This window comes from Malaclemys terrapin, chromosome 1 (genome assembly GCF_027887155.1).
Source record: "Malaclemys terrapin pileata isolate rMalTer1 chromosome 1, rMalTer1.hap1, whole genome shotgun sequence".
Classification (NCBI taxonomy): domain Eukaryota; kingdom Metazoa; phylum Chordata; order Testudines; family Emydidae; genus Malaclemys; species Malaclemys terrapin.
In genome coordinates, this window is record NC_071505.1 from 142,077,621 (window position 1) to 142,199,516 (window position 121,896).

Genomic DNA, 121,896 nt, shown 5'->3' on the forward strand with positions numbered 1-121,896 from the left:
ACTCATGCTACACTCTCAGTAAGTCGACCATAGGTCTGTGCTGTTCAGGGAGTTAGTTTTAGTGCATCACTGTAGCAGGGACACTTACATCAGATAGTGACAAATGTGAGTAGGGACACATGCAATAGGTTGATGCAAGTCAACTTACATTGACCTCGTTTTGTAGAATAGCCAACGCAAATTTAACAGAGGCCCCAAGCTTTGATCTAATGTAACTATATTTAGGGGCATAACTTTAAATATGAAGTTATCCATTTATTTTGAAACTACACTGCAGAGCATTGGCCTGGAAGTTACCAGAGAAGCTGAGCTGCTAGCTGTGCTTCCAAAACAGTTCAGTTCTAGTTATCCCATTGCCCTGCCTCCTGTCAGGTTGGGGCGGGTGGGGGAGAGAGCTCATAGCTGAAGCTCTGTCAGGAGCACAGCTCCCAGATCAGTCCAGCTCATCTGCTCTAGCTGGTGAACTGTCAGCGTGCCCAGGGCTGGTTTGTTGGACCAGGAGTGGAGCTGGGTTCAAGTCTAAAGAAGGTGAAAGAGGCAGGAATTTCTTTTACTCTCTCTCCTGTTCTGTCACGTTGTTGAAAGGAAGCTCAGAGCAGCGCCTAAGGACTGATATAAACTGAGTTTGAATCAAATGCAGCATTTTCAAATCTCTTAATATGGCTGCAGAAGTAACACAGTTAACTGTTTACCAACACATTCAAATGCTGTTAAAACGAGGGGAAGTGGCTGTACATGGAAATCTGAACACTTGACTGGTTTGATAGCAACTGTGTCCAACCCTTTTCAATACTACTTAATGGAGAACATTTGACAAACTCTGGGATGTGAGATTTAAGATATTTGCCAGCTCCACAACCTGTGTCCCAGTTCATCCCATTCTACTCACGCCCCTCTGTCCTTTTTGGCTTCTTCTTGATTCCAGGCTGAACCAGCATTGAAATTAACTATCATCACACATCTCACAGTCTGTATTTTCCTTAAGTCCTTTGCTCCTGGAGCCACCTGACTGTGGGAGAATCTCAGCTTTCATTAAAAAAAAAGTCACTAGTCCTCCTAGTGGCAGGGAAAAGCCTGAAATGGGAACAGAATGTCCACCAAAGGCTCAGAGACCAGCAGGCAAAGTAAAAGAACTTATGGTGCATTTTTTTTAATCTCATGATTTTGGGGGCCTGGTTTTTGAAGGCTAGGCGTTGACAATACTGTACCATCACCATACCGTCACCATAACTAGTCTGACAGGCTAAGACTGCATAAGTAGCTTTGCCCCAGCATGACATAAGACAGATAGTGGGAGGATGCTAGGGCATGACAAATAGGTATCATGCAAGACAAGGGAATTCCATGACTGTATCCTCACACTGAACAAAAGCAGGATGTCAGCCCGGATTTCAGAAAACTTTTGCTCATGTCAGAAAGGTCTAGCAGGTGGTGGAGGCATCTCTCACTGGAAGCCCCATCCCTTGGGCCATTTTAAAGAAGGCTGTATGGAACCACAGGATAGGGTTAGGAGTCTCAGGTCTAATCACTTGAGTGTAATAAACAGCTGGAAAACTCATTCCCAGCCACTTTTCTTTCCTAGTAATTGGGCCTGAGCCCTAGCACCAATAGTACAAACAGGTCTCCAACCTCAGCTTGCAGTGAGGGAAAGGGAAGGTGGCAAGTCCCAGGGCTACTTCAAGTGCACAGCAGGTGGTTGTGGAAGCTTCTGCTTCACAGCTCGTAGAATTGCAGTCAGAAAATATACCCAGTGCTTCGTAATGCTTACACAGTACTGTTATGCCACTATGCTGACCTGAAAGTATCAGCAGAGCTGTGTGGGGAGCCCAGGACTGGAATAACAGGGGGCTGCAGGGCAGGACTGAGGGGCATTGGCAGAGCTGTGTGGGGAGCACAAGACTGGAATAGCAGGGAGACACTTGCAAATTCAAACTTGGACACTAAAGAATCTAGCCCCATTTGGCCTCAGCTACAAGTGCCAATAAAAATTCATCTTTAGAAATTTGGCTCAATGACAGCTTTGCTGCATTAGAGACAGAATGAAATCCCTCTGGCTGGAGCTAGGGCCCTGAGTGTCACACGCATCTATGACTCAAAGACAAGCAGGCCACGGCTCCTGGGCTCTTTTCATATGCTGTGAACTTTGAGAAAGCAAGAAAACAGAGTCAAAGGGTACACAGCTCTGGATTCAGCACTAGGTGTCACTGCAGCTGAAGAAATGTAGCACTGAGGCTGGAAAGCTCCAACGACAGGCAGGAAGTTTACAGCTGCCTAGCCCTCCTTCTGAAGGCCAGGAAAGATGTGGGTGTTCAACCCGCAAGTGTTTCACACTGGTGTAGGGTGACCAGATGTCCCGATTTTATAGGAACAGCCCCTATATTTGGAGCTTTTTCTTCTAGCTCAGTGGTTTGAGCATTGGCCTGCTAAACACAGGGTTGTGAGTTCAATCCTTGAGGGGGCCACTTAGGGATTCTGGGGCAAAATCAGTACTTGGTCCTGCTAGTGAAGGCAGGGGGCTGGACTCGATGCCCTTTCAGGGTCCCTTCCAGTTCTATGAGATAGGTATATTACCCCCCAGCCCGATCCCGATTTTTCACACTTGCTATCTGGTCACCCTACACTGGTAGGCACCCAAAAGCAGTGGACGCTTCTGAATATTTAGGCCTTAGAGCTGAGCCGGGGTCTTTCCACAGGGAGAAGTTACATAGGTAGTCCTTTAGTGCAGCAGGGTAAGGAGGTTCGAGCCTGGTGCTGAAAGGGCTTGGGAAGCCCATGGGTCAGTGCTGCTCCCAGCACAGAGAGCCAATTGCTACATTTCCCATTGAGAGGGGCCACATATGAGAGTGGTGAGAGGCTATGCTGTGCTGTATGAATATTGCTGCCCCTAGACCCATATGCTACTTGGCGAGCCCAGAAGAGATGCAGTTCAGTGCACCTGGCATTTTAAAGAGATTAACCCCTTCCTTCGGATGAGCTGATCTGGGATTAGGGGGAGACCCTTGCCGCAGAAGCAGCTGTCAGACTTCTTAGAAAATGAAGTGTGCCCCCCCCCCCCCAGCTCCTGCTCCGAGGAATATCAGAGCAAAGCCCCCTTGTAGGGGCAAAGCTATGAGGGCTGAGGGCTATGTGCTGTGCAGGGATGGAAGTTGGTAGCATATTTAAGATTTTCCTCATCACACCCCTCCCTTCCTCCCACAACAGCAAGAGCATTGATGACATGGCACCAAGATGCAGGGGGAGGGAAAAGACCTATGTGAGACAGGTCTGTGCATATGGCTGCTCTCCTGGTCAAGCTCTGAGAAAGCTTCCCAGTCCAATTCTCCCCCACTCCACCCCCCACCAAAATGGGGAAGGGGCCCAGGACAGCAAGAGTATATTTGGGTCCCAGACAGGGACAGATTAGGTCATAGGCATAGGTCTGTGATGCCCAGGGTCCCAACTTCCAGAGCTCAGCTTTCACCATTAAAAAAATTTCTAGCCTTCATGGTTAGCAAGAAAAGTTGGAAAAAACAGCCTGAGGATAACTGATGCAGGGACATCTGTAGAGCACCTGAATCACCAGCTCTGAGAGGTAGAAACTGCCCCATTCAGTTGAACATGGTGTTAATACCAAGTCCACTCTGATGAGCTCCACCAACCCCACCCCAACAGGGTCTCTGCATATAGCAGAAGAGTGCAGCAGACCCAGCCAAAGAACCCACCCATCCACTCACCTGCCCCAAGATAAAGTACTCAAGGGGGGGTGTTGGGCTACCTCCCCTGACTCTCTGGGGGAGCCCAGCTAAGGCCACCTTTGCCACTGACTATTGTGCAGATTGGGGCCTTATGTCTGCCACCAGAACTCCAAGTGGTGGGGGCCTAGACTGCCTTAATGTCCACGAAGGTGCAGGGTAGGGGGAGACACACAGACAGCAGCAGCAACCCTCTACAGTTATGCCCTACCCCAACATCCTTTCCTGTGGGCCTCGAAGCATCCTCTCAAATTCCACAGGAGCTTCCCCATACGAAGGCTCGTACACCTCTCCAATACATACACACAGCCAGACACTACAATATTGACAAGTTTAATTTTTTCCCTTCTATTATACAAAATATTTTACAATTAAAAAAAAACAAAAAAAAAACACCTTTCCCTCCAAAATCATATACAGATATTTATAATTCACAAGATTCAATTACAGGCTGGGGGGGAGAGGGGGGAGGAGACCATCTACACAAAGAAAATAATTCCCAATTTATTTTACAATGATGGACAATCATGTGAAAATTAAGACCTTACCCCCACCTCTGCTTTTGGCCAAGGTGCTTTTATAGTTAGCCAGCTTCCCCCAAGTTCCTGGGTGACCCCCCAAACTCAGCCCCAGGGACTCTTCTCACTGCAGTCTCAGAGCCTCCTCACAAATCCCAAGTGAGAGTGAGCCCAGTGAGACACACTCAGAACCAGGACACTGTTACTAGCACATGGAAGGGGGGGGGGGGGGGAACAAAACAAAACTACAAGCCTCACAAAGTGACCCACCCTCTGCACACACGTGGTGGGGGTGGGTCTGCATGCTCAGCTGGGAAAGTCCCAGGGTTAGTAGCCCCAGCACACTCAGACCCCACAGCAAACCAGGATGGGCAGCCCCAGCACTAGAAAGCAATCCTACACCTAACCAGCATGCTCAGAGCCAGTTGTTTGAGCGGGCAGTCTCAGCTGCACAGCATAGTTATGGCAGGGTCTGACATGAGGGTATCACAAATGCAAACTTGTTATTTTATCTTATAAGAAGTGATCTTGATACGTTCCTATTTCCCCATCCCTTCCACCCCCCACTGATTTGCTTCCCAGTGCCAGCAGCTCTTCCCGTGGAGGGTCAGAATCCCTTGGGGAGTTGGTGCCACATGGGCCGCTCACCGATGTTCAGGCCACAAGACACAGGTGAGAAGTTACCTCTACCATGGGAGGTCCTAGAGAAATGGCAGCCAATGACTTGCCCCCAGCAACTGAAGGGCAGATTTGAAAAGGAGGTGTGTGAACCCCAGTAAAGCTTTCCCTCCGCCCCCCCCAGAAGGGGCTTGTGGGACATAACTACTGGCCTGGGCCCACCCTGCATTCACAGGGGAGCCCATCCTCAAGTCACTGCTGGAGGCCAAAGGCCTGGAGCAGGGTGGGAAGGTCATGGGCATCGGCTGCCCCATACAGATCACTCTGGCCCAGCATGGAGAGGGCCATGCGGAGGGTGCTCCAGATGTTGTCAGACATGGCACCTTGTTGGCCCCGTGGGCCCCGGCTCTTCTGCTGCATGTGCAGGGCCTCCAGGAAGTGCTCCACTGCTTCACTGTCAGCATGACATGGGAGGGAGGGAGACAGAGTTAATTGGGGAGGTTTGCACATCCTATGGGTGAGAAGGACCCACTAGATCCCCTCTTTGGATGGTTCAATAATCACCCTTCCACACTTCCTCCAGCCATTCTTCTTACCCCTGCTCCTCACATACCTCATCATTGGCCTACAGGACCAATGAAGCCAATGTCCAAGCTGTAATGGATGTGGCTTGACAGCCCCACCTCCAGACACAAGCTTGAAGACAATCACTGCGACAGATCCTTTCCATAGTTCTGAGATGCTCCCTCCCTTTGATACTGGGAACCAAGGGAGTGGGGCTGGTACTTTGCTCCTGGGGCAGACAGACATGCTCTGCTCCCTCCTTGCCAGGGTTAAGGAGCGCATCCTATGCCCAGAGGGACCAAGTGGAACATCCTCACCAATACCCCCTCACTTCCCTTCCCTTGAGCCCCCTCCCAACTAACTGATTGGCTCCCACTCGGTCATAGCAGACCTGGCCGGGGCCAGCACCCAACCCCCATCTGGCCCCTTGTTCCCACTCACCGATGGGCCCCCAGGTTGATGCAGCTGATGCCCAGGTTGTAGCGGGAGCGGATGTAGCCTGGTTGCAGCTCCAGTGCCCGACGATAGGCGGCCACAGCCTCCTCACTGCGATTCCCGTTGGCCAGAGTGGCACCCAGCTTGTTCCACAGGAGGTGATCCTGGAAAGGGGGGAGGGGGGGGCGGAAGCAAGTGACGGGGGCATCAGGCATTCCACCCTACATCCTTGTCCTTCACAACCCTCCCCACATCCCCATCTCTTCCCCACTCCATCCAGTATTCAAACCTACCCACCCCCTCAAGTCAGCCTGCTGCTCACCCCATCGGCCTTTCCCCCAAGGCAAAGTCCAGCCCCACCTCCACACATACACACACACAATCCTGAATCAGCCCTGCCCCCCCCCAAACCCCACTCTGCCCCCTTACGTTGGGGCGCACGCTCAATGCGGCACTGAAGCAGTCCACGGCCTTCTTGTACTCGCCGCTCAGGTTGAAGAGGACGCCCAGGCCGCACTGCACATCGGGGTCTACGGCCGAGGGAGCACTGCGCACGGCTGCCAGGAACAGGTCCTTCACCTCCATGAACAGGGAGCTGGGGAGGGAGAGAATGAGGGAACCCACCCATTGATGGGTGCAAGCTCCCTGCAACCCTTCCTGGGGTCACCCCCACCCCAATGGACCCAGCTACAAGACCACAAGCAGGACTGGGATATTCTGCACCTCCCCCAGTTTCCCCATCCTCCAGACTCACTCAGACAGTAGGGAACCCAGGATGCGCTTGGAGGATCCCAAGCTGGATGCCAAGCTGCTTCCTTCCGGGTCCTTCCCCACCAGGTGGGCATAGGCTGGCTTGTGGCGCAGCCAGTCACGCAGGGTTTCGCATGCCTGCTTCTGCAGAGACTCATTGGTGAAGCTGACGGCCAAAGCCATGAGTGCAGTGACGTTCCCTGGCTGCAGCGCCAGGCACCTGCAGGGCAGAGGGGGAGAGAGTGCACAGCATTCACATTTTTGGAGATGTGGATAGGAAACTTCGGTGGCCTTTTAAGAACACTTCTCCAACCATCTTGGTGGGCTATGAACAGGTTGAACAGCAAGCGCCAGTGTCCAGGCAAATTAAGGAGGGATCCATTAGGGGGCAGGAGACCTTGATTGGGTCAGAAACCCGCTCTCTACAGCAGTCCACAGGGAACTTATCCTTCCAAGTTTGCATTTGGTGCAGGGAAAAAAGCACTGGAACTTTGTTTAGCTTTTAAGCAGGGAAACCAAGATAAGGTGGGTGTCATTAGTGGCCAGCAAGCCAGTCCCTCTGGGAGCCACGAGCAGAACCCAGGAGTCCTGCTTTAGATACCCTCTTCACCAGCTACTCACTGCCTGAGAGCACTGATTGCAGACAGCTCTTGTTCATTCTCTGCTTGGGTGGTTCCCAGGTACTGCCAGGCCTGACGCAGAAACAGAGACAAGCTTATTTATACTTCTTCAGATTACAAGTACAATTAAAGGCACCATCTTGTGCCCTGGACACCCTTTTTGGAGATTAAGAATAGATGTACCCAAGTCAGCAGCCTCAGCCCACTCCTGTTAACCAACCCCTCATAAGCACCCTCACCTCTCCCACACTCCCCAGGAAAACAGGTGGGCTCTGCAATGCATCCTGAAAGTCAGCAGGTTTGGGCTATTTGGAAAGGTGGAGGGGGAGTGAGTCCCGCCCCCACACACAACATGCTGCCAGCAGTCCCCCCTCTGCTAAACCCTGGGGCTCCAGCTTTAGCACCTCCACCCATCACAACTGGGACTAGACTGCAGGGTGAGGAAGAAGGAGAGGCAGGTCTCAGGCCACTGAGGGCCTCAGAGAGATAGCACAGCCCAGCAGACAGGATATTGAAGTGGGAATGCTAAGAGACTCAGTCAGGAGCAGCTTGCTGTGGTCCACAGGTGAATCATTATGTCATGATCGACAATACTGAGGCAGCTGAGAGATCTAAATATAGCAGCATTGACACCTGATTTGATCTTCATCCATCACCAGATCATCTAAGCATGTAGACAGCACAGCCTCCTTGCTGCACCCACAGCTCTCCCGATTAGCGGATTTAAACCTCTTTAACGTTAGTCAGATATTATGAGTTGTCCTACCCCCACACCACAAGTATGCTCCATCGTCTCACCCAGAAATGGAAGGTTTGATCCAGGCTGACAGTTGGCTGGACTGACAGCATGAAGTAACAAGCATAAGCCATACAAAAGTTCCCTTAAGCAGGGAAGCCAGTACCCTGCTCTCTAAGAGAAGTGTTACTTGCCACCAGCAATGGACCCAGCCACTTGTCAATGGCCTTCATGAGCCAACACAGGTGATGACTAAGTGCCCCCACCCTTCCAGAGCCTCAGTGTGAAACTACCTGAGACTCAAGCAGAGCTGATTGAACATGCATGCCCTCAGAACACTGCCCTGTCCCCTAGAAAACAGAGTTTAGTCCGAATCTCAATTTCATCCTCACAGCAATGACTCAGACTAGCCTCCTGATCAGGGCTCTGTGAATACTAGGATGAAGGCAAAGCATCCCTTCTTTGTCTCCTGCACAGCCATAGCACACCATGCAGAATGGGCCCCAAGACTTCCATCACAGCCATTCCAGCAATATTCCCTCTCACTCTGTCACTGGCCCTCTAGAGTCTACCATGGTGACTTGTAAGGACAAAGCCAAGGAAGTGGGTACCTAAGAGGCCACATGATCAATGGCAAGGACAAGAGCCCATAGTCCTATCAAACCACTGATGGAGTGGCATGTTCATCTCCCTCAAGTGTTTCAGTCCCATCGCTGACAGCAGATTGTCAGAACTGGCCCTTCACCCAAATGGAGCAGCGTTCCCTGACCTCAGACAACAGGAGATAGTGATCTGACCAGGACATGGGTAAGCTCTCCAGTTGTCCAACATCCAGTCCTAATCAGGACACCAAATCAGAAGTGAGACCAGCTGTCTGAATTGAGCCAGACACCTAGGACTGACCCACCCTAGCTGTCAAGTCCTCAGCTGACTCAAAAGACTCAGCATTTGCATGGCTGTTGAAGACAGTCACCAACCTCATGACTCCAAGGCCACCATGGTAAGGACTTCAGCATCTCATGCAGGGAGTCTAGTGCTTCAGGAAGACAGATACCCTAGATACCAATCCCAAGTTATAGCCCCAAGATTCTAACCAGCTTTAGTCTGGGAGACCTTCTGCACCATAGGTCAGGTGCACACAGCTTGACCATCTTCTCAGTAAGCCCCCTGGGGTTCACATACAAGTACACAGCCAGAGTTACACACCCGAGAACTGGAGTCACCCACACCACCCCCTGCAGCACAGCTCCCCCAGCATGGGAGTGGTGGGCCATATTGCAACCCCAGGCTATATCTCTGGGGAGCCTTGTATTACATTCATGAAAGTTCTCTGTATGATCATGTTCTACTCCATGGGGGCAGGTTACCCCAGCTCCTCCAGGAGCTAAAAACAGTGGGGAGGATTACCCTGGGGATTGTAAACATCCCCAGAGAAGCACCATACCCGAGGGAGGTTTGCATATACTGGTACAAGCTGGGTCTTCCAGAGACCAAGTGACAAAGAAAGGGCTTCTGGTATAAAAGGCTGAGTTTAAAGATAGTCAGGACCTTCATTTTGATTCAGCAAATGGGCAGGACCTTCTGTCCAAGGGGAGGCCCAAGCCTTGTGGAAGGATTGGAAGGGTGATGGCTTACCAGATTCTACATGTGGAAGGTGGGTGATTGCTGGTGTACTTAGCAAGCGGTTAAGAACTTTTATTGTTTTTAACATGGTTTCTCTGTGATGCTTTTGCCCTAGAATAAATGTACTTTTCTTTGGAAGAGCTGTGTGGTGACAGGTAAAACACTGTTGTCTGTGGAGAGAAAGCAACACAGAGGCTCTGGCCATTAGGCAGACTTGCTTGCTGGCAATAGTGTATGGCAGGGAGCTGTGCAGCTGTAAAACTCCCAGCCAGAAAGGAGTGGAACATAGGCCCCCTGCCCAGAGACAGGTAAGGGCTAGAAACCTGAGACAAGGCTGAGCACCCCTGGAGTGGGCCATGAAGGTGAGGATACAAGTGCAGTTGCTTTGAAACTCTGACAAGTGGATCTCCCATCCCTAGACTGACCCAGTCTGACCTTGCTTAGGGAGCTGAGCCAGGCTCCAAATGGCAAGATACCTGGAGCAGACCTGCTCTCCTTGCTCCGCTCACCTCCACGTGGTCAGGTTTCTGCTGCACCGCAGCCTCAAAGAGCAGGACAGCATTGGGGAGGTCACCCTTCTCCAGGCACTTCAGACCCTCATCAAATGCCTGTGGATGATCCCTCATGGGATTGTCTTTCTCAAAGAGATAACCCTACCAGAGACAGCAAGCAAGGGGTTAACACTATGGGCAGGAGACAGGTGGGTCAAGGGCATGACTCAGAAACAGCTGATGTGCGCCCACATGCCATATCAACACTTCTGCAAACCCACCACTATCTTCTCCCACCCCTTTCTGCTCCAATAGCCAGAGACACTGCAATGGGTGATGAACAGTTGGTCCCTGAGCACATGGAGCAGCTGGTATTTCCCTCCTGAGAGGGCTGCAGTGTGCCAGCTCACAGCAGACGTGGGCAAAGCAGCTCCTGCCCCCTCTGCTTCCCACTGAGTCTGGAGTGAAAGATCCCACGCCCCAGCCTGGGGAGAGATGCATCAGTTGTGCAGGGGTGTGTGTTTGTGTGTAAGTTTACCAAATTTAGGGAGTCTCCATCAATACAGGGGACACAGAAAGAAATGGCTTGTGTTGTGGGGAGCACCAGAATTAACTGCTGGTGTGTTACAATTGATTTGCATCTTCAGCAGTGGTCAGGGCTTCGGCAAGAACCACCATGTATTTTTTCCAGTCTGACCCCGGTCAAAGGTATTGACAGAGACTCTGGCAGCAGCAAACTTCCTCACAGCAGTGCCCACCCATGCCCAGACAAGAGACTGGCTGTCAGGAACAGCGCCTGGCCTTTGACACTAAGAGGGGATCCCAGCAGCATGAACTGCCTTGCAGCAGCCCTCTCAGTACCCAGCCTGGGAGAAGGGATTTTGGGAGCTCTCAGAACTGCCCAGCACAGCACCCCGCATTCGCTGCCCCCCATTACCTTGTCATAGGAGGAGGTACGGAGATCCTCATAATCTGAGAGCCAGGGGTGAGCCTCTGCATCTCGCTTGGCCATCTCCTCCCACTCTGCCTGAAGCTTGTCCCAGAAATCCACATCTGACTGAAGAGAGGAGAAGGAAGTTAAAGGATAACACCCTGCTGAGCTCCCCCTACATGTTCCCTGGAGATTCCTCTCTCTAGGGCTCTGAGCCCCCCTCCTCATCTCTCCCCTGACAAGAAAAGGGACTCAGACAGTTCTGGGGCCCTAAGGCACCCTTCATACCCCAACCTCTCTGTGACGTTCTGTACCTCATCGGAAAACCCTACACCCTCCATCTTCATCCTTATAAAATGATTGTGTGGTATCCAATGCAAAGTTTGTCATGTTGGGTGTCTTCAGAAAGCTCATGATGCACTGAGCATTGTTGTTACAGTAATGTTATACGTTATAATTTCATGTATATGGTTATAAGGCTGAAAATGTGTCCTCATGGCTTAAAGCAAGCCCAGGCAAAAACTCCAAGAGCAGAGGGCAGTTCACACCCCCTCAGGGCATGTATGGGACAAACCCAGCCCAGCCTCACAGGAACAAGGGACACTGGCCTAGGCAACAACAAAGGATCTGTTGGACTCTTGAGTGAGTCACCCCTCCCCCCCCTTCCCTTAGTCAGTTTGGGACTACGATGAGGTAATGCTCACCTGACTCTGAAGTTTGTAAGGGTATTGAAAGTGTTAAGATCAGCTTAGAATGCATTTTGCTTTTATTTCATTTGACCAAATCCGACTTGTTATGCTTTGACTTATAATCATTTAAATCTTTGTAGCTAATAAATCTGTTTGTTTATTCTACCTGAAGCAGTGCATTTGGTTTGAAGCGTGTCAGAGACTCCCCTTGGGACAACAAGCCTGGTACATATCAATTTCTTTGTTAAATTGACAAACTCATATACGCTTGCAGCGTCCAGCGGGCATAACTGGACACTGCAAGACGGAGGTTCCTAGGGTTGAGTCTGGGACCAGAGATATTGGCTAGTGTCATTCGGTTGCACAATCCAAGCAGCTCACATGCCAGAGGCTGTGCGTGAACAGCCCGGGAATGGGGGTTCTCACAGCAGGGTAAGGCTGGCTCCCAGAGACAAGGATTGGAGTGACCTAGCACATCACCGGTCCAGATAACTCCAGAGGGGAACGTCACACTCTCCCATCCAGTTTTACCTCCACAGCAGTCTTGGCTTGCTCAAATTCTGTATCCAGAGTGGATGCATTCCCAGTTCGGGTGAACTGATCCACCCAGGCATCTGATACCCCCTAGAGGGAAAGAAATAAGATGGAGCTCCTTGAGATTGCAAGATTAAAAAGCAATGCAATGCATCTCCCCTGCCAGCAGGGGGTGCTGTAAGGAACCCCCCCTACAAGTGAACACTAATTGCCAAGGCATTGCTGTGAAGAAGTTCACACTGCCAGAGACCATCTCTGCTCCTGGCTAGGCACTGCTTTGGAGAAGCTCATGCTCCGGAAGCCCCACGACACCGTTGGCTGAACGTTAATGGGACCCTGCTGAGAGAAAGTTCACCCTGCCATTGTCTCTCCCCTCCCCAAGGCTGGGCAGTGCTGCAAGGAAGTTTGCACACTGTGAGCAGCTGGGGCTGGGATCCTACCTGCTGCTGTATAAACTCAGCTGTCCACTGCTCTGCCTGATCCTGGTCTCTGGGGGTCAGGGTCACCTGATTAGCCTCAATCGACACCCTCCCGTCTCCGATCTGGCGGACAAACTTTAGGAACTGTGACAAAGAAATGAAATGTGGGAAGAAACCTTCACCAACAACCCCCACCAAACTCTCCATATTTGCTAGGCAGATCTGGGCCCCCAGAATCAATAGCACCAGAAGGAAAAGGAGATAAAATATGCCAGTTTCACCAGAGTTGTATGGTGGAAGGCATGATCCTGGGGGTTGTAGGGCTCAACCCCCAGAACTAGAGGGAGAAAGGAGGGGAGACACAGAATGGCAGGAGGTCTCCCACCCCCCTCACACACATACCTTCGTGGGGCTCCATAGCATTTCTCACCTCAGAATTGTTGAGTTTGGGGTCATCCACTTTAGAAAGGAAATCGTTGGCAGTTTTCTTAAGATCATCCTCAGGTTGATATTCCTCATACCTGTAATAATGAGAGAGAGAGAGAGAGTCTGATCTGACACTAAGGGCTTGGCTACTCGTAGAGCGCTTTAAGTTAAACCAGCCTTCAGAGAGCGCACTAGGGAAAACGCTCCAGTCTGTCCATACTGAGAGCTGAAAGCGCACTGGCGTGGCCACATTTTCAGCTGCATTGGGAGTGGTGCATTATGGGCAGCTATCCCAGCGTTCAAGTGGCTGCAACGTGCTTTTCAAATTGGGTGGGGTGGAGTATGACAGGGAGTGTGGGGGGAGAGAAAGTGGGTTTTTGGGTGCTGAGAGTGTGTCAGCACGCTGTCTTGTAAGTTCAGACCCCTCTCCCTCCCCCGCCTCTCTCTCACTCACTCAAAGCAAACATTAGCTGTTTGTTTTTTTTTCCTCAGACCAGATAAGCAGCCGGCACTCCGAAACTGAGCTTTGAAAGGGCACTTCGGTGTCCCAAGTTCACAAAGACAAGAGAGGCCACTTCAGTTAAGGGGATTATCGGATGTTTGTAATGTTACTTCTCGTTTACACTGGCACTGAAGCGTCTCACCCAATACGCAACAGCTGTTAATCCTCTCGGGGAGGTGGAGTACCAGCAGGGCCAGCTCCAGGGTTTTTGCCGTCCCAAGCGGCGGGGGGGAAAAAAAAAAAAAGAAAGCCGTGATGGGCGTCACTTCGGCGGCAGCTCCACCACACCGCTTTCTTCTTCGGCGGCAGGCCCTTCCCTCTGAGAGGGACCTGCCGCCGAAATGCTGCAGAAGAGCTGGACGTGCTGTTCCTTCCCCTTGGCTGCCCCAAGCACCTGCTTATTGCGCTGGTGCCTGGAGCCGGCCCCAAGTACCAGGAGCGCTCGAGCCAGGGAGTCAGAGCACTCTACGTGTCTTGCCAGTGTGGACGGGGAGTAAGGTAGAGCCCTCTGAGAGGCTTTATTGCAGTATAACGTGTCAGTGTAGCCAAGGCCTTAGCAGTAGGGGGCTCCATGTTTATTCACAGTCTACCCCCCTCTCTGCATCATGCCACACAACAGTCCCTGGGGCTGGAGAGCCCACATGATCTGTTCTTCACCCAATACTATTCAGTATCTTTATTAACAATCTGGAAGTCATTGCTGGGATAACTGTGCCAGATGACACACAGATTGGTGGAGTGAAATAAGGATAAATCAATTATAAAGAGCAATCTGGATCGCTTGGTAAGTGTTTTAATACTGCCAAAACCAAGGTCAGATATCTAGGAATAAAGAACACAGATCACACATACAGGATGGGGGCTGTATCCTGGAGAACAGTGACTCTGGAAAGAGTGGATAATCAACTGAACAGGCACTCCTAGTAGGAAGCTTAGCTAAGACGGCAAATGCAATCCTTGGACATATAAACATGGGAATAGCAAACAGGTGTAGGAGGAGTGGCTTTACTTCTGTATACACATTGGTGAAGCCATTCCTGGAAGTGTCTAGTTCTGGTGTGTATATTTGAAAGAGGATATTGAAAATTGGGAAAGGGTTCAGAAAAGAACAACAAGAAAGATTCAAGGTCTGGAAAACCAGCCTTCCAGTGATTTAAGACTATATAGCTTATTAAAGAGAAGGTGAAGTCATGGTCTATAAATAGCTACAAAGGAAGAAGATATCTGATGGGAGAGAGCTCTTTAATCTAGCCAACGAAGACAAACAAAATCCAATGGCTAGAAAATGAAGCTAGATACATTTAGACTGAAGATGAAGTGCAACTTTTTTAAACAGCAAGGATAACTAGCCATTAGAATAACTTCCTAGGAATGCGGTGGATTCTCCATCACTTGAAATCTTTAAAGCAAGGCTCAGTATCTTTCTAATGGATATGCTCTAGCTCAAACAGAAGTTACTGGTCTTTGTGATGACATCCCTGGGCTAGATTCACAAAGGAATTTAGGTGGTGTGATGCAGAGCACTGCAATGCCTAACTTTTGGGCACCCAGAAAAATCACAGGAACAACACTGTGATCCATAAAGCCTGAGTTAGGCGCCCAGGCTCCCTGTACAACGACTGAAGAGAGATGGGCACTGTATAATGTGATTCGCAAAAGCCAGTAGACTAGGTGAGGATCCACCTAAGCAGGGCACAGAGATAGGCACCTGCGTCTGCTAGTGATCCACAGCCAGGAGCCCCTCTCCTGGAGTCAGACTCTTCAACTTAGGCACATAAGGTGTTTCTTGTGAAAACAAGTTAGGCAGGTGTCTAACTCCACATAAAACAGCCAGAGGAGAAGGAGGACGATGTGGTGGTGATACCCAACTTTATATATATAGCCCAATAGTTTGAGCACTCACCTGGGATGTGGAAGACCAGATTCAATTCCCCCTCTCTGCCTGAGTGGGAGAAAGGTGGGAGACCCCTGTTCAAGTCTTCTCAGGGATATTCTGATGTGGGCCTCCAGCAGACTCTCCTGTTGAAGCTGTTCCACTGTGGATAAATACTTAAAGAGTCATTGGCCAGAGGGAGAGAGAACGACTCTGTAGCCTGGTGGTTAGAGCACTCACCTGGGAGGTGGGAGACCCTGAGTCCAGTTCCCTGGCTCCCATGAATTTTTAAAATTATTTATCCACAATAGAACAGCTTCAGCAGGAGAGACTGAGGGAGCCCCACACCAGAATATCCAATAGCCCAGTGGTTAGAGCACGCACCTGAGAGGTAGGAGACCCCTGTGCAAATCTGTTCCCCCCCTATGGCAGAGGAGGGAATTAAACTTGCCTCTCCCACATCCCAGACAAGTGCTCTAACCACTGGGCTAAAAGTTATAAGGTGGCTGCTGCCACCATCACCATCTCCAGATGGATTTTGAATGGGACCTGATGCAGTAGGCAGCCTCTGAGCACATCCACTGGATTGAGCACCCACAGGACTTAGGCAGGTGAACATCTATCTTCCCCGAGTCTGTGAATCGTTCTGGGGCTTAGGTGCCCAGACACCTACTGTGAGGCAACTATGCACATGCCCAGAAACTTAGGAACTGGGGAACTTTTACCCTGCAAGTGTAGACACTGCATAAGTTTAGGCACTACAGAGTTTGGCAGGAGTGTGAGGTGCAACGGAGCCTAAATCTGGAACTTGGGCATCTAAATCTGGGGTTTAGGCACTTAAGTACCTTTGTGAATCTAACCTTCTGTTCTGCAGGAGATCAGACTAAATGATCATAATGTCCCTTCTGGCCTTAAACTCTATGGCCTAGTCTACATTAAAGGGAAAAGTCGATCTAAGGCTAGGTCTATACTACCCGCCTGAATCAGCGGGTAGAAATCGACCTCTCGGGGATCGATTTATCGTGTCCCGTTGGGACGCGACAATCAATCCCCGAATCGGCGCTCTTACTCCACCAGCGGAGGTGGTAGTAAGCGCCGCCGACAGAAAGCCGCAGAAGTTGATTTTGCCGCCGTCCTCACAACGGGGTAAGTCGGCTGCAATACGTCGAATTCAGCTACGCTATTCACGTAGCTGAATTTGCGTATCTTAAATCGACTCCCCCCTGTAGTGTAGATGTACCCTAAGCTACGCAATTTGAATTACTTGAATAGTGTAACTCAAATCAACATAGCTTAGATCTACTTACTGCAGCATCCACACTACACGACGTCGATGGGAGACACTCTCCTGTCGACTCCCCTTACTCTTCTCGATCAGGTGGAGTACAGGAGTCCACGGGAGAGCAATCGGTAGTCAATTTAGCGGGTTTTCACTAGACCCACTAAATCGACCGCCAATGCATCGATTGCTGCAGCGTAGACAAGCCCTATGAAACCAGGGTCCCCGTGTTTAGTTATGTTGTTGTTGAAACTGCCAGTGTTGGGTGGAGGAGGCTCTGCCTCTTCCACTTTCTTGAATCAAGGGTCTGAGAACTTGGTTGAGACCCAAAAGCTCTGAGATCAGAGTGGATTTCTGTCATCTCCCACACCTCACCCACCCTGGACATTAGTGGGTGCAGGAGGGAAGAACAGAGAAACTCACCACTTATCTGCCAGTGACTGGTCTTCTGTTTCCCCCAGCCACAGCTTCTCCTCTGACTGCTCCAGATATTCTTCTGCCCACTTGGCAGGAGATACAGACAGAGGGTCTGTACCGGTGATTGGGTGGTGGGAGAAGAGGGAGGAACAAGAAGATAAAACAGAACACTGCTCAGAGAAACTTCAAATTTAGATCTCTCCAATTTACAGTTAGATTTGTAGTCCAGATTGTTACATTAACAGAGGGTTCTTGCTTTTTTATTAAAAAACAAAAACAACAAAAAAAACTTGGACAGCAGCAAAGTGGGAAATTTCATTCATCAGGAAAATGAATAACACATTGCATATTTCTAGCTTCTTTCATCAGAGCCTCTCAAAGATCATCATAAATGTTAAGTATGACGCCTGTCTCCAACGGGTGTATGAAAGGAATAAATATGGATAGTTTCACTGATCAATGAAAAGAAGCCACCTCTGGGGTGGGGCATAGCAGCTGTTTAACTGCTGCCCAACAGTTCAAGGTAGAGATTCAGTTGGTTAGAGTGGAGGAGACTAGAGTCCATCCCAAATCTTCACATGCTGTGTGACCTTGAGCAAGTCACTTCCCCAGCTAGTGCAACAAGCAGAGTATTCCCCTCCCAGCAGGAAACATTAATTGCATTTGTTTTCAGGCACAGAAAGGACCCCACAACATTTATTTTGAAGCGGGAAACATAGATTCCCCTCCCCCCTCCGATTGCAGAAATTGAACAACAGATTTGGCTGAAACATTCAACAAAATATTCCCCTCTGGGCCAGGACCCAAGTTTCACCCCAAGAGGGAGCATCAGAGAGCTTCATGTAGCCGGGGAGAGACCAGCTTTAGCCTTGTCTATGTGGAAAAGCTGCATTAGTTTAAATTAACGTTTTTTAAACCAAATTAGTTAAACTGATGCAGACCTCGCACTGGACACTTATTTCAGTGTAAGAGCATCTTAGTTTAGCTTAAACCTGTTCCCAAAAGATTTTAGATAAACCAAAATAAGACATTCCTGCACCACAATAGGAAGGCCCACACGGGTTGCTTGCACAGTTTAACTAATACACACAATACTCTAGTCTCCTGGGGGCTACTTTAAACTTTAAACACAACAACTGAAATGAGACCACAGTGCGGGTGCTGGTGGCCTGTGACTCACAGGAGGTCAGACTAGATGATCTGGTGGTCCCTTCTGGCCCTAAACTCTATGATTCTAAATCAGGTTAATTTCACCCCTCATGTTGTACCAGTGTGACATTCCCACGGAGGCAAGCTGCTAGGGCGAACTGCCCTATTCTGAATACTATCTGCTGCGTCTACCAGATGCACTCTAATCTCACGCACGACAACCCCTGCATGGGAGAACAGAGGGGGGCATGCTACCAGGCAACACCCCACCCAAACTTCACAAAGGAAGCCTTCACCTGTCACCTCCGCAATGAACTCCTGCGACCAGTCAGCCTCATTGTAATCTGGGAAGACGTCAGTTGTAGTATCCGCAGCTCCCAGAAATTCCTGGGCCCAGTTCTCAGATAGAGCCAGGGCTGCCACACCTGGAGCTGGGAGAGGGCAAGAGATGGGGATGGTTCAGTGACAAACCCCAAGTGCCCCACCCCCATGAGGATTAGAGAAAGCCTAGCCTCTTAATTTTCAGACACACCCTGCCCTAGCTAAACAGGCCTTCTCTTTCAGTTCCCCTTAACACATACTACTGGGGGGACGGAGGGGTGGCAGAAACCCCAATGCCCCTAGCCCTTTCTCCCCCCCCCCTCACCTCGCTGTGGGGCTTGGCGGAAGCTTGACTGCTCAATCTCCTGCATCTCAGCCAGCAGATCATCCATTTTAAAGGTCTGTGGGGCACGGGAGAGCAGGGGGGCATTCTGCTCTTGTAGGAATTCTGCAGCCAGCTGCCAGGGAGAGAAAGAGAGAGTTTTTGATGAGAAATAGCCAGCAGGAGCTCTGGAACCAAAAACATGAGAGAAAGAAGGGAGGGCAAAAAGAGAATGAGAGACAGGAAGAGTGAAGACGGAGCAGAGAGAATGTGGCAGCAAGAAAGATAAGGAGAGTGATACAATTGTTCTTACCTCATCTTCAGAGGCCACTCCCAAAGGTTTGGACACCTGTGGGAAAAGATGCCAAACAATCACCCCAGTGATGGGACCTGGCCTCCAGCATCACCTCCCCACTACCATGGGACTAACTTGTACCATACCCCCACCCATGACAGACCCACACCACACACACAGCAGGACCAACATCCCACCCAGACAGATCCCCTGCAATGGGTGAGACAACCACATCTCTCCTTTCTGGATATACCCCTGCTGTGACTGGACAGACTCCCCCTCCCCCAATCTAGTGATCCTACAACCAGCCCCTACAATGGGGTAGGCCCCATGATCCCTCACAGCCCTTCTCCCACTAACAAGACGGCCCCCTCACAACCTCCACCTGCCCTGACAGCCTCCCATGTGCTCAGACAGACCCCCCACTCCTGCTCCCCAAAGCCCCAGTGCATCCCTGCCCCTCACTCGCAACAGAGAGACATACCAACACTCCTCACATCAGCAGTCAGATGGACTCCCCAACCCATTCCCCAGTACTCACTGCCTCTGCTCCAAGACCTGCAGGGGGCCAGGCCGAGGGACCTCGGAGCCCCTCCTGCCGCAGGGCCTTGTCCTGGGTAAAGTGGCCAGCCAGCTTCATAAGGGGGTTAGAGCCCCCACACTCAGGCTCCACGAGCTCCCTCATGGCCATGGTGAGGGCAGGGGGCACTGCACCTCACCCTGTCTGAGGGGAAAAAAAACCCAGAAAGCACGAGTGATGGTAGGGCTCTAGGACCCCTGGCAGACAGCGCACCACGGGGGATGCAGAGCCTTGCCCAGCACTCATCTGCTCCATAAACAAGCTGATGGGGTTTCATCTGAGCTTTATGGCGGGCGGGTACACATGTTACAGACTGCCCCCCCCCCCCCCAAGCCGCCTGAGCAAAGACCAAGGACTGAATGACCATAGGGGCCGAACACGCCTTCCCCCCAGGAGAAGGAACCTCACAGGTCGTGGTGTGGCCACCCCTAGAATGGCTTGACGGGGGGTGGCTGGGTGGGATGCAGAAGGAAAGCAATGCGGACGCCATGACAAAGAGGGGGCCTTAAGCCCCCCTTTATCTGCCCTTGGGAGGGATCCCCGCCTCCCCCAGCCCTTCTCCTCCCCCCCGCCTCGCTGTCTCACTCTGTCACTCCACCTCGTCCCCGTCCCTCCCCGTTTCCTACCCCTGACACACACACATTCTGAATACTATATGCTGCCCTTGCTGGGCCTCCATTTCCCCGGGGGCCTCAATCATTGTCCATCCCCTTGCACTTGGGCAGATGCAACCCACTCCCCAGGGCTGCAAGGCCTCAGCAGCCCCCGCCAGCCAGGCACCTCCCTATCTCACCCGGGCCCGGAGCTAAGGTGAGGGCAGGGAGGGGGACTAGGGGCTCCCCTCTTTCCATACGCTACCTTAGCTCTGACTCTGCCGCAGCTTTTGCAACACTCACCAGGCAGAAGGGGGCGGAGCTAGCTCTTAAAGGGACAAGCGCCCTACGAGGGCAGCGGCGGGAAAGGGAAGTGTTGAAGAGCAAGTGGCAGTCACCCTCTGCGAGGTAGCGCTCTCTTACAGCGTCATTCACACAGGGGCCCCGACCGTGTCTAAACTCAGGAGTTGCCCTAAACTGCTCTAAATAAACTGGATTTAATTCAACTAGTGTTTTAACTTGAGTTGATTTAAACCAGTGCAATTTCGGTGTCCCAGGAGAAAAGAGAAGTTTCAAGGACTAGGCACCAAGGAACAGCTGTGGGAGTTCTTAAAGGGCCACACACCCTAAGCGCCCCCACGCCCTCTGCACCCTAACAGAGCAGTACCACCAGAATGCTCTTAAAGGACCAGGCTGCCTAAAAGAGCAGCCCAGTGAGCTCTTAGAAGGCCAGCGACTATGGCAGAGCAGCACAAGAAGCTTTTCACTCTCTTCCTGAGAGAGAAACCCAGGGACTTAGCGGGTCAGGCAATGCAACAGAGCAGTGAAGGAAGCTCTTAAAGGGCTAGGCACCACCACAGGGAACCTAGGAGCTCTTAAGGGGCCAAGCCCACTTAAGCCATGTCTCCACTAGGAAGAAAGGTGCGTTTGAGGCATATGTTAGCCAAATTGTGTCAATGTATGTATGCTGACACCCTAATGTAGCCAAGGCCTTTGTAGTTCTAACACATTAGCTGATCAAGGTAACCGGGATGGAGGAGTCGTTCTTTCCTAGTGAATACAAGGCTTAAAACAGCAGCACCAGAAGGGGGCCAGGGGCCAAATCAGGGCAGCACCAGGAAATTAGTGAAGTGCTAGGTCTAGGTGTCCTGAAAGGCCACACCACAAGTTCTTAAAGGGCCAGCTACCACGTGTAATGATCAGTGTTGACTGCCCCTCCATGAGGAGGTGGTGCTATATCTTTTACCTTACTGCTAAATTCTTGTCTCGTTTTCATATTATGTTATTGTTTCTAATCTGCTCATGGGTTTAGGAGGAAATCAAGTCTATCTTGTGTGTGCTGGAGTTGTTACTTTCAGTGTCCTGATAAATCTTCTGATTTCTATGAGCCCGTATTACACATGCTAAAGTAACACAAGAAGCTTTCCATTGATCAAATGACCAGAGCAGGCAGTACAGGGAGCTCTTAAAGTGACAGGCGATTTGAGAGGGCAAGACCAGAGAACTCTAAAGAGCAAAGAAGGCACCATATGAGAACAGCACCGTGAGAAAGCACTGTGTGATACCCTTAATTCAGTGCACAGAATGCACAGCATGCAAGGAATGAATCAGGGTTGTGCAGTGAATGAGGCTGTTTGTAGGATCCCTGCATCCTTTGTGCAGAAGTTGGAAGGCATGTAAAGATTATGAAGAAGGAAGGGCTGCAAGAAGAGAAAAGGTCTTGTGGCTTAGGCAAGTTAATACTGTAGAAGAGAACTCAGTCCCATGATCCATCCCTGCTTCTGCCACAAGTTTCCAATGTGATGTTGGACAAGTTACTTAAATCAGAATATTAGCAGATGGCCATTAACTGCGTTCCTTATTTTCTGAATGCCCAACTTGAGACAGACCAGCTTGGGACCTGATTCACAGAAGTGCTGAGTGCTCACAACTGCAACAGAGGTCAATGGGAGCTGTGGGTGCTCAGCACCTCTGGCAGTAATACTATGTGGTCTGGAAGCATGTGCACAGACTGGGTAATTAAGACATTTCTGAGTTCTAAGTCTTGTTTTGCGATTGATTCACTGTGTGGCCTCAGGCAAGTCTCAGTTACCCTATCTATAAAATGGGAATAATAGTGGTCTCTTATTTCATAGTAGAGATGTGGAGAGCCTTTTATTAATATTTGGGAGGCTCAGATACTATGCTGATGAGCACCAAAAAAATCCCATGAAGAAATAAATAATAAGAAATAATGCAGGACATGGATGGTAGGTAGTAAATAAGGCAAAGGGCCACACAGTAGAAGATGAGAGGAAAAAATAAATATTGAACAGCTGCCTCATTCCCATTATTGCTAACCCCAAGTGTTAAAAAATAATGAGTCAGGTCCCAAAATCATGACATTCTAAAAATAATAAATGCTGGGTTCTTTTTGTTTGCTGGCTCAAAACCCAGAAAGCAAACAAAAAGGTATTGCTGTCAAGATTGTCTCCACAACCATGAGGGCTAGAAAAAACACCAAATATCATGAAATATCATGAAACTTGTGATATAATCACATTAGTTGGCAACACTTCATTCCTTGAGCACCCTCCATCCTGTCCACTGACATAGCAGTCCTGTTGTAAAAACATGTCTTTAAAGATTGTAACATAAATCATATGCACAAGGGTGCTAGATTAAGGTTGCACAGAGAACCTTAATTCTGGTATTCCTAACTTTTGAATGCTTGGTATTGTGACCTAAATAATGTTCTTTTAGTATAGTTTATTTGCATGTAATCTGTGTAGATGTGTATATGTAGACAGTCAATTTAAACAGTGCCATCGAAGTCTATAGATTCCATAAAGTTCTTGTTATGCACTATAAATGTATTTAATCATGGCAACATGACAGACCAACCCTCAAAAGGGCAGGAACCCAGAGCTCTAATCTGGAGGGTAATCCCAAGAGTTTTTAAAGACACAGGTCTCCTGAGAGGATAGGACTAAAGAGCTCTTAAAGGGCCAGACACCCTGAAAGACCACCAATGGGAGTTCCTAAAGGGATAGGTGTGACAGTTTCCCCCTGGGGTGCCACCTGGAACTGGGGTACCACTGAGCCCTCTGATACACCAGCCTGGGCTCCCTCTCCCACTGTGCTGCTGTAACACACTGCAAAGCCCTCCAAGCTTGCACTTCCACCAGCATTCACACAGGTAGGGATACACCCAGCTGCAGTTACATGCAGGCTCTCTAACCACCAGTCTAGGACCCCAGAGCAGTACCGTCCTGCCCTGATAAAATCTGACCAGTATATGCCCCTCCCTCAATGTGAAGAGGATCATGCACACTTGTGGTAACCAAGCTCAATTGCACACTGGTTTGGATTAAAACATAAAATAAGTTTATTCACTACAAAAATAGATTTTAAGTGATTATAAGTGACAGCAAACAGATCAAAGCAGATTACTTAGTAAATAAACAAAAACACAAACTGGACTTAAAATACTAGATAGGTAGGATATCAATTAGCAAATTCTCATCCTGAGTGATAAACAGACTGTCAGATTCTTGAGGCACAAGCTGCATTTGCTTTGCAGCTTGGGTTTCCCAGGTTTTCATACACAGGCTAGAAATCCCTTTAGCCTGGGCTCATCACTCCTTCAGTTCAGTCTTTGTTCCTCAGGTGTTTCCAGGTGAGTTGTAGGAAGAGTGAGGTACCATCATGATGTAATTTCCCCCTTTTATATCTTCTTCCCACTTGCTGGAAAGCTCTTTTGCTGTGATCTGGGTCAAACAGTTCCCATGGTGTAGTGCTAGCTCTGAGAGATTTCTATTGTGCACAGTTCCTGGGGTAATCCTTTTGCCTGTGTGCATTTCCTCAATAAGACTTTGACATTGTTTGGCCTTTTTATTGTTGTACCTGAAAGGCTGCTTGTGGGTGTTTTCAACCTCATAACATGTTTCAGTAACACATACATAGCCAAACTTCATAACTTCACATACAATGATAGCACATACAATCCAACGAGATATTAATGTGTAGAAGACCAAGAATTTTAGAAAGATACCTCACAAGGCATACTTTGTGCAAAACATATCCTAATTATATGACAGTGGTGAATATTGGGGTGTCACAGTAGGCACCCTGAGAGAGCAACCCAAGAAACTCTTTAGCACCAGCCATCGTGAGAAAGCTGCCCATGGAGTTCTCAGACAGAGCCAGGGCTGCCACACCTGGGATGCAGGAGAGAAAGAGACATGGACTGAGGAAGTTCAGTAACAAGCCCTACTCTCCATGAGGATTAGATAAGCCCTAACCTCCTGATCATCAGACACACCCTTCCCTTCCCTCTTTTGGTGCCCCTCAAGACATACCACCTTGCTGGGAGGGGCTGACAGAAGCCCTAATGCCCTGAGCACAGGACAGCCATTTCTCCCCCCAGGCCTCCTCATCTCACTGTGGAGGCTGACAAAGCTCATCTGTTCAGTCTCCAGCATCTTGGCCAGAAGATCATCCATTTTAAAAGCATGGGGTCAGAACTGACTCAGAATGAAGAGCTCTCCCCAATGTGTGTGTGCTTATAAATGTATGTATGATATAACTGGAATAGGGTTTTGCTACATATTCCATGTAACATAGCTACGTAAAGATTATGATCTACTGGTTATGTTCATCCTAGTTGTATGCAGGCACCATTCGTGTGTTCAAAGTTATGTATACTTGCTTGATTTCTAAGTAAGCTTTGTGAGGCATTTGGTCAGCTTCTTTAGGAAGGAATTTGCAAGGTTAAGTACCCGATTAGGAAGCATTTGGAGAACAATGCATCTTGGAATGCTCCAATCCACATAAGAAGTCTTCCTGGAGACATACAAGATACCATGTGGACAGTTGCTTCTGTCTGTAAAGACTGAGTCATGCATGGACATGTGACTTGCCCAGGTGACTTCAGAACTCCATCTTGGAGCTGGACTTTGCATAGGAGAGAGGAGGGGGGGGTCTCCACCCACAAGAGAAAGTCTATTTAAACCCGTGGGAGACCCCTCCATTTTGTCTTCAGCTGGCTAAAGAAGGAGCCTCTCCACCCCCCCTCCCCAGGATACTTGAAGGAAACTGGAACAAAGGACAGTAACTACAGAGGGTGTGAGTGATTGCTGGACCCAGGCTAAAAGGAGATTAGTCTGTAAAAGGGAGCATTCTGGAACTGGTGAGGATCTTGTCTGTATTTAGTTTGATTAGACATAGATTTGCGCATTTTATTTTGCTTGGTGACTTACTTTGTTCTGTCTGTTACTACTTGGAACCACTTAAATCCTACTTTCTGTATTTAATAAAATCACTGTTTACTTAGTAATTAACTCAGAGTATGTATTAATACCTGGGGGAGCAAACAACTGTGCATATCTCTCTATCAGTGTTATAGAGGGCGAACAATTTATGAGTTTACCCTGTATAAGCTTTATACAGGGTAAAATGGATTTCTTTGGGTTTAGACCCCATTGGAAGTTGGGCATCTGAGTGCTAAAGACAGGCACACTTCTGTGAGCTGTTTTCAGGTAAACCTGCAGCTTTGGGGCAAGTAATTCAGACCCCGGGTCTTTGTTGGAGCAGACAGGAATGTCTGGCTCAGCAAGACAGGGTGCTGGAGTCCTGAGCTGGCAGGGAAAACAGGAGTAAGGATAGTCTTGGTACATTAGGTGGCAGTTCCCAAGGGGGTTTCTGTGATCCAATCTGTCACCGTGTCACCCACATTACTCCTTGCAGCACAGCAGCCTATGCACCCTGTTGGCAATGTGAGGTCAGTACTGAGTCAGATGGGAAAGCATCAGTCTCCTGCAGGGTAGACTCCAGGGTCTGAATGCTCCAGGCTATGTCCCTGCAATTTGGTTCTTATCATTTACTTCTGTGTTATGGTCAGCACAGGGCAGAACAGTTTCAGGGAATGACAGATCTAACAGCTGTGAATCCTGCTGCTCTGATATCAAACAATAGCTCCCACACTGGGAAGACTGGGACATACTTTAATTCTGTAACCCCGCCTCAGCAGATGTCGAAGTGGCTGGGGGGGGAGGGGGAGTCAGGATTCTCTAGCCCTTCCCTTCTCCCAACAGCTATTACACTGAGGGGACAGGAACATACTGGTTTTCTTTGCCCCCTTATTAGAGGATGTAGTGGGGAAACAGTGACATACTGGGATTCTCTACCCCTTCAGGAGCCTTTATTTCAGTTTGGTGAAGATCCCTTGTATTCTTGGCTCATTTCAGAGGTAGGTGAGATGAGATCCCTGTATTAATAACTGCTGTGCCCTGCTCCAAAGGTGGCTGAATTTCAAAACTCACTGACTGATTCCTGCATAGACACCATGGAGAATGTGGGAGCTGCTTGTAATATTTTTATGAATATCACCTGTCCATCTGATTGTTGGATTGCTGTTGTATTGTTTGCTATGTGACTACCAGAGCTAAATCCTGGGAGAGTTACACTGGGCAGAAAGCAAACAATGGATTCAGACAAGCTCTGTTGCAGGTACTCAAAAACAATAAAGTTTTACTCCTCTGAAGTTTTACTTCTACCTTGCTTGGGACACTGCCTGGCTGGTGACACAAGAGTGGGGTGGTCCAGGAGAGAAATCTAAACAAAGTGCTTTGGAACTATTAAGAGCACAGCCTCCAATGAGACAGGGAGACACTGGATCTGAATGGAAATGTGTTGCATCTCAGAGTCCGGAAGTGGGGAGTCTGGAATAAGCTAGCCTGCCTAAGCCATAGGTAAGGCATAAATTCATATAGACTTATTGTCTTAAGAATCTGTTTCACTGAACGCCATTGTTCTGAATAAAAAATACTTTTCTTTAAGAAACCTACTTGGTCACTGTAACAATCAATAATTAGAGCTCCTAAAGAGAAATCTACAGCAGGGGCCAAAACCCAGTTAGACTTGGACCTGGCTAAGAAATCATGGATGGTACACAGGGGACTACAGCTCATTGCCTGATCTGAGAGTTGGAATATTGTGTGATTCCACCCAAGAGGGAGAACATAAAAGTAATGAGGCCTGTCCACAGAGCTCTAATTGGCTGTTTTTTGGTGGTCTCACCAGAGAGACCCAGGACTGAATTACCATCTCTCCTGTACAGGTGTCCCCCAGAGCTCTGTGCATATGTCTACATTGCAATCCAAAGTGTGACTGCAGGACTGGTAGACATACATGCGTTAGCTTTACCAGCACTAGCACGGCTAAAAATAGTGTAGATGTGGTGCCACAGGGTTCAGCACAGCCTAGCAATGCGAATATATACCCAGCATTTCCAAGATGCTTGTACACCCCACGCTGAAGCCTGAGCCATTGTATGACTCTGCTATTCTTAGCCGTGCTAGGTTATGTATGTCTACCCATGCTGCAATTACATCTCGTATTGCTGTGTAGACACCCTTAAGGCACGTTACTGAGGGACGGGGAGCTTGCCCTGCCACTGCCCAGGCTATACTCACTATACAGAAGATTCAGCCTCCAGAGGCTGTTAAGCTGGCACCTGCACCAGCCACTATTAAAACACAATGAAGAGAAACATGACATTAGAATAACTAAGAGTATCCCAAATCCCACAGCTAACCTGAAACCTGCAGTATAAGAAGGCAGTGTTATGGTGAATATGATTTGTGTGCAGATTCTGAATCAATTCAAACCCATAAAACAAAGAGTCGTCTGTGGAAGCACACACAATTTCTTGGGCTAAAGAGCTCTCATCTCCTATGTACATTGATGTTCAAACTGCAGTATCAGGTCTAGGCAACCTTTTACATACAAAGCCAGGGACTTAATCCTTTCAGGAAACTTTTCTGCCTTTAGTGTGTATTAGCCAGATTTCATATAAAATTATATATTAGCAGAGAGAGACTATGGCTTTGGTTGATTGAGCATGGGGAATAGAACATAGGAAACCTGGGTTCTGTTTCTGGCTCTATCACTTCCCTGTTATATGATCTTGGACAAGGCACTTTACTTTTATGTGGCTCCGTTTCCCCATCTTGACATTAAGGATAATGAGATTTTTTTGTTGTGATATTGAATTGCTTTTTGCAAAGACCTCTGAGTTCCTGGGATGGAAGGTGCTACAGAGAGAGTGAGAATTTTATCATCAATTGTTGCTGGTACCCTTAGATATACAGGGAAAGCAAGGGAGAGTACTGAAGCTTGCAGTTAATCTATCTTTCTGCAGGAGCTATGGCTAGAGTGAAACACAAAAACAAGAAACAGGCACGTTTCACTCGGAGGTAGAGTTTAGAAAATAGAAAGGAAGCAGGGAAACCATACAGGGGCGTTTCAGACATGTTGTATCCTTAAAGGTTAAGATATGAGCTCCGCAGGCAACCCACCTGTTTTACTGCCTTTTCCAATCCCCCCTCCGCACTAGCCTGCGCCCCTCTCTCCATCTGCTGGAGACAGGGCCGGCTCTGGCTTTTTTGCCGCCCCAGGCAAAAAAGCCGCCCGCCGCCCCCCACAGCGCGGCAGGGGAGGGCACCGAGCCCGGCCGCAGGCCGCTCTCCCAGACCAGCCAGAGTGCCGGGGGGAGGGTGGCGAGCCTGCTGCGGCTCCGCTGGCGGCCGGAGCCCCGGGAGGAGGGCGGAGAGCCTGGCCGGGGCTCCGCTCTCCCCGGTGGCGAGCCTGCCGTGGCTTCGCTCTCCCCGGCGGCCAGAGGGCCGGAGGGAGGGCGGCGAGCCCGCCGCGGCTCCACTCTCCCCGGCGGCCAGAGGGCCGGAGGGAGGGCGGAGTGGCGGCCAGAGTGCCAGGTGGAGGGCGGTGAGCCCGCCGCGGCTTCGCTCTCCCCCATGGCCAGAGCGCCGGGTGGAGGGCGGAGTGGCGGCCGGGGCTCAGCTCTCCCCGGCGGCCGGAGCCGGAGCACCGCGCCGCCCCCCTCCAGGTGCCGCCCCGAGCACAAGCTTGGTGGGCTGGTGCCTGGAGCCGGCCCTGGCTGGAGACCCTCCCCCCAGCTTCTATTCTTCTCGGCCCCTGCGCCCCACGCCACCCCCAAGAATCCACTGCAGCACCCTCCCGTTCCCAACCTGTACTGCTCATGCGAGGGCTGGAAACACCACCCGCCCGACAATTCACCGCCACCCACACACGCGATATGTGCCCCATGCGTGCCACCCTCCGCCTCCCACGCTGGAGATCTCCTGGGCCAGCGAGCCGCGCTCGGCGCTGGCAGGGCCAGGCTGGCAGCAAGCAGTGTAGGTGCAATCGGAACAGGCAGATCCTAAATCTCCAACGTCAGTCACCTGACCTGACACAGGACAAACTGTTCCCGCTCGGGCGGGGCGCGTTACTCAGCCGGCCATTGCGTCACGGCGGAGCGGGAGGGGGGCCTGCCGGGGACCAATAGGAGACGGGGGCTGCGCCGCTGGGCGGAAGCAAGGAGCGGAGCGCTGCGTGTGCGGCCCGGGGTGAGCGGCAGGTGCCTGCCGGTTGGAGACAGACGCTCCAGAGGCACAGCGCGGCGGTGATGCCTTATCGGAGCACGCTGCTTCATCTGCTCGCAGGAGGGTGAGCGAGCGAGCGCGAGGTCCTGAGGCGGGCGGGACTCGTGGGCCGGTTCCCTCCTTGCAGTGCGGGGAGCTCGCAGGTTCCGCTCTGCGGCACGGCACGGAGGGAAACGCATGAGTTTTGTTTCTGCGCACGTGGCCCAGTCTCCTAGCCTGAGCAAACCAGCCCGGAGGAAGCCCAGGCGGGACCCAGAGGGGACTGGAGAGCCCAACCCACCAACACCACCGGTAGGGGAGCTAGCAGGGCCCCCCTCCTAGAGAGGGGGATGGGGCTCGAGAGGGGGATGGGGCTCAAGAGCTCTTTGCCCCGAGTCCTTAATCACAGTTCTCTCCTCTCCCTTCTCCTAATCAGCGGAACCTACTGGGGCAGCTGCAGGCAGGCACAGATTGCAGACATCATTGTGCTTTGGGATGTGAAATTCCCGTTCCCGCCCCGGGAGCCACACGGTAGTGACTAAATGATTCTGCACAGAGTTGGGGATACCCCCTTCTCTGGGTTGTGTCGTCCTATCAACTGGAGTTTGGGGGGGTACCCATCCCTATATCTGTTACCCCATTGCCTGGATCATCTCCTTTTCTCTGCTGGGCTGGTTCAACTGTGTATCTCGTATTGTGCCTTCTCCTGAGTGTCCCCCACATGTGCTTTCCCATCTCTAAGGCAGAAATCTTGTATCTATGTTGTCACCCACATGCCTGACCCCAACCCCGCTTCTGGGGGTACACACTTGTCTCACCTATTCCTCTCCCAAATGCCTTGCCCTCTGTTTCTGGGGTACATTCTTGTGTATTTCTCTGCTGTCCCTCCTGAGTGCCAGATTCCTCCCACGCTTCTGGGCTGCAAAACCTTGTTATCCCTGCAAATCCCTGACTTGCCCATTCTCAAGGCCAGATGGGAACATGAGTTTCCAGTCTCCCCAACTTCCACATTACACCGTCATCCTGTGTTTTTTCCCCTTCAGTGATCCCCTCACCTTTCTCCATCCTCTCCTGAGGGGAGCACAGGGTGGGATTAGGGACATATGAGCCCCAGATTCTCTGCATGAATCTCCCTCTGTCCCTCACTCTCATGGTGGCTGGAACATGAGAAAAGAGGCGCCATGGCCTCTACACATTCTAGTTCCATAAATTTTGGCTCCCAAGAGCAGCTGCTAAAGCAGGGGTTCTCAGACTTTTGTACTGGTGAGCCCTTTCACACAGCAACCCTACTTATACATTAAAAACACTTTTTTTTTTTTAATATATTTAACACCATTATAAATGCTGGCGGCAAAGCGACATTTGGGGTGGAGGCTGACAGTTCGCAACCCCCCATGTAATAACCTCGTGACCCCCTGAGGGGTCCTGACCCTCAGTTTGAGAACCCCTATGCTAAAGGGTTCAGTGCAGAGAATCCTATTCTTTCCCACACCCTGGTTACTGGCAATGCCCTTCAGTCCTGACCCACGTTCTCCTATTCCAGTCTCAAGTGCAGGCTTAATCATGTTGGACGTGCATGTAGTACCTTGCACAAGTTGCTAGGACTGTACTTGTGTAGAACAGAACCTTAGAGAGTGAGGCTGCTTGGTTGCTGGGCCAGTTTTTCCACCTAGATCGCCCACCTGAATTCAACAGGAAATGTGTGGGTGCAGAGGTTGAGGGGAGTTGGGGATTGAGAACTGGATCATCTCATCTCAGCATAGTCAGTCCAGGGACATCTTGGCTGCTCCCCAAGAATAAACCCTCTGATTAGCAAAATAAAGGACAAATTCCTACATAGCTTCTGCTTTAAATTGTGTTGCAGCTTTTGCACTTGGCTAATGTTAGAAGAGAATGGGGTCTGGTCACTAGTGGCTAGAGGAGGCCTGGGAGTCAAGAATCAAGCTTTTGTTCCCAGGAATAGGTGGATTGGGGTGGGGGGAGGGTGATCTAATCCCAGTTCTGTCAATGACTGGCGGTGTGACCTTAAGCAAGTCCCTTTCCACCTCTTTGTCTCATTTTCCCCTTTTATACAAGAGGGGAAAATAGTAGCTATTTGTCTGATACGGTGAGGGTGAGACCTAAATTATTAATGTTTTAAAGTGTTTTGTAATGCTCCAATTACTGGTGCCAGCAAAGAGCAAATTATTATTATATATTCAGATATCCTGTTTCTGTTTGCCCTAATATTTCACTGAGCTCAGCAACTGTATCTCATGGGAACTGCCAGATTGAGTCCAACCAATGGTTTGTTTAGTCCAGTGACCTGTATCTGATAGTGGCTAATACCAGCAGTTTTAGAGGAAGGGGCAGGAAACCCAGCAGGGGGCAGTGATGGAATAACCTATCTTTCCCTCCTCTCCCCCCAGGAAAGTTTCCTCCTGACCCCCCAATGACTAGAGGTCAGCTTGTTCCCCTAAACGGGAGAGGTTATATCCTTTCCAAATGTCTGGAAGTTTTAATCCTTACTAATGTAACTGGAGTTCTCATTATCCATATAAATGTCAGCTCCTTTTTTTTAATCCCATTAAGCTCTTGAACTCTGATTATCTTGTAACCATGAATTCCTCAGGCTAATTATGCATCTATGAAGTGTTTTATTGGTTTTCAATTTGCTGCCTGTCATTGTGAGAGTAAAGAGTACCCCATCTACCCTCTCAGTTCCCATTGTTATTTTGTATACCTTTATCATATCCCCTCTTAGTCTCTCTAAACTAGTCTTTTCAGTCATGCCTTCTAATCCTCTCCAGGCCTCACACCATTTTTGCTCCCCATATCCATACCCTGTCTCTGTTCCATCTATGTCATCTTCCAGAGAGGGTGACCAGAGATGAACACAGTGTTGTTCTATGTGAGAGCATTCCATTGCTTTTATAAAGGTGTTGGAATAGCTCCAGTATTATTCTCCATCCCATTCCTCTGCATCGTAACATTTTGTTGGAATTTTTGATTGCCACAGCCCATGGAATAGAGGTTTTTATTGACCACAAGGACACCCAGGTTACAGTTTAATTGAGAACCCAATAAGGTGTAGGAGAAATCCAGATGATTCCTTGCAGTGTGCATTGCCTTGTGTTTGTCATGCCTGAATCTAATCTACTTTTGTTTTCCCTATTCACCTCACGTGGTTAGGTCCTTCTGAAGTTCCTCAGTCTTCTCCAGTCTTGACTAATCTAAATAATTGTCATTTACAAATTTTACCACCTCACTGTTCATCCCTCCCTGCTTTCCAAATCATTACCTAAACAATATCAATCCTAGCATAGAACAAGGAAGCCCATTCCTAACCTTTTGCCGTGATGGAAATTGGTTGTTTTCTCTTAGTTTCCATTCTATGACAGAAGTTCACCTCTCACCCCATGCTGCTTGCTTTCCTTTACAGCCTCTTGTGAGGGCCTTTGATAAAGGCTTTTTGAAAGCTACATCAGCCCGTTCTCCTTAATTTGCTATTTTATTGATAAGTTCAAAGAATAACAGATTTTCCTTTGCAGAAGCTGTGATGGTTTGTCCCTGTTTATGTTCACACAGAGCGTTTATAATTATTATTTCAGTCAGTTTTCCTGGTACAGAGGATTGGTACAACAGTACAGTAGCTGATTTTAATTAGGTTGCATTAACAACTCAGCCTCTTCATTCTTAAATTCCTCAGAATCCATGGATGCACCATCTATTCCTGGTGACTTGTTCTTTAATTTATCAGTTTATTCCAGCATCTCCTCTTTTGAGATGTCAGTTTCTTGCAGTGCCTCAGCTTTGTTACCACAAAAGAGCAGGTCTGTGGTAGATATTGCCCCAGCATCCTCTGGTAAAGACTCATGCAAAGAAACTGCATTGCTCCTTTACAATATCCTTAACCTCCTTACCCGATTCGTTGATTGTAAGGCCAAAATCCAATTTGACCTCCTGCGAACACAGGCCATACCATTACATGTACGTGTCCCTGTATTGAGCCCAAACTGACTAAAGTATATCTTCCAGAAAGGCATCCAGTCTTGATTTGAAGACATCAAGAGATGGGAAATCCATTACTTCCGTTGGTAGTTGGTTCCAGTGGTTAATCACCCTTGCTGCTAACAGTTTGTGCCTCGGCTCTAATTTGTATTTTTGTCCAGCTTTAAATTCCAGCCCCTGGTATTTTTTTAGGCATTTTTCCACTAGATTAAATAGACCTTTAGTGCCTGGTATTTTCTCCCCATGAAGGTACAGACACTGTAATCAAATTGCATCTTAATCTTCTTTTTGATTGATCTCTTTAAGTCTCTCACTATAAGGCATTGTCTCTAGCTCTTGAGTCATTTTTGTGGCTCTTCTCTGCACCCTCTCCAGATTTTTCAACATCCTTTTTAAAATGTGGACACCAGAATTGGATGAACTATTCCTGTATTAGTCTCACCAATGCCATATACAGAGGAAAAATCACTCCCTGTTCCTACAGACTACTTCCTTGTTTACACATTCTAGGATCGTATTAGACCTTTTTACCACAACATCTCTCTGGGAGTGCATGTAAAGTTGTTGGTTCATAGTGACCTCTAAATCCTTTTCATAGTTATGGCATCCCCAGGATACAGTCCCCCATTCTGTAGATATGGCCTGCATTCTTTTTTCTAGATACAGCTTTTGGCCATATTAAAATTCATTTTGTTTGAATGGGCCCAGTTTACCAAAAAATCCAGATCATTTTCTGTGACTGGCCTGTCCTCATTATTCATCACTGCCAGTCTTAGTGTTATCTGCAAATATTATCAGCAGTGATTTTATATTTACTTCCACATCATTGATGAAAATATTGAACAGCATCAGGCCAATAGTATCAATCCCTGCAGAACCCCACTAGACACACCCCTATTTGATAATTTACCCATAGATAACTTCTTTTTGAGATCTGTTGGTTAGTCAGTTCTTAATCCATTTAACTTGTGCTTTGGTACTATACAGTGCTAATTTTTTAATCAGAATGTTAGGTACTAAGTCAAATGCCTTACAAAAGTCTGACTATTGGTTACCTTTATCAACCAAACTTGATTTCATCCTTTGAGATTGCAAGTTAGTTTGACAAACGGTTTTTCATAAAACCATGTTGATTGGCATTAAATTCCCATCCTTTAATTCTTTATTGATTGAATCCCATATCCTCTTTTCCCTTATTTTGCCCAGGTTTGATGTCAGGCTAACCAGCTTATAGTATCCCAGGCTATTCCCTTGCCCTTCTTAAATTTTGGCACAACATTAGCAGTCTTCCAGTCCTTTGGAATTTCCCTGATGTTCAAAAATTTATTAAAAGATAACCTCTGAGAGTGAGAGATGTCCTCAACCTGCACCCAAGTATCCTAAATGAATTGGCTATCTGGGCCTGCTGATGTTAAAATTTTTGTCTCTAGTGGATGGTATTTAACGTCCTCTTTAATTACTAAAGGACTAGAAGGTATTTGCCATCTTCATGATAGGAGAACATAATCCTGCTTCTTTCCAAACACAGAACAGAAATATTTATTGAACACTTCTGTCTTTTCTGCATAATTATGAATCATTTTACCATCTCCATTTAGTACTTGAGCTATCTCTAAGTTATATCTTTTGTTCCTGATATTCTAGTCCTTAGCGCCCTGACCTCTTGAGCCTTGCCACTTAGCTATACCAGTATACAGGTCTGCATTTCATTTAGGGTTCCCTTATGGTTGTGTAAGCAGCTTCTATAATTCACCTAAGGATTTTAATTTCTTTGCTTTTGACCTTGTGGCCTTTTTGACTAGCTTCCTCACTTTTGTTTTTAAATCCTCCTTTCTAAAGTACAGCATCACTATGCAAGTTCTTAGTATCTTTGCTCCCCTTAGGATGATATTGCGGTCATTAGTATTAAGGGACTCCACTACAGTTATTACTTGAATAGTGTGTTACATACATCTGAGTTATGAATAGCCTCTCCTCCTGTGTGCTGTAGCACTAGCTATTCCAAGAAGTAATCCTTTAAAGTACCAAGAAATTGCTTCTCTAAACCTTGTGACATTTCCCCAGTTGAAATCACCCATTTTAGTGGACTTTGTTGCCTCTTTGATCTCACTCACCACTGCACTCAAAAACCTTTCACTGATCTGCAGGCAGGGAGTGAAACCCTGCTTATATATTTGTATTCCTATGTCTTGGGATTTGCATCCATACAGATTAGTTTATCGTAGTGGAATTTATTGGGTCTAGCACTGCTCCCTCCACTCTACCACCTCTTCTGTCCTCTGCATATAGTTCATAGCCAGGTACTACAGTTAAGGCTAAAATTTTGTCACGGTTATTTTTAGTGAAGGTCATGGGCAATAAACAAAAATTAACAGAAGCCCATGACCTGTCCCTGACTCTTACTAAAAATAACTGTGACAAAATGGGGAGGGAGGGAGTGGGGGATCCAGAACTCACCCCTGCTGCGGCTCTGGGGTCCCACCCACAGTGGCTGGGATCTCTGGAAGTCACAGATTCTGTGACATAATCTTAGCCTTAACTGTGGTATCTCATTGATTTGTAAGTCATCTGTGTTTTAGTAATGCTTCTGACAATAAGCTCCTCTTCCATGGCCATGCATTCTAGTTCACCTAACTTTTGCCTTCAGGCTTCTTAACTTGGTATAGACCAGGGGTTGGTAACCTATGGCACATGTGCCAAAGGCGGCACGCGAGCCGATTTTTACTCGCACGCTGCTGCCAGCCAGGGTCCCGGCCGCCGGCCCCGCTCAGCCCGCTGTCTGCCTGGGTGAACGGAATCCTAGGCCAGCAGCGGGCTGAGTGGGGCCAATGGCCAGGATTCTGGCTTGCAGGAGCCGGCGGCTGGAACTCCAGACCGTCAGCTGGCTGAGCCACTCAGCCCGCCACCGGTCTGGGGTTCCGTCCGCCAGCCCCGCTCAGCCAACTCCCGGTGTAGGGTTCTGGCCGCCAGCCCCTTGCCAGCCTGCTGCCGGTCTGGAGTTCCGGCCCCTGCTGCTGGCCTTGCTCAGCCTGCTGCCAGTCTGGGGTTCTGTCAGGGGACCCCTGTAAATGTAAAATTTATTACTGGCACGTGAAACCTTAAATTACTGAAGACTTGGCATGCCACTTCTGAAAGATTGCCAACCCCTGGTATAGACTCATTGATAGGTTTTATTTTTGCCCATGTGCCTTTTGCTATTTAACTCCTTGTTCTGATACTAAGACTTACTTCCGAGCCCTCCAGCCTGTACAACGCTCAATGATCTGACATTGGACCCAGGTGGGGTTGTCTTTTGGGTCAGGCTATTCAGCTGAGTTCTCCACACCACCATGAACTGGGATCCTCAGTATTTGTCACAGAGTTGCCTTTTGAACCTGATACTGGCTCTCTACCTAAATTGTGTCCAATCCCCGGGCTCCTGCCAGCTGTAACTGCTACTGATGACAATTGCAGATATTGACTGATGACACTGAAAGACATCAGGTGTCCAGACCCTCTGACGAGGGACCTTTCTTATCAAGCCAAATATAATATAGGAAGACAGGGCTAGAGTGCAGTACTGATGCAATGGGGCAGCTCTGCTCACTGCTGGAGTTGCCATCTGCATTTAATGTCATTACAGTTTTTAACCATTTCAACTGCAGGAGTTCACTGCAATAGATTTCGAGAGCCTCTTCCTGCCCCTGTGATAACAGCAAACTATAAGAGTCCAGAAATGAAGGATATAAGTGGTTTTAACTACACAAGATTGGAGAGTGGGTGTCTCTGAGCTGCACCGACTGTGTCAGACCATTATTCAGAACTCCAGTTAGAGATCAGATGCCCTGCTATTGCATTTCTCTGCCCCCACACAGCTCTATCAGACTGTTCTCTGCTTCCCACTCCGAGGCTCCCCACACCAGCTGTGACCTTGCTGGGTAACTTTTTCCTCTATAATTATCAGTTTGAAGATCTCTTAGGCTGTTACCTCAAATACCCGTCATGCTGCCTCTCTCCCTGGGACCTCTGCTTAGAATTTTACCCTCCATGTCCCTTTGGACACAAAGTGGAGGGCAAAATGTTCAGGTACTTGGAGAAAGAGACTTAAATTCCCAATCCCAAGAAAAATCTGTCAGCTTCTCAACCTCCCTTGTCCCACCCACCACTACTAAGGGCCAGGGTCACCCGCTAGAATTCATCTCTGTAAATAAATTTTTTGGGGCTGCAAACCAGCCAGGCTGGTTATGTTAGACCAGAGCCCTCGGCCAAAGGCCCTGAATGGACATAACATGGGCACGGATTATGGGGCCTTCCGATTTTTCTGACTCTAGTCTGACCTTATGTTGTGGGGTCTGTCTGCCTCAAAGGGACTGGAGAAAGGCCTCTAGGGCACCAGATCCAGTCTGGCCCCGGGGGTCAATAGTGAGATAAGTCTTCCCATTTGATGGCCATTAGTGGCTTTTATGTTATAAACGAGTTTGGTGGGTGTCAGCCCAGGCCCTGGTGGGACAAGTGCAATTGTTACTAACTGGCTCCTTCAGTGGCAGCTTCAGCAATTGCCCAGAAGTGAATGGGTTCCAGATCGAAAGAGGGTTCCTCCATGGCAAGCTGAGGCATGTGGACAAAGTGCAGAATGGGGTGGGGGGGACACTTGCCCTGCTAATGCAGGGACTGAATCCGCTTCGGGGACCTGCAGAGCATACCCTCTTCAGGGCTGTTAAGTCAGCTGCTGACATCATCAGCAAAGTCCTGCGGTGGGACTGGGCAGCTGAGCTATTTGCTGTGAGCAGCTCCAGTGCAAAGGTCGTGAGTTTGAGTCCTCCTCCTGGACTTAGGACGCAGCTTGTCTCAAATGCTGATACCTGAACAGGGCTGGCCAGGAGCTGTTGGAACCAACGTGTTAATCAGTGCTGAAGCCAGAGGCCCTACGTGACGAAGGCCAGAGGGCCTGGTCAACAGGCAAACAATGCGGGGGATATCAGAGCTGCTGCTCCCAGTTCCTGAGGAGTAACCCTTGTTCATGCCAATCTGCCCTCACTGTTTCCCCAGATGTGGCGGTACAGCTGGAGCCATCCTGACCTGCCCCCTGGAAGTGGTGAAGACACGTCTACAGTCATCCTCGTTGACCCTGCGCCCTCTTTGCCTCCCTGAGGTGCAGCTGCAGGGGCTGAATGGAGGGTTTGTGCGTCCAGCCTTACCCTCCCCTGGCGTGCTCCAGCTAATGAGGTGAGCTGGGGAGGGGGTTGTGACGGGTTCGGTCACAGAGACCCCCTTGGGACTGTCACCTGATGTGCTGAGACTACCTCTGAGCCCGTTTTCCCTGCCAGTCTTGTTGAGCCAGATATGCCAATCTGCTGCAACACAGACCCAGGGTCTGAACCACATGCCCCAAAGCTGCAGACTTAACTGAAAACAGCTTAAGAAGTGCTCCAGTGAGCACCCAGACACCCAACTCCCAGTGAGATCCAACCCCCAAATAAATCCGTTTTACTCTGCATAAAGCTTATACAGGGTAAACTCATAAATTGTCCACCTTCTGTAACACTGATAGAGAGAGATGCACAGCTATTTGCTCCCCCAGGTATCTGTTATTTACTCTGGGTTAATTAATAAGCAAATGTGATTTTATTAAATATAAAAAGTAGGGTTTAAGTGGTTCCAAGTAATAACAGACCGAACAAAGTAAGTTACCAAGCAAAATAAAACAAAACACACAAGTGTAAGCCTAATACATTAAGAAACTGATTACAAATGAAATCTTACCGCCAGAGATGTTCCAATAAGCCTCTTTCACAGACTGGACTCCTTCCTAGTCTGGGTCCAGCAATCACTCTCATGCCCGTAGTTACTGTCCTTTGTTCCAGTTTCTTTCAGGCATCTCTTTGGGGTGGAGAGGCCATCCCTTGAGCCAGCTGAGGACAAAATGGAGGGGTTTCCAGGGCCTTTTATATTCTTCCTCTTGTGGGCAGAAACCCCTTTGTTCTCCTGTGCAAAATCACAGCAACAAGATGGAGTTTGTAGCCACCTGGGCAGGTCACATGTCCATGAATGATTCAGCTTTTTGCAGGCTGATGCCATTGTTTACATGTTAGTTTGAATGTTCCCAGGAAAGCTCAGATGTGGATTGATGGCTCCCAAAGTCCATTGTCAGTTAAATGTTCCTTGATTGAGCACTTACTGAGAATAGTCCTTTCTCAAGAAGCTGACCAAATGCTTCACCGAGGCTACTTAGAATCAAACACATTGAGATACAAGTACATAGCCAATATTCATAACTTCAAATACAAAAATGATACACACATACAAACAGCATAATCATAACCAGAAAACTACAACCTTTCCATGAACACCCAACTTGACCTCCTCTGTACAAAACCTGGTGCAACCGTAGGACCCTGGTTGTAACAATGATCTATATGGTCACAGTTCATGTCAATAATATCACAGGGGTTACTTGCATGTGCAACTTAGCAGCATGAGGGGTTCAGGCTGGGAGAGCCAGCCAGCAGTTGGAGAAGGGTGGGGGATGGAAGTGGGACTTAGAGATGAAAGCCATGGGAGGAAAGGGCTTCAGGGCACAGAATTTGTATTAGTGTGCTTCCTGTCTCTCTCAGCTATGTGTGTATGTCTACATTGCAGTTAGACACCCACAGCTGGTCCATACTAGCTGACTTGGGCTCATGGAGCTGTTTAATTGCAATGGAAATGTTTACACCCTAGCCAGAGCCCCACAAGACTGAGTCAGCTGGCAGGGGCCAGCTATGGGTGTCTGCCGTGTAGACATACCTTGTGAGTCTGAGGCCAGGTCTTTACTACAGACCTGTATTGAACACCCCTGAGTGACAACATTATACCGACCTAACCCCAGGCGTAGACAGAACTGTGACAGTAGGACAGCTTCTCCCATCAACATAGCTATTGCCTCTCATGAAAGTGGATTAACTACGCTGACAGGAGAAGCTCTTGCCACTACATGGCATAGTAGCAGCTTCACTAAAGCACTACAGTGGCACAGCTGCACCAGTGCAGCACTGAAATGAAGGCAAGCCCTGAGGGGCAGCTGCTGGGGCTGGGACAAAGGTCACAGCTGGTGGTGAATAAACAGATTCTGGATTGTGCAGGTAAATTGCGGGAAATGAAGAAATACTGAGGGGAGAGTGAAGAAGAGGATGAACAGAAAATGAGGGGAGCAAGAGAAATGTGGAGGAAAGGAGTGAGAGGAAGGAAGCCAGGGAGAGATGCAGAGAGAATGAGATGTAGAGAAAGGTGAAGGGCTGGTAGGGAGGTATGGAGGGGAAGGAGGACTAGGAGAGCAGACAGCTTGGTCCCACTCCTTCTCTGATTTTATTTATTCCTTCCACAGGGCCATCCTGGAGAAGGAAGGAATCCGCTCCCTCTTCCGAGGCCTGGGTCCCAACCTTGTTGGAGTCGCCCCCTCCAGGTAAGAATCACTCAGTGAGTATATTCTCCCTCCTCCCCCCTCTCCCCCCCCCATGGGTCTCGCTAGGGTGCACTCTCCTAGGGTCCTACCAATCACTGCCCCACCTCCCCACAATGTCCAGGCCCCGGATACAGTGCAGTCTCTGGCACCTCCATGGGGAGATTCAATGGAGGCCCCTCACCATGCCTTGTGAGGCTCAGGGTGACACCTGGTGTCCACGTGTGGCTGTTGTATGACATATCCTCAGTGCAGGGTCTGTCTGGGGTAAGTTATGTGGAAACAAGGGCCCTTCATGCTTCAGTTGCTCCTTTCAGGTGGATTGCTACTGCACGTGTATATCTCTTCCCCAACCAGGGCCATCTATTTTGCTGCCTATGCTGGGGCTAAGGAGAAGCTCAATGTTGTCTTCGTACCCGAGTCCAAGAAAGTTCATGTGCTCTCAGCAGTCTGTGCAGGTGAGCTTCTCCCATGCCATATTAGACCAGAGGGCCCATTCAGCCTGGGATCCCTGTAAACATGAGGGGATTTGACCATCTGGTGTCACTGTTCAGGCCATTCTCATTCACATAATCACCTCATTTCTTTGTTAGCCCTTCTGAAGCTCTTTCTCCCACCCCATCCTGCTGCAGCAGCTTCCCAGGTCAGTGAAATACAACAGAAACAATCTCTCTCTTAATTCACCTGAAGTCGCTGTTCAGTGTCAATGATCTAGGCCTTACCCCAGTGATACTCAGACCTCAGTGGGGTTCAGGAGCCAAATTAGCGATCAACATTACCCAAAAAAGCCACTTCATCATTTCATTTACTATAGTGCTGTAGATTCATATTTAAACAGTATGATGGGAAATATTTAGTTTTTGTAAGATAGATAGATATAATTCTCACAGCAAAATGAGTGACCCAGTATTATTATTTTATCGACCACAATTGGTTAATAACCTAGTAAAAGCATCCTGATTGGTTAATAATTAAATCAGTGTTTTAATATCATGCGCTGCAAAGAGCTGCAGGAGACCCTACAGTGCCACTTGTGGCTCTCAAGCCTCAGTCTGAGTATCACTACATTAGCTCTTTGATTGCCTTGGGAAACAGGGCTCCCTACTGGGGAGCCAAGTAACTTAATCCCCACACACAACCTCAGCAGTCTCACTGCCTTTCCTGCTTCTGTTGTCTTCCCTTTCTCTAATGAGACCCTCCATTCTCAGCAAGTCTCATTGTTTCCTGCCTCTCATTCCAGGTTCAGCCTCCTTCTTTCTGGTTCCAGGCACCAGGGGTGGGGGAAATGAGGCTATAATGAAAGGCTTATGAGATTCATAGATTCCAAGGCCAGAAGGGACCATTGTGATCATTTCATCTGACCTCCTGCGTAACACAGGCCAGAATGTCCCCAAAATAATTCCTAAAACACATATTTTAGAAAAAACGTCCCATCTTGATTTAAAAATGGTCAGTGATGGAGAATTCACCAGGACCTCTAAATTGTTCCAGTGGTTAATTACCCTCATGGTTATTACACCTTATTTGCCATCTGAATTTGTCTAGCTTCAATTTATAGCCATTGGACCTTTCTCTGCCAGACTGAGGAGCCCATTATGAAATATTTGTTCCCTATGTAGATACTTATAAACTGTGATCAAGTCACCCTCAACCTACTCTTTGTTAAGCTTATCAGATTGAGCTCCTTGGGTCACTCACTGTAAAACAAGTTTTCTAATCCTTTAATCGTTCTCCTGGCTCTTCTCTGAGCACGCTCCAATTTAATTGGACACCAGAGCAGGACACAGTATTCCAGCTGTGGTTGCACTAGTGTCAAATACAAAGGTGTGCATAGGAGGGGTGGCTCCCAGTAAGGGGAAGCAGAGCCAAACAGGCTTCACCTTAGAACTCTTCACTTCCAAGGGACCCCCAAACTATGCCCAAATTGGTAAACAGTTGCAGATTAACTATCATTCAAAGAGCTAACCTACCAGTAACTCCCCACAAACTGTGTAGCCCCACTCTGGTACCTGTCATGACCTCTGACCTTCTACTTCCTAGGGGTCACCTCTGCCACACTTACCAATCCCATTTGGCTGGTGAAAACCAGGATGCAGCTGGAAGCCAGGTAAGGAAGGTAGCGCATGCACACAGACTGCATGGGGCTGGGGGTGACACACTGACAAGAATGTGTGCTTTCAGGACACTGGAAAAGTAGCAGTTATTAGTAATCTTCCAAACGCAGCTGCGAGGTACCCAGGCCAGGAATAACAAGGGGTATGTGTGTTTTGGCAGGGGTGGGGGATGTGCTATTGATCAGTATTCAGTGGCAGAGTTGTGTGTGGGTGATTCTAATCCCCCCTTGGTCTCTGCAGGGCCAGTGGGGAGAAGCACAGTAACGCTCTCCAGTGTGCCATACGAGTGTACCGCACTGAGGGCTTGCAGGGATTTTACCGTGGAATCAGTGCCTCCTATGCTGGAGTCTCCGAGACCGTCATTCATTTTGTCATCTATGAGGCGCTGAAACAACAGCTGAGGGAGCAGCAGCCATTCCTCCCAACAGCCTTTGCCCTTGCACCGAACAGCCGTGATTTCTTTGGACTCATGGCAGCTGCTGCCATCTCCAAGACATGTGCCTCATGTATTGCGTACCCACATGGTGAGCAGCTCCATCCTCCCCTCCACCACCCTCCTGCTGGGAGAGGCCTGGCTTGGAGGGTGACTCTGCTAACATCCCATCCCTTTGTTTTCTCAGAGGTTGTCCGGACACGGCTGCGGGAAGAAGGGTCCCGCTATCGCTCCTTTGTGCAGACCCTGCGGCTGGTGGTCCAAGAAGAGGGACCCCTGGCTCTGTACCGAGGACTCCTGGCCCAGATGATGCGCCAGATCCCCAACACAGCTATCATGATGGCTACCTATGAACTGATCATCCACTTGGCTACCAAAGTGTGACCTTGAACAAATGCACCAGACCCTTGTTGAGGCTGCTGGCTGTGCATGGGAGAGCTAAAGTCTTGTGACTTGACATGTTTTTCCTGTTCCACAAGGTAGTGCTGTTCACTCCGTAGCAGAAGGCCAGTGTGGTGAAGACCTTGTGTGTGGCAGTCTACCATCTGCTGACAGGATGCAGTGCTCTCAGGCCAGAGCAGTGGTTCTGGATGGTGCGTGACCTCTAGCATCAACCTCCAGAAAGTGCTCAGATTCTCTGAGGTGGCAGTAAACCAGCTAGAATAGGTGCAGTGGGGGCTCCCAGTGCAAAGCACAAGGGCATGGAGTTCAGTGGGGAAAGAGATAAAGGAGGATAAATAAATAATTATATAAAACAAATAAAATAAAGGGATGCAGGATGCCAATTAAGCAAGTGCATATTTCAGCCCTTCCAGTGTCCCCAGCTGGCCATCCCCATCACTAGAAAATACATGTATAGTTAACAGCCCCAGGAGCTCCACTCTTCTTGGGCCTGGCCTATGGACATAGCTGGACATGTAGTCAGTGGATAGGGAGAGTAAACAAATCTGCAGACATCATGCAGCAAATGGAGATCTTGCGATAAGGCCTTCAGCTACTCTCTGGGATTCTGCACATAGTCAGGGTCTCTACATAGAGTCCTACCCCCTACACTGTCTTCTTTCAAGAGATTCTCCAAACTTAACTGATAGCCATCCTAGTGCATAGTACTTAGCAGGCATCTTACATCATCTCCTTAAGGGAGCAGTCACCTGTGGAAAGAATCATACAGCTGAGTAATTAACTCTGCCTTTCTCTCCTCCTTAGAAGAGAGGCCAGGGCAGGGTGTTAGAACTCAGCCCCATGTATCAAGAGAAGCAGGATGCATCCTGGCAGGGGGAGCTCTGGCCTGGGCAGCTTGTGTTACTATAGGCCCCGTCTATCCCTCTTTCAGGTCTGTTCTCTGCAGGGGCAGGGAAGGAACCTGCAAGGGCCCAGCTCTGCCTTTCTCTGCTGGAGGTACTATGACATGAGGAACAGTAGATATAAAAACCAAGCTGGATGCCTGGTGTGTGAAACATACTGTTTTGTGCCTGTGAATGTCATTTAGAGGGTGGATGCAGGTGTTGAAGTTGAGGGATTTGTTAACACACTAAGTGTATAGAAAAAATAAGACTATCAATTGAAAACATCAGATCTGTCTGTATCTGAGGGACTAATCCCACAACCTTGAACCCACTGCAGGCGGACCAGACTGCCTAAAACTAAGGCCCTGCCTTGGACAAAATGCCTCTGGTTTTCAGCTACCTCAATGGAGGTTTGGAAAATCATGCCATTTTGCCAGTCAAGAGAGCTTATAGGGCTAACTGCTGCCCTTCAAGCACCCACTCTAGCCCTTGCCTCTCAGAATGAAGAATCCCAGAGGCCTTGAGTCTGTTTCTTTTAAATCCTTTTATTTTAAAATGCACCTCGTTCCCTCCTTCCTTCACTCATTTAGGGTTATTGACAATTTTACAAAGCAACACAAGCTGCAGGGGTTTTTTTTGTTTTTTTTTGTTTTGCATCAGACAAGAATAAACCTCAAATGACAACATTGAAAAAATATACAATATGTATATAATATGTGGGGGCCTGCAGCTGACTCCGTTTGCCCAACCCTTGCTGATGAGTGTTTCCTTCTTCCCTGCTCCTCCTAAGCGTGCCACTCCCTTCAGATGGGTCCCTATACTATCCCATCCTCAGGAGGGGGACCTAATGTTAGGGAGTGTGGGCGAAGAGCCCATGGCCCATCTTGTGTTCCTGGAGCACTATGGGGAAGAAGAGAGGGGTTAAGAGTAGAAAGTGCCCTCCCCCTAGGCACTACTCTCCTAATGAAAATAGCAGAGAAAGAGGAAACAGGCAAGAGAAATTAGGGGGTGGGTGGGAAAAGTGTGTATTTGTATACACCAGGGGAGAGAGAAAAAGGGGAAGAGGGCAGTGAACTGCTCAGGCTGGGGGAATCTATCTGGTTAGCATCCTCGCTTCCCTCCTCCCACAGCACAGGGCTCCTAGTAGCAGCAGGGGCCATCTCTTTTGCCCACGATGCGCTGGTCATCTCCATCATCGCTGCCTGGGGTGTCCGGTGTGTCTGAGTCACTGCTGTCATCATTCTCCTCCTCCTCCTCCACTTCCTCTACAGCTCTGGTCTCCCCACTCTCTGCTGCCCTCTCCTGGCAGCTTTGGTATGACTGGGGAGAAGACAGATTCATAGACTTTTAAGGTCAGAAGGGACCATTATGATCATCTAGTCTGACCTCCTGCACAACGCAGGCCACAGAATCTCACCCACCCACTCCTATAACAAACCCCTAACCTATGCCTGCGTTATTGAAGTCCTCAAATCGTGGTTTAAAGACCTCAAGGTGCAGAGAATCCTCCAGCAAGTGACCCGTGCCCCACGCTGCAGAGGAAGGCGAAAAACCTCCAGGGCCTCTGCCAATCTGCCCTGGAGGAAAATTCCTTCCCGACCCCAAATATGGCGATCAGTTAAACCCTGAGCAAGTGGGCAAGACTCACCAGCCAGCACCCAGGAAAGAATTCTCTGTAGTAACTCAGATCCCACCCCATCTAACATCCCATTACAGACCATGGGGCATATTTACCTGTTAATAATCAAAGAGCCTAATTTTGGCAATTAATTGATATCCCATCATACCATCCCCTCCATAAACTTAACAAGCTTAGTCTTGAAGCCAGATATGTCTTTTGCCTCCACTACGCCCCTTGGAAGGCTGTTCCAGAACTTCACGCCTGTAATGGTTAGAAACCGTCTAATTTCAAGTCTAAACTTCCTAATGTCCAGTTTATATCCATTTGTTCTTGTGTCCACATTGGTACTAAGCTTAAATAATTCCTCTCCCTCCCTGATATTTATCCCTCTGATATATTTATAAAGAGCAATCATATCTTCCCTCAGCCTTCTTTTGGTTAGGCTAAACAAGCCAAGCTCTTTGAGTCTCCTTTCATAAGACAGGTTTTCCATTCCTCGGATCATCCTAGTAGCCCTTCTCTGTAGCTGTTCCAGTTTGAATTCATCCTTAAACATGGGAGACCAGAACTGCACACAATATTCCAGATGAGGTCTCACCAGTGCCTTGTATAACGGTACTAACACCTCCTTATTTTTACTGGAAATAAATCCCAAGACCGCATTAGCTTTTTTAATGGCCATATCACATTGACGGCTCATAGTCATCCGGTGATCAACCAATACTCCGAGGTCCTTCTCCTCTGTTACTTCCAACTGATGTGTCCCCAATTTATAACCAAAATTCTTATTAATCCCTAAATGCATGACCTTGCACTTTTCACTATTAAATTTCATCCTATTATTATTACTCCAGTTTACAAGGTCATCCAGATCTTCCTGTATGATATCCCGGTCCTTCTCTGTATTAGCAATACCTCCTAGCTTTGTGTCATCTGCAAACTTTATTAGCACATTCCCACTTTTTGTGCCAAGATCAGTAATAAAAAGATTAAATAAGATTAGTCCCAAAACTGATCCCTGAGGAACTCCTTCCAGCCTGACAGTTCACCTTTCAGTATGACCCGTTGTAGTCTCCCCTTTAACCAGTTCCTTATCCACCTTTCAGTTTTCATATTGATCCCCATCTTTTCCAATTTAGCTAATAATTCCCTATGTGGAACCATATCAAATGCCTTTCTGAAATCGAGGTAAATTAGATCCACTGCATTTCCTTTGTCTTAAAAAAACCTGTTACCTTCTCAAAGAAGGAGATCAGGTTGGTTTGGCATGATCTATCTTTTGTAAAACCATGTTGTATTTTGACCGAATTACCATTGACCTCAATGTCCTTAACTACTTTCTCCTTCAAACATTTTTCCAAGACCTTGCATACTACAGATGTCAAACTAACAGGCCTATAGTTACTCGGATCACTTTTTTTCCCTTTCTTAAAAATAGGAACTATGTTAGCAATTCTCCAGTCGTACGGTACAACCCCTGAGTTTACTGATTCATTAAAAATTCTTGCTAACGGGTTTGCAATTTCATGTGCCAGTTCCTTTAATATTCTTGGATGAAGATTAATTATTATTTTTCTTATTATTTATATGGCTATAGAAACTTTTACTATTGGTTTTAATTCCCTTTGCAAGGTCCAGCTCTACATGGCTTTTGGCCTCTCTCACTTTATCCCTACATGTTCTAACCTCAATAAGGTAGCTTTCCTTGCTAATCCCTCCTATCTTCCACTCCCTGTAGGCTTTCTGCTTTTTCTTAATCACCTCTCTGAGATGCTTGCTCATCCAGCTTGGTCTACAACTCCTGCCTATGAATTTTTTCCCCTTTCTTGGGATGCAGGCTTCTGTTAGTTTCTGCAACTTTGACTTGAAGTAATTCCAGGCCTCCTCTGCCTTTAGATCCACAAGTTCTTCAATCCAATCCACTTCCCTAACTAATTTTCTTAATTCTTTAAAGTTAGCCCTTTTAAAATAAAAAACTCTAGTCCCAGATCTATTTTTGTTTATCCTTCCATCTAGTTTGAACTGAATTAGCTCATGATCACTCGAACCAAGGTTGTCCCCTACAACCATTTCTTCTATGAGGTCCTCACTACTCACCAAAACCAAATCTAAAATAGCATCCCTTCTTGTTGGTTCTTCAACTACTTGGTGAAGGAATTCATCAGCTATCGCATCCAGGAAAATCTGAGCCCTATTATTATTACTAGCACTTGTCCTCCAGTCTATATCTGGGAAGTTAAAGTCTCCCATGATCACACAATTCCCATTAGTGTTTACTTCATTAAAAAGATTAAAGAGGTCTCCATCCATATCCAAATGGGATCCCGGCGGTCAGTAGCACACCCCAAGCAGTATCTCAGGGGAGGCTCTAGTAGCTTTCTTTCCCAATGTGATTTTTGCCCAGACAGACTCAGTCTTATCTATTCCATCACTTATTTCTTTACAGTCTACCTAGTCATTGATATACAATGCTACTCCACCACCTTTGCCTTTATTTCTGTCTTTCCTAAACAGCACATAGCCTTCAATACCCGTACTCCAGTCATGACTACTATTCCACCCTGTTTCTGTTATCCCTATAATATCTGGTTTCACTTCCTGCACCGGTAGCTCTAGTTCCTCCATTTTGTTACCTAGGCTCCTCGCATTAGTGTACAAACATCTTAATTTTTGCCATTTTGGCTTCACTGACATTCTTTACCCGATTAGGCACAGACATTCTACCGCCAGTATCACCTATTAGACTGGTATCTACACAACCCTTCCTCCTTACGTCCATTCTCATACCCACGGCTGTATCCTTTCTTACTTTGTTTTCTTCCTTCTCAGTGTTAAATTCCGGTGTGGAGATTACCTGGACATCTCCCCCAAATTCCTAGTTTAAAGCTCTCTTAATCAGTTGTGCCAGCCTCCATCCCAGAAGTCTATTTCCCTCCTTACTCGGATGAAGTCCATCCCCAGAGAACAGTCCTCTGTCCATGAATACTTCCCAGTGGCCATACATCCCAAAGCCCTCCTTATAGCACCACTGCCTGAGCCATCTGTTGATTGCCATAATCTTGTCACACCTTTGTTGCCCTTCTCTAGGAACAGGCAGAATCCCACTGAAGATCACCTGAGCCTTGATTTCCTTAATCATCTTCCCCAGCTTGGCATAGTCTCCCTTGATACGTTCCAGCAAGAATCTAGCCATATCATTTGTTCCTACATGAAGGACAATCAGCCGATTCTTTCCCGCTCCCATTAGGATCCTTTTCAGCCTCAGGTCCACATCCCGTATCTTAGCACCTGGCAGACAGCACACCCTTCTGTTCTCCAGATCAGCTCTAGTTACAGGCCTGTCTATTCTTCTCAGTAAGGAGTCCCCAATCACGTAGACCTGCCTTTTCCTGGTAACGATGTGATTCTCCGGTCTATCCCCTGCTTCCTCTGGCTGCAAGTCCTCTTGATTTCTATTGTCCCTTGCAATCCTCCGCAATCCATCCCTTATCCTCCTGGGGCTCATATTTGGAGTTATTTCCATTGACTCTTCCTCTCTTCCTATAGGACTAGCTGCCCTTCTCTTCTTCCTTGCCCTCTCACCTTCAGCGATCACCTGCTGTGCCCCTTCTTCATTTTCCAACTCCACAAACCTGTTCCTGAGCTCTATTTCTCCTTCACTAGCCCGTCTCTTCCTCTGCCTGGTTCTCTTAGTCACATGCTTTCATTGTCCACTTTCCTCACCCAGCAGTCTCCCCTCAGAATTCTTTGGTCCTGTTTCCATCTGCGAGTCTGAGCTTTTTCCTTCAGCCTCCTCATGTCTTTGCTCCATCATCTGCTCAAATCCCCTTCTAAACTCTACCAAAGTTTCCACCTGCATCTCCAATCCTCGGATCTTTTCTTCCATCAGCTCTGTCAGGTGGCACTTCATGCAAACGAAACTCTTTTCAGATACCACCTCCAGGATCATGTACATGCCGCAGCTTCCACATCCAGTCATCCTCCTTGTGTCTTCCACTGCTGCCTCTGTATCGGTCATAGCCTTGCCACCTAAAACCTGTTAGTCCAGGAAACACAAACCAAAACCACCACCACCCCCAGGAAAGAAAAAAAACCACAACAGGCACCAAAACACAACACCACCCCCTCCCTTCACTAGCCTGTCTATTCCTCTGCCTGCCTCTCTTAGTCTCCCCCACTAAAACTTCCCTGTTTACAGCTCTGTTTGCTAGCTCCTGTGCCGCTGCAGCTGTCTATGCCGTTGCCTGACTGGCTGGCTACCTTTATAGGACCCCTAAGCAGAGAAGCCTCACCCCCAATCAGGGCTCAGCTTCTCTCCCAGCACTCTGCCCCTACCAGCCTCCACACATATAAAACTACAAAATACAGTACACAAAATACAAAAACCTTCTCCTCCAACAGAACTCCCACTGAAACTCCCCTGTTTACAGCTCTGTTTGCTGGCTCCTGGGCCGCTGCAGCTGTCTATGGGGGTAAGAGGAGGGCTTAGAGCGGGAGTGGGCAAACTATGGCCCAGGGGCTGCATCCGGCCCTCCAGACATTTTAATCTGGTCCTCGCGCTCCTGCCAGGGATCAGGGTCTGGGGCTTGCCCTGCTCCACACAGCTCCTGGAAGTAGCGGCATGTCCTCTGGCTCCTACATGTAAGGGCAGCCAGGGGCTCCACATGCTGCCCCTGCCCCAAGTGCCTTCGGGAACCGCAGCCAATAGGAGCTGCAGGGGCAGCACCTGCAGATGGGGCAGAGCTGCCTGGCGGCGCCCTCCATGTAGCAGCTGGAGGAGGGGACATGCTGCTGGTTCTGGGAACTTCTTGAGGTTAGTGTTGCCTGGAGCCTGCACCCCGAACCCTCCCATGCCCCAACACCCTGCCTCAGCCCTGATACCTCTCCTGCCATCAGAACCTCTCAGTCCAACCCTCCTGCACCCCCAACCCCTCAGCTCCACCCCAGAGCCTGCACCCCCAGCCAGAGCCTTCACCCGCTCCTGCACCCCAACCCCCAATTTTGTCTGCATTCATGGCCCACCATACAATTTCAATATCCAGATGTGGCCCTTGGGCCAAAAAGTTTGCCCACCCCTGGCTTAAGAGCATCAATTGCCACCTGGAAACCAACCCCACCTTCCTCCTCCCATCTCACCTCCATGGGGTTGACGATAATGGTGAGGGCTGAGTCATCCCAGAACATGTCGCTCTCCTTGCTGCTGGTTCCTGCATGGCCTCCCCCAGCAGCCCCTGGGGCCTTGTGCCCAGCCCCCCGGCGGTGCAGAGAGTGGATGCGCAGGATGCCCAGGATGACCATGAGTGCCAAGAAGCCCACACACACTATGATGATGGTGGTGGCTGCGCTGGGGACCACTGGAGGGGGAGGGATAAGGAAGTTACAAACATCTGACCTGGACAGTCTTGCCTTTAACCTGTAAGGGGCCAGGGATACTTGGGTATTGCTCTATGGCAGCCCCAGCTGCAGGAATCTGCCTCTGCTCCTCACCTGGCCGCATGCCAAGCATGTCCCATCCTCACTGCCTTTATAAGCTCTCAGTACTCTGCCCCCCCCAACCGCCATGGAGTAGCTCCAGTCAGTATCGCACACTTAGGGGTAGCTTCTCTAGGCTGGCTGCACTGCTGTGAGTTTAGCGGAGGAAGGGAGGGGCAAAGGTGGCACTAAGCTGCCTCAGGTCATGCTTCCTGGTGCAAATTGGAGCAGCCTTGCATCAGCCGCAGGGCTGGCTCTGGCTTTTTTGCTGCCCCAGGCAAAAAAGCCTCCTGCTGCCCTCCCTCCCCCCCCCCCCCCCCCGGCGGGGAGCGCGGCAGGAAGGGCGCCGAGCCTGGCCGCGGGCCTGCTGTCTCCGACCGGCCAGAGCGCCGCGGGGAGGGCGGAGAGCCCGGCCGGGGCTCCGTGCTCTCCCCGGCAGCCAGAGCGCCAAGAGGAGGCGGAGAGCCTGACTGGGGCTCCGCTCTCCCCAGCGGCCAGAGAGCCCGGCCGGGGCTCCGCTCTCCCTGGCGGCCAGAGCGCCGGGGGGAGGGCGGCGAGTCAGCTGTGGCTCCGCTCTTCCCGGCGGCCGGAGCGCCGCAGGGAGGGCGGCGAGCCCAGTTGCGGCCCTGTTCTTGGGCCGGAGCGCCGCACCGCGCCGCCCCCCTCCAGGTGCCACCCCAAGCACATGCTTGGTGGGCTGGTGCCTGGAGCCGGCCCTGGTCAGCCGCCCCCTATCCTGCAAGCAGCAGACTTCTAGAAGCCAGGAACCACATACACTCACTCTCCTCCAGGGGCCAGTTAAGTTGGCAAAGTGGCACAAAGCAGCAGAGCGAACCAATGAATCCGGCCACTGCTCTGCTCCCTTCCCTGCTCTTCTCCATCACCTCTGGCAGCAAGAGCCACCACTTCCTTTGCAGCAGCCCCCTCTCTGTCTGGAGCTGCTTCCCTGTATATTTCTACCTGGTTCACTGCCTTCTAATCCCAGTTCTCTTAGATCAGCTTCAGCCTGGCCTTGCTCTTTAAATTTATCTCCTGCTGCTGAGGCATCTCTGGAATTGCATTAATCAGTCCTGTGCAGAGTTTCTATGAGAAATGTAAAATGAAGCAGGGCCAGCCCATGACTCCCGCTTTCTGGAGGAGGATCGCAAAGCACTATTACGTACATCAACCAACCTCATACTGACAGAGGGAACCACTGCACCAAGCATTAAAATGCAGCCACCTCTGGGCTGAGTTCTGGTAGTTGATGAATGACAGAAAGCCAAGAAGAATCTTTTAGGTGATTAAAACTAAGAAGGGAGGAATAGAGGGAGACAGAAATCACCCAGTACTGGGTTTTGCCAGGAGCCCAGGGTTTATTTCCCTGAGTCAGGTTATTGTGAGAGGAGTGACCATGAGGAGCTGTTGCTTCAGATTTACATTTCATCTGAATCACACCTCTTCCCTAGCACCACACCAGAGCCACCCCTACTCTGGGGGAGAGCACCCCCTGCTTTTCAGTCAATCACACCACTCCTTGCAGCATAGTGCTGCCTACTACTGGGGTCAGTCCTGAAATGCCAACAGGGAGTCACTGTAGGTTTCTACACAAATATGCCCCCGGGGGTAATTCTGCGTGTAGGTTGTCACCAAATCATCAGGATTGCATACTGGAGTTGCGATGGACGTTAGCCAGGCTGTGCCCAGATAGTTCTGGTGGTAGGTGGTGACCTTGGTGCATGAATTGCTGGGAGCTGAGGATGTGGTTAGGATGAGCAGCCCGGTTCATATTGTGGAGGACGTTCACCTGTGGAAGAGGAAGAGAGTTAGTCTCTGGATTTAATGAGACCTGGCCTTCACACATACACAGTCATTGATGGCCTTGTACCTCAACAGTAAACTCGTTGCTGGAGTAGCGTCCATTCATCTCGGTGCAGGAAAGGCGGAATTTCCTCTCATAGAGGGCAGCGCCATGGCGGATGCGGTATGAGACCTGGCGGAGGATCTCCTCGTAAACTGCAATGCTCTCCACGCCTGGGGCCAGGGGCAGAGAGAGAGAGAGAGAGAGAGAGAGACAGACATTCAGGTGTGGGGTAAGAGAGCTCCCATTTCGAAATGATCACGGTCCACCTACATAACACTGTTGAGTCTAAAGAAAAGCTGTGCGGGAAGGACAAACCAGGCTCATACCTAAAAGGGAGCAGAGCTAGGTGTGGCTCCCTTGAGGTGTCTGCAACCTCAAAGGGCCCAGGAAATCCCTAGTGGCTGTCATTAATGCCCAGGGAAGGTAAGGAAGGGTCCAGCAGCTAGTCACGTGTCAGGTTCCAACCCTGCCTTAGGAATTGCACCTGCACACAACCAGTGGGATCCACTGCCACCCAGAGGCAGCATGGAAAACATTTCTGGAATGGAGAAGTGCATACCACAGGTGGAGGGAAACAGAGTGCAACTGAATCAAAGGAAAGGAACTCAGATTCCATACTCCAGCACTGTGAGCCTGGGGTAATGCCTCCCTTTCCAGAGCTAGACCCCATCACTCAGGACGCTAAGAACCAAGAGTCCAGGGAATGGATGGACAGGACCAATCCTCCCCTGGTCTCAATCAGTGTGATGAGGCTTCTCCATCTCTAACGTCTGGTAAGCAATTCTCCTGGCTGTGACTGGCAGGAAGTGGAGGAGACAGGAACCAGAAAGTCCTGTCCGGGGGAGAATCTACCTGTGATGGTGAAGTAGGCAGAGGTGTTGATGAGCTCCAGGCCCCGCTGCTGCAGGGATGCTCCATCCAGGATCAGGTATTCCCTCTCCGGGTCCAGGTCATCTCCCACCAGGGAGATCTCGCAGCCATCCAGGTTGTGGACAATCTCATCTGACATTCGTGTGTCTGTCACTAAGAGGCGTAGAGATGGGTAAAGAGATCAAAAAAAGCAAAACCAGTGCTCAAAATGGACAGAGTTTATGATACCCAGTTAATAAGAGACCTTGTCCACAACACATCTGTGCTGCACTATGCCATCATGCCAATGATGTCACTTTCTGTTGGCAGTTCTCACTGTGAGTGATATCTTCGTGTCTGTCATGTTATTTGCTGGTGGGGTTGCCACTTCCTGCTTCTAATGACATTGCTTCTGCTTGTTAAAACAATCACTTCATGTTCTAACAATGAACCACTTTGGGGATTTTTAGTGACAGTACATCTTGCCTGGAATGGTTCTGTTGATACTGCAGTGTTACCAGCTCAGACACATGAGACTTTAAAAAAAAAAAAAGATTCCACATAATGATCTTACAAATGCTGGCATAACTCTTTTAAATATTCCCTTATTCAAAATGGCCACCATCTCTCATTACTTTCAATGCGGCTAAAGCCAACCTATCCTCAGTCAAGTCAGCCATAATTGCATGGGGAAGTGAGGCTGCCCTAGTAAAGTGGCCCCTAATCCCCATTCTTTTAACTGGAACTGAAGCCACGCTGTCCTCAGGGAAGATGGCTGTAGCTCTAGGTAGGTTGGACAGGAAGCTAAGAGCAATGTAGGAAATGTGGGCAGCAGGAGGGAGGCTGAAGGAGAGTGGCAGGAGACTGGGGGGTGCAGGAAGGGAACCTGAAGGGGATGCAGGAGGAGGCTGAGAAGCAAGATAGCATTGTGTGGTGAAGGAGATGGGTGGGGATTCAGGGGAATGTGTGGTGTTAGAGGAGATTAAGGTTGACAGGGACATGTGAGGAGCAGGAGGGAGACTAAAGAGAAGGAGAAGACTGAGGAGAGCTCAGGGAAATAGGGGGTGGCAGAGTTAAAATGTAAGGTGATAGATTCTGGAAAGGGAAAGGGATGTAAAGTGTGGGAGCAGATGGGGAGAGGAGCACAGAGTGAGTATGTAAGCAGGAAACTGGGTGGGGTAGAGGGGAACACAGGGAAAGAAAAGAAAGACAGGGTTATGGGAATACAGAGAACTGTTTCGAGTGACACCACATCCTATTTCTAAGCATGTCACTTCCCATTTTAAGTCTTTCCAATGACACTGTTTCCCATTTCTAAGCAAAATTCTTTTCTGTTTCTGTGTTGGTAGGGACACCACTTCCTGTAACTAAGAGACGTCATTTTCTGTTCTAGTGGCATCATTTCCAATTTCTACGTAACAACACTTCCTATTTTGTGTTCTCATTTCCTGTTTGTGAGTAAGCCCCTTTTCCATGTGCCCCACTCACCCGTGCCATGCCAGCTCTCATCCTTCTTGGCCTTCACCTGGTGAGAGATTGAGCAGGTGACCTGGAGGTCAGGGAACAGGGGGACCCCATCAGGGTTCTCAAAGTCTGATGCAGGACGAGCAAAGTGAGTATTACCACTCAGCAGGATCTGGGGGGCATCAGGTTGCAGCACCACCACGTAGCCTTCCACATCAGGGATGGAGACGCATGATTCTTCACTGAAGCATCTGACAGAGGAAGGGGACAGAGTGTTAGTACCTACACACAGACTTCTGCCAGCCTCATCCTGGAGGGGGTAACTCGTCTTTCCAGTACTGTTGGCGAGGGGTGGATCATCTTGTGACTGCCAGCTTCCCCACAACCTCCTGTGCTCTGCAGAGCGGTATTCTGGGAATTGCATCATTGTATTTAGAGATGGCACTGTGATGTCGTCATCACCACAAGCTCCAACCCAACATGAGGTGGGTATCCGACCAGATGCCAGTGCACAAGTGCCATTGGTGATGGCTCTATATCCATACTATATTTATACTCCCAAAATATACAGGGGCAAGTGTTCACAAACGTTGCTACTTTTTTTCAGGTTTATTCTTGTACATTTTGAGATTATCAACCCCAAATTAAAAGGCAGTGAATTTTAACAATAGAGTCCTGTATGATTGGTGAGCTTAGCGTGAGGTGCTACTTGTCATGAGCTACGAAGGGATACATTGTAGGATATCACTCCAGCAGATTCCCTCCAATTTGCCTGGGGGAGAGGTTCCACCTGGAGTTCCTGCACTCACTTGACAGTGGTGGTGAGCTTGAGCGGCCGGACTCCAGGCGTGGCAAAGCGCAGTGAGTTCATGTAAACCACATGCTGGATTGCATGGTTGAAGGTTTCCACATCATCACCCTCCAGTGTGAGCAGGGACTGTGAGGGATTAACATGAACCTGTGGGGGAAAAGGAAAGAATGGACTGAAGAATCCCGGGTGGATGCTTTGATTTTAGACTAAGGCTAGGTCTATACTACCCGCCTGAATCGGCAGGTAGAAATCGACCTCTCGGGGATCGATTTATCGCGTCCCATTGGGACGCGACAATCGATCCCCAAATCGGCGCTCTTACTCCACCAGCGGAGGTGGTAGTAAGCGCCGCCGACAGAAAGCCACAGAAGTCGATTTTGCTGCTGTCCTCACAACGGGGTAAGTCGGCTGCGATACGTCGAATTCAGCTACGCTATTCACGTAGCTGAATTTGCGTATCTTAAATCGACGCCCCGCTGTAGTGTAGATGTACCCTAAGAGATGTAGAAGAGGAGTTCAGGGAGATTCCTGGGGTGTGGCAGGAGACAGGGATGAAGGGGAGAGTGGTGGAGGTTCATGCAAGCTGGGGAGGGGGCATACCTTCATCCCTTTGCCAAGGCTGTCAAAGTCACTGTAGTCAAGCCCCTCACGGCAGGCGTAGAGGCACTCAATCACCTCCCGGCTCTCCAGGCTGCCGGGGCGCATGGTGAAGCCAGCCAGGTAACCATGGAAGTAGTGGTGAATCAGCAGAGGGTCTCCTAAGGGGAACACAGGAGGAGGAGGAGGATGTGAGAGACAGAGACAGTGTGGGTGGTGGGGGGAAGCAAGAGAGAGAGAGGCAACAGAAATGAAGAGAAGGAAAGTGAGAGTGTGAGGGAGACAGGAATGGGGGAGGTAGAGAGAGACAAAGATGAGCGTGGCATGGGGAAAGACAAAGACAACAAGAAGGAGGGGTTAAGGGAAGGGGGAGAAAGTGTCTGGGAAACCCAGATAGAAGGAAAGACACTAAGGCAGATAAGGGTGGAGAGAGTGAGAGAAGTGTCTGCCAAGACACAGCCCTTGATAGAGATGGTTTCCCCCACCCAGTCTTGTTTTGCTCACTGTGGTTCCATGAGGGCATAAAGAAGGTCAAATTCCCACTAGATAATTTAGGGTGAGGTTGCATTTTCTGCGTCCCCTGCTCTTCATTTCCCCCACTCTCCTCAGTGACCAGCTTCAATGATCAGGAGTGGGGATTATTTTACTTGTCTCCCACAGGATAGACATATTGAGTCTCCCCCAAATAGGCTCCACTGATCCCTGCACCAGTCCTCTCACGCTCCACAGAAATCAATATGCTGCCAAATAACAAGAGTTTTCCTCCCAGAAAAGATGGGGTGGGGGAGGGAGCTGTATGGAACAAACGCCATGCGAGAAGCGGATGAAAGTCATGCGTGGTGAAGAAGGGGGCAATCCTCCTCACTCCAGTCCATACCTTGCGTAGGATCTGTGGAGTTCTCGTTCCCCCTGATTTTCTCTTTGTTTTTTTCCTCTGCAAGAGGAAAACATTCAGATCATTGACTAAGCATCAGCCTTTGGGAGCAGGTGAGTTACAAGGTCAGGAAAAGACGAGAAAGCTGTGTCAGCCAGGGAGGAGGGAGACACCTGGATGGCACACACTGCTCAGCACTAGGCCCTTCAATCGCAAAGGCCTCACATTGCAGAGCAGGGAGGGGACAGTCGGATGGCTGACAGATGTGGAGGTGAATGTATGGAATTTTTTCTGCCTCCCAACAATATTGACTTTATGAACTTAATAAATTGATGTTTCTTATTGATCTTAGCCAGTTTTCACAGGCCACTTAGCTTTTCCATTTGAAAGCTAGATAATTCCAGGGGGAACTCACAGGACAGCTGAACAATTTTTGTGGCTTACACATGGCAAGAGGGTGCTGTGCTATAATAGGATCTCTGACCAAGAGGAGGCATGACCGCAAGAGGGGCTCAGTCCTACTGGGAGCTTCTGCTGTGGAGAAGATAGACAGCAGCTACATTTAGTTGTTTGTAGTCCTGAGGGTTCTGAACAGAGGGACTGGAATATACCTTGCAGGGAAACAGGGAACTGGGGAAAGGAGCCTTTCATCTCCAGGGCGTTTGGCTCCAATCTGACCCCAAGTCTGTAGTGGCCTACAGAGTCTTTTCCTATCTGACACCATTCACAGCCCTCTCACGCTGCCTCCCATTTGGAATGAGCTGTGGTATCTCAGTTCAATTCCTAATGATATAGGAACCCTCATCAGTGAAACCAGCATCACTCTTGGCACTGAGTGGCCTCTTTGTTGGAAGCCTTAGCAGAGGCCAAGAACTGAATGACTACAGAGACTGAACTCCTCTCTGACCCTAGAGGGGATCCATTTGCAGGTGCAGTTATCCACAGGGACATAGGCACCAACTTTCTCCGGCGCCGGTGGGTGCTTGCGCCCCCCATCCCCCGCTCCAACTCCACCCCGCCCCTTCCCCATCCCGCCCCCATTCCAACCCTTCCCCAAAGTCCCTGCCCCAACTCTGCCACCTCCCTGCCCCTATTGGACCCCTTCCCCAAATCCCCGCCCCAGCCCCACCTCTTCCCTGAGCGTGCTGCGTTCCCCCTCGTTCCCTCCCAGCACTTGCCCTGGCGTGCTCAGGGGAGGAGGCGGAGGCAGAGTGGAGGCGGAGGTGAGCTGGGGCAGGGGGGGAGGGGAGCTGCCAGTGAGTGCAGAGCACCCACCAATTTTTCCCCGTGGGTGGTCCAGCCCTGGAGCACCCACAGAGTCAGCGCCTATGCACAGGGATGCTACCTGTACTGCCATTGCCCACTGAGTTGCACCAAGATACTGTTGGGTTGGTCCATTGGGGGGCACCACACTGGTTTTGGTGCTGAGAATGCCTCTTGAGCTGGCCATAGTGCTCTCATTCCATTGGCCACTGCTTGGCATTAGGTAGAACATCTTCTGGACCCTTCTGCCTCCTCTCCAGTCCATCCCTTCATCAGGGCAGTGTTGGGGGGGGCACTCACCAACCCAGCAGGCTCCGATCATGAGGGTAAGTTCCCGCCTTGGGGGATGGATGAGGCCATTGTCATGGATGAGCGCGGGGTCGTAGGACACACCATCCACATAGAGCGTGACGGTGGGGAACTCCAGGTTGAGGGCATAATGGTGCCATTCATCATCACAGACCTGTAACAGGCAGAAGGAGAGATCAGCAAGCGGAGGAAGGGAGAAAGAGAGAGAGACAGAGAAAGCCAGATCCTTCCTCACCTGCTCCAGCTTCCACAGAAATTTGACAGGTCTCGCACTCTCCAGCAAAGGCCAATATAGGAAAGCAATTCGGCAGCCATGCACAGCCAGGGAGTAGTGAGAGTAGCCATCCTCTGCAGAGAGGGAGAGGGGGCATAGAGGGAGATGAAAGATCAAAGAAAGTTCCACAAAGCACTATCCTGGGACCCTTAGAGAGCTGGGTTAGCCTGAGCAACTGGGCTGAGATCCCACCCACTCATCACACAGGACATGAGCCTTGCACTCAGAGTAGTGCAGAAGAAACCATTCCACCCCCCTCTCCCTTGCAATATGGTCAGGGTATCTCCTGGGGATGGCTGCTCCCAGAACTTACAATGGAGCCCCGCCTGGCTGGGGAAGGGGGCAGGGAGAGAATCCCACCATGATGGAATGGTCCATTCTAGTCTGGAGCTAGGAAGAGATTCCTATTTGGAAGGAGAGTCTATTCTGATGGGTTCATGGTGGGGAGTATCAGTCTCACAGAAAGAGGGTCTATCTCCAGGGTGTCTCACCACTCTGCACCGTACTGCAGATCACAGTCTCCTCCTCCTTCTTGCCCTTCCCAGGCACCACAGCATGTTTCATCCACAGTGACAGGGTGAAGTGGTCACTGAGCCCCTCATGAGCACCCATCCCACTGCCCACAGGCACCTGGGCCACCTGGCTGCCATTGAACCAGTAGATGAGGCTGCTGTCCTGGCTGTAATGCACTGAGAGCCGTGCCGTCCAGTTGGCAAGGGGGCTGGGCATAGGCAGCAGGTCAACCTCACCTGAGGCAGCACCTACCGAAGGAAGGACGGAGATAGAGACAGACGTCAAGACAGAGACCGACTCACAGGGATGGGGAGCAGAAGGGGCTGGGTGGAGTATGACATGGGGATGGGAAGGTGCAGTGGGTCTCTGAGGATGCAGAGAGGTTCCTGGCAGTTCCCCTCAGGACAGTGGGAGATATCAGGAGAAGGACAGGGAGAGCTGCCTATGGCTCCTTTGGTGGAAAGAATGCAGGAATTTTTCCAGTGGCTCCCCTCAGTGCTGAGGGACGGGTCCATGACTCCACGCAAGGCAGGGGCTGCAGGAAGGTGTAGGGGGTCCCCTCCCCTTGGTGTGTGGGTAGTGTCTCATGACCCCTCTCAGTGCTGGGGGTGGCCAGGTATTCCCCAGGCTCTACTTGGTGCAGGAGTTGGAAGGGCTGCATCCCTTTGGCTCCCCTTGGTGTGGGGGATGTCACTGTGGCTCCCCATGCAGAGGGGTGAAGGAGGGTAATCCCCCTCCCTCCGCCCACCACTCCCTGGCTCCACTTGGGGAAGGAGGAATGCACACCGCAGAGTTTGCGCAGCGACTTCTCCGAGTAGTTGTCACGGTCACATCCCTTGGCCACGTGGTTTGTCTGCAGCTCCACTGTAGCTTGGATGTTCCACAGCGGCTCATCGCATGTCTCCAGGTGGATGCTGGGAAACAGTGCCAGACTACCTGCACCTGGCGTGTACTCAATCCGCTTATTCCAGCCTATCGGAGGAGAGAGAGAGAGAGGAGTTAGGGCCCTGCCCTGAGGCTTTCCCAGGTCAGGGCAGCTGACACAGACCCTCCACTTCTACTGATTTTCCCTGAAATGACAGATTTTTGGCCCTTTCCACATTGAAAAATTAACCCATCCAGTGGGGGTCAGCACAGGGGGAGATTTCATAGGAGACTAGAGAGTGGGTTTTGTGTGTTTATAGCCCTGGTACTGACAGAGACCCTTGGATTTTTGACATCTCTCAGCCCGATTTTCAGAGGTGCTGAATCCCCCCCCCTGCTCCTACTGACTTCAGCTGGACCTGTGTGTGTTCAGCACTTCTGAAAGGCCCAAATTGTCTCAAATTGAGGCACCCAAAATCAGTGGTCACTTAAATACAGTACTCATAATAAACACACATAAAAACTACATTAAGGTTGCAAAGCCAAGCGCTCACAAATTAGGATATGCCAGAAATTCTGCCTCCTTGTGCACATGCATTATGGCACAATCTTAAGTGACATGATCACATACTGCTCCACAGGACCCATTTCATTCAGTGCACAGTACGGAGGGGGCTCTTTAAATAAGCAGCTATTCAATACTTTCTTTGCTCCCTGTAATTTAATATCTGCCCCCAAATATCTGTAATTTACTGCACACTATTCAAACCCTGCTCTGAAGGCAGAATTAATTTTCTCATGGACTTTACCATGACATTCATCACTACAGTATCTGAACACTTCACAAGCATCAATGACTTTATTTTCACAACACCCCTGTGAAACAAGGGGATGGTATTATCCACATTTTACAGCTGGGTGACTGAGGCAGAGAGAGATTAAGGGCAAAAGTGAGCACTCATTTTGGGTGCCCAATTTGAAACACCCAGGATCTTATTTTTCAGAGTACTTAGCATTATATAGAAATTTATATGTTCAGAGCACAGTTCCCATTAACTTTAGTTGCAGCTGTGAGTACTCAGCACTTCTGCAAATCAGACCCAGGGTCTCAAGTCAGACCCCAAAAAAACACAATTAGTGACCACCTGTGAAAAGACTGTTTAGCAAAGCTTTTGATACGGTCTCCCACAGTATTATTTCCAGCAAGTTAAAAAAGTATGGATTGGATGAATGGACTATAAGATGGATAGAAAGCTGGCTAGATCATTGGGCTCAACAGGTAGTGATCAACAGCTCAATGTCTAGTTGGCAGCCAGTATCAAGCGTAGTGCCCCAGTTTTGTTCGACAGCTTCATTAATGATCTGGATGATGAGATGGATTGCACCCTCAACAAGTTCGCAGATGACACTAAGCTGAGGGGAGAGGTACATATGCTGGAGGGTAGGGATAGGGTCCTCAGTGACCTAGACAAATTGGAGGATTGGGCCAAAAGAAATCTGATGAGGTTCAACGAGGACAAGTGCAGAGACCTGCACTTAGGTCGTAAGAATCCTGTGCACTGCTACAGGCTGGGGACTGATTGGCTAAGCGGCAGTTCTGCAGAAAAGGATCTGGGGATTACAGTGGACGAGAAGCTGGATATGAGTCAGCAGTGTGCCCTTGTTGCCAAGAAGGCTAACGGCATATTGGGCTGCATTAGTAGGAGCGTTGCCAGCAGATCGAGGGACGTAATTATTCCCCTCTGTTTAGTACTGGTGAGGCCACATCTGGAGTACTGCGTCCAGTTTTGAGCCCCCCACAACAGAAAGGATGTAGACACATTGGAGAGAGTCCAGCGGAAGGCAACAAAAATGATTAGGGGGGCTGGGGCACATGACTTATGAGGAGAGGCTGAGGGAACTGGGCTTATTAATCTGCAGAAGAGAAGAGAGAGGGGGGATTTGATAGCAGCCTTCAACTACCTGAATGGGGGGTTCCAAAGGGGATGGAGCCTGGCTGTTCTCAATGGTGGCAGATGACAGAACAAGAAGCAATGGTTTCAAGTTGCAGTGGGGGAGGTCTAGGTTGGATATTAGGAAAAATTATTTCACTAGGAGGATGGTGAAGCACACTGGAATAGGTTACCTAGGGAGGTGGTGGAATCTCCCTCCTTAGAGGTTTTTAAGGCCCGACTTGACAAAGCCCTGGCTGGGATGATTTAGTTGGTGTTGGTCCTGCTTTGAGCAGGGGGTTGGACTGGATGATGTCCTGAGGTCTCTTCCAACCCTAATCTTCTATGATTCTATTAAGTCATTTGCCCAGTATCACATAGGCATTTTGTGGCAGAGGCAGGGATAGAATCTAATTCTTCAGGGCAGCCTTAACCATCCTTTCTCTTCCTACAACTCCCTGCTTCCTTCAGTACATGCCTTCCAATTTCTGCAACAAATGAGGCAAGGATCCTACAGACAACAGCCCCCTTCCCTATACAACCCTGATTTATCTCAGAGCATGGTCCATTCTGTGTTCTGAATGAGGCAGGGGTTCTGTAGGGAAAAAAAAGTATGTGATCACACAATTACAGACTATTCTAATGCATATATACAAGGCAACTGAATTAAAGTTGCAAAAGCAACCTTAATACTGTCAATTCCTAACTTTTGAATGAGACTTTGCAGACAATGTTCTTTTAACATCGTTTTTATGTAATTTCCGAGATTTAAAAAAAAAGAAAACTGAATAGACAAAAATTCCATCTTGTGGAATTATATTGACACCCTCATGATTCCTCAGCAGGATTGGAAACTTTAGATCCAACACAAGGACCCTTGCCACTTGGGCTAACGAAGTAACTGAGAGCAATAGTAGGTTGTTATCCTCTGTGTGGACCAGAGGTAGAGGAGGGTGGGACACTCTGCCAGTGGGTTTCACAGATATTTGCTGACAGCTGAGGAATGGTGAGACTCTGAGATCTTGGATTCTGTTCCAGGCTCTGGAGGAGAGGGTTTGGGGAGACGAGAGAAGGGTGAAAGGGGAAGGTATAAAGGAAGTGTTAGGGTATGAGAAGGAAGGGGATAGGGTGACCGAGTAGGATTATGGTGGGATGGGTGGGGTAGCTGGGCCATGATGGGAGGGGCTAGCAGTGAGAAGGAGGTCATGGTAAGAGCTGAGTGGGAGAGGAGGCTTCATACCCTGCCAGCTGGGTTTGCAAGTGGGCTTCACTTGGATCTCCACTTCAGCATCATCAGATGCCCGCTTCTTGCCACAATCGTAGGCTGTGACTGTGAACTTGTATAGGTGCTCTCCACTGTATTGCAGCTTCTCTGTGTTCTCAATGTTCCCTGGCAGAGAGAGACACAGGGATTAGGGGAGCAGAAAGACTGAGACAGACAGAGAGAGAATGAAAGAAAGACAAGAGTCAAGAGACAGGAAAAGAGAAAAAGGGAGAGGAAGACAGAGTGAGAAGGAAAGAGAAATGTACATTTAGCAGAGCATTGCTCTGTTTTCCCACTCACAATGCATAAGGAGAGTCTCATTCTAAAATAAGGTTTATTGTTGATTCATCACAATAACAAACGAGGCAGAATCAAAAAGTTAAGTCCTCATGCAATGTCATTTTGTGTTGCTCTGTAATATGCTGAAACACTTCTGAACACAAAAGGGCTGCTGTCTCTTCTCCAAGGCAGATGGCTGAGGAATGCAAGGAAAGCTAAAAGGATCACACAGCACACATACATGGAGGAATGGACCAGGCAGAGATGGCAGGGGGCACATGGAGTGAACTGTGGTCTCAGAGGTATACGGAGGCAGGTTCTCACCATCATTGTCAATCAGGAAGGGGATGTTGGGGGTGAGAATCTCATAGTAGCAAATCTGGCTGTACTGGGGGGAGCAGTCTCCATCAATGGCCTCCACCCGCAGGATGCGGTCATAGAGTTTCCCCTCGGTCACTGCCACACGGTATAACTTCTCCACAAAGACCGGAGCAAACTCATTCACGTCATTCACCCGCACGTGCACGGTGGCCCTGATGGAGACAGAGATGAATAAGCAGCTGGTTGACGAGGCAGTGATAGAGGAAGCAAGAGACCAGGTTAGGGAATGAAACCTAGGTCTTCTGCAAGACAGACCAAGGCACTGATCCCTAGCGGGTGCCAACCTCATCCCAGCCCTCAAAGAATTAAAGTCCAGGACAGAGAATGAGATTTGGGTCCCCACACAGCAGCACTGACCTCTAGGGGGCTCTGGGCCAGCCTCTCTCACGAGAGACAGACTGGGATGGAAATTGGCTGAAACTATAGTAAAGAACAGAATTGTCAGACACATAGATTAACACAATTTGTTGGGGAAGAGTCAACACAGCTTTTGTAAAGGGAAATCATGCCTCACCAATCTATTAGAATTCTTTGAGAAGGTCAACAAACATGTGGACAAGGGTGATTCAGTGGATACAATGCACTTGGACTTTCAGAAAGTCTTTAACTAGGTCCCTCACCAAAGGCTCTTAAGCAAAGTAAGTTGTCATGGGATAAGAGGGAAGGTCCTTTCATGGATCAATAACTGGTTAAAAGACAGGAAACAAAGGGTAGGAATAAAGGGTCAGTTTTCACAGTGGAGAGAGGTAAGTAGCAGCATCCCCCAAGGATTTGTAATGGGACCAGTGCTATTCAACATATTCATAAATTATCTGGAAAAGGGGTGAAGAGTGAGCTGGCAAAATGATGGGGTCTAAATTAACACTCAAGAAAGAGATCTTGGATGCATTGTGGATAGTTCTCTGAAAACATTCGCTCAATGTGCAGCAGCAGTCAAAAAAGCTAACAAAATGTTAGGAACCATTAGGAAAGGGGTAGATAATAAGACAGAAAATATCATAATGCCTCTATATAAATCCATGGTACGCCCACATCTTGAGTAGTGTGTGCAGTTCTGGTCACCCCATCTCAAAAGATATATTAGAATTGGAAAAAGTGCAGAAAAGGGCAACAAAAATTATTAGGGGTATGGAACAGTTTCCATACGAGGAGAGATTAAAGTAACTGGAACTATTCAGCTTGGAAAAGAGATGAATAAAGGGGGATATGATAAAGATCTATAAAATCCTGAATGGTGTTGATAAAGTGATTAAGGAAATATTATTTGCTCCTTCACATAATGCAAGAATCAGGGGTCACTCAATGAAATTAATAGGCAGCAGGTTTAAAACTAACACAAGAGAGTACTTCTTCATACAATGTGCAGTCAACCTGTGGAACTCGTTGCCAGGGGATGTTGTTAAGGCTAAAACTATAATGGAGTTCAAAAAAGAATTAGATAAGTAGAGGATAGGTCCATCAATGGCTATTAGCCAAGATGGTCATGGATGCAACCCCATGCTCTGGGTATCCCTAAAGCTCTGACTGCCAGAAGCTGGGACTGGATGACAAGGGATGGATCACTTGATAAATTTGCCCTGTTTTGTTCATTCCCTCTGCAGCATCTAGCACCGGCCACTGTTGGAAGACAGGTCCTGGGCCTAGATGGACCATTCATCTGACCCTGTATGGCCATTCTTATGTTCTTAGTAATGGACCCTGGGGTTCCTGCCTATACAGCAGCACAAAGCACTGACCCCTAGGACACAGCTCTCAGACATCTCTCATTTCAAAGGTGTCACTCATTTTAGCCCCATAGTTACTGACAGTCCACACACACTTGGTTTCCCCTCATTTTTAATATTGGAAATGATTGACATAAAAAATGCAGACTGGTGAACTGGAGGCTCTAGAAAGAGTTCTTCGCACTGGAGGAAAGAATCCCACAGCAATTTGTGTCCCCGCCCCCCTCATATTGGATCTCTGTGACACACTGAATGCCCCATTTGGGCTTTGGCAGGTTAAGAGGTAGGCTCCAGCCACCACAGCCACCCACTCCTGCCTCACTTGTGGGATTTCTTGGTGTTGGTCCCATCAGGTCCCTCTCCACAGTCGTATGCTTGGATGGTGAAGGTGTGCTCCTTGTGCGCTTCGCAGTCCATCGGCTCCTTGGCTCGGATCAGCCCCTCACCCGTGGCCTTGTCCAGGATCACAGCTTCAAAGGGCACCCCTGCCCCATGGATCCGAAAGCCGCAGATCTCACCTGGTGCCCCCCAGAGCAGGGGAGGAGAGGGGGAGAGACAGAAAGGGAAAGAGGAACAGGCCAATGAGGACAGCAGGGAGTTGCCTTCCCCTGCCATCCAGTCCTTGCCCATCCACACCACTCCTCACCATCTCTCTGCAACTTGTCCCTCTTCCAAACTTGTCAGCTTGGAAGAGAGATGACTAAGGGGGAGTATGATAGATGTCTATAAAATCTTGACTGGTGTGGAGAAAGTAAATAAGGAAGTGTTATTTACTCCTTCTCATAACACAAGAACTAGGGGTCACCAAATGAAATTAACAGCAGCAAGTTTAAAACAAACAAAAGGAAGTATTTTTTTCATACAACGCACAATCAGACTGTGGAACTCTTTGCTAGAGGATGTTGTGAAGGCCAAGACTATAACAGGATTCAAAAAAGAACGAGAAGTTCATGGAGCATAGGTCCATCAATGGCTATTAGCCAAGATGTGCTGGGATGGTGTCCCTAGCCTCTGTTTGCCAGAAGCTGGGAATGGCGACAGGCAATGGATCACTTGATGATTACCTGTTCTGTTCATTCCCTCTGGGGCATCTGGCATTGTCCATTGTTGGAAGACAGAATACTAGGCTAGATGGACCTTTCGGCTGACCCAGTATGGCCATTCTTATGTTCCCTGTCCCGCCCCACTTCCCCTCCCACCATTTCAACGTGTGAACACCCTCTTTCCTTTCTTCCTCACCCATTCCCTTCTCACGCTCCCATCTTTATCTCCCTGGGTGTGGATTCATGCTTATCTCCTGGCTTCTTTATGCCAGCTCTGGCACCCATTACCAGGGTAGATCATCCTCTGCAGAAGCCCCCAGTGCAGGGCATTCCTAGAGGAAGCAGGAGCCTTGACCAGGGTGTTCCTGGCTTTAAGAAAGGCTCCCAGGACCACTGGCAACTGGTGCATGTTAGGGCAGCCCATACGCTGTTCTAACCTGTACTGGGGCCCTTGCCAGAGGTGTTGTAAAGCAATCAGTCTCTGTGCTGAGCGACAATCCAATCCTCTCTCTCTTTCTGGTTCTGTCCTCCCCATCTCTCCTCCAACCCTGTTACCCAGGTACCTGCATAGCGCAGTGGTGCATCCTTGTCCAGAGCAAATAGCGGTGGGTTGAGCAGGACTGTGTTATCATTCTCCATGACGATGCCCTGGTATTCAGACTCAATCCAGGGTTTGTGCTTGTTTGCTGAGGGGGTTTGGGGGTACAGGAATGGGAGGACATGAATGAGTTAGACACAATTATAGAGCTAATGGCCCCCCAGATGCAGGCTGGGGGCACCACGCTCAACCCTGAAATAAAGGAGGCCCCAAGTAGACTGATAAGGGGCAGGGAAGGATAGTCCCTCTCTATGTGGCTCTGGAGAACTTCCACTGAGAATACTGTGCTCTGTCCTGGGGCCCTCATTCCTAGGAGGGATCTCAGACAAGAACCACAGCAACTCTCCAGAGGCTGGAGGAGTCAAGTTCTGAGGAGAGATTCAATTAACTAAATCCCACCCTGCCCCCGGCTTAATAAAGTCACTATTAAAGGACAGAGCCACCCTTAGGGTCTCCATGGGGAATATTCCCGAGGAGCAACCTGACCACTTCTGCCCCACCCCTTTATGGGGCCAGGGTTTGAAGGGCTCCAGAATAGCTATTCTGTGCTGCTCTCTCCATACATATGTCCCATTTCCTGAGTCCCTTTCTCCTTCATCCCTGGCTCCATGGCATGTCCCATATTCCCTTGGCCCCTCCTTGTTGCCCGGAGTGCTAATCTCGTTGGCTGGAGCCTGGCCAGACTCAGCTCCGAGACAGCAGCCGGCAGGAGGCTCTGAAAAATGTCACAGGCCCAGAAATAGCAAATTAATCTTTATCACACAAGCTCCGGGGCAGGGAAAGAGAGAAAGGAGGAGGAAGGGAGTGAGAGGGAGAAGGAAAATCATTACAAATGAACACCGCCTCTCCACTATCCAATCCCTGCTGAATGGGTCTTGGGGATTATAGTGCAATGGCCTAGTTTCAACCCCCATCTCCCAGCTAATCCTACCCCATCCAGGGAAACAAGGATACAGTCACACCCAAACAATGCTCTGACCACACAGCATGGTCTCAGAGAGGTTGGGGGAAAGGATATGCCACTCTGCCCTATCACCTTAAGGGCACCATTTCTAATATAGGGGTCCTTTCCTTCAGCAGAGCTCTGCCTTGCACCATGTTGGGGCATTGGGATCAGTACTGACTCAGAGTGACCCCTATAAGAGTCAGCCACTAATTTCCACAGATCAGAATTGAGGTGCCTTGGCAGAACTGTGAGTAGAGAGTCCAGGACTCAGGCAGCAAGCGGGGCTCCAGATCAGCACTAAGATGCATCAAAAGGGGACATCCAGTCTGCGTAGCAGGAAAGGCTGTGAGTTAGGATTTATATCTCACCATACTGATTAATGCAGCATTATGCTGAAATCCAGAGAAACAATCATTGTCCCTTTATTCTCATCAGTATGCAACTGGGACCCCCTTCTGTGTGCAATTCCACACCTCCCCATACCCTCCCACAGAAAAGCCCCCATCCCGTTCCACTCTGAGCAAGGTTCTGGTTTATAAACAGGTACACCCTGTTGCTGGGGCAACAAGCTGATGGTGGAGGGATAAATCTTGACTGCATCCTTCCGTCAATTGGAAGGCACCAGGATGATTTCTTGGGAGGGAAGTCTCCAGGAATCATGGGAAGGTTTGGGGGCAGAGGAAGGCTCTTGCCACCTTCAAGAAGATCCCATAGGAGGTAAAGACACTTGTTAGAGGTGGATGGATGCTTTGGACGGTACAGTTCACAGGGAAAATGGAGGACACATAGCCCAAGGGGGCTCTGATTCATGATTGCGCCCCTAGGTGCTACTGCAGTACAAATAATAATAATAAGGGGGTTACCCCCTCCAAAACCGATACACACACAGCTCTGCACCCAGGAACCAGAACCAGCTCTGCATCTTCCAATGGGGAGCGATGGGGTCTAGAACTCCCCATTCCTAGGCATCCCTTCTGCCCCCTTGTATGCCACTCTGCCCTATTAAGTTATTCTTATTTTTTCTCTCTCCTCATCTGTGCCTACAGCCATAGATCTCGTACCTTCTCTCTCTGTATGTCTTTTTGGACAACATCTGTGCTCAGAATGTATGAGTTATAGGGTTGGTTTCCCCATATTTAGCACAAAAAATACTCTCACTCTTATATGCAACGCCCATAGGTTACATATTTCCATGTAAGTTAATCATATAGACAGATGCTGGAGAAACAAATCTAGGATCAAAGGATGGAGATAGAGGCATGTTGTGTGGTGCTGGATAGCTCAATTATTTTACATGTTATATTTCAACAGACAGAAACAAAAGGCAAGGTACATTCAACCAGAGAGCTGAAATAAAGGAAGGATATGTAGGAAGAGAAAGAATTGAAGAACTAAACTCGGAGGAAGGAAGAACTAGGCGACCTGAGAGCATGAGAAAGAGCTGGAAAGAGCTAGGGAGACAGAGAGGGAAAGTAGGTAACAGAACTAGAGTGACAATGTGAGCAGGAACCTGGAGGGATGAACAGAGAGAACCAGGGATCCTGCAGAGCGCCCAGCACCAAGCTGAGAGCTGGAGACACTGCCACGCCAGGAGATGGATCAGATGAGCTGATCGCAGCTGCGTGTCATCTCTTGACATGACTGGAAAGCAGATGGCTCCCGACCGCTGCGTTCCAGCCCACAATCCGGAGGGACCCCACCTGGCCCTGGGGGGGCTCCCACCTGGCCCTGGGGGGGCTCCCACTCACCTTTGTTGCAGAAACTGCCGAGGAGCAAGGCACATAGGAAGAAGAGGGAGGCGAGGGGCCGCGGGCAGCCCATCCTGGAAGTCGGCTCCCACCTGCTCCGGGGTGATGTGCAGCCGCCCCTCCGCGCTCTCACTCCTCTCAAGCTTCCGTGGGGCGGAGGGCCGGACGCCGAGCCGCAGAGCTCGGAACAGATGGCTGGCTAGATTCGCAGCTCCTCGGAGCGCGGAGGGATAGAGCGAGCTCGCACTTCTCAGCTCCCTACCCCAGCCCAGCCCCTCTACTGCAGCATGATGTCAGCAGAGCCCAGAACTGATTGATGGGCGCCAGCAGCCAATGCGATGGGCGCGGGAGCCAGGTGCTGGGGGGGGGGGGAGGGACCAATGATGGGGAGGCGAGGCACAGGGGTGGGAGCCAATCTTTTCCTCCTCGCTGCAAGCTCGAGGAGGCTGGGGGAGCAGTGCCTGGGAGTGAGGGGCAGAGGTGCTGGAATTAGGGGTGCTGTCGCACACCTCCTGGCTTGAAGCGGTTTCCATCCTATACAGAGTTACAGTTTGGTTCAATGGCTCTCAGCACCCCCACTACACAAATTGTTCCAGAGCCCCTGGTAGTGCGGCGGGGGGGGGCTGGATTGAAATAGCAGGGGTGCTGTCGGGTAGTGCTGAGAGGCAGTGGTAGAGCTTCAGTGAGCTGTGTGTGAAGGGTGGGGGGCTGGGAGGGGTCACAATAGTGGGGCGGCAGCGAGTATGGGTGCCTTGCCATCCACTTTCCCATGGTCCCCCAGACTCAGTCAGCAGTCCAGGCCACAGCAGTCATGAAGCTCAACCTGCTAGGGAGTAAGTGCCCGGGTGTCTCCTGGGATGGGCAGTGACTGGGCACTGCTGTGAGGAAGTTCACAGCTGCCGGGGTGTCTCCCGGGATGGGCAGTGACTGGGCACTGCTGTGAGGAAGCTCACTCAGTCCGAATTATGGAGAGAGGACGCTCGCCAGACACTTCCTGATTGGCACCAATGAGTTAAAAATTCCAGTGTGGAAAGGCCGGGGAAGCTCAGCCTGGTGTCGGATTGATTGCTGCTCTACCACTACCTTGGTCCTTCCCACACTGAAGTGGAGGTGCCAGGAACACAGCCAGCCCAGCCCTTTCTGTGTTCCCCGGTAAGGAACCATGGGACTCTTACGGCAGCAAGACGCCTGTCCATGGGGCTGCTATATAACCCCCTCCCCACACACCAGACTAAGGGAGAGAAAGCAGGAAAGGACCAACGAGGAGGAGGGAGTCCAAGGTCCCCAGCTTTGTCTCGGTCTCATCCCTCCTGTTCTCCTTCCCGTGTCTCATTCCAACGATCAATTCTGCCCATCTGCCCTGTGATGCCTCCCAATCTGACCGGCTATTACCGATTCGTCTCCCAAGACAACATGGACGGTTACCTTCGGGCTTTAGGTAACCACACCCTTCCCTGGTTGCTTCCCCCTGCTATCTTTTCCACCCCTCCCTCTCCAAAGATGTCACCTCCCAGGGCACCCCAAAGGGGGGGGGGGGGCGTTGGGATTTTTCGACCCTCGCGCCGCCTGTCCCTCTATCTTTGACTTTAAGCGTCAGAGGAGTGAGGTTCTGGAACAGCTTCCCAGCAGGAGTTGGAGTTGGAGGTGGGGGAAACAAACAATTAGTTTTTAGAAAGAGCTGGAGAAATTTAAAAGGGATTGTATGATGGGTTGTTTGTGATGGTGGAGAGCAGGGCTCAGCAGCCCTGGGTTCCCTTCTGGTTTATGTCTGATCTTCCTAAAATCTCATGCTTCCGGGTTTCAGCCAGTCACCTACAGGGGTCAGGAAGAGAAACCTCCCCTCCCCCCCACTCCCCACACACGTATTCTGGGATTTGAGGCTTTTTTGTCTCCTTCCTCCTAAGCATCAGAGATGGCCCCAGCTGGAGAAGGGAGGTTGCACATGGGGTGGGTGAGGGCTCTGAGGTAGCATTGATTATTCTCTCTCACATGCTTGGCTGGTTGGTTCTTTCTCACATGCTCAGGGTCCAATTGATTGCCTTATGTGGGGTCAGGAAGGAATCTTCACCCAGGTCAGCTTGGCAGTGACCTTGGAGGGGAGGGGGCTGCTTTCTTCTACAGCGTGTGGCTGTGGGTCACTAGCCAGGATTATCCTGGTATTTCTCACATAATCACTTCCCTGCCATTGTTGGGCCTCAGACACAGGTGGTGCACCTCGGTCCCTCCTATTCTCTGCCTGTGGCACACAACAGTCTAGTCTCCTGACAGTTGTAATACTTTGGTCTAATTTTGGTTGTCCAGTTTAGTATGTGGGTGCTGAGTGGTGTTGGTGGCCTGTGATACATGGGAGGTCAGACTAGATGATCTGGTGGGACTTTCTGGCCCTAAACTCTCTGAACACAGTCTGTAGCCTTGCACACCCACCAGTCTGAATGGGGGAGGTGGAGCATGCTTGGAGAAGGGAATGAAATGTATTGATGGGGCAGTGAGGGTCATTGAGGAGAATGTAGCAAGAGAACCAAGAAGGAGCAGTGAACGGCACTGCTATGGGAAGCTCACTGCTGCCAACAACCCATTATCTGTTCCCTCCACCTCATCCCATCTAGACATTAATGTGGCCCTGAGAAAACTGGTTTGCCTCCTGAAGCCAGACAAGGAGATAATCCATGCTGGAGATCACATGACCATCCACACAATCACCTCACTGCGCAATTACATCATGGACTTTGATCTGGGAAAGGAGTTTGAAGAGGACCTGGGGCCAGTGGATGGACGCAAGTGCCAGGTGAGAGGGCTAAGAGGATAGGCCAGTGACTTAAAGGGTAGCTTGACTGTGGCCAGTGACTAGGGCTTTACCTAATAATCAGAACAATCCTGTTTCTGATGCCAGAGTATAATCCAGCTCAGAGCTATGCTGAGTCTGATGGGCTAATAGCTAATGTATTCAGGTCTAATGATGAATACGTGTGATGAGCAGGGAATTGAGAATTAAGGTTAAATATACAATGGAGCCCAGAAGTCTAAAATTTCAGTATTCAGATACCCTTAAATCTGTCCCCCTGCAGCAATGCCCTGAAAAAAATCAGAAAGTCAGATGATTTATCCACTGGAACAAACAAGTTCATCGCATGTCATGAAATGTCTGACCTTATAAGATACTGAGGTTACTCAGCATACATGACAAACAATCCCAAGGGGTCTAAAGTTAGGAACATAACCAAAAAAAACTTCAAAACAGGAGCTGCATTTGAAGATGTCTTAGAGAAAGGGGCAGGTAGTGGGTCAGTGTAGAAAGGTGACAGTACAAAGAAGAAGACAAGGCCTTTTCCCATGCCTGACAGTGTTGACTGTCTTTTCCCTTTCAGACAGTCATCTCCTGGGAAGGGGATCAGCTGGTGTGTGAGCAGCAAGGAGAGAAGAGGAACCGGGGCTGGAGGCACTGGCTGGAGGGGGACCATCTGCATCTGGTGAGAAGGAGCTCTGAGCAGGGTGTGGCACACTAACACCCCAGAAAGGGAAGTCTCTAGAGGGGATTCACTAGGGCAGTGGTTCCCAAACTGGAGTTCGCAAAATGTTACAGGGAGTTCTCAGGGGAAAAAAATTCCCTAATGGCGGACAGAACTGTCCCTAGGGAACCCTGGCAGCACTGGGCCAGCAGCCTGGAGCCCCTGGACTTCCAAGAACTAAGCAGATCAAGACAAGCATATCTGAGGAGATTTAAACTTCAAGACTACTTATAAGAAATGGAAAGGGAGGTGGATATTTTTTGCTGTTTTTAAAATTAAATAGGCAGCTGGTATTGTTTTCAAAATTATCATGGAGAACAAGTTTAAGCTTTGTTGTGACATCGTTGTTTGCCTGGACTGCTTGAGACCTGAATGCTTGTGTAGGAGGAACTCTTTGAGTTGGCTTCTTAAATATCTTCATGCTGTTTCACATCTTGATACTCCTGGATGAAACATAGGAGCCTTGTCTTATAACATGCTTATTCAAAGTGATACAAGCTACCAAAGTGAGATCTTGGAAGAGTGTTACCGTTTTCATAATGTAATAAAAATACTGTAATGATAAATAATAATTAATAATAAATAGTATGTAATGAGCATGTCATAAAAACAAATTTTATATTTCCAAGATCACTGCTTTTATAATTTATGTTCAGGTAAAGGAGAAAATCCCTGGAAATATTCATTTTTAGGAGGGGGTTCGCGAGACTTGACATTTTAGTGAAAGGGGTTCACAGGTTGTTAAAATTTGGGAACCACTGCACTAGGGGAATGTCAGCGGCTCAGAATGGGATGATCATTCCTCCCCGCCTTGGATCCCAAGCTAGGCCCCATAGTTATGCATGGTTTCTCAGGGGCAACGGCCACTTCACACAAACATCCTCCTGTAGGGTTCAAAAGTTGACTAGGCTGAGCTCAGTGTGAATTGGCCAATGTCCCTGCCCTGCCCTGAAATTCCACCATAGCTCCTGGGGCTTTGTGAGAGGAAAAGGGAAGAGATGAATCAGACACAAGGTTTCCTATGTGTGACACTAAAACCTCAGCAAAACCTCTTAAGGCACAAAGAGAAAAGGGAAATATAGGGAGGCTGCGGGTAAGGGCTATTGAGCATTGGCAGAGCTGCGTGGGGTGAGGGGCAGGAATACAATACCAGAGAGGCTGTGGGTAATGACTATGGGGCACTGGCAGAGCTGCATGGGGGGCAGGAGTACATTAGCAGGGAGGCTGTGGGTAAGGACTCTGAGGCACTGGCAGAATTATGGCAGAGCTGCGTGCAGGTGGCAGCCAGGACTGGAATAGCAGGGAGGTTGGTGTGGGTCAGGTTTGAGAGGGATTGGCAGTGCTGTGTGTGTGTGGGGGGGGGAGCCAGGACTAGAAAGCATGGGAACTGTGGGTTGGAACTGAGAAGCCCTGGCAGATCTGACCAAAGTCTCTTCTTTTATCTCCCTCCCTCCCTCCCTCCCTCCCTTTCTTCTTCCCAGCACATGACAGCAGAAGATGAAGTTTGTGTACAGATCTTCCAGAAAGTGAAGTAACCACAACACCTTCCCAGTACTGAGCACTAACCCATTTGGACAGAACTAGTTTCATTGCAGAGTCAAGACCAAAGCTATCAAATCTGCCCCCCCGCACACACACACTTTGGAATAAAAAATACAAGTGGCCAAAACCTCTGTTGCATTGTGTTTCCTTATTGCCATCTACTTTCATAGTGTATCTAGGTGCCAAAGCATGTGACACCCAGCTTACATTCCCCAGCCCACTCTCTCACTCTCTGGGGACGCGGAGCAGGGCTGGCTCCAGGCACCAGCGTAGGAAGCAGGTGTTTGGGGCGGCCAATGGAAAGGGGAGGCACATCTAGGTCTTCGGCAGCAATTTGGTGGCAGGTGCTTGGGGCGGCCAATGGAAAGGGGCAGCACGTCCGGGTCTTCGGCGGCGGGTCCCTCATGAAGCGGCGCGATTGAGCTGCCACCGAAGTGCTGCCGATCGGCTTTATCTTTTTTTTTTTTTTTTTTTTTGCTTCTCCACTTCGGGCGGTAAAAAAGCTGGAGCTGGCCCTGACTGGGAGCCCTGCAGAATTGGTTTTGGTGTCTCTTAAAGGTGCCTTGGCCTGTGCTGCAATGTGGGAGACCCAGATTTGGTTCTCCGTTCTGGTCCCTACGCCTTAGCACTGGGAGAAAAGCTGAGACCAGGTACACCCCAAGGGTTAGTGCTCCATGGTGGTGTGCTGTGCGGACAAGCTGAGACCCATCCACAGGAGAATTCCACAGCGGAGGGAGCCCTAGATCTGTCTGCAGTGAGGGGAGGGGACAATAAAAGCGAGGGGGAATTTCTGATGGCTGGGGCAGTCTGTGGGAATGAGGGGGGTCCCAATCAGTGTGAGAAGGGAAAGAAGGAGGGAGATCATGGGGGTGGGGAAGTGAGAGAGGTCTGTCTGTGGCGTGGGAGGGTAATGTGGCTTCAGGTTTCAGTGAGATCATTTCAGAATAAGAGCTCTGGTATCCCAGCCAGAGGGGAGGGGTGAAGAAAGGTGGAGTGGTGGAGTCACTGCTTGGCTGAACTTCCAGATGGAAGGGGGAACCTGGGCCCAAATGGGAAGTGAATCTCCCTCACCCCCAGGGGCAGGGCTGTGCAGCAGCTGATGCAGAGAGGGGTCTAGGGCTTGCCTTGCCTGAGTGATTCTGTGTCTACCTTCACCTTGTGGGGCCCCTCTGGGCTCCCTTCAGATTGGGGGGGGGGAGATAGGGCAGGGGCCAGACCTCTCATGGTCAGAAGGAAGTTAGGGTTCCATGGTCAGCACATCTCTGCCCCATTCACCAGAAGGAGAGTAATCCTGCCCTGCAAACCTGAACTCCCAGCATTCTCAGGACACATGCTGATCCCTAGTAGCCACTGCTGATATTCAGCAGCTCCCTCCTCTCTTAACCTGTGAGTCCCTCTCTGGATTGGAACTGGACTGGAACCAAAGACCATCTTGGAAGCAACATTACCAGCCCAAGCAGTCAAAAATCATGAGTTAGACCCCCCCAAAATCACAGGGATTCTAAGTCATGGGATTTTATACAATAATAAATGTTTTCTCTGTATTTGCTTTTTGGATTCTGTACCTTTAGGGGTCACATTTCCAAGCTTTTCCCTGCAACACCAAGGGTTAGAAATTAGAATTCACTTATTTAAAACGAAAGGTGAGAGTCTCACATAGACACATGACCCCAGGAGCTGGGGCTTTAAAATAAATGTTAAATTCATGGGACTCATTCTATTACAGCATTCCAAAAGTTGGCAACCCTGGAAGTACCGTTCTTCCCACTGAAGGAGGAAAACTGGAACTGGTCCCCATGCCCCCCGCGATGGACTCTTCTTCCTCACTTTATCTGCCTCACCTTGGCTGTGTCATCACTCCCTGCTCATAGCCACTCCCTGCAATCCAAGGGTGAGGAGTACAGGGGTGTGTGACGGAGCAGGGAGCAGGGCAGATTTGACCTGGGAATGTTGCAGGGGGGTTGCAGTGGGGATGTGGGACTTCCCTTGAAGGAAGCTACCTGAGCTGTAACCTGAGCCAGGAGCGGGGGTGGGGAGAATTAACACCTTCTGCCCGGGAGACTGAACAAAGGAGAGGAGCAGCGGGAGGAGTGGGGAGTTTAGTTTCGGTTGGGGCTGGGTGGTGCAACGCAGGGAACCCCAAGCTGGGGTCCAAGCTCCCTGAACCTCCCCGAGGGACCTAATTGAGGGGGGTCTGGTCGTACCTACACGCTCTGCTTGAGACTGTGTTCCTGTCCTTAAATAAACCTTCTGCTTTACTGGCTGGCTGAGAGTCACAGTGAATCTCGGGAAGAGGGGTGCAGGGCCCTAACTCCCCCACAATCCGCAACAACTGGTGGCAGCGGTGGGATCTACTGCACCCCGTGGACGGCGCTTCCTGCAGTAAGTGACTGGGGAGCAGTAAAACGAAGGGGGATTGACGGGGACCAGGCGCGCTGAAGAGTGAGAGAGAGACGGTTATTACCCCTGGGAGTGTGTGACCAGCGAGAAGGACTTTTGCAGTAACAGGGTCCCCCGAGGGGATCGCAGCGAGTGGTCCCAGGGGCGGAGGAGTCTGCAGCTCGACCCTGGCAGAGAGGTGGTGACCTCGAGAAGGGCTGGCACACTAGGGGGCCCCCTGGGAACTGTGGGGAGCTGTGAGCACACAGGCCGGTGAGTGGCCAGCAGGAAGATGTATGCCAAGCGGCTTAAGAGCGACCTGGTGGAGCTGTGCAAGCAGAGGCGGCTGCGCATTGGGAGGCTCACCAAAGAACAGCTCATTGCCCAGCTGGAGGCGGAAGATCGCGCGAATGAACTGATCCCTGTGTCTCAGGGAAGCATCCTGGCAAATGCAGCGCAGGCACCAGTGTCTGTCCCAGCTGGGAGTGGTCAGCCGGCTGCTGAGGGCTTCCCGAGACCCCTCCTTCCTATGCCTAGGGGAAGGGTGGGGAGGAGCCCAGCAAATACCAAAGGCGCCGTGACCCCCCCGGCCAGCAGGGGGTCCCCCCGGCGAAGCTCGCCGGCCAGCAGAGGATCCTCCCGGCGACGTTCGGCATCCGGGGAGCGGAATTGGCTGGAATGGGAGAAAGAGCTAAAACTGAGAGAGCTGGAGGATCGTGAACAACAGAGACAGCATGAAGAGAGACAGCGTCAGCATGAACGGGAGGAGAAAGAGAGACAGCATCAGCGTGAACGGGAAGAGAAAGAGAGACAGCATCAGCGTGAAGAGAGACAGAGACAGCATGAACGGGAGGAGAATGAGAGACAGCGTCAGCATGACCTGGAACTGGCGAGATTGAAGGGCAGCGAACCCCCGGCTGCGGTGAGTGAGGGGGGACCCAGGACTGCACGGAGCTTTGATAAGTGCATCATGGCCCCATACAAGGAGCGGGAGGACATGGATGACTTCCTGGAGGCCTTTGAGACGGCCTGCGAGCTGCACCGGGTGGATCCCGCGGACAGACTCCGGGTCCTTACCCCCTTACTGGACCCCAAATCCGTGGCATTGTACCGCCAACTGGGAGAGGCAGAGAAAGGGGACTACGAACTATTCAAAAAGGCCCTGCTACGAGAGTTTGGGCTGACTCCTGAGATGTACCGGGAAAGGTTCCGGAGTCAAGATAAAACCCCTGAGATCTCATATCTGCAACTAGCCGTCCGCATGGAAAGATACGCCAGTAAGTGGGCTGGTGGGGCCCAGACGAAGGAGGACCTGATTAAACTGCTGGTACTGGAGCAACTGTATGAGCGGTGCCCATCCGACCTGAGGCTGTGGTTGGTGGACAGAAAGCCAGAGAACCCGCGACACGCCGGGCTGATGAGTTTGTAAAGAGCCGGTCAGGGGGTGGCAGGGAGGAGCCCCAAAGGAACAGGCCCGCCGCGATGCAGAGAGAGAGTCACCCTGGGACCTCCCAAAGGGGGAATATGGGGAATCCCCTCCCACGGGGAAGGCCCAGCATCAGGGACAACCGACCGGCTCGAGGGGACCCACGGGACCTGAGCTGCTATTACTGCGGCCGAAGAGGCCACGTTCAGGCCCAGTGCCCCAAGCTCAAGGACAGACTGAGCAGACCGAACCCGCACCGGGTTAACTTGGTAGAGGCCCAGACGGACGAGGGGCAGGCTTCCCACGCAAGAGGGGCTGGCAGCTTATCAACTGCTCAAGAGAGAGAAGGGCCCCCGGCCAGCTTCTCTGGGGGGCCAGATGCTCCGGATTCAAAGTTCTCCGTTTACAGGGTTGGCGCGGGGCTGTCCCTGCGGAGCGAGTGCCTTGTTCCCCTGGAGGTGGATGGGAAGAAAGTTTATGGATACTGGGACACGGGCGCAGAGGTGACACTGGCCCGGCCCGAGGTGGTGGCCCCAGATCGGGTGGTGCCCAACACCTTCCTGACCCTGACCGGGGTGGGCGGGACCCCATTCAAGGTTCCCGTAGCGAGGGTACACCTGAAATGGGGGGCCAAGGAGGGCCCCAAGGACGTGGGAGTGCACCACCATTTGCCCACTGAGGTGTTGATGGGGGGGGACCTAGAGGACTGGCCAAGCAGCCCCCAGACCGCCTTAGTCGTGACCCGTAGCCAGAGCCGGCGAGGGGCACTACGCCCTGACCTTGGGAAGGATGTCCCACCGGAGGCACCGAACCCTTCCCGGGTGGGGAGGGAACACCCAAGGACAGGCCGCGGGGTGGCTGGGGCTTCCGACCCAGCCGACGAGAGGGAGCAGGTCCCCATCCCTTCCCCAGCCGCCGAGTTCCAGGCCGAGTTGCAGAAGGACCCCTCCCTGCGGAAGCTAAGGGGCCTGGCTGACCTCAGTGTGGTACAGACCATGAGGAGAGGATGCAAGGAGAGGTTCCTGTGGGAGAAGGGGTTCCTGTACCGAGAGTGGGCTCCCCCGGGGGAAGTGGAGTCGTGGGGGATCAGGAGGCAGCTGGTGGTTCCCCAGAAGTTTCGCCACAAGCTACTGTACCTGGCCCATGACATCCCTCTCGCAGGGCACCAGGGGATCCGGCGCACCAGGCAGAGGCTGCTACAGAACTTTTACTGGCCCGGGGTCTTCACCAACGTCCGGCAGTACTGCCGATCCTGTGACCCCTGCCAGAGGGTGGGGAAGGCCCGGGACAAGGGGAAGGCAGCATTGAGACCTTTGCCCATCATAGAGGAGCCTTTCCAGAAGGTGGCCATGGACATAGTGGGACCTCTCAGCAAGATGACCCGGTCTGGGAAGAAATACATCCTGGTGGTGGTCGATTTCGCCACCCGCTACCCCGAGGCAGTGCCCTTATCGTCCATTGAAGCAGACACTGTGGCGGATGCGCTGCTGACCATTTTCAGCCGAGTGGGGTTCCCCAAGGAAGTCTTGACGGACCAAGGGTCCAACTTCATGTCGGCCCTACTCCGGTGCTTGTGGGAGAGATGTGGGGTCCGACACAACTGGGCCTCAGCATATCACCCCCAATCCAACGGGCTGGTGGAGAGGTTCAATGGGACGCTAAAAATGATGCTGAAAACATTTATGAATCAGCACCCGCAGGACTGGGACAAGTACTTACCTCACCTGCTGTTTGCGTACAGGGAGGTACCCCAGGAGTCTACCGGGTTTTCGCCTTTCGAACTGCTATATGGAAGGCGGGTAAGGGGGCCCCTGGACCTGATGAAAGACAAATGGGAGGGGAAGGCCACTCCTGACGGAGAGTCGGTGGTGGAGTATGTCCTGACCTTCCGGGAACGACTTGCCGAGCTCATGGGCCTGGCCAGGGAGAATCTGGCCAGAGCCCAGAGGAAGCAGAAGGTCTGGTATGACCGCACAGCACGGGCCCGCGCCTTCGCCACTGGGGATCAGGTGATGGTCCTCATCCCCGTGAGGAAAAACAAACTCCAGGCCGCCTGGGAAGGGCCCTTCAAGGTTGTCAAGCAACTAAACGAGGTAAACTATGTGGTGGAGCTGTCGAACCGGGCACACCACCATCGGGTGTACCATGTGAATATGATGAAGCCATATTATGACAGGGGGAATATGGTGTTGGCCGTGTGTGGACAGTGGGAGGGGCAGGGAGATGACCCTTTAGTAGATCTATTCCCTGGGACAAGAGTTGGCTTCCCCCTGGAAGCAATTCCCCTCTCTGATCGGCTAACCCCTGCCCAGCGAGCTGAGATCGGAGGGGTGCTGCATCTGTACCAGCAGCTGTTTTCCAACCAGCCTGGACGCACTAATCTGACTGTCCACCGGGTGCAGACAGGATCGCACCCGCCTATAAAATGCTCCCCCTTCCGAGCCACAGGGAAAACTGCTCAGGACCTGGAAAGAGAGGTCAATGACATGCTGGCTTTGGGGGTGATCCAGCCGTCTTCCAGCCCTTGGGCCTCGCCGGTGGTGCTGGTCCCCAAAAAGGACGGGTCAATCCGGTTCTGTGTGGACTATCGGAAGCTCAATGCCATCACTGTAGCCGATGCCTACCCCATGCCCAGGCCGGACGAGCTCCTAGACAAGCTGGGAGGTGCTCGGTACCTTACCACCATGGATCTTACAAAGGGCTATTGGCAAGTGCCGCTGGATGCAGATGCCAGGCTGAAATCGGCCTTTGTCACCCCTCTGGGGCTCTATGAGTTCCTGACCCTGCCCTTCGGCCTCAAGGGAGCGCCGGCCACCTTCCAGCGCCTGGTGGATCAGCTACTGAGGGGGATGGAGAGTTTTGCCGTGGCGTATATCGATGACATCTGTGTCTTTAGCCAGACCTGGGAGGACCACATATCCCAGGTTAGACAAGTGCTGGACCGACTCCAGAAGGCTGGGCTGACCGTAAAACCGGAGAAGTGCAAGGTGGGGATGGCTGAGGTATCCTACCTAGGCCACCGGGTGGGAAGCGGCTGCCTAAAGCCGGAACCAGCCAAAGTGGAGGTGATCAGAGACTGGCCCGCTCCTCAAACCAAAAAGCAGGTCCAAGCCTTTATTGGGATGGCAGGGTACTATCGGAGGTTCGTGCCCCACTTTAGCGCCATAGCCGCCCCCATCACTGAGCTGTGCAAGAAGGGGAAGCCAGACAAAGTGGTCTGGACCGAGGAGTGCCAGGAGGCTCTCCGGGCGCTGAAGGAGGCTCTGGTCAGTGGCCCAGTTCTGGCAAACCCAGACTTTGACAAGCCCTTTATGGTGTTCACCGACGCCTCAGACACAGGACTGGGGGCGGTGTTAATGCAGGAGGATGAAAAGGGGGAGAGACACCCCATCGTGTACCTGAGCAAGAAGTTGCTACCCCGGGAGCAGAACTACGCGGCCATCGAGAAGGAATGCCTGGCCATGGTGTGGGCCCTCAAGAAACTAGAGCCATATCTCTGTGGGCGTCACTTCACCGTGCACACCGACCACTCTCCCCTGACCTGGCTGCACCAGATGAAAGGAGCCAACGCCAAGCTCCTGAGATGGAGCCTGCTCCTGCAGGATTATGACATGGACGTGGTCCATGTGAAGGGACGTGACAACCTGATAGCGGACGCGTTGTCCCGGAGAGGGAGCCCTGAACTTCCCCAGGTCACTGGTCAGAGTGACCCCGCTCAGTTCAGTCTCGAAGGGGGGAGAGATGTGACGGAGCAGGGAGCAGGGCAGATTTGACCTGGGAATGTTGCAGGGGGGTTGCAGTGGGGATGTGGGACTTCCCTTGAAGGAAGCTACCTGAGCTGTAACCTGAGCCAGGAGCGGGGGTGAGGAGAATTAACACCTTCTGCCCGGGAGACTGAACAAAGGAGAGGAGCAGCGGGAGGAGTGGGGAGTTTAGTTTCGGTTGGGGCTGGGTGGTGCAACGCAGGGAACCCCAAGCTGGGGTCCAAGCTCCCTGAACCTCCCCGAGGGACCTAATTGAGGGGGGTCTGGTCGTACCTACACGCTCTGCTTGAGACTGTGTTCCTGTCCTTAAATAAACCTTCTGCTTTACTGGCTGGCTGAGAGTCACAGTGAATCTCGGGAAGAGGGGTGCAGGGCCCTAACTCCCCCACAATCCGCAACAGGGTGGAAGGGAAAGTTTCCTATAGGGGAAAAGATTCATTTGATAGCAGTGCCTCAGAGGGAGGAGGTCCCTGGGGGGGAGCCCAGCAATCTCTGGAAAATTAAGCTTCTGGAGAATTTTCAGGGTAACTTGTGCCCTCAACAAAAAAATAAGTGATTCTTTAAGCTGGAAAGTGCATGTTCTCTCCAACAGCTGACCTCAAAACCAGCATTCCCCAGACAGCTGCTTTGCAGGGAAACCATCAGCGTATGAGAAGAATGTCAATGCTAAGCACACATGTGAACAGAGAGGGTTAGGAGCTGTAACCGTAACTGTAAAGACAGCTATGCCCATGGAAGTGATATGGCATGACAGCCACATGCAAATAGATTCTCATACCCAGGGCATGCTGAGGCCACAAAAGAGAGTACTGAAACATTTCTGCCTTCTTTATACACGTGTAAATCCCAGTCCCGACTTGTAGCACACACACTTTCCTCCCCCGCCCCCATTCTAGTCTTAGACTTCTTCCACACACACAATTGGCAGCAGTTTCCCACACCGTTGAATTTCACATAATGACGTTCCTTTGTAAGAGTGTGGTAGACCCAGATGTTATGTTACGAGCAGCTGTCACACAGTGTCCTATGGGTGCCATTCCCATGGGTATTATCACTCTCCCTCCCAGCGATGCCCTGGGGGAACAAGGTTCCTTGTCAGTCGTGTCTGGTGGCAACAAACTTCCCTGCAAACAGTGCCCTGTAGCTGCTATCTTTGATGCTCTATAGCTACAAGCTTCCTTGCAAATAATGCCCTATGACCCTAAACTGTGTCCCATTGGTGCCCTGTCGCTGTGAGCTTTCCTCCTACTGGTGTCCTGTTGCTATAAGTTTCTCTCTTAGCAGTGTCCTATGGCTTAAAACTTCCATACAGATTGTGCCCATTGGTTGTGAGCTTCGTTCCTGATGGTATCCTGTGCCAGCGAGTTTCCCTCCAGGGCCTTGATTGGGGCTGCCTGAGAATGTGCATCATGCACAGCGAAGCACTCAAAAGTCAGGAAATCCCGGAGTGAAGATTGCCCATTTAACCTTAACTCTGATCCCATGAGTGTACATTATTATGAGAGTAATTAATTACACAGTCACATGTTCTTTTTCAGACAATATAACAATATATATAATGTAAGTTTCTCTACAGCATGTATAAACATCTTGAAATGCTTCCAACATTTATTATTGTTACATTATTTCATTGTTGTGACTCTTTTCATAGACTTGAACTCTTTACTCTGATTCCCAGAAAAATAGTGCTATGCTTGAGAAGTATCGGTGTCTTTAAAGAAAAACCTGTAAGACATCATTGTCATTTTAGAGACCCCCAGCATCAGAAAGCCAGGAGAATCTAAACTCATGTGCAGAGGAACAATAATATTGGGCTTGAGCCTTCTTCCCTACTGTATGAAGAAAGCCTGAAAAGTTGTTTGTTTTTGCTGTTTGTTTCACATTCATAATTCAGTTCTTGTACATCCTGTTTCCCTTGGAAGACTCTATAGACAACTGCAGAACAACCAGAGAGGCCTGCCTAACTGGGAGAGAGGAAGGTATTGGTATTCATAGTGTTTTAAACTCTCTGGGCTTTGTTTGTTATTATTAACACCTATTTAACACAAATGTCGAAGAAACAGCTGAAAGAAAACTTCTCTTTGTTAAAGATTTAACACTCCTGTTTCCTCATCAAGGAAGCTGCTGATTCACATCTCTAAGGAGTTCTTCAGCAAAACAGTAAGGCAAAGACCTGGCATTTTTGATATTTCTAAGGTAGAAAGAAGCAGTTTTTTAAACTTTTTAAGAATAAAATTTCAAGCCTTCTTCCCACATCAGAAAAATGCCCTCAAAATGAAGGGCGGGGAGAACACAAATCCTATTTCTTTTTCCTTTTATTACACTGTTAAAAACAAAACTCCCCCCAAAATTTCACTTTAATATAGGGAAATTTCCAGTTAAGTGTCTCTTGAGCAACCTTAGCTATACACACACACACACACACACACAAATGTGTACAACTCTGTTGGATGGATCTTGCTTAAAAAAAAAAAAAGTTCATGGCCACAGTTCCAGCAAAGAGCCAGCAGAGGGCAGCAGAATGTGGGCTAATGAAACTCATTCATGATGTCAATCGCTTTGCAACCTAACTGTCTCTCTTCCCTCCCTCTCCTCTTGGTCTTCCCCCACCTCGCTGAATTAGATCTGGCAGGGTTAAGAGTTTGCATTTGGTTACAACTCGCAAGCCCTGGTTAGAGCGCTTGGAGGGAGAGAGAGAGAGACATACACACATCAGACAAGACTAAGAACATGTGAGTGCTGCCAATCTGGCCTGGGGAGGGAGGTGATGGCATCTTTATGGGGGAGAGGACTGAAGGGTCCAACTCCTTGGGGAAGGATGAGAGGTGGACGGGGTTAAATCCATGTCACACTATTACCCCGTTAATCCTCCTGTTAGAAGTGGTGCAGTGTTTGAATCCCCCGGCTGATCTCCTTCCAGGGAAGGGGAATGAGTGTATTTTGGAGGAGCGTAATGACCCCACTTCCCAAGTAACCCCCAGATTGGGACCAGGATGTGAGGGGGCAACTAACCTGCTCAGATTTCCATACCACACCCTGCGGAGAGGGAGAGGTTAATGGCTAGACCTTGCACAGGCCCCCCTTCCCTCAACAGGGGGATCACTCCCCGCCATGCTGAGGACCTTTGGACCCTGAACTGCTGAGCTGGGCAAGCTCCCAAGCTGACAATAAACACAAGCTGAACCAGGTGGCCCAAAGCCAGGCGGAGGGAAACCTTCAGAGCCTATAGGGCTGGATCTCTTACTGTTCCTTCCCCTGGTTCCAAGAGACCTGGGTCCATGGCTGGCGTGTAACAAAGAGCCAGTACCCCTGGGTTCGTGCCTAGTCTCCCTTGAAATGGCTTCCTGGGAACCATATCCTTGGCTAGTACCTGATGCCCAGCTGGTACCTGATTGAATCTTGGGTCTCTTCAATGTCTCCATTGGCTCTATAACACCTGGTCGGTACCCAGTGTACCCAGGGGTCCGTTGGGCTATGCATGAGCCTCCCATGAAGTTTCCACTGGTTGCATATGGCCCAGATCTATGGCTGGTCCGTAACTCATGCTCCATGTACATTGTGTTCACAGGCTCCCCCTGCTCCTCCTGTGGGGGTCTCTTCTCTTTGGAGTGGTCAGTTCCAGCCCAACCCCAAGGAAGCTTTTTGGGGAGATCACATCCCCCAATTACCCCAAGCCATACCCCAACAACAACATCAGCACCTGGGACATTACAGTCCCAAAGGGTTTTGTGGTGAAGTTGAACTTCTGGCAGTTCGACCTGGAGCCATCTGAGTCCTGCCTCTATGACTACGTCAAGGTGCGTGCAGCAGAGACCTGGGGTAGAGCTGGGGAGGGGAAGCTGGTGACCTTAGGGCACAATCATTTTTCAACAGCAAGCAGGCTCTCCTTGCTATCCAACAGGCACAGAGGAGAGGGAGGGAGTTGGAGATGCATAGACCAGGTAATGGTGATACATGGAGCAGGTTGAACTTCACAAAGTCTCATGATTTCCCCTCCCCCTTTCTCCTTGACAGATCACAGCAGATAAGAAAGACCTGGGCCGGTACTGTGGCCAGCTAGGCTCAGCCACAGGCAACCACCCAGGAGTCAGGGAGTTTGTGTCCAAAGGGAACCGGATGAGGATGATGTTCCACTCTGATTTCTCCAACGAAGAGAACAGCACCCTTATCCCCTACAAGGGCTTCCTAGCCTATTACCAAGCTGTGGGTGAGTATGAGAGCTCCACACCATGCAGGAGGGGGGCACAGGGCTGTTCCTCACCAGGAGAATGCAGAGGAGCCCTGGGCCCCATCCCCAACAGGCAGAGACCCCAGGACAGTAGCCAGACCCCCAGCACTGCCGCACCGCCAGTACAGAGCTTTGTCAGGTTTAACTCTTTCTTCTCTTTGCCCGGCACTCTCTCTCCCCTCAGATCTGGATGAGTGTGCCCATGGCAACGCCCTGGAGGAATACGAGGGGCCTCTGTGCCAGCACCTCTGCCACAACTATGTGGGTGGCTACATCTGCTCCTGCCGCCCCGGTTACCAGCTGCAGAGCGACCACCATTCCTGCCGAGGTGAGTGAAAGGTGCAGAGATTGATGCAGGGGAATAGGGCCCAAGTGTGGGAGTCCCCCAGAGGGGAAAGGGAGGGAGGAATGACCTATGAAGCAATTGGTGGGATGAGAGGCGGCAGTATGTAACTGCTGCTCTCTTCCCTCCCCCAGTGGAGTGCAGCAGTGAGCTGTTCACAGAGACCTCTGGGTACCTGTTGAGCCCAGAGTACCCCCTGCCCTACCCTGCGGAGCTGCGGTGCAACTATAGCATCCGCCTGGACAGGGGGCTGGCCATCACCCTCAAGTTCCTGGAGCCCTTCGATATCGATGATCACCAGCAGGTCCACTGTCCCTATGACCAGCTCAAGGTACTGGAAACCAGCCCAAACCTGCGTCCCACCTGCCGTCAAACCTGCTTCTCTCAGGGAAGCTCGCAGGGCCAGCACTGCTGGCAGGAGAGAGCAGAGATTAGAAAAGGAGGAATGCCCAGGGACCAGAGCAAAGTTGTTTTCCCCAGTCCATCCTCCAGGGTGCCTAGTCCCCAGCATCCTGAACAATGGGGCTCTGGGCCCCTCCAAGACCCCTCAGAGCTGGGGGTGGTTCCTGGATTCTAACCAGAAAATGTCCTCCTTTGCTCCGTGTTACCTCCTCATCCTTCTCCACTTCCCTATATTCAGGATTAGATGGACCCATAGATCTGACCCCAGGCTGGGAGAAGCAGGGACTGGCCCATTAGTCTGATCTGGCAGTGGTGACCCCAAAGTAGATGGGTCACAGGCCCATTGAGGGGAATTGGGGCAAATAGGCCCCTTGGTCTGGCCTGATGCAGGGGAGGAGGGGGTACTGGTGTGGAGAGGCCTGTTGGTATGATTCTGGCTCTGGTGAATCATCTCTTCCTCTCCAGATCCAAGCACGCGGGAGAGAGATTGGTGAGTTCTGTGGCAAGGTGTCGCCTGGCAGCATTGAAACCAACAGCAATGCGGTGGATGTGCTGTTCTTCACAGATGAGTCAGGGTTCAGTCACGGGTGGAGGATCCACTACAGCTCAGAGAGTAAGTGGCTCCATTCCTAGAGCTATTCCAGGCCTGAGCATGCTGCTTGCTAAAGCCTTGTGTGTTCCCCAACAGGAATCCGGTGCCCACAGCCTGTGCCAAGGGACCAGTTCACCCTCATCAAAGACCTGCAGCCCCTATACCGATTTCGTGACTACTTCATCGTCAGCTGCCAGACTGGGTATGAACTGATGGAGGTGAGGCCCTCCTGCTCCCCACCCTTCTGATCTCTTTTTCACTCTTCCTTTCTTCACTTCTGCCGAAGTCTCCTCCTTTCCAGTCTCTTCTCCCTCTTTTCCTCCTTCCAATCTCCTCCCCCCTCCTCGCTCCCTGCCTTTTCACAGGAACGGGTGGTGTCAGGAGATTAAGAAAGAACATTGCCATTACTCTCCAGAATGTTTGGGAAGCAGGACTCACTCCCTGGAGGGGCACCTTAGGGGCTCCAGCACTCTGCTCAGGGATCTGATGAAAGGCAGAAGGACTTCCCTGCCCTTCTCTCCTGCCCCATCCCCAGGAGGGGTGTCTCTGGGGTAGAATCAGAGTTTACTGTTTTGGTGACTGCAGGTTTTTCTGGCTGGGATAAAGAGGCTGCAGCATGAGCCTGCTGAAATAGGGGTAGCCAAGGCCAATGCATGACGGAGGGGTAGGAGGTTGGGTAAGGAGGAAAGGTTCAGAGGTCACAGAAGGGCACCGAAGTGGACATCAGGAGCAGAGTTGCGCAGCGGTGAGAAGGCAGACACGAGGCTCCCTCACCATGATTTGGGGTTGAGGGCAGGGACCTGAGGTTACATGTGGTCCTCAGCTCTTCTCTTCTTTTTCCTGCAGGGTGACCAGAAGTTGGCATCCTTCACCGCTGTCTGCCAGGATGATGGGACTTGGCACCGACCCATGCCCCGGTGTAAAAGTGAGTCAATAATCCCACCCCCACAGATGGATTATCCCCCCAAACCGATCCCGGACCCCAAGGGGTGAATGGGGAGTACATCCTCCATAACCCACATAGCCTTTCTATTGTCAGCAAGGGGACTCATAAATGCCAGTTCTGACAGTATCTTAGGCATTGAGGTCCTTAGGCATAGGTCCTACTGGGACCAAGACTGAGTCCACCCCTCCCCAAAATCATTGCACTCAGGGGGTGTCAAATGGCCACCATGCTTTCCATTGGGGCTGGACAACATGTTTAAAATAAAAACTTGTTTAGTACAAAAATAGCCTTTTCCCCCAAAAAAAAACTATTGCAAAAAAAACCAAACTATTGATGTTCTCGTTTTTTGTTTTTGTTTTTTGCAATGTTTTTAGGACTTTAATCAGAATTATTATTGAAATATGTAACCCCTTTTGATAAAAATGTTGATAAAGTTTTTTTATTAAAAAAATAGGTCAGCTTTGAACAACTTTGAATTTTTGTGTGCCTTTTTCTCCATTTTCCAAGCAACTCTAGTCTCTTCCAAGTGGGTACTGGACCTGCATCCCCTCCAGCGTGCTATTGGACAGTCCCCATCCCTCCCTCACATCATGGGCTCCAGCTGAATCCAGCATGAGTCTCCGAACCTCACTGCTGCAGTGAGCACTGTGGCTCCCCCTTAACTTCTCTCCTTGTTCTCTTTTGTAGTTGTGAGCTGTGGTGACCCCAAAAAGCTCACCAACGGGGCCTTCAATTATGTTAGCGAACACGGGAACAACTACTACCAGTCAGTGATCACCTACCGGTGCAAGGAGCCTTATTACCGCATAGTCACCAACAGCGGGAGCGGTGAGTCCTGACCCAGGAAGAGCCATAGCAATCTGAGCTGGGAAAGCCTCGGTAACAAGGGTGGTCTGTCCCCTTTAAGGGCAGAGTAGAGGGTCTAGGCATCAGTCAACCTCTGTTCCATGGCTTGGCTCTTTCAGGATCCAGGAGTTTGGGGGAACACGAGGACCTGGGGAATGGCAGAGGCAGATATGGGAGAAAGGAAGCAGTCCCGGGGAATTAGTGTTTGGGGAAAGCCAAGACTACTATCTCTTTAAGGGCCTGGGATCAGGACCCTTCTAATGTAGGGTGGAGGCAGGGCTCCCTTCTCTCCCAGCCGATTAGAGAGCCTTGGGAAGGAGGGTAGCATATTTGCTGCCTCGTTTCTCCTAACAGGGGGGCTGCTGAGCTTTCCTCATTTGGGGCTGGAAGAAGTGAATTGAAAAAGGGCCAGCTGGGAGAAGCTGGTTTAAGGCTGCAGCTGGCCTGAATTAGCACAGTCCCGGTAGGAAGGCGATGGAACTCTTGAATGCAAGGAGAGTAAGTCTGCCTGAATTATTACACAGGCCCAGGAACTGGGCTGTGGGACTCCTGACCTTTTAAGAGAGGGGGCCTGTCTCTGAATTAGCACACAGGCTCCCAGGAGAGGGGTGGGGGTGAGAAGCTAAAGACTTCTGTGCTCTGTCCAAAAGTTAATAAATAAGCCAGTAAAGAGGTAATCTTGGTCTAAGTCAGTGGTTCCCAAACTGGGGTTCATGAACCCGGGGGTTTTGCAAAATGTTACAGGAGGTTCTGGGGGAAAAAATTCCCTAATGGCGGACAGAACTGTCCCTAGGGACTCCGGGCAGCACGGGGCCAGTAGCCCGGAGCCCCTGGACTTCCAAGAGCTAAGCAGATCAAAGCAAGCATATCTATCACACTGAGGAGATTTAAACTTCAAGACTACTTATAAGAAATGGAACGGGAGGTGGATATTTTTTGCTGTTTTTAAAATTAAATAGGCAGCTAGTATTGTTTTTAAAATTATTATGAAGAACAAGTTTAAGCTTTCTTGTAACATCCGTTGTTTGCCTCAACTCCCCGAGACCTGAATGCTTGTGTAGGAGGAACTCTTTGAGTTGGCTTCTTAAATACCTTCATGCTGTTTCACATCCGATACTCCTGGATGAAACATAGGAGCCTTGTGTTATAACAGGCTTATTCAAAGAGATACAAGCTACAAAAGTGAGATCTTGGAAGAGTGTTGCCATTTTCATAATGTAATAAAAATACTGTAATGATAAATAATAATTAATAATAAATTGTGTGTAATAAGCATGTCATAAAAACAAATTTTATATTTCCAAGATCACTGCTTTTATAATTTATGCTCAGGCAAAGGAGAAAATCCCTGGAAATATTCATTTTTAGGAGGGGGTTCGCGAGACTTGACATTTTAGTGAAAGGGGTTCACAGGTTGTTAAAGTTTGGGAACCACTGGTCTAAGTACTGTGATCTGGGAGTAAACCATTGCAAGACCCAAGGGGGGTAGGGGGGGCGGCGCGGGCAGGGGAACTGCAGGGCCATGCTGTGCCACATGGGAGTGTGCTTGGGGACAATGCCTGCTACACTCCCTCAGATCCCATCTCCCCACGCAACCCCTTGGGCCTAGGCTAGAAGCATCCCCCTATCCATTCCCCATGGCTCCTAGTTCCCTGTGCTCTGGAATGGGTCTCTGCCCCCCCTTTGGGAGATGACTCCCCAGGCTCACAGTACAGGGGGAAGACTCTTGTTCTCCTTTGTCTTGGCTCAGTCTCAACCTATTCTCACCTCCACCACCACCACCCCCCGCAAAAAAATAACTTCTTCAGAAGCTTGAGCCCCTCAGACACTTGCAAAGATCCTCACATTTCCCCCACCCCCTCTCTAGTCATGACTGTTCCATGCCAGGTAGATTTATCTCTTTGAATCTCTCCCAGAACTCAGTGACTGAATAATATAACTTCCAATGAGCATCTCATTACCCCTCAATCCCCTCCAGCCCCCTGAGCGTTTCTGTGGTTCTTCTCTGAGCTCCCTCAAACTTGTCACTATCTCTCTGGAACTGAGGGGCCTAGAGCTGAGCAGAGCATCCCTGCTGGAGGCTTTCCAGATGGGGCAGAGAGGGACCGCCCCCTTCCTGTCTGATGTGTGATGCCTCTGGGATTGAGGTGCCCACAGCTGAGCACAGCATGCCAGGTGGGGTTGTTCCAGTGCCCTAGAAAGAGGAACTACCTCCCCATTCCCCCTGTGCCTGATGCTCGCTCCCTGCAGTCCTCGGTTTCATTATCTTCTTTTCTTTTCCCTCAGATACATACAACTGCTCCGCTCATGGCTCCTGGGCAGACCAAGACGGCCATGAGGACATCCCAGTGTGTTTACCAGGTAAGTAGGGAAAGTCTCACTGTGTTCAGCATTCAGCAATATGCCTTCAGAGTCAGCACAAACTAAGGGAGACAAGCAGACAGAGGGAGAGAGATGGAGAAGTGGAGCTGACAGTAATGAGGGAGGGAGTTGGCAGTGCAGGAGACGGAGAAATCCAGATGGAAAGGCAGCAGGAGAGCAGGGAAGCAGGGAACTGAAAGCTATGGGAGAGACGAGAGCAGGAGAAGAGACCACGTAACAGCCTCTTTGGTTCCTCTCCCTCCCCACAGTGTGTGGGAAGCCAGACAAACCCATCACTGGAATCCAGCGGATCATCGGTGGCAGCACAGCACCACCGGGAAGCTTCCCATGGCAGGCGAAGACACACATCTTTGGGCTCGGGGGTGGGGCGCTGCTGGGTGACCGCTGGATCCTGACAGCTGCTCACACCATCTACCCCAAGAAAGACAGCTCAGTGACAGAGACAGAGACAGGTGGGAGGATGAGCCTTGCTGAGGTGGCTAAGAAGATCGAAGTGTTCCTTGGCCACACGGAGGTGAATAAGATCCATGAGCTGGGTAACCACCCTGTCCGCAACGTGTCCGTGCATCCCAACTACGACCCTGATGATGAGAACAACTTCAATGGGGACATTGCACTGATCGAGCTGCAGGACCCAGTGCCACTGGGCCCCAACCTGCTGCCCATCTGCCTCCCAGATGCTAGTAACAGCACTTTCTATGCCAATGGCTACATGGGCTACGTGAGCGGCTTTGGGGTGGAGAAAAATGTTCTCGCAGATCGGCTGAAGTATGTATCACTGCCAATGGGTGACGAGAGATCTTGCAAGAAATGGCTGCAGGGAAAGGAGGTCAATGGGAAGCCCATGGTGTTCTCTGAGAACATGTTCTGTGCTGGCTCGCCCAGTGTGGGGAAAGATACCTGCCAGGGGGACAGTGGGAGTGTCTTCACTGTGCAGGATTCAGAGAGCGAGCGCTGGATAGCCACCGGGATTGTCTCCTGGGGCATCGGCTGTCACAAGAGCTATGGCTTCTACACCAAGGTCATCAACTACCTGGACTGGATCAAAGATATAACAGGGATGTAGAGGCTCTGAATGCCACTATTATATTGGCTGAAGGCTCAGTAATGTCATATAGGTATCCAAACACCCACATATCATTGGCTGAAGCATCGTGATATCATAAAGGATTGTGATGTCAAAACTGCCATAGCAATGGTTGAATTCTTGGTGACATCATCAAAGCTTCCCAAAGCCTCTGTGCCATTGACTGAAGCTTTGTTGATGTTCTAAGGTTTCCAAATGCATCTTCACTATTGGGTTAAGCCTTGACAATGTCAGGCAGTCTTGTGACATCCAACATGCTATTGGCTGAAGTCTTGGTGATATCCTAAAGATTTCTGAAATCTGTCGCACTATTGTTTGAGATGCTTGCAATGTGGTAGAGCTTCCTGGAAGGTGCTGAGTGCAGACTGTACTCATGCCTTGGCACCAATGAGGTTCTGTCAATATTAAAATCACTGCTATAGGAACCAACTGTTTTTATTTCACGGTCTTCCACTCCCGCCTGGATTTTTTAATAATTAAAAAGCACCTTCCTCCCACCAGGTTCTTAAAGAAACTTACAGGCTGTGCCTATACAGAGATTGCTTCATCCAGACTGAAATGCAGCCACCTCTGGAGTAGGTTGCTAGGCATCCAATTTTTGACTGGAATGCCTGCAGCGCCAGCGGGGTGGGCAGGGTCCGTGCCTGGCTTCGTGCAGCTCCCAGGAAGCGGCGACATGTCTCTCCGGCTTCTAGGCAGAGGGTCAGCCGGGGGCTCCACGCACTGCCCCCACCCACAGTTGCTGCCTCTGCAGCTCCCATTGGCCGTGGTTCCCACAGTACAGAAAAATCTGCACAGCACAAGCTTGAAAAAATCCACTCTCAGCCCAGTGAAAATAAGCGAATGAACAAGGGTGGAGGAGAGCGAGTGACAGAGGGAGGGGGATGGAGTGAGCGGGGGCTGGGGCCTCAGAGAAGCGGTGGGGCAGGGGCAGGGCCGGCGCAACCCATTAGGTGACCTAGGCGGTCACCTAGGGCACTACAATTTGGGGGCTGGTGACCGCGATGGTATTTTGGTGGCAGGACCTTCTGCCGCCTCTGTGGGGGGCAGCATTTCGGGGTGGGACCTTCCACTGCCTAGGGCGGCGGAAAAGCTGGCGGTGCTCCTGGGCAGGGGTGGGGCCTTGAGGAAAGGGGCGGGGCAAGGGTGTTCAGTTTTCTGCAATTAGAAAGCTGCAATTTCGGTTAGACATGTGAGGTTTCATCACATGACCTAAATCTTTAATGAAAGATTAATTTTTAATTCCTGGAGACTCCAGGACAATCCTGGAGGGGTTGGCAACCCTGCTCTGGAGTAACGTATAGCATATGTTGAATAGTCAAACAGCAGTACTGAACAGCATTTAGGACAGATTAGAAGGAATTCAGTGACCAGTCCGAAACTGTAAGGAAGCAGAAAGGAATTGCCTGAATCATGGCATGTTCAGGATCCAGGGATTAACAGCACAGCTCATGGAGGAAAGAGCCAAGGAATCTGTAGTGACCACAAGGGGCCCTTTGTGACAATGCGGTTCTGGTGGAACCCAACTGAGAGTGCCAACTCAGGACAAATTGCTCAAATAGGGCAGTTACAGCCCAAGGCTGGGTTTTTTTCCACCTCTAAGGCAAACCAAACCAGCCAGACTAAGAGGACTTCGGTCTCACCCCACTGGCTAACCGCAAGTCTCACAAGCAATCTCCTTAGACACTCCAGTTTCCCAGTATTACCACCAGTGCCACTCGTTATGGGGACAAATGGTTATGAAAACCAATACCCCAGTAAAAGAAAAAGGTTCTCCTGATCCCAAAGGACCAAGCCCCAGACCCAGGTCAATATACAAATCAGATCTTACCCACAAATCACGCTGTTGCCAATCCTTTAGAATCTAAAATCTAAAGGTTTATTCATAAAAGGAAAAAGATAGAGATGAGAGTTAGAATTGGTTAAATGGAATCAATTACATACAGTAATGGCAAAGTTCTTGGTTCAGGCTTGCAGCAGCAATGGAATAAACTGCAGGTGCAAATCAAGTCTCTGGAATACATCCCCCGCTGGGATGGGTCCTCAGTCCTTTGTTCAAAGCTTCAGCTTGTAGCAAAGTTCCTCCAGAGGTATGAAGCAGGATTGAAGACAAGATGGAGATGAGGCATCAGCCTTATATAGTCTTTTCCAGGTGTAAGAACACCTTTGTTCTTACTGTGGAAAATTACAGCAAAATGGAGTCTGGAGTCACATGGGCAAGTTCCTGCATACTTTGCTGAGTCTCAAGGCATATTTGCCTTCTCTCAATGGGTCCATTGTATAGCTGATGGTCCTTAATGGGCCATCAAGCAGGCTAGGCAGAGCTAACACCAGTTTGTCTGGGATGTCACCCAGCAGCATAGCATAAGTTTGAAATACAGACAGTATGAGCCAATATTTATAACTTCAACTACAAAATTGATACACACATATAGACAGCATAATCATAACCAGTAAACCATAACCTTGTCTTAGACACCCCATTTGACCCCCTTTATACAAGATTTGGGTGCCACTACAGGACCTTGGTTGCAGCAATGATCTATATGGTCCCAGATTATATCAATAACGTCACACCCTCCCATTATACTGAGGCATTGGGGTATTAGTACTGACTCAGATGGGGAGAGCACCCCTAAAGCATTGTGTGTATTCGCTGGAGATCTCCCATCTAAATACTGATCCAGCCTACACCTGCTTACATTGAAAAATCTAATGGCCTGGCTCACCCATAGTCATAGAGTTTAAGGCCTGAAGGGACCACTAGATCTTCTGGTGTGATCTCCTGCACATCACCAGCCAAAACCCCACCCAGTTACCCCCTCTTTCAGTCCAATAACCCAGATTAGATTAAAATATTTCAGCCCTCAAAAGACTAAACTATGGTAAGCAACAAGCAGAGAATAGGAGAGACCAACGTGCTACCAATGCCTGAGGCCTACACTGTCAGGGAACTGACTAGGTGACATATACACAGCTGATTCCAGCAAGTGACCCACGTCCCATACTGCAGACCCCGTTCCCCCCCAGGAGAAAATTCCTTCCCGGCCCCACATATGATAATTAGTTAGAGACACTGAGCATGTGAGTCAGAACCTGCCAGCCAAGCACCTGAAAGACCTTGTACCAACTCAGAGCATTGGCCCACCCTGTCTGGTGTTGCATATCTTGCCATGATCCTCTCTGATGCTTCAGAATAAGGAGACAAAAACAAAACAGAATACATCAGGGAAAAATCCTTCCTGACAAAATTTCCTTCCTGCCCCCCAACAGCTATTTTCTGCACCCTTGTTCTTGTGCTGCTGAGTATCTCTGGTGACAGTCTCATAACCATGTTGATGTTCTCCAGTCCCAGTTCCCTCTTTCCTCCTCTAACTCTGCCATCTTCTTAGCCAAACGTCCCTACTTCTCCTCCTTTAACAAATCCTTGCTGCTTCTTCACCACCTTGGTCTCCTTCCTCAGATCCTCCCTATCCTGTTCCCTCCTCCCTTTTCTTGCTGATGTCCTCAAAGAAAAAAATCATAGATTCCAAGGCCAGAAGGGACAATTGTGATAATCTAGTCTGACCTCCTGTAGAACGTGGACCATAGAACTTGTTTTGAACAAGAGCCTAATCTAATCAATAAGATCTAGGATGAACTCCCTACTTCCCAGTACACTTTCCTCCTCCTCTGTCACACACTGAGACATCCTTCCTGCTGTCCTCCTCTAGCCCCTCTTCCATTCCTGCCCAAGTGACCCTCCTAACTCCCTCACCCTCCTTCTCAATCTCTCTCAGCATGTGCCTTTCCCTCCGAGTACAAATATGCTTTGATCTCCCTATCTTATAGAAACCCACACTGTTGTAGCTCCAGGCTAGCTGCGCCTCTGTCCCCTCATGTGGTCTCTTCTGAGTGCTCCCCCTCCAGGTCTTAGGTCTCGAGTCTTCACCTCTCTAGGGTGGAATCCTGCGCTTCTCCCACTCTTAGATCAGTGTCCCAGGCTTTGGGTATCAGCTGTGCTTCTCTCCAACAAGTGCTACTTGACTTGGTATCTGCAGTTCTTTCCTCCAGGAGCTTGTGACCAGCCATGAATACAGTGACCCCAGACAGCCTTCTTAGAGTATGGTTTAATTGGAAGTGTAGGACCACAGCATAACAGGAGAAAAGGATTAAAACAACAAAAAGCCCACATACATCTCTATCTTACCTAAACCTTATGTAAGGGGACTGTTGCCCCCTTACTAACACTCAGTGGGGGTGTTTTGGTTGGCTAGCTCCCAGCACTGAAAGGGGAGGGGTCGATGGCAAATCAGGAGCCTGAGACTGACAGTCCCCAGGAACAATGGGGAGATGCCAATGCTCCAGATCAGCCTGATTGACAGGGCGGGCAGGCTAATCAGAGAATCAGGAGCCCAGGGGGTCCTGTCCTCCATGTGAACTGGAATTGTCTGGGTCAGACAGAGTGGGGCCGAGCTAAGGAGAGAGCAGGGGCCTGAGCTAAGTTACTGGAAGCAGAGCTGCAGCCCCAAAAACCAGAGCACAGCCCAGAGAGAGCAGACCTGCCTTGGGAGGAGAGCTGCAGCAACCAGAGCCAGAGGGGCCAGACAACCAGCCGGGAAGCAGGTCAGAGGTGGGAGCAGAGTCACAGAAGCAGCCTGCAGAGCAAACCTGTCCTGGGGGCAGAGCTGTAGCAACCAGAACCAGAGAGGCCAGAGAAGCAGCCCAGGGAACTGAAGGCAGAGCAGCAGCTGCAGCCGTGCTGAGGCAGTGTGGAGCTGGAGCAGTCTGGAGCTGGGTGTGGTGAGCAGCTGGGGAGAGGAGGGGGACCCTGGGCAGTGGGCCCAGCACAGGGAGACGCCTCAGCCAAGAGGCTCTGCAGGCCAGGCTTGGAAGGGGATCATAACCCCAACCGGGCAGGGGCGACGCTGGGAAAAAGGGTCCTGCCACCTAGAGCCTGAGAGCGTGTGGCCACCGCCAGAGCAAGTGTCCAACCCGCAGCATCCCTGCAGCACAGCCAGGGCCTGAGAAGGAGCCTGGGACCTACAAGAAACAGACTGTGAACTGCCCTGACGTTCCAGAGACACTGTTTGTGATGTTCCCTGCCACAGAGCAGGGTGATGTGTTTTCCTTTAACCTTTCCCATTTTTCCTCATTCTTTTTTAAAATTGTTAATTAAACAACTTGTATTTGCTTTAAATTGTATGAAATGATCAGTGGGTCAGGGAGGTGCCCAGTGCAGAGAGAGTACCCCGGAGTGGGGACACCCTAGCCCCTGTCCTGGGTGACCACAGCAGGGTTGGGGGTCGAGCCCCCCAGGAATCCTGAGACCAGCCTTGTCGGGGTTTACGAGGACTCTGCCAGACAGGAGAGTGGAAGGGGAGTCCTCAAGGGCAGGGAGGCCTCTGGGTAAAGGAAGTGGGAGCGAGGACTCAGATCCTTTCGCTAGCCCACTTCACCGGGGTAGTGCAGAAGCCAGGAAAGTTCCCCACAATAGCGGGACCATTCCCCCGCTTACATAAGGTAGGTCTCACTTTTCCCAGATACCCTAGCCTCTGGAGACTGGGCTTCAGTCTACTGTCAGCAGTCTCTGCTTCTCTCCAAAGAGTGGAGGATTGTCAAGCTCTGTGCGAGGGGCCCCAGGAGGACAGCATAGAGGAGGAGATGCAACCTGCCCTTTATGAAGCCATCGCAGGTAGTGTTGGAGGCAGTGAAGGGTGCTGTGTTGCTGGAAGTGCCATCCTTCCTGCTCTGGACACATGCCATCTCCCAACATCCTGGCCTGTCTTTCTGACATTTCTTCCTGTCCAGTTGTCATCTTAATCTCAACTTGACCAAAACTCACTCTTTCTCCCCCCACTCTCCCTTTCTGTCCCCTTTCTCCATCACCACGGACAGCCTCACCATCCTCCCAGTCATTGAGGCCTGTAAGTAGGGTGACCGGATATCCTGGTTTTATAGGGACAGTCACGATATTTGGGGCTTTTTCTTATATAGGTTCCTATTACCCCCCCACACCCTGTCCCAATTTTTCACCCTTGCTATCTGGTCACCCTACCTGTAAGCCAGGATCCATCTTTGAATTACCCCTTTCACTGGAACCACATGTTCAGGTCATTTTTAATCCGGCCCCTTTTTCTCAAACAACATCTCTAAAATCCGGGCTTTCCTCTCTGTCCCAATGGCCAAAACTCTCGCCCCCCCTCCCCATTTACACCTTGACTATGGTGGCCTCTTCTTCTCCAGCCTCCTTTCAAGTCTGTTAAGATTGTTGCTGTTAAAACCTCCCCGTCAGACACAAACCCCTTGGCTTTCCCAGTAAGGCCCTTTGTGAGTTAACTCTGCCCTGCCTGGCTGATCTAGTGAGACTGATCCCCATGGTCACTTTGCCAGTATTCCCACCACCACTAGTCAGTTTCTCCCTTTATCCCTGCATGCTCCCTCCCACACAGCCCCCTATGCATGGGGAAAATACCCAGGTAAAATCCAAACAGCCACTGCCTCATTCTCCTTCAGTCCCCTCACCCATGCCATGAGGCCTCCCAAACCCAGCCTGCTGATCACAGCCAGGCAGGTGACAAGCTGTGGCAGTCTCTTTTCCCATCCTTCCCTTCTCCTGTCCTCCCCCTCCCCCCACAACCTTCTAACCCCACTGAGAAAGCTCCTTGGAGCTAGCAAACTGAGCCAGTCCTTCCCCAGGCTCACTGTTTGTCTGTTGTAGCCCCATCGCCCACCCTTCGTCGACTTCTGCCTTTAGATCATAAGCCTGTCAGAGCAGGGAGTTGTAAAGAAACAGGCCCCTCAGGCTAATGATGGCCAGTCCCTTGGCTGCGGGATGCAGCGCCTTTCCTTCCCCTTCTGAGAGCCCTTCAGGTCTCTGACCCGTTCATCTTCTGAAGATCCTCTGCCATGGGAAAGGGTCTGAGACATGAACAGGGCAGGGCTGATAAACATATTGATGCTAATTATAATATTTGCTCTCTCTCTAGGACAGAGGTGGGCAAACTACAGCCCGCGGGCCACATCCGGCTAGCCCAGGCCCCTCTCCCGCTATTCCTCCTCCCCCGCAGCCTCAACTCACTGTGCCGCTGGCGCAGTGCTCTGGGCGGTGGGGCTGCGAGCTCCTGGGGCAGCGCAGCTGCAGAGCCTGGCCTGACCCGTGCTCTCTGCTGCACGGTGGCATGGCTGGCTCCAGCCGGGCGGCGTGGCTGTAGTGCCGCCAGCCACCGGTGCTCCAGGCAGCACAGTAAGGGAGCAGGGGGGGTTGGATAGAGAGCAGGGGAGTTTGGGGTGGTGGTCAGGGGGCGGGGGGAGTATATAGGGGACGGGGCGGTCAGAGGGCGGGGAACGGGGAAGTCAGGAAGGGGGGGGGGTTGGATGGGGCAGTCAGAGGCACGGGTTCCAGGGGCGGTCAGGGGACAGGGAGAAGGGGTGGTTGGATGAGGCAGGGATCCTGGGTGGGCAGTCAGGAATGAGAGGAGGGGTTGGATGGGGCAGCGGGGGGCAGTCGGGGTGGAGGTTCTGGGGACAGGGAGCGGGGGCAGGATGAGGCAGGGGTCCCGGGGGGACCATCAGGGAACAGGGGGGGTTGGATGGGGCAGGAGTCCGGGGGGGCTATCAGGGGGCAACAAGCAGTGGGAGTCGGATAGGGAGCGGGGCCGGGCCATGCCTGGCTGTTTCTGAAACCTGATGTGGCCCTCAGGCCAAAAAGTTTGCCCGCCCCTGCTCTAGGAGCTGAGTCCCCTATTTGTTTTGAAGGATGGTAGAGAGGAATGAGGCACACAGAGCCCTCTGCATGGGGGAAGTGGGGAACCTTGATATGGGGGAAATGGGGCACACACAGGGCCTCTGGCATGGAGAGGGGAAGAGTGGAGGACACTGGTATGGAGGTTTAGGGGGTATAGGTCAAGAGAGAATGGGGAGCACGTAGAGATCCCACGGGGGGAGGAGAATGGGGGAATGGAGGGAAGCATGGAGTGTGTGCAATGCACTCAGCCTAAAGAAACTACAAACCATGCAACTTCTTACAATCTTAAAGCACTTGACAAATGCTAATGAGAGAAGCCTCTTATAAGTGTCCCTCAAGTTACATGTGGAGAAACTGAGGCACAGAAAGATGAAGTGACTTGCCCAAAAGTCACATAGGAAATGTGGGTCCAAGCTGGAAATAGAATCCCTAGCCCCCCAGTGCCTCCTCATGTTCTCACCCCCTGTCCTGGCCCATTCAACTCCACCTATTTCTGTTTTTCTCTTTCCCCTTCTTTCTTCTGAATTGCTGCAACATTTTGTCCTCCTGGCCTTCCTGTTTGTGTAGCGGCCTGTACTGTATTCAGGACAGCAAAAGTCCAACTCAGCCTGTGACAGAAACATTTTTTTCCACACAAAAGGGAGACAGAGAATGAATTAGTCCAAACCAAAAGATCTGCTGATACAACCCAACGGCTCTTTAGAGATTATGAGGGGTAAACAATGGGAGAATGGCATCAGAACTTCATGAAACGATATTGGTGTGTTGGAAATCAGGCCTAATTGGTGGACAAAATAATGAGGGGATGGGCTATCCACTTATCACCCTCTTTTGGGTTCTTTAAAAAGATATTTGGGGGGGCAATCAAAACAGGGGGATGGGTGGATTGAAAGGAATGAGCTTCACCATTCTGGCTGCCACCCTCGCTCTCCACCTTCTCCTGGGACCCCGGAATCCACCATGCCATTGTTAAGCTGTCATCGTCCTGGTCCTGAAAGGTGTCCTAACCACACCAGGCCACAGAAAGGGAATTGATCACTTCGCCACCTCACCAGCTTCAGCTAAGTCCTGAACAACACCTGGTTGCCTCCTGTCCCTCCCTCCCTCGGATGTCCTTTTCCTTGGCCATCTGATTTTTTTCCCTTTCCTATCACTCTCGTTTTGCCTTCTGTTTACTAACAGACTGGATTAGCTGGCCAAGACTGTCTCTTTCGCAATACTGCTGTGAATGCGTGACCAGAGAGGCAGCTAAAAGCAATGTCTTAAACAGCTTGATGCTGGTATAAGTTTGTCAAGTCTTGTCCTGGCTAATAAGACCATATACCATGCCTGTTTTCTCCAGTAGTGAGGTTGCAAGTGAGTGTCAACACCAGAAACAGAAACTGCATTTTCTATCTTTGATGTTCTTTTCTGTCCTCTTTTGGGTGTGTTTGTCTTGTTTTGGCTTAAAGGAAACAGGATCAGACTTCAGCAACAGCAATAATGGCAGCTGCAGCTAGGGTAATAATAATTAATAAGCAGTACTGATCTACATTCACCAAGGGTATTTCTTGCTGCTTTTTGCAGCACTCAGCAACTCCTGATCTTATTGTACAGAGATTAAAAAAAAAAGGGATGTCCCTTGAAAAAAGGGACTGTTGGCAACCCTTTTCTCCCCACAAATGACAGTTTCTCTTTTCCCCACAAAGGACAGTTAATACCATCTAAGGACAGTCTGACATGGGGGGTTCCTATGAAACCTTCCTACAGCAAAAGAGAAAGGGAGGAAGAGATATTGTTAAAATGAAAGCTTCATTTAGTATTTTACATTTTACATTTGAAATGCTTTAACTGTTTTTCCTTCTTTTTCTGTATCTTTAATAAAAGGTTATACAGATTTTTAATGGTGGTTGCCATGGAATTAAGAGTCCAAGGGCTCTATATTCAAAACCTCAAACAATGTTTAACTGTTTAGTGTAGTATAATAACCAAGCCATGATAACACATTTGACTCTCTGGTCCATTTTATTCCATGAAAATTAACATAATATATATGGAGATATACCAATCTCATAGTACTGGAAGGGACCCTGAAAGGTTATCAAGTCCAGCCTCTTGCCTTCACTAGCAAGACCAAGTACTGATTTTTTGCCCCAGATCTCTAAGTGGCCCCCTCAAGGATTGAACTCACACCCCTAGATTTAGCAGGCCAATACTCAAACCACTGAGCTATCCCTCCCCCCAGTACATAATACTTCCCAGTACCCATAGGAAACAATCTCTCTCCAACAAGGGCCCAATGAAGAACAGAGGGATGCTGCTTGGCTGAAGTGGAGAGAAGAGACTAGAGTTTCCTGGGGAATAAAGAAATATCTTTGTTTAATGTGGGTATCCCCATTTCCATAGCTTCCAAAGGATCAGTGTTTCCCAAATTGAACTCTGCAGAGCTGCTTCTGCTGAAGTAGCCATCAAACATCAGACACTCAGGCTTTCTGCTAACCTAGATCTGCCTATTTTGAGGACTTCCAGTGTTTTTTTCAACTGACCTCCAAAGCCCTTTCTGATAAAGAGGCCTGTCATAAACATACAGATAAGGGTAGCATAAAATCCCTGTTTGCTCTGTAAAGGGTTAATTGCTCTTTTACCTGAAAAGGGTTAAGAAGCTCAGATAAGCTGGGTGGCACCTGACCAAAAGGACCAATAAGGGGAGAAGATACTTTCAAATCTGTGGGGGAAGGTTTTTTTGTCTGTATCTGCCGGAGTCAACAAGGAACCAAGGCAGGGAAAATACATCTCCCTAAGCCATATCTAAGCTAAGCATCTAATATTGCAGAAATAGTAAGTAATAGCAAAGAAATGTGTTAGGTTATCTTTTGTTTTAGCTTGTGAATTTTCCCTGTGCTAAGAGGGAGGTTTATCCCTGTTTTTGTAACTTTAAAGTTTTGCCTAGAGGGGAAATCCTTTGTGTTTTTGAAACTTTTGTTATTCTGTAAAGTACTTACCATCCTGATTTTACAGGTGATTCTTTTACCTTTTCTTTAATTAAAATTCTTCTTTTAAGAAACTGATTGATTTTTTCATTGTTCTTAAGATCTCAGGGTTTGGGTCTGTGTTCACCTGTACCTATTAGTGAGGATATTATTCTCAAACCTTCCCCAGGAAAGGGGGTGCAGGACATGGGGGAATATTTTGGGGGAATAGGACTCCAAGTGGTCCTTTCCCTGATTCTTTGTCTAAATCACTTGGTGGTGGCAGCATACTGTTCAAGGCAAGGTGGAATTTGTGCCTTGGGAAAATTTTTAACCTAAGCTGGTAAAAATAAACGTAGGGGGTCTTTCATGCGGATCCCCACATCTGTACCCCAGAGTTCAGAGTGGGAAAGGAACCCTGACAAGGCCCAATTCTGAAAGCAGGCCCTCAGGTGGGGCCTGTCCAAGCCTGAATGCAAAGGTAGTGTTGGGACTCAAGGGCCCAGACCTGAGCAGAGTATCCAGGTGGTGTCTCCCCAAGAGCCATACAGATAGGTGTTATCCCCTCGTTGCTCCAGGACATGAAGCCTCAGAGATTGAGGACCCCAGAGCAGAGCACAGTAACTCTGGTGATGTCTCCTCAGAGCCACATAGAGAGGAACTATCCCCTCACTACTCCAGAACATGTATGGAAAATTCAGGACTGGGAGTAGCATGCTGGAAAGGAAGGTGTCTGTGAGACACTGATGATTGATAAGTACATCTCTGATGTAAGTCCACTGACCTCCCTGGACTTTGTGTATGTTGCACAATATGACTAAGTTTGAAAATCTGGCCCTGAGGCAGGTGAATGCGAGACGAGTCACTCCCCTCAGCTTGATTCCTAGACCTGGATCTGTGAAACAACCACTTCTCCTTGACAGCAGCTGCCAGTGAGGATCCAGCCAGTAGAGCTGTGGCTCATATAAAGGTTCCAGATGCTGCAGTGAGGTAGCATGAACCACAGCTTTTAAAAGGCCTACAGCTATTAGCATGGGAGTGAGGGGGGAGATGGATCACTTTAGTTGAGAACCTAGGTCTAGTCTGAGAAGAAAGGAGACTGCATACACAGGGAGGTGATTTGGTGATCCTTTAATGCAGTTAGATATTGTAAGTGATACAGAGAATACGTGAGTCGGAAGTCAGTGAGCCTCTATTGTCCCAGTGAGGAGAAGGAGCAGCCCCTTGTCTATTGGTTGGCCAGGCTCTGAACCTAGTCCTTGTGGACCAGCAATTGCCCTCTATTGTCCCCACTGATGGGTTTCAGCCTCAGAGCTATCATGCAGATGGGGCATGGCTAGCTTCTCTCTGAAAACCAAGGAATTTGAGCAAAGAATGTGATGGGTAAACGTAAAAGGGGGCCTCTTTACCCAGCATGCTCTCTGTTCCTGCCCTGGCAATTCCAGTGGAGGAAGGAAGAGAGATGCCCCTCCCTGATGTAGTTACAATGGAATAGATAACCCATTGTTTCTGACTCCCTACTCTGGCACAGCCACAATGCAGGTGGTCTGTTGCACAAAGAGTAGATGGGATCAAAGGGCAGCCAATCTGCTGGGACATGTGACCTCAACACCTGGTGAGATGGCAGTGCCCTAGGGTGAGAAGGATCTATTTGTGTGATCCCTCTGCCGCCTTGTATCGGCTCATGGTCCCCAAGATCCAGTCCCGGTAGCGCTGCACTCTGGTGTAAAGGCCATATGTGCCACACCGTGGTCCCCAGGAGACCAGGCCACCCACATAGTACTGTGTGTCATTGTGGGGGTCTTTGATGGCATAGGCTCCGCCACTGTCCCCGGAACAGCTGTCCTTTGTGCCATCTCCAGCACAGACCATGTTGTCAGTGAATTGGAAAGTGGTGGGATCAGCAGGTGGCTTCGGCTTAACACTACGGCATTGTGCCATGTCCACCACGGGGATCTGCGCCTTCATGAGATGGTAAACTCTGTTTCGGTCCTCTGTCCGGCCCCAGCCAGATATGTAGCCCAGTCTGCCTTTCTCCAGCTCATATTCAGGGGAACCACCAGGGAGGCAGAGTGGTGAGATCTTGGGGCCCATCTTCACAGGCGCCGTCAGCCTCAGCAGTGCAATGTCATTATCAAAATTTGTCCGAGCTTCTGGGTTTACCACCTTTGTCCAGTTAGGGTGAATGAACACTTCTTCTTCAAACAGCTGTATGGGCTCCTCCCTCTGGAGTTGTTGGTTGATGTTGGTCACCCCAGCATACATTGTGGGCTTGCTATTTGAATCATCCAGCACATGAGCTGCAGTCAGCACCCAGAGGTCTGAAATAAGTACCCCACCTCCCCGTGGGTTTTGGAATAAGACCTGCCAGGGGAAGTTGCCTGGCTTAGCACGGGTGCCCCCAAAAATCCTCTGCTGCTCCTGAATGGGTGTACTGGGGATCCCACAGACTAGAAGGGAAATAAAAATGGGAGAATTACCACTTGCTAGTAGGGTGGTTGTCTGTGCATCACTAAAAACCCCATAGTCCCTTCTCTCTTGACTCCTTGACATCACCCTGGTTCAGAGTAACCTCTTTCCATGGCATTTCTATGTCAAATAATCTGCATCCAAAGTTTACAGAAAAGAAAAACTAAGGAACGGGGTTGTCAAACGATTAAAAAAATCATCACAATTACTTGTGAGTTTAATCACACTGTTAAACAATAATAGAATACCAATTTAAATATATTATAAATATTTTGGATGTTTTTCTACATTTTCAATATATTGATTTCAATTACAACTCAGAATACAAAGTGTACACTGCTCACTTTATATTATTTTTTATTACAAATATTTTGCACTGTAAAAAAGATAAAAGAAATAGTATTTGTCAATTCATCTCATACAAGTACTGTAATGCAATCTCTATCATGAAAAGGCAGCTTACAAATGTAGAATTTTTTTTACATAACTGCACTCAAAACCAAAACAATGTAAAACTTTAGAGCCAGAAGTCCACTCAGTCCTACTTCTTGTTCAGCCAATCGCTAAGACAAACAAGTTTATTTACATTTACAGGAGATAATGCTGCCTGCTTCTTATTTACAATATCACCTGAAAGTGAGAACAGGCGTTTGCATGACGTTGTTGCAATATAAAGTGAGCACTGTACACTTTGTATTTTGTGTTGTAAATGAAGTGAATATATTTGAAAATGTAGAAAACATCCAAAAATAATTATAAATTTAAATTGGTATTCTATTATTGTTTAACAGTGTGATTAAAAGTGCAATTTAATGCAACAATTTTTTTAAAATCTCATTAATTTGTTTTGCGTTAATTGCTTGAGTTAAATGTGATTAATTGACAGCCCATACTAAGCAAATTTGGAAATAAAAAGTTTAACTTCAGTGAAGTATAAAAATGCCTATCCTTAAATTGTTCCCATTGCTGTTGAAGTCATATTGGTTGAAGAAGAACTCAGTGTAGCTCAAAAGCTTGTATCTTCCACCAACAAAAGTGGGTCCTCACCCACCTTGTCTCCTATGCATCAAATTCTAATGTAAGAAGTCAAGAAATTCATTGTTAATGTCACCCAAACAGGCTCAGTTCTGCCCTTTTATTACTGCCAAACTCATATCGTCCATCCACTGTACCAATCATTCTTGTTTTGCAATATATTCCCTTAAGACGAAGGATTTCGGTAAAGGCCGTAGAAAGAATTAAATCAGACAAACCCACTCTTCTGGAGAGTTTATATATGGACTCTGGATAGTCTGAAGCATAATGCACTGGTTTTACACATAGTTGTCTTTGATCTTTTGCCATCACACTCTTCTCTGCTCGTGGTGTGTAAATCCTATAGTGTAGGGGCATTGGTTAGGAGGGTCACAGGCAACGAGTCTCATGGATGCAGTGAAGCTGTTAGTTCTTTGAGGATAAAGTTGTCTGTGAGATTCAGCTTATTCAGTGATAATACAAGGGCCCACACATAAGGCTTCTCACATTATCATAGTAATGCATCTGTGACATGCATCTGACGAAGTGAGTATTCACCCACGAAAGCTTATGCTCCAATACGTCTGTTAGTCTATAGGTGCCACACGACTGTCACATTATCGTAATCTGTGAAGTCTGTGACTTTCCATCTTTTGTGGATTTTATTCAATTACAGTTAATGTCCCTAGTTTAGAATGTTAGGTTGTACAATTGCCAGGCTACAGTTTCAAACTTCACTGAAACTTAATTCATTGTTCTGTCATGGAATTTCCTTAGTTTTATTTTTTAAAACATGTTTCAGGAGTTTCCCTTTCACAGGAGTCTATGCAGACATTGCAAAGTTCATGTCACAGAGTGGGCTGGTCCTTTCAGGGGGGCTAGCTTAGCCCCACCAGTGCCTAGTTATCCACCTCCCAGATGGTGAGTTTGAGCTGGACCTGGTGGTTGGTTCAGGTGACCAGGTGTCATATACCTGTAGCCACGAGGCGGTGCTTCCTATCAGAGGGAGCCTGCTGAATGAGTCACGGGTGAGAGACCTACAGAAGACCCAGAGAGCACTAGGGAAGAAGCTCTCCATACTAGCTAGAGGGAAAGGCCTGGCTGGAGCTAACTGTATCAAGGGGCAGGAGCAACTCCCCCTTAAGGGGCAGATAGAGGCCCTGAGAAAGGATATTCAAGGTAGTCTGGCCAGGAGAGCATGGATGAGTATTGAAGAGAGTTAACATTTATGCTTTCCTAGGGGTCTAGGCTGGGCTTTCCAGCGAAGGTGGGTGAAGTCCCCTGTCTATTGCCTTGCTCCAACAGCACATAATGGATTGCTGAGCCCAGCAGGGGGCTACAAAAGAAGCTACATCCAAGAGAGGGTGAAAAGTTTATGTGGCCTGGTAAGGATGCACCTGACTAAACTGGGGAAGACCCAGCATGAGGTTGCTGGACATCTGTTTTGTTTTTTAGACTTTTTTTTGTTTACCTGCTGGAAAGGGATGAATTTTAATTTGTCTGAAGGGCTAAAACATGAGAACCAGCATAGCCAATAGTAGGGAAACTGAGGCAGCAGCAGGGTCCAATACTGGCTGCGGTGAGACCCTGTTCTGGTTCACTAGAAGACCGGTAGAGCTTATGTACTTCCCAGCTTCTTTCTGCTGCCCCCTCTGATCTTTCTCAGGAACCCACCAATCTCAGAAACACCCAATCTAATGTTACTCAAATTACCCAGTCAAATTCTACCCTGGAAAAGGAACCAACCATTTTTCAGGCAGATTGGTTCAGCTTTCTTTAAATTAGAGAGAAGTGGTGGAGAGAAAACTGACTTTTAATGGCGATTGGGTCTCCACAAAACACACACACACACACACACACACACACACACACACACACACACACAAAGTTCTTTGTGATACCTGGGACACATGCTGGAAGCTCTGTTCCCATCTCTTTGCTCACCCATTTCCCACTGGCTGAACACCGATAAACCCCTTGGAAAACACAGAAGCATGGAAAGGATTTCAGTACCAAACATCATGAGAATGTGACTAACAACTCTGGGGAACTGGTTTTCTTAGATTCTGTGGCCAGAAGGGATGACTGTGATCACCTAGTCTGATCTCCTGCAAAACACAGGGCACAGGACTTCCCTTAATTTATTAATTCCTGTGTGAGCTAGAGCAGGTCTTTTAGAAAAACATCCAATCTTGATTTCAAAATGACCAGTGATGGAGAATTTACAATGGCCCTTGGTCAGTTTTTCCAATGGATTAGTTACTCACCCTGTTAAAAATTTGCCTTATTTCCAATATGAATTTGTCTAGTTTCAATTTCTAGCCATCGGATTTTGCTTTACCTTTGTATGCGAGACTAAAGAGTCTATTATCAAATTTCTGTTCCCCATGTAGGTACTTATACACTGAGATCAAGTCACCCGTTAACCTTCTCTTTGTTAAGTTAAATAGATTGAACTCCTTGAGTCTAACAGTATAAGGTGTGTTTTCCAAACTTTTAATCATTCTCATAGCTCTTCTCTGAACCTTCTCCAATTTATCAGCATCTTTAATGAATTAGGGACACAGAACTGGACCCAATATTCCAGCAGTGGCCATATCAGTGCCAAATACAGAGGTAATATAATCTTCCTACAGCTATTCAATATTCCCATTTATACATCCAAGGATCGCATTAGCTCTTTTGGCCACAGCGTCACACTGGGAGTTCACAATTATCCACCACGACCCCCAAGTCTCTTTCAGGATCATGGCTTTCTAGGCTAGAATCCCCCATCCTACAAATATGGCCTACATTCTTTATTTCTAGATGCGTACATTTAGATTTGGCTGTACTAAAATGTTAAAACAAACTGTTTGCTTGTGCCCAGTTTACCAACCAAGCCAGATCTCTCTGTATCGGTGACCTGTCCTTTTCATTATTTACCACTGCCCCAATTTGTGTGTCATCTGCAAAATTTAATGTTTTCTTCCAGCTCATTGATAAAAACCCTAAAAAGCCTAGGGCCAAGAACCAATGCCTGTGGGACTCCACTGGAAACACACCTGCTCCATGACATTTCCCCATTTACAATTACATTTTGAGACCTATCAGTTAGCCAGTTTTTAAAATAGTTAATGTGTGGGAAGGGAGAGATTACTGTGCAAAGGTGACAGACTGACAGTGAGTACAGCCTGGTAAGCAGCAGAGCGAGCTCCCCCTCACACAGACCCAGAACCCCTGCCAATGTGCCTCAGCCCCTACCCTGGCAGGGAGTATGGTCTCTGTCCCATTAAATCCTTGACCTCTCTTCTGAAGCTGCCAGTGACAGAGACTATCAGTGTCAGTTGTATGGTGGGATTTTTGGTGGTTTGGGTACCTAGGAGCTAGACTAAGAGCTCACTAACACAATGCAAACAAACCACCAAACTCAGACACCATGGCAGTGGCCATTGAACAGGACCATCGGCTACAAGCCCACCCCATTAGGGGATTTTATCTGGGCGAGACTGGGCTACACCAACTAGTACAGTCTTCCCTAGAAATATAGTCCCAGCCTCAGCCCCATGAGGGGATCTTACTGGGGGCAGTCAGAATACAGCAATTGGATGATGCTCTTTCTTGGGCCTTTAATTACGGGCAGAGGCCACCGTGGCTATGGAATGCCTACCGTCCCCTCTGGTTTGCAGGGTATAATATGGTTTTTCGCAGCCATAGCGGATACTGGCTCCGTACTGAGTCTCCTCAAATCTTGACTGGTAGGTGGCTCTGCCATTGTCAATAGTGTCAGGCACACCACAGTCCACAGCTGCAGAGAAAAAACAGAAAGGACGGTTATCAAAGGGGCATCCCCACCCAACAATCCATTTACACTGTCTGACTAAGAACCACTGCAACTCCTCATTCGTCACTGGTCATCACTGCACTAGGCAGGCTCAGAGCCCATTCCTCATCCCCCTGTGGGTCACCCATTCCCCCACATCTAAGGACAGATTGAAACTAATGCCCTAACGCTGAAAGGCCCATATCCCATTTCCAGATCTCCTACAGCCATAGAGGAAAGGGACACTTACGGACACATTTGTGGTGCAAGTTGCTCCATTCTCCATTACTCTGGCAGCTGGAGTGAAAGGCTGCTAGGCTGCCTTGTTGCTGAGTGAAAGAAGAATGTGTGTCAGTTACTGAGAGTGAAATGTAACCGAATTAAGCTCCCCCATGGAGGGATTTCACTGAGATGTAGGGATATCTGCGGAGCAGTCAGGTATAGAGGGAGGCAGAGTACTAGGTTAGACAAGGCTATTGGTCTGACCTGGTCTGGAGTGGGGCGGAAGGTGTGACGTCATGGGGATATCCATGGTCTGAGTCAGCCATAGCAATTTTCTGTTTCAAGATCAGTGAGGGCATCCAGAACCACTGCAGAGCTGTTGGGGAAGGGGTCCCCATTTGTTCAAGTGGTTCTGTGCTAAAATCTGCACACAACATATTCTCTCCCTGTCAGGATTTTAGAAACTGACCTTCTGCTTCCATGGTGGGTAGGGAGGAAGGAGAAGGTGCTTCAGAGTGCCTGGGAGAGATACTTAGAGGTCAACAGGGTTCTCAGGACATCTGAGGGGAAGGGATTGTAGAACCCCATTGCAGGGCTGGATGGGCAGCTTACCGTCACAACCTCATAACCTTTCATGCAGGTCACCTTCACGTAGTCCTTGAAGATGTAGTTGTCCTTTAGGGGGTCAAGAATAGAGTTTGGGGTGACACGCTGGGGACAGGGTATTGCTTTGGGGAGGAAAGAGGATATCAGTGACTGATCAGTTTGAGACTCACTCTCTCTTTTCCCCCCTTTCTCTCTTTGACTCCCAGCCAGCAATCCCCCTTTCACCCAAGCAACAGGCATCAACTTAGCCAAACCATCTATCCATCCTCTCGGTCTCAGAGCAGCAAAGTGAGCATTTTCCAAGGGTATTTACTCACGGTCCCCGAAGTAGTGCATTTTCCAGCCTGTCTTTTGTGCTGTTTTGTCTGTTTGGAAGATAATATCAAGAATATTGCTCCTGGTTTTAATTTCTGGAGGCCCTGGGAATTTGTTGCCACAATAGGGACCAAAATGTTGTTTTCCATCTGTGAACTGGGAAAATAATAAACAAGAAGCAATGACAAATTGGAAGAGAAGAGTAGGAGAGAGAAAAAATGACAGAGACAGAGTCAAGGTATGGGGGAATCTTAACAGGGATATACAGATGGGATTAAGGTTGAGCAAGGAGAGGGGGCACTGAATGTGAGGGGAAGGAAATCTCTGGGGGGGGGGGACACATCTGGGATTAGGGATGAGCAGGGAGAGGGGAACCCTGAGTGTGAGGGGAAGGGAATCTCTAGGGGGACATAGCTGAGATCAGGGGTGAGCAGGGTAAAGGGACCCCAGTCAGAGAGATCTCCTGTCTGTACCCCACCACCTACTGTTAAGCTGTCGGGGCAGTTCCCTTCTGAGTCGGCTGGTTCTATATCAAAGTCCCCACTCCTGATGTTCAGCACCACACGGTAGCCTGGCTCCAGGACCACACGGTATTCACAGCTCAAGCTCTCAGGGTACAGGTTGGGGTAGTTGGGGCTGGAGATTTCCCCTGACAGTTCAGTGAATACACTCCCACTGCAGTTCACTATGGTTGAGGAAGGAACATGGACAGGGAGGTCAGAAAGGGAAATGAGGGGAGAGCCTCCACCGTCCAATCCTCCTTCAGTGTCCTGTAACCTGCATTAATCATGTTGAGATATTGCATCAGCCAGAAATGAGAATCTCCCCTTGGTGGACCAGGAGAGGATTGTTCTCCCATCCACTTTCTGGGGACCCCATTTCCTAGTGTCCTTAGCAGTGGCGCTCTGGGTCCTTCTGGGGAGACAACTGCACAGATCCCCTCGGAATGGGGGATGGCTCCTGAGCACCTGTCCTTTGGTTCAATCTCACCCCCATTTCCCCTAGTTCTCCCCTTTCAGCCTTCCAGAAACAATCCCCCTTCATCTCTGATTAGTGCCCCTTGCACACCTGCAGACAGTGTTTGTGTTACACAACCAACAAGGGCTTTGCCTAGCTGGTGGGATTTAGCTCTTTGAATGTACTCCTCTGATTCCCTGTGCATTTTGGGCTCCTCTCTGAGCTCCCTCAGTTTGTCACTCTTTTCCTACAATTAAGGATCCCATTGCTGCCTACAGTACCCCAGGTGGGATCTCCCCAGAGCTCTATGGAGAAGGACTGTCCCTCTCCGTTCTGGGAGGTGAGGCCTCTGAGACTGAGTCCCCTGCAGCTGAGCACAGTATCCCGGTGGGATACTATATTGATACTTTCCTGCTCCAGGATACCTCCATTTATGCAACCCCAAAAATTGCACTGGCCTCGCTGGAAGCCAAAACACTTTGCAAACTTCTGATTTACTGGTCTCTGTAGTTCTTTGTTGCCTCCTATTGTTTAGTACCATTCCCCACATTCAGACTGTGAATCATTTTGCTATTCCCATTCTATATCCCATTGGTTTATTGTCCTGTATTCCCTGTTTATTGCACCTCCTTCCCGTTTACCATCCCCTGTGCATTTCCTTAACAGCCAGACCACCGATGGAGAAGTTCCTCCCAGTTCAGTATCTGTGGTGCCTACATCACCTCCTGCTTTTGGGAGCAGCAGGTGTGAGGCTCTTACCTCCACACGTCTTCTGATCCTCATGCAGGAAGTACTCTGGGGGACAGGAACAGAAGTAACCACCAATGTAGTTATTGCAATAGTGGCTGCAGGCATCCTCCATGAAATCCATGCACTCATTCACATCTGCAAGGAGTAAAGGGAGACCAGAGTGAGCCAAGCATGAGAGAGGAAACTGGGGGAAGATATCAGGTTATGATTAGGGAGTGGGGTAGACAGGGCACTGATGCCAAGCAGGGGAGGTCTCTAGAGTAGAAGCACTGAAGCAGAGTGCTGACTGGCTCTGCTGTGGAGAAGCTCACTCTGATGGGGTCTCTCCCAGTTGGACAGTGATGGTACAGCACTGTGAGGAAGACCTTGGTGCAAAAGCCCCTCCCTCCTGCCAGTCCCTGGACACTGCTGTGCAGAAGCTCATGTCCACAGGACACTCCAGAGACTCGGAGGCAGGCCCAGCCTTACCCACTGCAACATAATAGGCACTGAAACCAGTGAAACGCTCCTCATTGGAAAAGTCTGACTGGAAAGTCACAGTCAGGGTGTTATAAGGGACATAGAATTCCTCCAGGATTGGGGAACCACGGTCTCTGCTGTGCTTTCGCCCACAGAGCAGGCCTTCGACATGGTCACCGGACAGGATCTGCAGAGGACAGACAGAGAAGTCTTGTCTCACTAAAGAAATTTGTTATCATCAACATTTGAGCCCCTTGGCACAATAGCAACGTGCCCCATGTCTACACCCAAGCTCCCCGAGCAGCTCATTATTGTGCAACCAGTTACACTGCATAATTTATGGTTGTTCAGAGGTTAACTTTGAGTCATTTCAGGCTTACGTGTTTGGGTGCCAGTGTGAAGGTCAATGGCACTCATAGCTAAAATAGCCTTTGCACAACTAGGGTTCAGTGACTGAGGATGTGACTGGAAGGGGGACATTAAAAGCAGTTGGGAGGGCATTTCTAATGGAGACAATGTGGAAGGGAAATGGGGGACGGGTGAGAGTGGACACTCGGCTGGCAAACTACCGGAGGCTCAGTGGCTGAGACAGCTGTGGAACGGAGCTGGTAGCTCTGCATATAACCCTATAGTGATAACAGGTGATGAGAGGGCATTGAAACTGAATTGGTTTAAACAGTGCTAGTGCAGATGCCAGGCAAAACTCAATTGATTCAGCAATGGCTAGTGTGAATGCACTGAATCATTTGTGCTTCAATGAGTTCAACACCAGGAGGGGCCGGTAGGTCCCCTATTCCAGTCCTGGGCTCCCATACAAAGCTCTGCCGATGACCTTCAGTTCTTCCCCACAGGCCCCACTGAGCTCTGCTGCTGCTCCTTAGTCCTGCCCCACAATCCCCTCTGTTCCCCTGAGTGGGGGTGGATGGGGTACTGTACCTTCACAGAGTCATACTCGCAGTCCTGGGATGGCTCTATATCTAGGTGGGTGAAATAGAGGTGGATACCATACCCTGGGGGCACACTGATTTCCCAGGACTCCTTCACATCATTGGGGTACCCCTGAGGGTAGTTAGGGGACAGGATCTCGCCGTACATGGGGGCTGCATCAGCCCAGGCCAGGAGGCAACAGAGGATGAGCCACCTGAGAGAGGGAAGAGGAAGGCAATGTTACAGGAGTGTTCTATGTCTGATTATATATAAATAGTTAATGGAAAAGTGCCAGTGGGTGGCTCTGAATATTAATATGTAGCATAGTTCCAGAGTTTTGCGGTAGCAATCAGACTTGCTGTTGTACACTGAGAATAGCTCCCTCTTGCAGCTCTTTACATGGAGCTCTTGCCAGGTGAGACATGGGCACGGATTCCATTCCCAGACCTAATCTCCCACTTCCTGGCTGCTGGGAGTGCTACAGGGGCTGGGACCAGCACCGCCTGATGGTTAGGTAGGTCCCATTCCCTGTTTCCATCCCTTGCTCCCTGGGAGCTGGGAGAGCTGCATTGTTCATTAAATTATTAATAAGCCAAAGCTCCCCTTCTATACCCAGCAACTCACCACTTCTGCAAAAGTTCCATCCTGTGTCCTTCCTGAAAAGCCTCAGCTTCTGGACTTTGGAGTTACAGGACTGGGACAAAAACAACAGCACTGATTAGTGTTTTCTCTGTGTGTGCATGCTTGGTGGGCAGGACAACAGCTTCAATGTCCCAACTCATGGGGAACATGCCAAAGCAACTTTAGTTCCTATGCCTGGAGAGGAAGCTGTACCTCTCATCCAAACAACAGCACCTCCTGCACTATAGCACCTCAGCACCATAGTGGGGTGTAGGGGTCAGTACTGACTCAGAGTGGAGAGCACCCCTATGAGTCACACACACCCAATCACACAGCATCCTCAAGCACCAGGCTAGGGTATTTGGATCAGTACTGACTCAAGCCAGAAAGTGCTCCCTGCTGAGTCACCCACCCTACAGCACAGAATCCCCTATTCTATACTGGAGTCTGGGGACCGTGCCCCCTACTGCTTTCCGCTGTACCACACAGATTAACCCCTTTCTAATCCAAGCAACCCAAACAATAGCAATTGGGAATGTTGTCCATGCCCATTTCTAATGTTAGTTTTGGAAATTTTACCTTCTCTCTCCGTATTTGCCTCTGTTTCTCTCTCCCTGTTCCGTCTCTCTTTTTTTCTGTCTCCAGACCACATCCCAGTCAGTGATGTGGGGGATTGACAGGGAAGGGTCTGAGCCTTTTCTCACAATGCTGTAGCACCCCCTGCCTGTAGAATGTGGCTCCCTTCATCTCCTTCTCAGATAAAGCTTTTTCACGTCCTAAGCTCCCATCCAGGGGAATTTCCAGAGCCTGTTTCACAATCCCCTTGGCTGAGTCCGTGGGGTGGGAGCATGTGGATCTAGGCTGGGTTAGCACATGCTGGTTTTCGGGGAAATCAGGTGACTTTTTGGAAGAGGGAGGGCAAGGGAAATTCCAGCTGGAAGGAATTAATCTCTGACACACACACACACCCCACTCGCGGGAGGCTGGCAGTGAAGGTCAGAGGATTTGGAGAAGGAGCCCTGATGAGAAGTTGTCAATAAAGGCTTTAAGTGTCAAGAAAAGATGCTGGCCCCTCAGCTCCAGACAGTAATAGAGCAGCCACCACAACCACACTGCCCCCTGCTAAAGTGCCTCACCATGACCCCTTCGAAGGAGAAAGGAGATTCAGTCTCTGCGGCCCATTCTCTCCTGGGTCTCTCTGCTTGAGGCTGCCAGCAAGGGCCAGTTAGTGTCAGTTGTTCTGCTGGTTTTTGCAGTGTGACCCCTTGCCATGTTAGGAAGTGGGCTGAGAGCCCACAAACTTGTTTCACATGCAGCAACCCACCAATTGACAATGAGATTCAACGTGGGGCCATCATCACAGTCAGCCTGGGTCATGTTAGAACTGGGACCCTAGAGAAGTTTCATATCCTATTCCCAGACATTCCCCCTAAACCAGCCAGATTGAGGCCTGATTGGAGCCTGTGGCCTAGGGGTGAAAGGACACTTATCTCTTTCCTCAACCTCCCACCCCCGAGCCAGCCAAACCTCCAATCCTGGTGCTGGATTGGAAAGGATGCCCTTACAGGTTCCAACTCCCATTCCTACTCTTAGCAGTGAAGTTATACATCTGAGGGCTTCACTCAAAGCGAGTGAGTTTCAGGTAGACATGGCTAATGTGCTAGCTAAACCCCACATAAACTCCATCTTTTTTCTAGGGTGGATGCAGGGTAATGCCTGTAGCTTGATTTTAGTTGACTGAGGTGTAGCCTACGCAAGATAAAAGTGTTCTCTACCTGGTTGCACATATGCATTCCACGCAGCCGTGTGCATGCCCAGTGTGCTGGAGCTGGTGAGTTTTCTGCCACAGTGTAGCTGTCAGGATGGCACATGTACCCTGTGCATCCTTATGGCCCCTGCAGAGGCTATATAAGGGCAGTACCTCCCCAATCCCCTTCAATTCCTTCTCACTACCCATGGCCTGAGCTGGATCTCCCCATGTGACTTGCCTCACCGTTTTGTCTCTGCCTTGTCAGTGACTTTATCTCTTTACTTTTTATGTAAATAGTTAGTTAGCAGTGAGTACCACTAGTTAGGCTTCCTTTATTGTTTTATTTTGTTTTTATTATTTAATAGTTTTCGGTGCTAGGCCCTGGTGGCATGCAGTGCTCAGTCACCGAACTGTAAGGCTCTCCATCATGTGGGGTGCCTATTCGGACGTTCCCCACTGATGTTATCTGGGCTGGTGATCTGCTAGGTCACTCCAGTCTTTGACTCTGGGAGCCAGCCTTACCCTGCTCTGCTGTGAGAACCCCCACTCTTGGGCTGTTCACGCACAGCCTCTGGCATGAAAGCTGCTCCCAGCTACTTGCAACCAAATGACACTAGCCAATATCTCTGGTCCCAGACACAACCCTAGGAACCTCCGTCTTAACACTTTCAATGTCCTTAAAACTTAAATGCTTCTCACCACAGGCTGGCTAGTTGCTCTTCAGCCAGGCTCTCCCCTTTGATCAGCTCTTCAGCCACTTGGTGTGGTGGCTGTAGATGTAAGTGGAAGAGAAAGGAAGAGCATGGCAAATGTCTCTCCCTTTTATCATGTCCTTTCTTCCCTCTTGGCTTTGCCCTTACCACTTCAGAGTCAGGTGAGCATTACCACATCACTGTTCCAAACTGACCAAAGGAAGGGGAGTGACTCCCTCGAGAGTCCAACAGAGTTTTTTGTTGCTGCCTAGGCCAGCGCCCTTTGTTTCTGTGAGGCTGGGCTGCGTTTGTCCCATACCTGCCATGATGAGGGGTGAACTCCCTCTCTATTCTTGGAGAGTTTTTGCCTGGGCTTCCTTTAAGCTATGAGAATACATTTTCAGCCTTATAACTATATACATTAAATTATAACCTATAACATCACGAGCCTTCCGAAGACACCCAACATGACCAACTTTGCATTGGATAGCACACAATCATTTTACAAGGATGATCATGGGGGTGCTGGGTGTTCCCCCGAGGTACAGAGCGTCACACCTATCCCAAATAAAGACCCCACACATAGGAGCTAGCACAGCAGTGGGCAAGTACTTTGAGCAGTTGCCAAACTGCTGCTGCTGTTGGGCTTAAAAGCTGGTCTGCTCACTCTTCCCACCAGTCTGGTGGTGTAGCCAATCAGGCAGCCTACTACAAGCCAGCTGTGTTCACTAGGTTGGTTGGAGACTGGATCTGCTGCAGGCCCTGATTCCTGACAACCCTGGCACTGCCTTCAGTATCAGTGCGCACCATGTTGAGGACTGGTGCAATCTTCAGCCTTGACACCAGTTCCATGACCTGTCTTTGCGCCTACAGCCTTAGTAGCAGGCCAATTCTCAGAGTGGGCACTGACCATGGCTTACACTACGGCACTGCTACAAAATCCTTCCCGGTACTGAGTCTTGACATGATAATCTTTACATCTTGGAACACATTTGTGGTACCGTCTACCATGCCTGCATCAGTACCAATACTGGCCTCTTCACAATGGACTACAGACAAGTCAGGTTGCCTAGTGGGCCCACTGCTTATTCAGCTGACTCTTTGCAGTCTGGTTCAGAGTCCTCCAGTACTCCACTAGGTCCACTTATTTAGTTAAGTGGAAACATTTTTTGATCTGGTCTACTAGTCAGGGAATACAGCCAGCAGAGGCTAAGATTCAGGACATTTTAAAGTACTGCTTACATCTTAAATCCTCAGGCCTTTCTCTAAATTGCCTGAGACTCCAGCCATTTCAGCTATCCTTCTTCCCACTCAAGTGAGATCCACAGTGTTGAGGCCTCACAAGTACCACAGGTAGAGTAGGAACTTCTCTATACCACTGCTATCCCTTCCCTTGGTTTTGGTCCCTTCTTTTCACTTATGCCCCCTGTAACAGACCCAGAACCCCAG

The 121,896-nt window shown here is 49.7% G+C and overlaps 6 protein-coding genes across 13 annotated transcripts; 3 read left to right on the forward strand and 3 right to left on the reverse strand.

Moving 5' to 3' along the window:
- Positions 1-4,048: 4,048 nt before the first annotated feature.
- PEX5 (peroxisomal biogenesis factor 5) lies at positions 4,049-20,722 on the reverse strand. 7 transcript variants are annotated; one of them, XM_054041265.1, is made up of 17 exons: positions 20,682-20,722; positions 19,785-19,967; positions 19,262-19,297; positions 18,952-19,084; positions 18,609-18,736; positions 17,163-17,268; positions 15,491-15,623; positions 13,090-13,180; positions 12,681-12,803; positions 12,238-12,330; positions 11,024-11,143; positions 10,105-10,248; positions 7,238-7,308; positions 6,621-6,836; positions 6,296-6,461; positions 5,873-6,030; positions 4,049-5,321 (listed from the first exon to the last, which is right to left on the reverse strand). In XM_054041265.1, exons 2-17 carry the CDS (start codon positions 19,932-19,934, stop codon positions 5,120-5,122), a joined length of 2,070 nt encoding a protein of 689 aa, XP_053897240.1. In that variant the 5' UTR covers positions 19,935-19,967; positions 20,682-20,722; the 3' UTR covers positions 4,049-5,119. The 7 variants fall into 7 exon arrangements, with proteins under 7 accessions (XP_053897240.1, XP_053897229.1, XP_053897251.1 ...); XM_054041254.1 differs by having other exon boundaries at positions 10,072-10,248; XM_054041276.1 differs by lacking the exon at positions 12,681-12,803 and having other exon boundaries at positions 10,072-10,248.
- Positions 20,723-29,810: 9,088 nt separating this feature from the next.
- LOC128844045 (solute carrier family 25 member 33-like) lies at positions 29,811-45,253 on the forward strand. The gene is made up of 7 exons (XM_054041344.1): positions 29,811-29,923; positions 38,857-39,033; positions 41,171-41,248; positions 41,603-41,703; positions 43,286-43,352; positions 43,600-43,883; positions 43,980-45,253. The coding sequence occupies exons 1-7, from the start codon at positions 29,883-29,885 to the stop codon at positions 44,174-44,176; spliced, it is 945 nt and encodes a 314-aa protein (XP_053897319.1). The 5' UTR covers positions 29,811-29,882; the 3' UTR covers positions 44,177-45,253.
- A 350-nt stretch (positions 45,254-45,603) lies between these two features.
- Positions 45,604-71,994, reverse strand: CLSTN3 (calsyntenin 3). Of its 2 annotated transcripts, XM_054041333.1 has the most exons (19): positions 71,747-71,994; positions 69,018-69,140; positions 67,734-67,929; positions 65,631-65,839; positions 65,004-65,153; positions 61,755-61,940; positions 60,947-61,216; positions 60,417-60,529; positions 60,173-60,335; positions 58,613-58,669; positions 57,739-57,896; positions 57,137-57,285; positions 56,352-56,578; positions 54,867-55,037; positions 54,039-54,184; positions 53,822-53,957; positions 51,836-52,053; positions 50,423-50,603; positions 46,227-46,398 (listed from the first exon to the last, which is right to left on the reverse strand). In XM_054041333.1, exons 1-19 carry the CDS (start codon positions 71,817-71,819, stop codon positions 46,316-46,318), a joined length of 3,009 nt encoding a protein of 1,002 aa, XP_053897308.1. In that variant the 5' UTR covers positions 71,820-71,994; the 3' UTR covers positions 46,227-46,315. The 2 variants fall into 2 exon arrangements, with proteins under 2 accessions (XP_053897297.1, XP_053897308.1); XM_054041322.1 differs by lacking the exon at positions 50,423-50,603 and having other exon boundaries at positions 45,604-46,398.
- Positions 71,995-72,967: 973 nt separating this feature from the next.
- On the forward strand, positions 72,968-76,922 carry RBP5 (retinol binding protein 5). The gene is made up of 4 exons (XM_054016379.1): positions 72,968-73,184; positions 74,353-74,531; positions 75,112-75,213; positions 76,734-76,922. The coding sequence occupies exons 1-4, from the start codon at positions 73,112-73,114 to the stop codon at positions 76,785-76,787; spliced, it is 408 nt and encodes a 135-aa protein (XP_053872354.1). The 5' UTR covers positions 72,968-73,111; the 3' UTR covers positions 76,788-76,922.
- Positions 76,923-86,985: 10,063 nt separating this feature from the next.
- C1R (complement C1r) lies at positions 86,986-95,614 on the forward strand. The gene is made up of 11 exons (XM_054016380.1): positions 86,986-87,095; positions 87,932-88,160; positions 88,378-88,570; positions 88,776-88,919; positions 89,069-89,265; positions 89,802-89,949; positions 90,025-90,146; positions 90,775-90,853; positions 91,562-91,702; positions 94,007-94,081; positions 94,351-95,614. Coding segments are annotated over exons 1-11 (2,148 nt in total). The 5' UTR covers positions 86,986-87,093; the 3' UTR covers positions 95,169-95,614.
- An 11,365-nt stretch (positions 95,615-106,979) lies between these two features.
- Positions 106,980-118,700, reverse strand: C1S (complement C1s). Its single transcript, XM_054041360.1, has 12 exons — positions 118,585-118,700; positions 118,009-118,078; positions 117,394-117,598; positions 116,467-116,644; positions 116,008-116,133; positions 114,777-114,976; positions 114,294-114,447; positions 113,983-114,098; positions 113,399-113,477; positions 112,996-113,133; positions 111,248-111,322; positions 106,980-108,313 (listed from the first exon to the last, which is right to left on the reverse strand). Exons 2-12 carry the CDS (start codon positions 118,026-118,028, stop codon positions 107,511-107,513), a joined length of 2,094 nt encoding a protein of 697 aa, XP_053897335.1. The 5' UTR covers positions 118,029-118,078; positions 118,585-118,700; the 3' UTR covers positions 106,980-107,510.
- Between the last annotated feature and the right edge of the window lie 3,196 nt (positions 118,701-121,896).

What these genes read in the sequence shown, in the direction of transcription:
- C1S (XM_054041360.1), bottom strand. Translation starts at nt 118,028, where the DNA reads ATGGAACTTTTGCAGAAGTG. An exon ending in GGATCAGAAGACGTGTGGAG is followed by an intron (nt 114,977 to 116,007) that starts GTAAGAGCCTCA and finishes CCTCAACCATAG; the next exon opens with TGAACTGCAGTGGGAGTGTA. An exon ending in AAGGTTATGAGGTTGTGACG is followed by an intron (nt 113,478 to 113,982) that starts GTAAGCTGCCCA and finishes TCTTTCACTCAG; the next exon opens with CAACAAGGCAGCCTAGCAGC.
- CLSTN3 (XM_054041333.1), bottom strand. Translation starts at nt 71,819, where the DNA reads ATGGGCTGCCCGCGGCCCCTCGCCTCCCTCTTCTTCCTATGTGCCTTG. An exon ending in TGAGAGCTGGCATGGCACGG is followed by an intron (nt 55,038 to 56,351) that starts GTGAGTGGGGCA and finishes TACGCCTCTTAG; the next exon opens with TGACAGACACACGAATGTCA. An exon ending in GCAACGAGTTTACTGTTGAG is followed by an intron (nt 53,958 to 54,038) that starts GTACAAGGCCAT and finishes CCTCTTCCACAG; the next exon opens with GTGAACGTCCTCCACAATAT.
- RBP5 (XM_054016379.1), top strand. Translation starts at nt 73,112, where the DNA reads ATGCCTCCCAATCTGACCGGCTATTACCGATTCGTCTCCCAAGACAAC. An exon ending in CGGTTACCTTCGGGCTTTAG is followed by an intron (nt 73,185 to 74,352) that starts GTAACCACACCC and finishes CATCCCATCTAG; the next exon opens with ACATTAATGTGGCCCTGAGA. An exon ending in AGGGGGACCATCTGCATCTG is followed by an intron (nt 75,214 to 76,733) that starts GTGAGAAGGAGC and finishes TCTTCTTCCCAG; the next exon opens with CACATGACAGCAGAAGATGA.
- LOC128844045 (XM_054041344.1), top strand. Translation starts at nt 29,883, where the DNA reads ATGCCTTATCGGAGCACGCTGCTTCATCTGCTCGCAGGAGG. An exon ending in GTTGGAGTCGCCCCCTCCAG is followed by an intron (nt 41,249 to 41,602) that starts GTAAGAATCACT and finishes TTCCCCAACCAG; the next exon opens with GGCCATCTATTTTGCTGCCT. An exon ending in GCTCTCAGCAGTCTGTGCAG is followed by an intron (nt 41,704 to 43,285) that starts GTGAGCTTCTCC and finishes TCTACTTCCTAG; the next exon opens with GGGTCACCTCTGCCACACTT.
- PEX5 (XM_054041254.1), bottom strand. Translation starts at nt 19,934, where the DNA reads ATGGCCATGAGGGAGCTCGTGGAGCCTGAGTGTGGGGGCTCTAACCCC. An exon ending in CAGTCACTGGCAGATAAGTG is followed by an intron (nt 15,624 to 17,162) that starts GTGAGTTTCTCT and finishes ATTTATCCACAG; the next exon opens with TGGAACAGCTTCAACAGGAG. An exon ending in AAGCCAAGACTGCTGTGGAG is followed by an intron (nt 11,144 to 12,237) that starts GTAAAACTGGAT and finishes TCCTCTCTTCAG; the next exon opens with TCAGATGTGGATTTCTGGGA.
- C1R (XM_054016380.1), top strand. An exon ending in GCCTCTATGACTACGTCAAG is followed by an intron (nt 88,161 to 88,377) that starts GTGCGTGCAGCA and finishes TCTCCTTGACAG; the next exon opens with ATCACAGCAGATAAGAAAGA. An exon ending in GATCCACTACAGCTCAGAGA is followed by an intron (nt 89,950 to 90,024) that starts GTAAGTGGCTCC and finishes GTTCCCCAACAG; the next exon opens with GAATCCGGTGCCCACAGCCT.